Source organism: Lonchura striata, chromosome 2 (assembly GCF_046129695.1).
Source record: "Lonchura striata isolate bLonStr1 chromosome 2, bLonStr1.mat, whole genome shotgun sequence".
NCBI classification, from domain to species: domain Eukaryota; kingdom Metazoa; phylum Chordata; class Aves; order Passeriformes; family Estrildidae; genus Lonchura; species Lonchura striata.
In genome coordinates this window covers 63,653,496-63,792,829 of record NC_134604.1, presented here as the reverse complement: position 1 = coordinate 63,792,829, position 139,334 = coordinate 63,653,496, and the positions used below count along the sequence as shown (strand labels likewise).

At 42.7% G+C, this 139,334-nt stretch overlaps 5 protein-coding genes across 10 annotated transcripts; 2 read left to right on the top strand and 3 right to left on the bottom strand.

Moving 5' to 3' along the window:
* Positions 1 to 25,163: 25,163 nt before the first annotated feature.
* MRPS31 (mitochondrial ribosomal protein S31) lies at positions 25,164 to 46,094 on the bottom strand. The gene is made up of 7 exons (XM_021526611.2): positions 46,017 to 46,094; positions 43,485 to 43,772; positions 42,595 to 42,753; positions 38,016 to 38,159; positions 35,778 to 35,851; positions 31,392 to 31,535; positions 25,164 to 26,571 (listed from the first exon to the last, which is right to left on the bottom strand). The coding sequence occupies exons 1-7, from the start codon at positions 46,091 to 46,093 to the stop codon at positions 26,360 to 26,362; spliced, it is 1,098 nt and encodes a 365-aa protein (XP_021382286.2). The 5' UTR covers position 46,094; the 3' UTR covers positions 25,164 to 26,359.
* Positions 46,095 to 49,067: 2,973 nt separating this feature from the next.
* SLC25A15 (solute carrier family 25 member 15) lies at positions 49,068 to 61,932 on the top strand. Of its 3 annotated transcripts, XM_021526609.2 has the most exons (9): positions 49,068 to 49,143; positions 49,733 to 49,836; positions 50,759 to 50,861; positions 51,538 to 51,665; positions 54,481 to 54,739; positions 56,946 to 57,083; positions 57,404 to 57,573; positions 58,562 to 58,720; positions 59,591 to 61,932. In XM_021526609.2, exons 4-9 carry the CDS (start codon positions 51,611 to 51,613, stop codon positions 59,716 to 59,718), a joined length of 909 nt encoding a protein of 302 aa, XP_021382284.1. In that variant the 5' UTR covers positions 49,068 to 49,143; positions 49,733 to 49,836; positions 50,759 to 50,861; positions 51,538 to 51,610; the 3' UTR covers positions 59,719 to 61,932. The 3 variants fall into 3 exon arrangements, with proteins under 3 accessions (XP_021382284.1, XP_021382283.1, XP_077637548.1); XM_021526608.2 differs by lacking the exon at positions 50,759 to 50,861; XM_077781422.1 differs by lacking the exons at positions 49,068 to 49,143; positions 50,759 to 50,861 and having other exon boundaries at positions 49,325 to 49,836.
* A 1,688-nt stretch (positions 61,933 to 63,620) lies between these two features.
* LOC110468593 (phosphatidylinositol 3,4,5-trisphosphate 3-phosphatase TPTE2) lies at positions 63,621 to 83,326 on the bottom strand. Its single transcript, XM_031506481.2, has 19 exons — positions 83,291 to 83,326; positions 82,623 to 82,699; positions 80,423 to 80,500; positions 78,267 to 78,314; positions 77,399 to 77,557; positions 76,874 to 76,993; positions 74,012 to 74,111; positions 73,150 to 73,213; positions 72,564 to 72,628; positions 71,943 to 72,003; positions 71,616 to 71,697; positions 71,445 to 71,533; positions 68,972 to 69,033; positions 67,944 to 68,024; positions 66,851 to 66,956; positions 66,117 to 66,214; positions 65,655 to 65,750; positions 65,120 to 65,190; positions 63,621 to 63,892 (listed from the first exon to the last, which is right to left on the bottom strand). The coding sequence occupies exons 2-19, from the start codon at positions 82,670 to 82,672 to the stop codon at positions 63,790 to 63,792; spliced, it is 1,533 nt and encodes a 510-aa protein (XP_031362341.2). The 5' UTR covers positions 82,673 to 82,699; positions 83,291 to 83,326; the 3' UTR covers positions 63,621 to 63,789.
* Positions 83,327 to 92,001: 8,675 nt separating this feature from the next.
* Positions 92,002 to 99,871, top strand: LOC110468592 (fibrinogen-like protein 1). The gene is made up of 9 exons (XM_021526637.3): positions 92,002 to 92,021; positions 92,318 to 92,374; positions 93,649 to 93,730; positions 94,448 to 94,658; positions 95,728 to 95,887; positions 96,861 to 96,958; positions 97,039 to 97,127; positions 98,524 to 98,714; positions 99,652 to 99,871. Exons 3-9 carry the CDS (start codon positions 93,659 to 93,661, stop codon positions 99,839 to 99,841), a joined length of 1,011 nt encoding a protein of 336 aa, XP_021382312.2. The 5' UTR covers positions 92,002 to 92,021; positions 92,318 to 92,374; positions 93,649 to 93,658; the 3' UTR covers positions 99,842 to 99,871.
* Positions 99,872 to 100,762: 891 nt separating this feature from the next.
* On the bottom strand, positions 100,763 to 131,441 carry THSD1 (thrombospondin type 1 domain containing 1). Of its 4 annotated transcripts, none has more exons than XM_021526605.3 (6): positions 131,426 to 131,441; positions 130,559 to 130,714; positions 124,774 to 124,912; positions 118,550 to 119,515; positions 110,508 to 110,666; positions 100,763 to 106,172 (listed from the first exon to the last, which is right to left on the bottom strand). In XM_021526605.3, exons 3-6 carry the CDS (start codon positions 124,829 to 124,831, stop codon positions 104,797 to 104,799), a joined length of 2,559 nt encoding a protein of 852 aa, XP_021382280.2. In that variant the 5' UTR covers positions 124,832 to 124,912; positions 130,559 to 130,714; positions 131,426 to 131,441; the 3' UTR covers positions 100,763 to 104,796. The 4 variants fall into 4 exon arrangements, with proteins under 4 accessions (XP_021382280.2, XP_021382279.2, XP_077637547.1 ...); XM_021526604.3 differs by lacking the exon at positions 131,426 to 131,441 and adding an exon at positions 130,948 to 131,003; XM_077781421.1 differs by lacking the exon at positions 131,426 to 131,441 and adding an exon at positions 129,180 to 129,227 and having other exon boundaries at positions 130,559 to 130,834.
* Between the last annotated feature and the right edge of the window lie 7,893 nt (positions 131,442 to 139,334).

The following is a 139,334-nucleotide window of genomic DNA, read 5'->3' as shown; positions in this document are numbered from 1 at the left end:
AAGGGGCGAGCGGGCGGGCGGCGGTGCCCCCCGCGGCCGGGGCTGCCCAAAGGCAGCCAGTGCTCGCACGGCGAGCCGCGGAGGGTGGCCACGGAAAATTCCCCCGCGAGTGTTTCTACCTCAGTCGCTGCCGGCGGGGTCCTGCCGCCCGCATCGACGGGCCCGGTGCGTGTCGCCGCCGGGGATGAGCGGGGAGCCGGGAGCATCCCTCGGCTGCAGCGGGGCGGCTGCGGGAGTGCGCGGAGCGGGGGCCGTCTCCCCGCTCCCGCGGCATCCCGGCAGCGCTGGCTCCGCGCGGAGCGCTGCTGCCGCCCGGCTGCCCGCCCCGCGGGAGCCCTGGCAGCCCCGCATGCCGGACCGGGGCTGCGACAGCTGCCCTGCCTCGCTCCCCTCTCCTCCCTCCTTCCCCGGCCGGCTCCTCGCCAAAAAGTGTCGGCACCTCCCGAAGCGATAAATCTCCCTTTCGGCTGAGCATGTTTTCATGCCGTGAGCTGGTGTTTTATTCCGTGATCAAGCACGGAGCACGGGATAATTTCATCCTAAGTCAACTATTGAACATACTTTTTATTTTTCCCGGCAAACCCCAGGGTTACTCAATTCATTGAGGTTTATATTCTTCCCTTTCAATGAGGCAACAGTCACAGGACACATCGCCTCTGCCTCCCCTGCCCATCAACTATACGAAGATATATATATATATATATATATATATATATATATATATATATATATATATATATATATATATATGTTCAACATAACACAGAAGTGTTATTCTGTTTAAAGTTAAAAAGAAGACATTTTCTTGAACTACGGAAATAATCCCAAGGATGAGACATGACTCAACACCTTGTTCAAACTGGCAAAGCCTACATTTTAGAAAATCTGTTTTGTTTTCAATAGCAGGAGTGCTTTTAAAAAACATACTTCAGACATGGCTTCATAAGTCACAAAATTCACAACCAGCCATGGCATTTGACGTTGCATGTCATTGAACCACCATAGCTGGGTAACTGTCAAAGCTGAGCCAGAAAACCTGTTACCCTTCCCTCCTTTCTGCATCAAGGCAGAAAGTGTTAATGTTATTTAAATGCAGTTCATTGTTCCTATAAAAATATTTTCTGAAAATGAGTAACAATAATGAAGGGAAGAGAATACAAGACTGGCTTTAGGCCACGGCATGTAATTTACTGTCAGATCATACATCTAGATACTCATGCTGTCTATTATGAAAATGCTTTTTAAGATACGTGGTGACACCTAACTATATAGTTTGTGCAAAATATACATAAGTGCATAGTAACTGATCACATTTTAAAGCACTGGTTTTGTCATGTTTATTTTACCAAATGCCAAAGGTGATTATACCTTATTATAGGTTGGCTGCTCATCAGATTTTGGAGTTGCTTTGCCTTTAAGTAATTTCTATGTTTTGTTAATCCTTTAAAGGATTCAACCCACAAATTTATATTGCTTAGCCCATGGATTTTAGAAAACACCTTTTTTCAGGCTTTTTTTTTTTTTTTCAGTTTAAGAAAAAAAAGAAGGAAAATAAAAGAAAGCAAAGCAGTCCCAGTTCAACCTAATAACTTGCATGCCACGTTTCAGCTTGGAACAGCTTTATGTGGCAGTGTTACACAACTCAGCTGCAGTAGTTGCCCTGCAATAAGGGAGAGCACCCTGCCTTGGAGAAGCAGAGGTTATATAATGGTGAGAAGCAGCCAGGGACGCGCAGCGAATGGATGTGTTTAAATGGGAGCCAAAACAAAAGAAGTGCTTGAGAACACAGAAACATATTCTTTTTCTTTCCTTGGTGTCTGAAAAAAAATAAAAGGGGGGTCTAAGAGCCAGATTGGCACCCATCCTGCGAAAGGAAGTGGATTTATTACCCAGGCTTTCTTCTAAGGAGTTTTTTTAATCTTGCAGTCCTTGCTCTTCTATTTTGTCCAAAGTAGAGATGTTATTCCCTGAACTCTATTGGAATATGCAGATGTTTAAAAAAAAAAAGCTTCCCTTTGTCAGATGCCAACTGTGAAAACCGGGAGGAAAGCTACTTTTTGGGAATTTCAGGAAGCCCTGGTGCATTTGTAGTTCAGCCCAGGTCATTCTGCAGGATAGAGGTTGTATTCCTCTTTCTTGGCCCTACATGACATTTCTGTCACTGCCCTCACCTTCTTGGCAGGGCTCTGCCACCTTTGTGCCCCATGTCACTGATGTTCTTGCAGCTCAGAAGTTAACAGTGAATACAGAGACTGCAGACAGCAGCTTGAAGTGAGATGTGAGGGACATGGAGGTGGAGAAGATAATACCAGAAACTTCCAAATGCTGCAGTTGCTCAGCAAGTGGGGCCCCGTGACTCACAACGCAACAGGCAGAGCTGAGCTGCAGAGATTTTGGCTATCACAGGCCAACAGCTGGGACTAGGTCTGCTGAGGGTTGAAGGAAGGATGAAGGCCAATGAGACAATACTGTGCACTTCTCTGGGATGAGTAATCCTGGTAGTTTGCTCTGACTTTGGCAGAACCACCCAGGTGAATGAGTTCTTCTGTTGGGCCCCAGTGTGATCAGCCACTTTTTAGAATATCTTCACACTTGTCAAGAATTTGGGGTTTGAATCAACAGATTTTAGAGTCAAAGCAACACATGCCATGCACAATAAAAGTGTCTAACCCTGTCTGCACTGCTCTCCTAGTGCACTCCAACACTGCTGACCACCCTTAGGCAATGTCATGTGAACAATCCCACCCATTCAGCTGCTGAGGGGAGCTTCCTGCTCCTAAAACAGCTCAGCATAGTGATGCCTCGGTACAAGAAATTTTACTGCATCTACAAATGACAGCATTAGGTTTATCTCATCTCCCACAATTCTGAAAGGCTGATGGATGCACCACAATTCATTTTCTACTCCCACCCTCCTCCTCCTACACTCCACCTTTTCATTTCTCTACTCCTACTCCTGCTCCCATTTTCTACTCCTCTACAATACAATATCTCCTATCAACCTTAACATCAGCTTGTATTTTTTTTCGAATTTAAGACCTGAACATTGCCTTTTATCATCACTGAAATAAAGCAGAGCCTTCTATTCATATTCTGGGTTTGAAGCAGCCAAAATAAAGGATCTGTGCTGTCTTTTTACTACTGTCTGTATAATTCACGTTCTGAGGTTTTGATCAAATTCTGCAGGAGATTACATGAAGTTGAAAGCACTCATACTCTATGTACAGCTCTTTTTTTCTACACGTATGTGCACAGTGAGAGAGTACAAATGTTTTTACAGCATGAAAAGCAACAATGAAATACCCAGTTGTGTCCGGTATCATCAGAGCTGGGAGAAATCCTATTTTCTGAGCAAGGATGAGGAAGTTCAGTACCCCCAGTTTCCTCCCCTGAACCTCAGAGGGGACATGATTTGCAGTGCATGTTTCTGAGCAGCCCAAGTTACCAGAGGGCTGGCACAGCACCTCAGTCACCTCCCCTCCCAGCCCAGGGTAGCTGAGGGCCACCCCACACAGAAGGGTTTGGGCATGCCCTGGCTGAACAAGGTATTTACACTGCCCTGCCAAGGGGGTTCAAAGAGTCTGGTGCTCTCCCAACCCATCTGAGACTTCTTACAGAGCCACTGGAGAAAGGCAGTCCCTCTTGCATGGCATTTCAGAGCAGGAGCTCTACTGCTGTGAGTTACTTCTTGGGGTTGTGCATCTTTCCCCACCAACCGCACAAACCACAGATGGAATTTAAAGATCTGCTGATCCCTCACCACAACTTGGTGAGCCCACTCCCTTTACACCTGCCCTTTGCCTCCTGCCTCAGGCAGCAGCACCCAGAGGGAGGTCAGGGTCTGTCTGGCCCAGGGAGAGGTAGGTGTCACGTTTAGGGTCACTCCATGGTCAGCGGAGACAAATATGTTCTTCCCATGGGTGATTCACCACCCCAGATGGCGGAGCTGATCGGACATTGAGGTGCCAGGCTCTTACTCCAGGTGGTTCACAGTCACTTTCAGCCAGCTGACTTTAGGCCAGCAAATCCCACTCATCCCTCTTCATAGTGCATGGAAAATAAACAATCTTTGACCCCTCTGCCATTGCATCAACAGTGAGAAAAGGGCTGTGCACACAAAGGCTTACAGGCTGACATGGTGCTGCAGAGAGACAGCAAAATAAAGGCAAAATGGCTTGTCCTGCTTTGCAGGGGGGAAGCTGCCCACTGTGAATTAACATGAGGGTCCGTGGACCTCATAGGTGATGCATAGGCAGGGACCGATTTTGGTCCAGGTCCTTATAATAAAGAAATTAATGTCACCACAGAGTTGTCAGAGTTCTTGCTGGTGAGGGGTTTGAAGTTACCTTGGTTTAGGTCCATCTCATATGGGGAAAAATCCTGGATGCTCCCATGGAGGCAGCAAGGCCCTTCTGGATTTTCCTTCTGGCTGGAACTGGGACCATATGCTGACTACACTGCTTGCCCTTCTCGCTGGACATATTTCAGAGTTGAGAACTGACAGATCTTTGCATAATGTGGTTCAACTCCAGCCTCCAGAAAGCCTTCAGACAGCCCACCCTCTCTTTTCAGAGGAGATAGGGAGCTGTGGTTGGTGATGGCAGAGCTGCTCAAACAGCCAAATACCTCACCCTTCATCTCCCCATGGACTGCTGCAGGGAGCTGGGCTGCTGTGACCAGGGCTCACAGAGCCATGGCTGCATCCTACTGCTCCTTCTTCTCCTCCTCCTCTTCCTCTTCTTCACCACCAGCAACTGACAGTGACTCTTCAAACCAGACAGAAACAATACACAGACAACTCCTTCCTCCTCCCGCAACTTCTCTGCAGCAGCTTTGGTGGCAGAGAGTGGCCAGAGGGCTTGCCAGGCACTAATGCCAGGAGGAAGGGTGGAAAGGACTTGTCAAGTGGGACAAAGGTGGAGTTGTGCTTCCCATGCTAGAAGATGGAGCTGCTGGGTGTTGGGCTACCAAAATCTTGGTGCAGACCTAAAGGCTGCTGACATTGGACCACCCTGGCTTGAAAGAAGTGCTGCAGTAAGTATTTAATATGTGTTTTTGAACAGTTTCCTTTGGTGTTGTTCATACCACATTTGTTCTCAATATCTGCAAAAATGTAAACAATAAAGATTTGAGGGCAAGGTTTCATGGAACCATTTCTAAGTGGCAACTTTATAAGCAATCAGAATTTAATTTTAAATTCTCTCATGCCAGCGCTTATGCCAGAAGTACTTGCATGTTTTTCCAATCAAAGAAAAGAAATAATAAGACAACTTTACTGTTCGGTGCAATTAATGCAGCTCAAATTCCTTCTAGGCATGATTCTTAATATTTGGACAAAAGAATATTCACTGAATGAACTCAAATGAGGCATAAGTTACTGGGAACCAGAGTCTTCTGTCACAGTTTGTAAACAGAAGCTAAACAGAAGAAAATATCTCACACAAGCTCTTCTCTCAACTCACAGTCCAGGTGCAAGACCTCCCATTTAAACATGTATCCTCTGACACACACATACACACACCCATAAGTGAAAAACTGAAGTGCAACATGACCAAGGAATGATCCTTACCAGGATCGATACAAAAAATACCAAGGTAGCGTCTGCATAGCGGTATCTGTTCCTAATGTGTCATGTGCAATCACTGGCTGTGATGTAAAAACAGAAGGCAAGAGTTTATCAGGTTTCAGATTCAGCTGAATCACCCGGCCCACCCCTATGCAAAGGCCAATGTGCCTGGAAGTAAACATAGTTCAAGTGCTCTGTGTGTTTTCCAGGGTGTTGAGTTTCTGTTTTGTTGTAAATATGATCTATTACAATATTCTCCAACCTTCTACTGTCAATGTTTCACCATTTTCAGGTGTGTTTCTCATTCCTTGTTTTCCTCTATGTATTGCTGAAGGAAAGACCGACTGGCTCTGCATGATAGCTTTTGTATATTAAATAATTTTATTGTGTTTGAGCAACAAACTAAAAACAGGACACTTGACAGTTATGATATAATTCAGTGGTTTCTTTTCAGCCTGTAGGAAGGAAAATTCATGGCATGGTACAATGCAATGCTTGACAACTATTTCATCTTTCTTTCCTTTGTTTCCCTGGAAAACTGATAGCTACCTGTTATCAACAAAAAAAAAATAATTCACAGGCAGGATCAGCATGAAGGCATAATATAGGCTTATTTTTTAAAGCCTAAAAATTTTTCCATTGTTGAATTCACGCTTGAGAAGTGTATTTATGTATGGATAAAACCATATTTGCATAAAAGAGGTGATGATGTACATGCTACACAAACACATATGCATGATAACATTATATCTGGCATTTTATGCTAGATTTATATAGATGCAAACTTGCCTAGACAATAATAGGAAGACAGTATTTTGACACGTATGCATATGTTCCTACACTGCTGGTGATTAATACACCACAGAAGGCAAATCTTGGGCAGGACACTCAGGGGTAAGGTCTGTAGTGGGCAAACCCTATCCATAGGGTAAATGGCCACAGCCCATGGACATCAACCCAGGCAGCTTCACACTTCCAGCTCTCCATAAAACAGGTATAAAAAATGTCTACCCATTGCAACCCTGGTGGTTAACTGTGTGAGTGCTTTGAGATCTGCTGCTACAAACCCAAACCTTGCTTGTGCCTGGCCTGTGAGGGAGGAGAGCACACTGAGGAAACTGAAACCAGCATGGTCCCAGCAGCAGGTTCTGCCTAGAGGCAGAGGCACACCACGCACCAGCCTGCAAACAGATAAGAACAGCAACCAGTAGTTTCAATTTTACAGGTACATCTGCCAGGCCCCAAAGAGTGAACCTCAACCACGACCAGATATGTTCCTGCCACAAGATCACTAATGGGAAGGCACATGCTGGGCAGCAGTTTGGTGGCTTCTCTTTTTACTCCTGAAGCAGGCAGGGATCTCCAATGAGATTTAGGAGGGGGATTGAGACAGAAAGGCATGGAGTGCAAAGGAGAAAATGGAGGGGCTATTCAGATCCATCCACCCACACATTACAGAAATGCTGCTCCAGCTGCACAGAACTCTTCAGTGGCTCCTTGAGAGCCACCCACTTTCACTATTCAGTCCCATTGTGGCTATGAACCTTGCTGGCTGATGAAGCATCTTGCAACAAAAAATCCATCCAAAACCTAAAAAAAAAAAAAAAAAAAAAAAAAAAAAAAAAAAAAGACATAAGCAAACAAAAAATGAATCTAAGATAGAAACTGGACTCTCCAGAATCACTTTGCTGGGGTGGGGATCTCTTCATTGAGGCATTCACAGGGGATACACTTTCCTCTCCAATGGGTACCAGAGCCACTGGAGAATGGGAAATATAATGAAGGGAAAGAGTGAGAACAGAGGAAAAAAGGGAAGAAGAAAAGGGTGGGGGAAGATAAGAAAATCACAAAACTAAGTCACAATGAAGGGAAAAACTATCAAAAAAGAAAAGGAAAAAAATAGAAAGGATGAAAATGAGCACAAAACAAGGAGAAGATGTCTATTGTATGAAGAAAGAGGATGTGTGTCAGAGCACTACAAATTGAAACTTTTGCGAAAAAAAAAACCACAAAAATACTTAAAAGACACTGAAGTGCTGTCATTCCAGAGCTCCAAGGGACAATAGGCAACCTCCCCAGGTGTCCAGGGCAGGTCTGCATGGGTGTCCCACAGAGGGCTCACCCAGGCCATATTCATGTCCCCGCCACAGTGTGCATTGTGATTTAGTAGGCAAATGGAACCAGAAGTTCTGCCCTTGGTGCAGTCAGAAGTAATTTTGCCAGTGTAGTCCAAAGTCTACACTGCAGTGAATTCACATGGTCGAGTGTGTGCTGGGAAGCTGGTCCTGCCTTGCTTTCTGCCATGCAAAAGCCAGTCAGCATTTCCTGTCCTTTTAATCCTGAGGCATGACTGCCATCACCCTGTAGCACTCACAAGCCTGGAGTAAGCACCCCCAGGCTACAATTCCCTGTGGTGTTCCAGCAAATTCAGGCACTGCTGCAAGAGGCAAGATCTGGAGTTGGCAAAGGAGTCCTTGTCCAGAGAGGCTCCATCCTGGGCACAGGTCACAGCTTATCAACCAGGGGGCTCAGGGACTGACTGCTCTTGATGAAGTGTTGTATCAAGCAGCCAGCTGCTGCCTCCTTGACCCACCCGAATAAATGCCAAGGCACCCTCAAAAATTCTTGCAAGCCATCTACTCAGAAGGACCCAACAGAGATTGCCACTGAATGTGGATACACACTTGAAGAAGAACTCAAGAGTCCAAAATAAAAATAGACAAGGGATGAAACTGAATTTTAAAGAATTCTTTAACATATACGGGTTTGTTAAAAACTTGAGCCTTCATAGTTCTGTTGTACAACCGAATTTTTACATTACAGGAAATTGGGTGCAGAAAAGCAATACTCCTTTTTTACCTCCCAGACCTGTCAGATGTGTTTTCCTTTCAGCTGATATATTCTTACTTTATTTTTAAGTGAAACTTTTCCATTTTTAATACATGCACACCTCATCTTACTCTCTGTAAAATGTCTGTGATGCAGTCACTTCGCAAACAAGCGAGGACAATTTTCTCACAAGCTTCAAAAAGCATTGTCCTCTCTACACATCAAATTTCCTGCAAAATCAGACTTCTATAATGAAAAACAAGAAGCACAATTCTAGATGCTGAAGGTGTTTAGGCTATTACAGAGCCAGGCAGAACTGCCTTCTCTGTTGTTCCTGAGCATGCCTTTCCAGCCACTCGTGATGTCAGGAGGCACCATTCAGACAAATAACTGCAACCCACATCTCTGTGGATTTTCCTCAGCCTCCATAAATAGACACTTTCTTTGCTGCTCCATCATGTGAATCTAATGAGTGGGGTTTTTTTGCCATTGGAACTAAATCAGGAGTGCAAACACAGGCACCAGTCTGGCTGTGTCTAGACCCTTCCTCCCCAAACCCCTGTTAGCAGAGGGACACCCGGAATGCAAAGCAGATGTCCAGCCTCCTTCAGAGAAACACCCAAAATCCTGCCCAGCAGCGTGTAATCCATTCAAAGTCAGTTCCACAAACCAGCAGGATTCCAAGCCTCAGCCTGCTGAAAAGCACAGAGGAAAGGAAAGGACCTACCCTCCCCAGAGCCCCAAAGCTGTGGAGAAGGAAGACGCAGAGGCAGAAGCCCAAGAGTAGTTTCTTGGATTGTCACCAACAGTCTCCAGGTTTTTCATCCTGGAGACTGACTGATGGACAATAACTATGTTTTACACCTCCTCCATTATGGTACATCATCCAGACCCCTCCAGGGCACCAACTTCAACCAGTGAGCTGGCAGTTTGAAGAGGGGAGAAAGAGTGAAGAAGGTGGTTTTCTGTCATCTTGTAGAAATCTCTGTGAAGGATGGCAAAGAAAAGAAAAGGAGAAGACAAGAAAGAGAGAGGACAATGGCAAAGAAGCCCAAAACAATGTCATCATGTACCAAAATGTGGTGGCTGAATGGAGAGATTGTAAAACTCACAACTGAGTACACCAAATTTCTTTACAGTTGACTGGTTATCAAGGGTTGTAGTTTGAAGACAGTGGTGACCAAATATTTCTGACTCACCAGAACAGCTCTTTTTTAGTTTTATTGCTTTTCTGACAGGTCTTCAGGAATGTGTCTTTGTCCTCCTGCAGTTTTGCAGCATTACAGATTTGCATGATAACCTTTCATTTCAATTCTTTTTTCTCCAGGGACAAGACAGTATTCTGTGGCCCAACAAAGTCCAGAAGAAAGCCTCTGCAGAAGGAGTCACCCAGATCATTTTCATCCTCTCTTTGTCCTCATCTTGATCCAGCTTCAGGTGAGAAAGGAGACTCAGTAGTTGCTGGTGGTGTGAAATCAGCAGCTAGAGTAGCTCAGTGGCCAGATGGGTGGTTTGCAAAACATGAGCTAGGGATCACCGGCACATTGGTTACACAACTCTTCATCCCACACACCGCTGTTACACCATGGGTAGTACTCCTCCTCCATTATCAAGGTTTTCTTACAGTGGTCAGAAAAAAAACATCAATTTGAGCAACATCTGTGAAGTCATGCAAACGGGTCTACAAAAACACCTACACCACTAGATCCTTTCTTTGATATTTTAATCCAATTCGTGTGCCAGTGTCAGATGAAATCAGCGCATCTCTTCCTCAGCGGGGTTACGGCCTAGCTGACAGATTGCTGCGTGTGCAGCAGTGTCTGAGCCAGCCTGCGAGATCTGCAGCTGAGCAAGGAAGTGGGTAAGGGCCATGGAGGTAAACACAAGGTCAAGAGAATGGCTAGAGACAGAGTGCAAAGTGCTAAGCAGAGCAGTGACAGGCATCCAGAAGGGATTTTTCACAACCGTGCTGGCACGCTGTGATGCACAGCTTGCTCTGCTCCGTAGGTTTCAAGCAAAAGCAGACTGTGACAAATATTTTGAGAGTGCTTCGTGGGAATCGAAGCTGCGAGATGTTGAATCTGCACTGGCAGAGCCAAGCAAAAAGTGGCAAGTGAACTTTTTCCTACACAGATTGCACCACACAGAACAAGTTCCCTGATTTGCAGGGACTTTTTTACACTTCTTGTCATAGGCAGCCCTGCTGTGAGAAAGTTTCTGGAAACCTCTTCTGCAACACCATGGTGGCATATCTTGTGTTAATCAACTGGGGTGGAAAAGAGGTCAAAAATTTTGAATATGATTTCATATTATCGACCCACAAGAGCTGTTGAATGCTCACGTTGGGCATCGCCTTGCAGCAGACGAGGAGAGCAGCCTGGCAGCTGCTATGCTCAGCACGGTAGCGGTGCCGTGTGGTTCCCCTGTGGATGATTCACAAGGGCCTGGTGGGGGAAGCAGGCAATTCGTGACAGGAATTTCTTCTAATGCAGTGTGTTTAGCTAGAAACCAAAAGAGCAACCCAGGCCATTGGAAACAATTCAGATGTAAGATTTTCCTTTTGAGAAGACAGCAGCTTTTGCTAGCCGTATCACTGCAGGCACAGCAAGAACGTGGGAGAAAAGCCCTGTTTCTCAGCGTAGTGCATGTGGCTTACACAAAACCTTTGCTCAGCTAAGTTGGGGGGGAAATGGAGTAAATTAACTTTTTATGGCATTAAAATGGGCCTCTGCTGCCTTCTAACAATATCTCCAGGCAAAAGGGAAAGTACCTGCAATCTTCCCAGTCATAAGGTGGAAGAGCAGCTTTCAAGATCTTTTTCTGCTGTCCAAAGCTTCTGGGGAGATGGGCATTTAAGAAGCTGTGTGTGGCTTTTTTGGCAGTGGGTAAGGCTCACCTGCCATGACTCAGGCACCAAAAACTTACAGTTTTAGTCCTTGCCAATCACCTTTAACTCCATTTGTAGTTGAGGAAGAAAAACAGTCAGAGAGAATTCACTTACCCTAGGCCTGGCCTGTGAGATATGAGAGCTGAGTAGTCCTCTGTTTTTTCTTCAAGAATTATGGAATGTTATGGGTAGGTCAGGAGTTTAGATGTCATCTAGTTCCAACTCCCCTGCTGTGGGTAAGTACACCTTCCACTAGACCAGGTTGCTCTAAACTCCATCCAAGCTGTTCTTGAACACTTCCAGGAATGAGGCATTCAATGCTTCTCTGGACAACCTGTCAGCGCCTCACCATCTTCACAGCAAAAAAATTTCTTCGTAATATCCAATCCAAATCTACCTCCTTTCATTTTAAAGCCATTACCTCTTCTCCTACCATTCCATGCCCCTTTCCAGCTCTCCTGTAACCTCCTTCAGGTACTGGAAGGTGTTCCAGAGTCTCCCTGAAGACTTCTCTTCTCCTGAACAGCCCCCACTCTCAGCCTGTCTTCATGGTTCTCTTCTGGACTCACTCCAGCAGATCCATATCCTACTTGTGCTGAGGACCCCAGGGCTGGATGCAGCACTCCAGGTAGGGTCTCCTGAGAGTGAATTAGAGGGGCAGAATCACCTCCCTTGACCTACAATAAAAGACTAAAAATAGTATTTTATTAATACCACCAATACTATTATTACACAGTACTATCAAACACACAAATTTAAATTTAGCTGTGAGTTTACAGGATCTTTAAGGTCCCTTCCAATCCAAACCGTTCTATGATTTAAAACCATCTTTGTGCTTCACTTTGATAAAATATACATAAATTAGTAATCTGTTAGTGTTGTTCAACCTCTGTTACTGAATTTACTTTAAAATGCCATGCCAGTGTTGAACTCCTAATAGCAACTTAAAAATAAGCATGTTGACCTGAAAATGGGCTGGGAAAGGGAGAGAAGACTGACAATGACATTGAAGTCTTCATGGATTATAGTCAGAATTACCAATGGCCTTTAGAACACCAGAATATTCTTGTTTGGGGGAGCTGGAGATGGAGTCAGCTGGTCCTGGCACTCCAAGGTGTAGGTTTCTCCCCTCTCAGGCTGCTCCCTTCACCTGCTACCCTATTACTTTAACACAGAATTGTTTTCATCAGCCACTCTTCTGCAGGGTTCACCTTACCTACCAGCAGAGAATGCTGATTTCATATCAGAAGTGGAGGCAGGGCAAAGAGAAATGGTGAGGCAAGGCAAGGGATAGAGAGAGAACTCTGTAGCAGGAGTCAGGGGTTCCAGGATGTTGAATTACCTTGGGAATGTGAGAAGATCTTTTATCTTTTCATGAAGGTAGGAAGAACTAATTTAAGGCAATTTGTGCAGAAATGGGATACAGAGGGTCCAGAGAGACAACAGCAAAAGGCACCAAGGATGAACTTACAGAAAATAGCATGGAAGTCTGTCAAAGGCATGGAAAGACACACACACACTATCAGTGTCTGACTCTCCAAATATCTGTTCCACTTAAAAGAAAGAAAACCTTTTCACAAGAGTCTTCAGACCACGGCTTCTTCTTACTGAGAAGAAGAGCATGTACAACCTGCACAGTAAGAAAGAGAAATATTACACAGGAGCAGGAGTGACTTTTCGGGAGACAGCTATGTCCAGTGCCACAAACATCACCTTGACTAGGAACGGGACTCTTCACCATTAGAAGCAAGACACTTACTTGGAAAGCGATGCTTCACTGGGTGGCAGCATGAAAGGACTTGAAGAACAGACCTACCTTTGCTGAACACAGCATTCACAGTCAGCTGAGAGTTAGAGGATCATTCCAGCAGTGAGCTGTTTGATAGAAAAGCAGAACACAGCCTTGAACATTCAAACCATGGAACTGGTCAGAGGAATAGAGGAGCAGGGCTAGGGTCACACGCCAGGTTTCTCCCAGGGAAGGGATATGCTGGGACAAGGGCTCGTGAAGATAAGAACCAGAAGGCTCTCATGTCTGCTAATGGGTAACCTGGGATGGAAGCCAGGGATGAGTATCCTCTGCAACTTAATAAGTGCCAGCTGAGGGTAAAAATGGGGGAATACTTAGAAAAACTATGAAAAAAAGAAATGCAACAGAAGAGGTACTGTGATACCCCATGAGCTGTAATTCTGGCACATGCCTTGTACACATTTGTAGGGATGGACTGTAGGCTTGAGGAACATTAAACACATTAAGTGCTTGTGGAGGCAGTCCTGAGTGCTTCCAGGGAGTATTAAATCCAAGCAAACCTACTAGGGAGACATCCCAAGGATTTAGAATAAGAGGAAGATGAACAGCCTCCATGGCCAGTTGACCCTTTTGCCTTGTTAAAATCTTCTAAATTGAATCAGCTGCAGCTCATATTGGCCTGGCAGCCCAAGTATTCTGATAGCATGAGAAATCCCCACAAAAAATAGGACAGAAATACAGGGTTTTTTTTCTCCCCTCACTACTTTCTTCCTTCACAAATGTTTGCTTAGCCACTGTTCTACAGAAGGCACAATGATCAGTCCAGGTCATCATTGCCTCCTTCACCAGCACCACCAGCAAGGAGTGATTTCAGGGGACTTTTGGCCAGACCCAGAGGGGTGGTCTCATAATGCACAGAGCCACTGGCTCTGTGGAGGAGCAGGGTGAACCCACCCAGAGCGCTGGCCCACAGCAGAGCAATCCTCCCACGCAGGGACTCAGGATGAAGCCAAAGCCACTCTTCATTAAAGCACACCTCCCTAATTCCTGTCACGAAGGAGCAATTGCATCAAGAAGTGCCGCTTTGCTTTGCAGCAACACCCTTCAGGGAGATACGGTGCACTGGATCTGGGTCACCACCCCTAGCCTGTGAGGTACATCCCTGCTGTGCTGGGATGCAGGAACATCCTGAACTGTTGGCACCTCTTCGGGGTCTCTTTCAGCAGCTGCAAACCCCACCCGAGATGCTGGTGCTGCACACACAGCATGGATGCCCTTTATTGCAGCACAGGAGCTGGAGAAGATGACTTCAAAAGAGCAAAAGAGCACTTATGGGGCAGCTCCTGTGGTGCACAGCTTTCCTTACAATGGGCATCATCCTCACCATCACCTCTGCTACATGGGGAGAGCTGCTTTTTGTGGCCGTCGTGCTGCCCAGTGTTCACAGGCTGGGATAATCTCTCCTCCAAACAGGAAAGAGGCACACAAAGTGGGTGTAGGTGGGGGAGGATTCAGGAACACGACAAACAGGTATTCACCACTCAGCAATTACACCACTGCTCTCCCAGGTGCCGCTGTCTGTGGGCACATCTTCTGCCTCCCACCCAGAGCGAGTGGGAGACATTCACATCTGTCTCCCAGAGCTCATGGCAGGTGGGTGATGGGTTGTCTGGGACTTCCTTTTCTCTCTTTTGGTGGGTCGTGATGAGGGCAAAACATAGGGACATTATAAAAGTCTTCTCTTGTGCACATCAAGGTCACACCAGTGCAGTGGGCATGGAAAATATCCTGTTCTGGCTTTGAGGTGCTCAATTTCTCTTATATCCCACCAACTACATCAGCCTTTCTGGGCTACTGAGGAGACAGATTAAGGATTATATTTTAGGGGCCTTCCTCAGATGCTGTCAGCAACATTTCTCAGCAACATACTCGGGGATATCCATCACCCTCTGCTCCCAGACAGTGATGGTGACAGTGGGCACAGGACATCTTGTCACCCCCCTCTGCAGTCCCTGCAGAACCACCTCCACCCTGTAGCAAGGAAAAATCCTCAGGGGTGTAATTCCTTGTTTTTGTCCCAACAAAAAGAGCAAATGACCTCGGGAAATTATGCATTTGAGTGCCACGGAGTTATGGACCTTATGATCAGCATGAAGCAAACACTGAGTTGAGGAATAAGTAAAATATTGTGGACTAGAAAAAAGAATTATCCTTTGTATTTTCAGAGGAGGTTATCGAAACATGGAACACAGAGACTTCTGCAACACAGTCTAAGAGACTTCTTAAATTTCAAAATATTTCTGCAATGTATGTAAAAAACATCAAGCTGCTGTTCATATTCGGGGTGTGAAAGTATAGTTCTTCATGTGTGTAGCAACCATAGCCCCAGCAGTTAAGCACAGGAAGTGAAGAAGAATACCACAGATGTTTTTTTCTTGTGAAAAGTTAACTAGTCTGTATTTTACCTGAGTAAGGGTGTGACTAATCTGTAGGGGCTAAAATCTTTGTAGGCTGCAACAATGTACAGTGTTCCTTCTTTCTCTGGGATAAAGGTCTTCAGTCCTCCAGTGAAAATATCATCCAGGATGGAAAAGCTATTTATCAGGACATTGTTTCAAGGGAAAACCTTGCAACATGCTGGGTGAGAGGGGGGATGAGAGGCACAGCATTGGGCTGGCACAGGGAACCTCAGTGCCACTTGCATGCAATTTCACATCCATCAATGCAATGTTGATGGAGAGATTCCAGAGCTTTAATCACTCGATTGATTGTGATTAGTAGTGATTTGTTGCTGTGATTTGCAGTTTATTTCCTTATAATCCAGTTTCAGTATAAATATGCCTTGCAACTTTCTGGATAATTCAGATAGCCTGTAAGAATTGTTCCTGTGGGAGTAAAAGCCTGGATATTGTAGCACCAATTTCCATCATAAGATGCTTTTTAAATAAATCAAAACAATTTTTTTCCACTCATGTCTTTGCACTGAACTGGCAAATATATCTTTCCCAGCTGCTGCAGACTCTGATCCCATTTTTTAGAAAGCCTACTGTGGCAATAAAATTTATACATAAGCTTTAAAGGAATGAGTGCTGACCAGCTTGTCATACCACACATTCATAACATCTTCAGGGGGGCAGAAGAAACAGTTAAAAAGAAAGTTAGCTGACTCATTTGATGAGTAGCTGGTGTTACTCGTAGCAGCTTGGAAGTTAACAGATAAAAATGTTATCACAGCCAGCAGCAATATAGTCCTAACGACAACAGACAGACTGATGTATGAAATAAGTCCAATTAACTGTCTTAAACACGGGTGCAGCTTGGCTTTGGCATTAATATCCCAGTAGTATGCTGGAGACGGATTGACTGCTGTAGTATGCTTTGGAAGAAAAGTCTTTCATTTCCGTGTCTTCTGCTGGAGAATAATTTTATTTAAAGACATACAGAGACTTTAAAGTGCTGCTCCTTTCGGGTAACTGGGCCAAATTTTTTATGCAGTATAACTTCAGTTTACAGTAACTCCATTGTCTTCATCAGCACAATTAAGCACTGCAACAACTTAGTCATGCTGTGCACTCTCCATCACTGGAAACCATTAAGTCACAAATTTTTTGTTTGTTTACTTGTTTTTTTTTTGAAAGAAGGAAAAAGAAAAAAAAAACATTCTCTAGTTGAAATTAATAAGCCACCCAGCTTGTACTTCACATATATCAGATTAGAGAGCTATGTTGCCTCCCTTTGATTTCATGATGCATGAATCATGAGTCTTGTTCACCTGGGAGATTCAGGAGCTCTAGGGTGGCACAGGATGGCACAGACAGCCTTACTCCCTTGCAAGCATCCTGGTGCAACACAGCTACCTCTGTGCTGGACCCTTTTGATGGGAAGGGACATACATTCATTCTAGAGACAAACCCTTGTCAGGGACCTTTGAACTGACCTAGCCCTGTATGTCCTGGATTCAAATCTTTATCTCCATTCCTGTGAAAGGCCAGAGCATGCACCCTGACAGTCACAGCTCACTTGTCACGACCAAAAACCCAGCATGCAAGTGTCTTCCGTAAATTATTACCTACGTCACCTGGATTATCAGAGACCATGGGTTGTTTGTTGATTTGTTGGTTTTGGCTTCTGTGCAGTAACATTGTGTGTCACTGTCTGTGGAGGTGAGCAGGTCTAGCAAATGGCTCAGAAAAGGGTAATGTCTTTCCATAGCCCAATTAAAAATCAGGGACTGCTGCTAAAAAGGAACCACAGAAACTACTCAAATTAGTAGCTGCTCTATCTGACCTAATTATAAGAGTCAAAGCAAAGAGAGGTGTGTTAACAGCTACGTTTAATTTTTTAATTGCATTTACTTGACAGCTGCCACAGTCATTTACTCCTGGGCAGGGTCATGCTGCCAGGGCAGAGAAGTGTGTTCATCCCACATCACAGTTATACCAGACCACAGCAAAGTAAGGAGATTGCACTCTAAATAGGGCAGGTTTTGAGCCCACAGCCTGAGGTGAACACTTGTGGAAGACCCCAAGCCCCTCAACTTCTTCTTTTTAACCATAGAGAATGCAAAAGAAGTAAACTTGCCACAGAATTGTAATTTCTTCCCATTTTATGGCTGATTTTGCATCCTTTCACAGCAGTAACCATTCCTCCCAGCTTAGGTACATGATGGTAACAACCTCAGGCCACAGACAGGACATAGGCTTGGTGCTCTTTCAGTGCCCCTGACCATTCTCACACACTGCAGAGGCAACTCATGGCCATAAACCTGGAGCTGCTGCCACAAGTGACCATCTCCAGAACCAGCACATCCTGTTTGGTGCCCAGACTCATCCCATCTGTAAGCAAGGGCTGATTTTCCTTCTCCAAAAGGCTCTCATCCCATGCCAGGCATCACACAAACAGGCAGGGGCTGTGGGCAGAGGGTATTCCCTCTGCCAGGTTCTCCCTTGCCCAGCTGCCTGCCCCCTCTGCCCACCACCCCGGCACATGTTCCTGGTGCTTTTTGCCAAGAAATTGGTTTAATGTTTGGGTTTTTATTTGCCAATCATTAACACAGGCTCACCTCCATTTTTCTGTGCTGCTCCACCCTTTGTTTTTTTAAATGCCAAGTTCAACTCTTGTTTGTGTGAGGTATGTAGGAGTGCTTACAAAAGTGAGAATGGCAAAACCAAGAAAAAAAAAAAAAAAAAAAAAAAAAAAAATAAACCCACAGGAATTTAGCTTTTTTTTTTTTTTTTTACCAGTTTAACACCATCTTCTTTCCTGGGCAATGGCTGGAATGACCTTCTCTGCCTGGGAAGAACTGGGACAAGTTAAAAAATAATAATTAAATGTTATAAATAACAACCAGCAACACCCCTGACACAACCACAGGTGGGACAGATTTTTCTCTGGGTTGCCTTCCCAGATTGCCCTGTACTGTTACTGTATGAGTCAGGAAAATCTTTCTCTACAACCAGGGGTGCCACAATGCAGACTGCCCACCCAACTCATTTCAGGTTTCAGCAGACTCCAGAGTGGTCATTGAGGGGAATCTCCATGCCCAAAGCCTCTCCTTTCTCCTTTTCCACATTCACTTTTCTCCTCCTCCTTTCAGCTGCAAGATAGTGGAAAGCAAAGACAGCTTCTCTTTCCCATTGTGTCCAGGAGAGGGAGGGATTAAGGTTTTTACTTCCCCATTTCCACCTGGGGAGAGGAGGGAGAAGATCTGATGTACAGGTCTCAGTGCTTTTCCCAGGGCTGGGTGAGAGGGAAAACTGCAGCATTCACCCCTCAGCTCTGGTTGATGGCCAGAGATGATGCTGCTGGGTCTCAAGGCACTGGGTATCCTGGGTATCCTGGCACTGGATATCCAGGGATGTGCCCCTTAGCCTCCTGACCAGGTAATAGCTCCAGCTTTGGCCTCCTCAGTCATGCCCAAGTCTGCTCCTGTAACCAACACCGTGCCTTGGCAACTGAAGGAGATGTGGAGATGGCTCCAGGAGGGATAAAGAATCCCCCATGCACTGCAGTATGGTGGAAATACTTCAGTGGTGGTGATTAAAGAGGTGAAACCTGTCTGCTCTCTACCTTGGATTCTGATTAAACACCCATTTGGAGGATGTGCTGCAGAAAAAGAGACAAAGAACAAGTTATTGCTAATGTCCGTGGAGAACTGGGAATGAGCCTTGCATGGCCTCATTCAAACTCAAAATAATACTACTGCTAAGACAAAAATCCAAATTTCTTTTAAAATTTTGTGAAACCTGGGGCACAAGGAGCTGCAGAAACTTCAGTCCTGAGCCTGTGGGAGTGCAGCTGGGCACGCCGTGGCTCAGGGATGAGGGGACTGTGGGCCAAGCATCAGCCAACCAAGCCCACCTCTCTGGCTATCTGATGCCAGACTGAAACAAGCCACATCAAAATCACAGGGCCTGCTCCCTCTCTTCTTATCCATCACTTTTCCATGATGAAAATGATCCACCATGTAACACAGCACAGGCCAAGGCTTTGGAAAGCCAGCCATTCCCAGCCCCTTGGTTTACAGAGGCAAAACGTCTGAGTTGGGTGTTTGAGCTACGGTTTTGGTCAGTCCTATTATCACCACGTTGCAGAAAACTGCCTGGGGTGTCAGTTAGGTTCACACCAAAGCCACAGATTTCACGGTACACACGTACCCAGGGACTCAGCGCAGCCTGGGAGAAGGCATATCCAACACCTCTCCTTGTCAGATGCACGGCCACAGAGTCTCCTCCAGTAGGGATCTGCCTGCAGGGGGGCCCCAGCCTGGCTTTCATGGGAGTTGGTGCTGGAGTCAGTAACATTAACAGCAGCCAGCACACAGGGTCAGGCCTCCGTGACTTCCATGAGGGAGGGATAACCAGCAGCACTGCGCTCTGGGCAAGCAGAAGAGGCACAGCAGGAACCTAGAGGAACAGCCAAGCTTGTTTCACCAAACTTCAAAAAATTATTAGGCAGGGGAAGCAGCCTTAGCTTCATTTTTCACATTTGCAAACACCCATGAGATTAGGATCCTTTCTCTGTGGAGGTGAAGAGAAGCTGGGAAACTTAACAGCAGCTTTTAAAGCACCTGCAGAGGGCACTTACTAAAGAGCAGGAGATGTTCCAGGCCTGGAAGAGAGGGAAGAGGACAGCTGGCCACTGCAGAGCACCGGGAAGTGCTTTTCTCCCCGCTGTGTCCCGGCAGGACCCACGGCAGCCCCACCAGCCACAGGGTGCCTTGAGTGGCTTTAGGCAGCCTCCATCCCTCTCTGCCACTCCACGAGTCCCATGGCTGGCAGTGGCAGAGGAACCAGTTCGGCTGCAGCCCTGAATTCAGGCAAGCAACCTTTCCTGCGCCTGGCAGCTGCTCCTGATTTTGAAGCAATCGGAAACTCGGATTTACACCCCCATGACACCGGCACAATCCGTGTCTGGATATTGCTGCTCAGTATCGCTGCCAATCTGTTAGAGCACTGCCACACTGAGGCCTGGATATCTTGTGACTGTCCTAAAACAACCTTTCTTGAAAAAAAAAACATTAAATTGCTTTCAGGAGAGAAAGGGAGGGAAAGTAACTTCTAATAATTTCATTCGAACAATGTCTCCCAGTGTATTAAGCTCTACAATAACAGGGCCTTTTGAGCAGATTACACTTATAGCAACACTGGAGAAATGTTCATTTTCAACTTAAGATTAGGATAAATTTGAAAAATGCTTTATATTTTATTTTCCACCTTTTCCTTTTATTTTCTCACTTTAATTCTTATAACTTGTGGGTTTTAAATCCAGCTTTATAAAATAATTTTGCACCTGCTGCTACCATATGCAATATATACATAATGGAATAAGCCCCAGTCTAAGAGACTGGAAGGTTTTCAGGAGCAACTGATGTGTGTCTCCTGGTCCCTTCTTCCCACTGGAAAGCACTAAGCAAATATCTCCTCACCAGATGGGCTTAGGGTTAGTTCAGAGTAAAGCTTTGTCAGGTTTAAAATGGTAACTTGCTTGAGCAATCCCATTGATTTCAGGGGGTAATTACCAACCTGAGCAACAAGATCACAGCTTTGCCCTTAAATCTTAGTGGCTGTTTTATTCACACCTTTTCCCTTATCCAATATGGCTGCTGTGATTCTGAGCAACAGGCTCTATTCTATTTCAAAAATTATCTCAAAAATATTATCCCATCTTTGAAAACTGCCCAGCTTTTGCAGAGCACCCTGGGTAGGCCAGGAGCCCATCCCAGCCAGGAAGAAGCAGCAGGCAGAGTCCAGCCCCTGAACAGGCAAAATTGCTTAGCCATGAACAAAGTAAGAATAATTCTCCAGTGAGGCCAAGGGTCAAGTGGAGCCCTGCAATTGCTGTAGCACAGAGGACAAGAAATCACAAGTGCTTCCTCGGGAATCCCCTGGCCCCAGAAAGTCATCTCAGCCATCCCCAAGGTGAGCTGAGAGGACACATCAAGGAAAGAAGGACTCTGCATCCCCATCCCTACCTGATCTGCACAATGCAAATACTAAGAACAGCTGGCATCCTCTCAAATTTAGGTGGGCTAGTGCTTGCCCGCATGGAAGGTGAGGCACGACTTTCGCCACCACCTGGCTACGAGGCACTCTGGGGCCAGGGCTGAGCGCCGCAGTGGTCTCCCCCGCCACCTCCCCACTTCCCCAGTGAAATGTGAAACGTGGCTGTCCCTGCCACCGCTGACAAGCCCGTCACCTTTCGCTCCCTCCCAGGCGGGTGTCAGGGTGCAGCGCCCGGCGGTGAAGCACCGCCCGGCGGCTCCCACGGCTCCCGAGCGCTCCGGGGCAGCGGGGCCACCCACGCCAGCGCCGCGCTGGGGCGGGGACCGCAGCCCCGGCTGCGAGGAGAGGCGGGGGGCTGCATTGCAATTGGCTTTTATTGGGAAAATGGGAATAAAATACCAGGCGCTGCAAGGGAGAAGAGAGGGCAGCTGGCTGGCTCTCAAACACCCCGATGCCGATGCCTGGGACCGCTGTGCAGAAGAGGTAAAAGGTCAAGGGGAACTCCCTTCGGCTGGATGTTTTATCTCAGTCCCTTGCAGCTCACTGGACATTGCAAGTTCGCTTTTCATACGGAAAGAAATCAAGCAAGCTTTGGATACCACCCAGCCAGCAGTTATGCTTCTCCAGTATGTGACTTGATTCAACCATCATCACATCCTTCCTCCCACTCTGTATGGCCCTTCTGGTTTTGATTCAGGTTTCCAGCTCTTCTTTGAGTAAAATATACAGCACGAGTGCATCTGCAGCTTGTCTCCAAGGGAATAAGGGCACGCTGATGAGAGCAAAGCACTGCCAGTTTCAGCCAAGAGCTCTGCTCCCATTTCAGGGTGACACTCACCCTCCTCCCTCGACGCCAGCGCTGGCCACTTCGATCTTCCAGCAGGCAACACGTTCCAGAGCACAATCAAACCTATTGTGCAGCTTTAGAACAGTTTTTGCTTTAATCTATTAGAGGGAACAGCACAAGGATTTTTATATCTAATCCAATAAATCTACACTGACATCTTGTGGAGATCCTGAGACCAAAATGCCACAGCCACTGGGCAGGGTGGGATTTACACTCTTGCCTTGTCCTGCTGGACACTAGCACAGAGGCAGCTGGACTTTCCAAAGCAGCTGCAGCTGTGCCTGCAGTGAAAACCAGATCCTGCAGCCTCAGAAGTCATTGTTCTCAGTCCACAAACATAATTTTAAGTGATCCTCACAAGACCAACTAAACCAAGACTATTTACTCTTAAATCCTAACTGAAAGAATACTTTGAGTGAGGCCATTCTTACATAACTGCCGCTTCAGGGTTCTCAAAGCACAAGCTTCTGATGAGGTCTTCTTTTCATGCTGAAATTTTATTATCTCTGTAAGTGCTGAAAAAAAATGGACTTAAGTAGCACTCAAGGACTCCTTTGATGCTCCTGTTCATCTAAAAACACATGGGTTAAGCAACAACCGCCTGCTGTTTGGAAACCTGTGCAAGATTTTCCTCCATATTCACCCCATTCATTTTAACCCCTCTTGCCAAGTCCAAAAGGTTTACTTAAGCCACTGCCTGCTTTCTTCCAGTGCTCAAGTGTTCAAGGAGTACAGGCCTCCTGTTAGGCACAGCCCACAATAACGCTGCAGTGAAATTGCTTAGCAGGGATAACACCATAGAGCTGGAATCCCAGCACAGACAACCTCACAATCCAACCATACAACTGTTCTTCCAGCTTTTTCTTACTACCATCTAGGGAGCAAATGCTCCGTCTCCTCCAAGATGGCCAGAGACCCTCTGGAACTGCTGGAGTAGCACCAGACAGGTGGAAAATGGAGACTATCTGGACGTAACAGAAAGCGTGGGAGAAGACTACGCAATGCAGCACGCAGGCTGGGGAAGCCATGACCACCATTCACAGCACTAACAACAGCCACCCTGCCTCCAGCAATGAACCTCTTAAGCCTTTGCCTGCAACTTCCCAGTAACACAGCCATCTCCACTCAACAAAAAATCCTCCTGCTGTGCACCCATTTAGTCACCTCAGAGGAAGAACTGTCACCCCAAAATTGCACATGGGAAACATTCCCCACAGTTATGGCTCTGGGCCAGTCTGCTCCATCTTCTTTCTCTTCTCAGGGCAGTGTCAACCCCAGCTCCCCACCAAAGCCAGACAACTTTCCTTTTCAGGGAAGCACAGCATTAGCAGCACATTACAAGACCTCAGCTTCATGCACAAAGATAGAAATGGAAGAGTGCAGAATGTAACAAATGCTATTTTACCTGGCACAGATGCTAATGCTGAGCACATTAAGTTACCACATGGCACCACCTAACCAGTTACAAGTGGGGGAAAACCAATCATCCCAATAAAAGCCCAAATGACTCCAGAGTGGGAATCAATAGCTGCAACACTGGCTCCACTATGAACAGCAGACAGCTTTTATCCTTTGGGATTCAAAAGAAATGGGGAATTTTCATACTTGAAAGTGACTAATCTGTAAGCAATGTTTTAAAAAGTAGCAAAGCCTATTACCAAGCAGTGTACAACCCAAAAATCCCCACACATAAAGTCCTGTCACTTAGACTCATAATTTGCCTTGAGCAGTCCCAGAAGCCTCCATACATATGTGCAGCTAGGTCTCATTATTCAAATCCTGTTGCCTAGTGTTAACTCTCAAATCTATATTTAAGCACCTAAGTAGGAATTACTACAGCTTTCTAAAGATCCTAAGCATCAAGAGCTCTTGTTAAGAGCTTACCCAAGTACTGACCTCCTAATGAATCTGCTTAAACGATAACATTCACCTTGTTCCCAGGGCGGTGAAATTCAGTACTTTCATGCACTCTTGAACCTCTTCCAGCAAGAGCTTATGAGCATCCTGTCTTTCACATCAAAACACAGACTACAGGCAAATACACAAGAGGAACTATTTCTAAAATCCTGCACTGACTTCAAAGTCACTGTACCTTGTTTCAGAAAAGTCTTGAAAACAGCACGATGCAGGCTGTGCACTACAGTTTGGTAGAAATTTGGGAACAGTATTTTTTTAACAAAACATATCTGGGCATTGAACCAAAAATTAAAACTATCATAGTACCAAATGGAGATATTTTGATAAAATTCTCACTTTCTCCATTCCAAAGCCAGGAAGCCTCTAAAAATTTCTGCAAAACTTGAATCTTGCTGTTCTTACAGTCAGAAAGTCAAAAAGTTGCTTTTCCTTTCCACAGTTTGAGCCTGTCCTTTTGTCAGAAGGGCAACTCAAATCCTGGAGATGAGCAGAACACAGCAAGAATATTCCAACTCATAGAAAAAGGCCAACTCTTCATTTTTCATTCTCTTTCATGTAACTATCATTTTAAAAATCAATTTGCACACAAAGCTGGTGTTCTACCTTCAGTCTATAATGAATTCTGTATTAATCCTCCTTCTTGCTTGAGTTACAAGGAAATGTGAGAAACAGACATGAGTGTATTTATAGGGCCAATAGTTGCTAATGTGATTGGGGAGAACAGGGAAGAACACAAAATACAGGGCTGGAAATGCTCTGTAAATTTAAGCAGCAAGATGATCACTCAGAATCCTGAATTATGACTGAGTAGTTCTGGATGAAAATTTAGCAAGCAATAACTGAAGTAAAATACTTTGCAACAGTTCAATAGATACAAAGGACCATACACATTTAATTGGAATAGAGGATTATCTAGAACATATGAAGCTCCTTCAGCAGCATCACAGGACTAGACAGAAAATAGGAGTGGAATAATGTAATCTGTAGGCAACAACTCTCCTTTCTAGCCCTCTTTCTAGTCCTTCAGACGCAGGAGATAAGGTCTCTGCTCCAAGGCAAGTCATCAAAAAACTGTCTGCTCTAGTGGAACAGCACTTTATGGATTACTTGACATTCAGATCATTTTTAAAACAATACTGTTGGGAAGTTAGCCAAAAGCTTCAGAATGGATGTATGGATGGCAGCAGAATAACTTTATGATCATGGAATGGCTTGAGTTGGAGGGGACCTTAGAGATTATCTAGTTCCAACCCCTCTTGCATGGGCAGGGACATTTTTCACCACACCATGCTGCTCCAAACCCCATCCAATCTAGGCCTTGAACACTTCCACGGATGGGGCATCCGCAGCTTCTTTGGGAAACCTGTGCCAGTGCCTCAGCATTCTCAAGGCAAAGAATGACTCCCTAACATCTAATGTCAACCATCCCTCTTACAGCTTGAAGTTATTGTTGGTGGCACCAGTCCCAACAGCAAACCCTAAGGAATACCACTCTGTTATTTTCTGTAACTCACCAGTGTTATGCTGTGCACCTATCTCAGGAATACAACAGCCTTTCACTGAGCACATGAATCATAAAGGATACCATTCAAATCACTTTGTCATGATCAAAAACTTTTAAATGAACCAATAAATATAGATAGTGAAAGGGGGGAGAAATGATTAATACCATTCAAACACCAGCATGGTTCATAAATTAGCAAAATGAAAGCACTTCAAGTTTTCTAAAACAGGAAAGATGATCCAACCTGCCAAGATACAGTCCAACTGTGAAGGGTGTAGGAAGTAGAACTAGACCTAGGATTTTTTATCATTGAAAGACTCGTTTCAAATTTAGAATACAACAGTTCTGATAAACTACATTTTAAATGCACATTCTACAATAGCCATACTTTTCAGTTCCTTCTTTTGTTGTCAAAAGGATCTACACACACAGGGATACGCACATAAGAAAAGATGACCTTTGAGTTTATTGCTTAAAATACAACTTTCAGGCCACATGATCACTATGCATTGACACAAAGATTCTTCATTTCAAGGGTAAGCACTTTCCCAAATCTCAAATCTCTTGAAGAAGTTCCTTTTTTTCCTCAAAATACTTCTGAAACCACTCAATATGTTCAACCTTCTGCTTAACACTGAGGTATGGGTTTTTTGAAAGCCCACAGATGACTAGTTCCATGAAGTGGCGGATAGGTCCCTCCTTGGGAAAGCCTTCGAGGTGTTTCTCCAGAAAGATATGTTCATAAAATTCAGCATCATCCTCCATCCCTAACAGAAAGACAAAGCAAAAATGACAAAGTTGTTATCATAATATAATAGCAAATTTAACAAAGTAATATAGTTTGAAAATAATCTTAAATTAGTAAAATTAATGGTTCTGCTTGCATTTCTAAGAATATGTAATATTTAAATCAAATTTCTGGCTTGAAATCTTGATAAAAGACTGATGCTGGGGTGGAAGTAGGAGGAATAATTAGAACTATAAATCAATCTTCTTGCCAAAATCCAGTTCGTTCAATACTTGAAAATTTTGATTCATCATTGGTACCACCTTTTAGATTGCAGGCACTTTCTTCATAAATTTTTAAAGAGAACACTGATTACCTAAATTGTGCAGAGGATTAAAGAATACAAACTAGTCTTGAACAAATAAGGCAACCTCATAAAGTATCAAATACTGAACAGTTAAACTGTTAACAAACATGTCCATTGCAAGTCATGCTTTTAACATCCTATTGCTATCAAATGGGCACATAAATTTGTTTTTCTGACATTTTCTGAATGTGTGAGTGTATGATGATGTAAAAGTGCTGTGTATGCTTTTAAGTCATAGCCATCACCAAAGATGATGCATTCAAAAGCCTCCACAGGACATGGGACAAAGGATTATTGGAGATAAGGTAAACTTTTGTTCTTCATCCTGTGGATTTTTTTGCTGTTGTTCATACTGTGATGGTAGAGACTCAGAACACAAATTCCTAAGTACAGAAAAAAGGCTGCTTTTGCCATTCCTAATTTTAAGGGAAAAAATCAAAAGGCAATCTGGGATTTGTAGTGAAATATTTTTCTTCACTTAGACATACATGAAAATTTTTATTTTATACCAGTTGGCTTGCACTCTTAAATAAAAAACTGTTATTAGACAAAAATATTACACCACTTCAAGATGACAAAAATGAGAAGCATATACAATACACATGAGTATGGTGTACATGTTTTTCTAAGCTAGCTAGTTATGTTTTTCTATCTTATTTGATAAAATTAAATCAGGAGTATTAGAATTCAGGTAATTAAGCCACGTAAGTTCTGGGCTTCCTTCTTTGGTAGAGCTTCTACAGTTTCAGAAAAAATGATGCACATCTCTGCGATGGAGAAGTCACTCAAATTGTATTTGTTAAATTTGCATTACTTTTTCATGCTTTAAACTTAGAGCATTGCAATATCTGAAGGAAGTACCTATATTTTTCCTAGAAATGTGCGAGTGCACCAATACCACAGTTGCACACCACCTTTATCTCTGTACTTGAAAAAAGAAAGCACGCTTCCTTCTTCAGAAGCTCTCTCCTTGTTCCTCTATGTTGAAAGTTAAAATAAAAAAAAACAGTAATGTCAGTTTCAGAAAGTGTGTTTCTGCTGTGCTTGGAAAGCTAAGTTCACAGACAGAAGCAGTGATGATTCTTCCACTATGCCACCCATGCTGGCTTTCTCTCACCAAGGGGAGGTAGAATCTTACTGTACCTGGATGCTACCAGTTGCTTTTTCAAACTAACAACCTTTCCAGACTTCCATACTTATACTGGTCTCAAAAATCCAAGAGAACTAAACCAAACAAACTCACTACTGAAAGAATCCGTATAATGCTGACAGTAAAATTTGGCCTTCTGGATGCTCTTCTGGGGACAGATACAGGGTATCAGGAAAGATTGTGCCTAATAAATAATTTTACCAATTTTCATATTTAACCCAAAATAAGCAATTTAGAATCTCACAAAAATGCAGGTAAGAAGTAAATATTACGCAATGTATTCTGCTTTCCTGTTTGTCAAAGACTACATGGTTTGGGGACGAAGTGTTAAGTCCAAATATTTCAGTTAGACCATGTATTTCAGTCCTCAAAAAAGTAAAGTGTACATCACAGAAAAGGAGAACACAACTGTCCAAAGCATCAGAGGCTGAAGCCTCTGGTGGGAACAGATTAGATGAGATAATGACTTCCCTCACCCCTACCAAGCCCTGACTCCTGTTGCAAGCCTGTCCCTCAGCCCATCTTGCATTGTCCTCAGAAACTTAATTTGAAACAATATGCATAGCAGAAGTCTAAAGTAGAGATTTTCTTTTTCAACATCCAGACAAGAAGACACCTACTCTCAATATTCTATTTCCAACCCCCTCCATGCTACAAAACAGAAAGTCTGGAGAATTTCTCTAGCTAAAACACTAATCTTTCCAAGACATGACCTTAAAGATGTCAATCCAAACACAGATGTTCATCCCTTATAGACAGCATTGTGACATGCTATAAAGATGACTGAGTATTCAGATGTAGTGAAAAAATGTGTCTGTCCATGGCAGAGGGTTTGGACTAAATGATCTTTAAAGGTCCTTTTCAATACCAAGTATTTTATCCTTTTAGGATTTCTAGAATTACATTGATCATGCTCTTCAGTAGGTCCCTAGAACAGACCCAGAGATAGTAAAGAAACCCCGAGGCAATGGCTGTGTAACTCTGTCATCTCTCTTGGCAAGATGATCCAATCCTCTGCTGGTAACAGCAGCTCAGATAACCAGCAAATAGATCAGGATTTGGTGAACTCATGCCCACAGAAGCCTTCGCAGGCAACTGAGGAATTAATTTTCTGAGACCTTCCTATCACTTGTGCAGTAACAATCTCTGGCCCACCAAAAGCATTTGCTCCTCATAATGAGGTGCTAAGGCAGATTCACACCTATAATCTGCTCTTTTTCAGCTTTTTGAGTCATTATAGCATAAATGCACAGAAATAATAAATGAGGCACAAATAAATGTCCTTCCCAACTTTTTGCCATGGCAATCATGGAGCAGCATTAAAGCTACTAAGAAGCAGGAGAGACAAGCAAAAAGGAGTGAGAACAATGGTTTGCTAAACTGATAAAAATTAATCAGAGACTGTAATTTTCTGCCCAACAATGACTTCAACTGCACTGGACAAGGGCAACGGCATGCAGGTAAGAGCAAACAACAGGGCAGTAAGGTATGTGTGGGGAAGACTGCTGCTGCCCACTGTAGCAAGCCAGTATGTCTAGCCACATCTTCAGATGTTCATACCAAAATAATTTCAAAAACCATGTTCTCACCCTGGTGCCACAAAGCACAGCACAGTGCCTTGGTGAAGCACTCTAATGAGAACACCAGAGATGCTCTAGAGCCAAGGAAAAGAGTTGTAAGAGGTTGTCCTTCTTTTTTATATTTGGCTTAAAATTTTAAAAGCTTTCATAATGCTAAAAGTTGAGTATACGTGCTTCCTCAACAGAATATTTAATTGCACTTACATTTTTAAAGACACATGGTTTTGGCATAGAAGAATAATCACACATTTCTAGATGCAGAACAAGCTGAAATAATCTGTTGAGGGAAATGGCTGTTACAAAACTGCAAAATTAACAGCAGAAAGCGGCATCTTTCTTTTGCAGAGAAAGCATGTTGATGATATACTCAGAGCAAGGTTCTCAAGCTTTTAACTGTGCTCTGACACACCTGAGGTGATTAACAGCCTGTGGCTGGCAGTCTGATAGGACGGAACTTACTGACTTGGTATTTCAACCTGAGAGGCGACAGGTTTTGGAAGGCTCCACTGGAATTTTCCACATGACTAGTCTTTGTGGACAAATCAATCAAGATTCTTGTTTTAGCTATATGTAAAGACTCTTTGTCCGTTGGCTGCCCCATCCCAGACAGCGCGGTTCCAGCCGCACGGCTGCAACAGGGAAACCATTGCCCGCCAAAGACACTTTGTCAACTGACGGCCCCAGACAGGGTTCCAGCCACATTACAACAACACAAAAACCATTGGCCACAGTGGTTTTAAGCTTGCAAAAACATGACTAGAGTATACTTGGATTTCTACATGATGGAACAGATCAATCCTGGGAACAGTGATTAAATTCTATGAAGAAACTGCCAAATAGGATGAGAATAAACATTAAGAAACAATGAAGCACATTATTCAATTTGCAACTCAGTATAGGACAGCTTTTCAAAGACTCTCAGCTTCAGATATTAACCTGTTTTGCTCTCAGTGACTGAATCATTACAAAGCAGTTCTGTTTGATGTCTTTAAAGTCTTTAAAAAAAAAAAAAAAACAAAACCCACAGCCAAGCTCTCCCTGAAGTTATGAAGTCCCCTTTCCTATCTGCACACTTGGTGTAGTTGTTCTTCACTTCCTTAACATTCACTCTCTCTGCTGGCATAAGTTCACACAGAGCTTTTTCTTTTTTTATGGTAATAGAAGAAAATACTGTGCACAAAGATGCCTAATTAACATAGATGCCCAGGGTGAATGAAAATTGTGACTGTTTATTCTTATGAAACAGACAGAACAAAGGGAGCAAACAACTGTTTAACACTTGGCCTACCCAGATATAGAACTCGCAGATAGCTGTTTGGGATCTGGCAAGACACTTGGTCCAAGAGCCACACCAAAGAACAGAATCAGCATTATAAAACACGTACAGCGGTTTTAAGATTCCCCAACTTCTGCTAGGAGCTTAATTTAAAGAAGATGCAGAGTAAAAGGTATTATGTAAGAGACTTGAACAGCCTTTTGGTGCTAAACACATCAGGGTGGGAAGAGGGGGGGAGGGAGGGAGTCATCCCCTTTTAGCAGCAGCCAGTCCTCAGATCAGCCAAACCACCTGCAAGACTTCACCTGAAGAGTGCCAGAATGAGTTCATCTGAAGCACCTCTGATCTGAGACAGTCGGGGAGTTATGTTTGCTTACTATCAAAAGCATGACTCACAGCTGAAACATTATGTTAAAATAGTCAAAGGTCAAACATGCTCTAATTTTCAGAGAAGATAAACTGAGAAAGATAATAAAAGCTCACATACCAACTTCATTGTCAATTGGGAACTCCCACAGTATTCCTTCTTTTGTCCACTGGATCATCTCCTCAAAACCGTTTCGGGGAGGCTGTGCAGTTACTGCTGCAACCTCCTTTGCAAACTCCAGGTCCCAAATTGTTGGTGAAGATACTAAAAAATAAGTTTTGTAAAGATCTCTCAGCAACCAAAGACTTCTCACTAGCTAAGACAAAGTTCTTTAACATCAATCTTTACAGAGACTAATAATTTCAGCTATGCAAATTTTTCTACTTTAGATAACCAGCATCACCTTTCTCAAATGAGAATTCTCTGTTGACATGAAAGTTCATTAAGATCTCAAATGTCTGATGAAAATCTATTCTGAATGCCCAGGGGAATATTTTTTATGTCTTTCACAGGAAGAAATAATTTAAATTTTCTAAAATTGTTCTCCAGTTTTGTCTTTCAAAACACATGGATACAGCAAATTCTGAACTTGACTAGTGCACTGTGCTAAAGGACTCTTACTTCTACAGGAGTTTTCAGGTTCTTCATAACTACATCCTCCTTCAGAGAAACAAATCTACAAGGGATGGCAATTCCTTCCCCAATGCTCCTAAGTGTCCCAGATTTTGTCTCTCAAGCTGAAAAAACATGATTTCTTACCCTTATCACAAAGCTAAACAGTTCCTTTAGGGATTTATCTTTCCTGATGCCTTTTTTTTTCCATTTTAAATCAAAGTGCACTCATACTGCAGCAGTTACTCTTCTTAAGGAGTTCCTGTCCCTCCACCCAGGAGAGCTGGTCACGAGCCCAGACTGAAGCGCTTCGCTGAACTGGAGGGAACAAGCTGTTACCACAGGACAGGGAGGGACCTCTGGGAGTGCCCTGGGCTGCTGTCGAGTCAGCTGGCCTAAGATGCATTCCCCTTTGTTTTCCTGTCTCCCTCTGTTATCAATTCATCCTAAAATCCTTGGAACACAGATCTTCATGTGAATTCAAATATTACAGTCTACTTGGAGTGGATCATAGCCAATAACCTATTATTTTACTACTTCTGAGTGTAAATATTTGAGGCCAAGATATAATTTCATCTTTGGCTCAGTGGCTTACAACTCAACTGAATTAAAAAAAAAAAAATCCCCCCCCTCCTTTAAGAGAAAACACAATGAAAGAGCAAACAATATTTTTACATACAGAAAAGTGTTTTCAGAGGTATTTTTTTGTGTTAAATCAGAATATAATTATTCAAATTATTCCTTAAGAGGAAAATTTACAGAACTATATTACCAGGCTGAGTACTTTGATTTGAAGGCTGGAGGCAGGAATAAAATACAGCTAAAAGACAACATGAGAAACCATACCAGAATGAAATTATTGTCCACATCATAAAGAAGACAATAAATCCTCTAATAGAGGAAAACAGAACCTCATTTTTCAGTCTTGCAGTAGAAGTGATAAAGATTATATAATTTCACCTCATGAAACAGAAAATAATACTGGCATTTTACATTGAGTTATGAATAGTATTTTCAGGATGACAATTTCCTTTCCAGTTAACATTCAAGTTTTCAAAGTCACTACTCAATACTTAAAACAAAACTTGCTTTTCTGTTATGTATAAAAAAAAAATAACCTATTATCTCCTCTAATATGAACCAAGACAGTGAAAACAAATGAATCAAGGTATCAAGTATAACACTGGTATTTCCTGAGATTAATGCCCAAAAATTGTTTGTCATCAGGCTTAGTCAGTAAGCCAAGTAATCATCTTCCTGGTCTAGAATATACTGTAAATTTCCTCAAGGCTACCTGGAATCAAACAAGGAAACACCACACGAAAAGCTGAAAGAAGCTTACTTCTTAACATCTAATTACAAATACAATGAAGTCCACTTGCCCTCCGAAACAATTTGTACACATTCCAATTTTATGTTTAAAAAAAAAGTGCATCTTATCTTTTACCTGGGGTGACTGGTATGAGCCACTGTGTCTGCATTCTGTTCATGTGAAAAAGAAATCTTACATTCTCACCATTTTACCTGAGTATATTTGATTCAACTCAAAATCCATTTTTTAAAACACTGCTTTTGTTAAGATAGCTAAAAACAAACACTACATCATTTATTATGGTTTTTAAATGTAAAATAGACCAATTTTAATAGTACTGGCAATCTTAAAAAACAGCAAACTGAATCCCATTCTAATAAACAGCTTTCATAGAGATGGCTGTATTTAGAAAGTTCACACCTGTTTGAAAATATGCAAATGGCACTATTTGACATTCTACCAAAAAAGATGAAGTAATAAAATTAATACCTTCCTGCAGTTTCAAGTGTTAAAAAAAAAAAAAAGATAAAAAACTACTCAGCTGGAATCTGGCAAAAACTTAGTTCTACTTTTGAAACAGAAACAAATACTTATCATTTTGTAAGATTTTAGACAGAAGTACTATTTCTTTTGCTGCTGCTAACTTTATATAAAGGTCTAAGTCACTACACTGGAATAAAGTCTGATTTTTAAAAGGGCCTCAGAATAGCTGAGGAAAAACAGCCAATACTAACAATGCAGTCTCACTGTTCGCATAGAAAAGTGAGGGACACTGTTCTTTACATGACTTGCCCATATCACACACTCCTGGCCAAACCCAGCCTGTATTAAAGCCAAGCCTTCATGAGTAAAAGCTATCCCTGTTAGACAGCTGTGCCATTCAGTGAATATGAAGGTGGGTCACACCTGTTTTGAATTTAGTTTTGGTATCTTTTATCTCACATGAATTTTGGCATGTATATTTAGTGGATAAGGAACTGGTTGGGTGGTCACATCCAGATGGTCCAGGGCTCATGGACCATTCCAGGGGTCTATCCAGACCATGCATTTAAATGGTCCAAAGCTTAACATCTGGATGGAGATCAGTGACAAAGTGGTGTTGCTCAGGAATCCATTCTGAGACCTACAGTATGGTTCAGTGTCTTCATCAACACCACAGACAGTGGGGTTGAGTGCACCCTCAGCACATTTGCAGGTGACACCAAGCTGAGTGGTGCAGTTGACACACATGAAGGACAGGATGCCTGCCAGAGGAACCTGGGCAAACTCAAGGAAGTGGCCTCACGGGAACCTCATGAGGTTCAACAAGGCCAAGGGCAAGTTGCTGCACCTGGCTTGGGGCAACCTCCAGCACCTACACAGTCTCATGAATGGACAGAGAGCAGTCCTGCCAAAAAGGATTTAGGGATACTGGTGGATAAAAAACCGGACATGAGCCAACAATGTACATTCACAGCCCAGAAAGCAAACTAGAATCATAAAACAAAGCATGGCCAACAGGTTGAGAGAAGAGATTCTTCCCCTCTACTCTCATAAGAGCCCACTTGGAATGCTCCAACCAGCTCTGGGGTCCGCAATCACAGGAATGATAGGGACCTCTTGGAGCTGGTCCAGAGGAGGGCCAAGAAGATGATTAGAGGAATGGAACATCCCTCCTAAGAGGAAAGGTTGAGAGAGCTGTGATTGTTCTTCATGGAGAACGGAAAGCTCTGGGCTGACTTTATCCAATCTTTTCAATACTTAAGGGGAGCTTGTAAGAAAGATGAAGACAGAAATTTTTGTAGCACCCATTGCAAAAGGACAAGAAGCAGTGGTTTTAAACCAGAACAGGGCAGATCCAGACTAGACAAAAGGAATAAATTCTTTCAGATGAGGGTGGTGGAAACAGGTTGTCCGGGGGGGTGGTGGATGCCCCGTCTCTGGAAACATTTAAGGTCAGGTTAGGTGGGGCTCTGAGTAACCTGATCTAGTGGAAGAGGTATCTACTCATTGTAGGAGGGTTGGACACAGATAACCTCTAAGGATCCCTTCCAACCCACACTTCCTACAATTCTAAATATATATTAAGAACTTTACAATAGGTGAAGCAGGGTGTCATTTGTCAGCTGTCAAGGGCTCTTTCCAGCTCCATCTGGAAAGCTAAACAAAATAAGGCCACAGAGCAACCCAGTGTGTAGTCTTGGGTTACTACTACTATGCTTATACTTAGTCACCTGCAGGGCATGCTTGTTTCCTTGGGATCACAGCCTCACATTTCCTTGCAACTTGACCAAATAAGCTGGAGCCAACACACCCATCCTCCAGGCTGGCTTTACACTCACAGAATTAAGACTGACCTTTGTGACCAAAAGCCAGTTATACCTTTCAAGTTCACTAACAGAGTGCCCTGATCAGCACAGAAAACATTTCATTACACTGCATGGAAGTTTCACTTGGTAAAAATAAGAGCTACATCAAACTAGTCATTTATCTAAAAGCAGAAAGTGAACAGGTCATGTCTCCTCACAAAAACGAATCTCTTGATATTCTAAAAATGCAGAACTTAGCCTCACTGCATTTTTCATTACTGAATTTCTACTAACCTGTTTTCAGTGCATGCTCTGGTTCTGTAGAAGCTTTAGTGAATATATTAAGCCTCCTTCCTACTTTGAGACTTCTATAAACAAAAAAAGAAAACTGATATTTAGTATTTCACAACACCTTACAACATTGCCAGATAACACATTAAAAAGCACAAAATATTTTCATGAACTAACACATCTCTGGAGACAAAAAAAGATAGTGACTCTCACTAAATCTTCAGGCTTTTAATCAGAGAGTGTTTATGCCTTTACTATTTGTCTTTAACAAAGTCTCTCAAAACATTTCCATGTTAAAGAAGGAGCATAAATCAAGCACTGTATTTACAGTTAATTTTAACTGGAATATTTAGGAATCTGAACAAAGGTAAACAGTATCAAACCACAGTTCTTAAGTGATTTTACAAAGCTGCAACTATCTGAAGACTTGGGTTTTTTTCCCCTGTAAAAAAAATATTGCACAATTCAGGAACAGAAAAGGCAACAGCTAAATCAAATAATTCCTGCTTTATGACATAAATAGCCCTTTTGGAAGATCACACAGCCACCTTCTCTGCAATACAACAAACAGAGTATATCCATATGATATATTTTCAATAGCAGCATCACTCTGGTGCTTACTCTTCTGAATATATAAATATTTCACTCTGACCATCTATTGTCAATCACATTTATCATTACAATAAGCATATAGTAAAAAAAAAATTAAAAATACAAGAGTTCAACAAGTAATCAAATTCTTATAAATGAAAACAAAAAAAACCCAATGTCTTTAAAATCAATTATGTTTTTAATCGTATTATCTTCCAGGTTTCCCCTGAAATTCTAACAGTTCTTTAATTCTGTTATTTCATATCCACTGTTATCCTGGCAAGATTTAACCTTTCTGACCTTAAAATTCGACCCTTCTGGATTTACTGGACATTTCTAATGGCCTCAACTACTTCTGCAAACCTGCTCTTGTCATATTACCTTTTAGTGATGAAACTAACCTGGATCTATTTCAGCACAGAATAACCTAGTTACAGAGCCTTAAAAGAATGTTGATTCAGGATTATATTTTCCTATCTGTGTGTAACTCCCAATGACATTGGCCAAAGATACATGCATGTGTTGGAAGGAAGTTTATTTTAAAATTACGAGTTTAAATTACTATAAAGCAACACCACTCATTCCAATGCAATGTACTAACTCGATTTAAATTTAGGTGTTCTTCCTAACCCATTCTTTTCCTACTATCAGCTGATGAGAAAATCCATTATATATACAGGTATGCAGGAGGGAACTTCAGCCAGAAACTGGAGACAGTATACTCACTACAGGGATTTTAAAAACTATTTTAAGGTGCTGTTTCTGAAGTTATATACCAAGCACAGTCTCACCACACACAGAATACTGTACATCTAGTCACCCAGGTACTCACCCTTTTCTTTTCCTTTGTTACCCAAATTCTGTCTTCACCATGATCTATCTAAACACAAATGATTCCCTCAATTTTCAGGCCCTAACCCCCAAAAACAGAGATTAATTTGTAAAGTAAATTAAATACAAGAGAAAAACTTACTAAAAACTGCTAGGGAAAGTATACATGGAGAAGGAATGCAATGATGAGCTGACATGGGAAAATCCAAAGACTACAGGCAAAAGAAGCACATCTTACAGGAGTAAACCAAAAATATATGAGCACTCCTTATTTCACTAAAAATAGAGTGGCCACATAATACAGCAGCAAAATAAACTTAAGGAGTATCCTGATAATAAAGAAATCAATTATGAATGAGATGGTAATAAATAAATAAATAGAACAACTTTAATATATCTTTAAAATCCCAACAGAATGGATGAAACTTTTCTAAACATAGAACATTATCAAGTTTTGTAGAGGAGGAAAGCAAGCTTTCAAAACCTCCATTTCCCAAGAAGTTAAGAAAGTGACATAATATTGTATTATGCATAGGTGAAATTATTTTAAACTAGTTAAAACAAGAAGAATTACATTTCAGCACCAAGTATGCTTAATTTTCTAAAATGTAACATTAAAAAAATGCACATTATTTGATTAGCTGGTTGCCATTAACTATCTTGTTCTCACAATTTGTTTCAATGTTAACAGTACTTTTCTTGAAGAAATTTTAAGTAATTTCTTTAAGCTCTGAAGTATTACAACATTAATATGTACAAGAAATATTATCCATTAGTAACTGCATGCTCCTTCCATTGAAGTGAACACCACAAAAGTACCTTCTGGAGTCCATAGACCGAGCTGATGATCTTTCAGGCCTTATTCTTCGACCATCCTCATCCTGCAAGGAAATGCGACCGGATATCCTCACACCCCACTGGGCCGGGGACTGCCTTTTAACTGTCATTTCTGAAATAACGTTGCTGAAATGACAAACATAAAATGTAAAAACTCAACAGATTGACAAAGCAAGGAAGTTTGGAATATGTATTAAGTAGAAACCCTATTTTCAACTGGTTTCATAAGCTTCTATGAGACCAAATTATACATTCCTCACAAAAATACACCCATCTTTAATCCATCAAACATTGAAGGCTGTTGTTCTAAACCATTTGTTACATCCTATGTATAAAAGTGCTACTTTATCCTATGGTGAATGCTTTCTTTTAAATTATTTCATTTTCAACTAAAAACAAAAAAAATCATGTATCTGTATACCAATAGTCACAGAGTGTACTAGGCATGTTTTGCTTAAGCAAATGGGGAAATTCTCTGGATACAAAAAATAGGCTGAAATAGGGAGGCAAAAATCACCACTGTTTTGGACAGGAACCAACACTGCCCAGGGACAGAGCTGTGCTGCTGCAGACCAAAAGGAAGCTTGCGTTCACACATCAGCTGACATGGGCCAATCATGCCACCCTAATAAGTAGGTCACCTTTCCTGATCCACTGCAATCTGTTGCATTGCATAATCATATTACAGCATTAACAGACCACATCTTCCTTCGTCATTCTGGAGTGAAAAATCATACGTGAAGAGCAAATGCTCTGATCTCCTCCAGCACCATATGCAGCTCCTTCTGATCACAAAGGGTAAATCACATCCCCTTCTGCCCCTGCCCGTGAGCTCCCCCTTCACTGGCAACTCCACTGGCTGGGAAAGGCCAAGCTGGTAACTCTTCCTGACAGCCTCCTCTCCACCCAACCACTTCCAGTCACACACAGTCATCCCAAATTGCAGCACTTAAGACATAAATATGGTCTCAAAAAATAAAAATAGGCCAAGTCAAAAATACTGCACTATCCATTTTATGAAAATCCCAATGAAATTCAAACTACGCCTTTGGCAGCTTAAGTCAAAAGAGATTTTACTGACAAGAAAAAAAATACTTCTGGAAAATTGTAAAAGCTAATTGCCACAGAAACACAGCACGATTTCTCTTCAGTCTTAGATGTGGTTTCAAATGGCAGAACAAGAATAGCATAGCTCTTCCAGTACCTACTCTGAAATAAAGGCATCTGAAAACAAATACGAAATAATTTCATTTTAATTTAAAATAAAAAGCGATCTCAGATTAGCTGCATATCTCACATTAGAAATTACTCTGTGAAGTGCCTACTGGCATTAGTGAGCTGGTGTTGGGCCAGAGGCTTGACACACTTACGAGGGTCAAAGGGACCTAATTTCTAAGGTCAGCCACACACAGCCCAGCCCAACAGCTTGACTCAGCTGTGACCTAAAAGGCTGGTGCTTTCCCTTGCTTCAGGGAAGACAGGATTGCTCAGAGAAGCTCTCTTTCTTGACTTACTTGCAGTTTTGCCCTGTAGCTGCAACTACACTGCTGAGCTATCAGAACACACAGTCAATGCTACCATGTTCCTCACTAGGAAATCCTAACATCACCCCACCATTGGCATATGAACATTTCTGGCAGCAACATTCGTCACTCCATCATGAAAAGTGCACCTGTACTAACAAAAGTAGAAACCACAAAGATTTTTTTTAGTGCCTTTTGAAACAAAAAAATATTGGTTTAAAAAGTCATACTCCAACATCAGTGTACCCATAGTGGTTAGATTTATATATTCCCTCATTCCAACACAACATCAAAAACTGAAGTTCCTACATATACCTTCCTTCCAGAGATGGGAAATGGTAGGACTTCTGTAACAACCACAGACTTGCTCTCTTTCCTGATTATCAGCCAATAATTATAATAGTTAAAACAGAGACCCAAGGAGCTTTGGACATATTCTAGCCAAAGCTCTGAATTACTTTTCTTGTTCACCCAAAACAGGAGCTGAAATCATAGGGCTTCAGATTTTATTTTGGTGCAGTGCTGTTGTGATATCCATTGAGTGAAAGTTCAGCCCACATTGAGGAAAATAAATTCCTGCATCGTTAACATTTTCCCCTCCTAGTGAATGCCCTGTTCCCATGCTTTCTACAAGGTGATGAGATTACTGCATACAACAGTGACCTCTGGAGGTCTTGCCACAATCCTGGTAAAAAAAAAATTGTACAAAAGATCACGACAACATACAACAAATTTCATATTATAAATCACAATAGCAGTATTCAGTTTTTTGCAGTTCAGCACTATGTAGCTTTACTGCTTGTGAAAGTATCTTGCTTTTAAATATTGTAAATAACTGAGGAATATATATTGGCTTTTAAAATACGTAAGTATATTGAATGCAAAACCTTTACAGAAAAAAAAGGAAAGTTAAAATTGCATATATTCTCTTACTGTCAAATAAAGCTTAAAAATAATCATGCATGAACAAAAGTGAATGCTTTCTAATATATTAAAAACATCTTCATGCATTGTGTGGATTGACACAAATCACACCAAATCAAGTCTGATGCTGCTGGGCTTTGTAAAATCAACATTTTTGTAAACACTAGTCAGAAACCTGAGAGTACTGTATTTATTTTGAAGAACTAAGAGGTCCATACTAACTCTAAAAGGCTACTATAACCATGTTTTTTGTCATTAAAATCAGCACAAATTGCTGGTCTTTCTTGAAAACTCACCCACTGATAAAGAGTTTCTGCTACCTAACTCTTACGGAAGAAAACTAAAACTTTTCAACAACTGGCGGCAGCAGGAGGAGTGTATTTGCTGGGAGAAACAAGCTAGGTCACAAAGCTGCCTCGGGGAATAGAACTTGCCAACTCAGAGCACAGCAAGCCAGCCATGACATTCCAAAAAGGCTGGTTCTGGTTGAGGAAAGTGCATTTTTCTAATGACAGTGCTTCATCCACAAGCATGTCATAAAACACTGTAATATCGCATCTTAACCCACCAATCAAAAATACAGAGGCACTATATAGCTGCAGCTTTTAAGTTTCTGAAGAATTTAAACTCTCAAGAGAAAAAAACATTTTTGCTTTGACTACGACTTCCTTAGTCATTGTCTTTCTTCTACTGCAGCCCGAGCCGAGCTGGGTCAGTGCTTCAGGAAAAGTGCCATAGGTGATGAGAGTAAGAGAGTCTGTGATGCCAGCAGGCAGAGAAACCACACCTAGACAAGAAAGAGCATGTGCACCCTAAGGAAGGCAGACTGGCACATTCCAGGTTGGGTCCTGCACATGTTAGCTCACTCAGTATTTCTGTGGTCCTCCAGCACCTTGGGTACTCCAGAAAGTTTGAATTACATTTGAACTGGTTACCCACAGCCCATGCCACTATTAAGACATTCGTGTACTGTACACTTCTAAAAAACCTTGTGACAGAGAGGGAACGAGCTCCCTGTCAATTAACAATTTAATGACCATATGCTCTATATAAACAGTCCTTACATCTGAAGAACAGATATTTTGGTTAACAAGTTATTCACTGAGCATTGTACACCCTAGTCTTTGCAATCATCTACCTCAACCTGTTTGCAACCATCTGTCTCGTTCTTCCTTAATTTCCACTCAGGCAGACATCAGCCTCAGACACCGTTAACTCCTTCTGCAGAACACTGACAATCATTGCAGCACATCTTTTAATAATACCTACAAGTAGAAATACATGTAACCTACAGATCATAATATATAGGTCAGGCTTAGATCCTGGGTTGGGCAAATTCATTTTCACAAAATAAAACTAAGATAAGCAGCTTGCAGTTTGCACTGCAAACAGACATAAAGAAAAGTTTCACACTCGTATTTTGGTAAAGATCCAATTTTCTGTTGTTCAGCACTTCACCTGGATTTAATGCCTAATTTTCTGTATAGTTATTTGAATACTAGCTGGAAAAAAAATTGCCTTTAACTATCATCTAAAAGAGCCCTATGCATAACTGTTTGAGCTTCCAAACAAATGTTTCTCATCTGTTTGAAAGCCACACTGGAAACAGAGTTAAGCCAAGAGATGAGTTTCATGCGTTGACTGGAAAGTTTTAAAAGGAAGGGTGGGGCTATAAACAGAGCTGCTCTAGTTCAGCTCTGCAGAGCTGTCATGAAAATTCACCAGTCCAGACAGAACGTCTGAAACATCGACAAATCCATCCATTGTGTGAGAATTTTGGAAGCTTGTGGCAAAAAAAAAAAAAAAATATAAACAAAACCCACCAAACTTACAAAAAAGAGCTGTTATTTTGTTAGCCTGTCCAAGAAAGCAATGATCCTGGGCATGAAAGCAATTCAGTTTCTGCAAAACCACTTCAGAAAGATGATGGCAAAATGAAGAAAGTTTGGTATAACCAGATCAATAATGTTACCAATAGCCATTAATCCTAAGGATAAACTGTCCAAAGGTATCTTTTAGGGGCACCTTTCCAACACAGAAGGCAGTCACCTTCAGGATGACATTGCAAAATAGGAATTTCTAACGTAATTGAGAAAAACAATCAATACACAGACCGTATGTTAATAGTTCCCCCCTTCTTCTGTTTATCTGTGGTTTCTTCATGTCTTCTTAGTTGTGCAAGGAGTTCTGATTCTATCTGTTTCTTGTTGTGTGGAAGGGAAGATGCAACTGCAGAAGCAGCCTTCACCAGTTCTGGATTTAAAGGCTTGTCTCTGTAAACAGAAACACAACAGATACAGAAACAAACAAAAAAAAAAAAAAAACACAAAAAAAACCAAAAAAAACCAAAACAAAACAAAACCAAAAACAAAAACACCTTTACTATATTTAAACTGTCATTTTGTCATTTCTGTACTGCCATTTTATATCTTAATAACTCAGGTATTTTCCCAAATGGGGGTGGCCAGTGGGACAGGCAGGTTTGCCCTATATTGCCCTAATTATCAAATGCTGAAGGACTCTGACAAGCTCTTGTTCCCCAGCCCGGGGAAATGGCAGCCCTGTGCCACTGCACAGCCCCTCGGACACACAGCTTGGAGACCACTGACAGCACAGATCTGTGGGACACATAGTGGACAGGAGCAGCTCCAAAGACTCAAAAATCATTACACCATTCTTAAATTTTTTTTTCTTTTTCCTCAGTTTTGTTGTATTTTATCTGAACAGTATTTGCCTTCTCCCATTAAAATAACTTTCCTCAGGCAGGTGCTAGTGCCACCTTTCCACAATCTCACTGTAGAAAAAGGCAGCATAAAGTTGACAACATACAGCACCTTTTGCTCAGATTCTCCCCTGTGATTTACTCCAGTCTACAACTCTGCACCACACTCCCTTACAAGATTCTTTTCTATTGTGGAAATGGTTTCTTTTGTTCTAAATAATGAAAAAAGAGAGTTGAAAGAAAAAGGATAAAACAGGCTAAGAAAAGTTTCTTATACTTTACCGTTGGGTGTCTTCTGTAATTCCCTGAGGCACAGAACCTTCACTGTCTAGGCCTTCCACCTTGTTCATGGCTTGCTTCTTGTTCTCACTGGCTTTTAATTGTTGGAGTTTCTTCCTGTAGCTCACTTCCACTTTCATATTACCAATAATGTCTAACAGCTGCTGCTTTGGTGTTTCTGCTCCATCCTCCTGCTTCTTTGCTGCCCCTTCAGGTGGGCTGTCTTTGGAAGCAGTAGATTTATCTTTGTCTTTAGAAAGCACACTGCTTGTGCTGAAGAGTTTCTGTTTGCTAGATGGTATACAAAGTTAGGAAGCAGAAGTTAAAAATAAGATCCAAGGCTGAATTTTGCAAACCTACCAAAAACCCCAAAACAACAGTTACAACTGTCTAGGCCCAATTGAGTGCAACCTGGGTATGTTATGTGTCAAATATGTACCTTTCAACTTCTGAGAAGGGCTGGGACACCATTTCAAACTGTTGATTACTTATTATTTCCTTATCACAAATACAAAGTAAATAACTTTACACACCATTTATTTGTGGAAGAAATAATATAAGAACTTAGAACTTTTAAAGTATTTCGGCATCAGGTAGCAGAGAGAAGTTTGAATTTACTAGTACTTGATACTTAAATTCATTGGTACTATAGAAAAACACCAAAACTCTTAATATGAGTCAATGAAGAGACCACTCCCTGAAAAAAGACTGTACACATGCACAAAACTTCACATGTTTTTACACACTTGTGGCACTACTATAGATCATATTCCCCTACTCTGCAACATGGATTCTGCTGCAAGTTAACCCAGAAACAAACAGGAAAGTTCTCTGGGTTTACTCCTCTGCTTAGTCTAGCACATCACTGCAAAGAAGCTGAAACTGACACAGTGCAGCTGAGGATGTGAAGACAGGGACAGCAAGGAGCTGCTCACAAGATTCTGCAACACAGACCCAGCTGCATTCTCTAGAAAAACTATCATAAAATTCAAAGAGCTGTTCTCTATAGCATTCTAAAATGCAGTGTTTAAACCTTTACATTCACACCTACTTACTTTGTTTAAAAATCACCCTCAAGTTACAGAAATAAAAAAATACATATTTATTTTGATTCAAAATTTAAAAACTTCAACAGATCTTAAAACACTTCCACAAATCTGAAGGAATTGTGGCATACCTCTCCTCCTCGCACACATCTCTCTTTGGCTAAAAAAGGAAAATCTGCCAGTTTCAGCAGGCGCCATGTCACACTTTGGTCACTCGGCACTTGATAAACTGTCAGCATTAAACCCTAAATTTCAATGTCGAGAAGCAACAGGAAAATTTATGGAAAGCTTCAGAACCTCATTACTGGGAAGGGTATGAGGCCACTGCTTTACACTGCACTGTTCCCCACGGGTCCTTAACAAACTCCTTGTTTGTTAATTCAGGCGGCATGTTCCTTAAAACTATGTAACCATTCAGAAACCACAGAATCAGAATGCTAAAGAGTTGGAAGAGACCTTAAAGATCCCCTAGCCCAAACATTCCCTGCCACAGACAAGGTCACCTCCCACCAGACTGGGTCACTCAAGGCCTTGAACACTGCCATGCTGGGGCATCCACAACCTCCCTGGACAACCTGTTCCAGCACCTCACAAACCTCCTCAAGCACAAGCATTTCTTTGTAATACCGAACCTAAATTTCCCTTCTTTCCATTTGTACCCATTACTTCTGATGCAATTTGTACCTATATTCCTGAAAAAAAAAATCTCTCTCCAGCTTTCCTGCAGTTCTCCTTCAGACACTGGAAGGTTGCTATGAGGTTTCCATGCAACCTTCTCTTCTCCAGGCTGAACAGCTCCGACCTTCTCAGTCTTACCTTAGCCTACAGCAGCAGAAAAGCACAGCAAGGCTGAAAGCCTCAGGCACTTAAAGCCAGCAGCACACTGTAGTTTGCATTCCTGTATTTCACCTACCATTCAGTTTGCCTTCTGCTGGAGAGCTTGACCTCGGAAAGCAAACACAGATACCAAAGAACCCGAGCTGCTTTGTACATGAGCCTATCACAGCATCAGTGCTTGTTCCAAAATATCGAGGAGTTTTGAAATTAAAAAAAAAAAAAAAAAAAAAATGAAAGCACAACACAGCTGTCATTAAAAGCAGCTTAAAATATTTTAGTAAAAACGAAGAACTCCCAAATGCAGCTCATAGCCCGTACTTTGTGCAGAAACAACAACGCCCAAGAGGCAGCGCCGCTCTGCTGATACAGGGTGCAAAATTACGGTCAGGTCACACACGAGGATCACCCACACCGCTCCAAGATGGGAAGGACGGCAAGGACAGCAAAGAGAAACGCGGCCCACGCCACTCCCCTCCACCCCACTCCACTCCCCGCTGCCTTCTGCCCACCGGTGTCCCCGCCACCCAGCCCCGGTGGGACGGGCGAGCCCCGTCCCTCTGAAGGCCCAGCCCTGGGGCACGGCCCGGCTTCACGGCAATGCCGGGTGGGCGCCGGCCCCGTCCGGAGGGGAGGGTGCAGGGGAGGCCGGTACCTGCGGGCCGTGCCGTGCGGCCGCGCCGTGCCGTGCGGCCGCGCCGCCGCGAGCAGCCGCGCCGCCAGGCCCCACATGGCGGCCCCGCACCGCCGCCCGCCCGCCGGCACCGCCGGCCGCGCACGGGCGTTCCGCGCACCGGCGTTCCGCCCGGCCCCGCCCCCCGCCGCTCCCGGCGCAGCCGCCCCGCGCCGGCCGTGCCCCCCGCCGGGAGCTCGGCTCGGAGAGAAGCGCTGCCGGCAGGTCGCGGGAGGTGATCCTGCTCTGCCCAGCCCTGCTGAGGCCGTATCTGGAGTCTTGTGCACAGCTCTGCGCTCCTCTGTGCAAGAGAGACATTAAGGCTCACATCTTTCTGAAACATGCTTCAAAAATGGCCCCAAGCCTTCACTTCATCTACGCTGGAAAGGCCAGCACTGTCCCATCTCTTGCAGCTGACTGTAGTACATCGGGACACACACCATTGTCATCTGCGGAAGGCCTTACCTGCAGAGGCCATCTCACCTTGACTCCATGTGGAACTGCCCTGCCTGACCCAGCTCTCCAACAGTGAACAACACCCACTGCACGGTGCTGGGGCAGTTCTGCTGTCTCTGCAGCTCTCTTCTGGGACGATACTTGCCACGAACTGCCATTCATCCTCCCGGACAATGATGATTTCCATATGAATTAGGAAATGCAAACTGGCTTACAGGGGGCAAATGGTTTGCCTGTGGTTGGCTGGAGATGGCACAAGGCCCAAGAGATAGCCTTGGACTTTGGAATGGACAAAAACACAGCCTGCAAGAGAACCCTTTCCTGTCCACATCAGACAAGTTTCCATGGCCATCCCCATGCCTCCATGCCAAAATACTCCGTTGAAGAGGAGTTGTGACACTCTCACACAATGGACCATCACATCCCAAAGCCAATCACACAGACCCCTTGAGTTCCAGAAAGCGCTTCCACATTCCTGTAAAACTCTTACGAGTTAAGGTCTCTGCACACATGTCCCATTTCTGTCACGCCTAAATGCTTTGAGAAGGGGAAGCGTGAGGTCAAACTCCAGATAAAATGATTCCTCATGTTAGGAGAGTCTCTCGGGAGTCATGGCAGTTCTTCCATGACACACCAAGTGTTGTTGCTTCAGGGTATGCAATTCCTACATAAATTCCTCCTTAAAACAAAACAAGCGCTCCACAACAGCACGGTGCTTGGACAAAAAGTAGGGTTTGGCTGAGCAGACACGCGTGCAGGCAGCACAAAAAGCCATGTGGTGGCGATATGCTCGTGGAAGTGCCGCATTCCAAGGCTATAAAAGTTCCCAGGCAACATTTCAAGCGCTTGTCGCCGTCTCCGTATTTTCTGCAGGGATCAGATAAGAGCAGATCAGGCCTGGTGGTGTGCCCGAGGAACGTGGCTATGAAGGAGCACCCTGAGATGCTCAAGGTTTGATGGCATTTTAACCACAAGCTTCACTGCATTAGGGGTTTAGATGGATTTCACCAGCTGGATCTTCCAACAGTGCTGCAGTCCTGCTAAACAAGAAGCCAGCATACAGATCAAAATTTTTTTGCAATGAAACAGGAATCTTTAAGTATTGCAGATTATTTGGGATGCACAATTAACTCCAAATCACTAATTACAACAGACTCAGATTTTTTTTTTTTTTTTTTTTTTTTTTTTTTTTTTACATTAAAGAAATTACAATTCAATTTCTACAGCCATTTATAACCTAGGCTCTTCTTTCTTGTTAACAATTGCCACAACTGGAGTACTGCATCCAGATCTGGGGTCATGAGCACAGGAAGGACATTGACCTGTTGGAGCAAATCCAGAGGAGGAACACCACGTTGATTAAAGGACTGGAACACCTCCCCTACAAGGGAAAGGCTGAGATAATTTGGTTTGTTCAGCCTGGAAAAGAGAAGGCTTCAGGGTCACCAAAATGCAGCCTTCCAGTACCTGAAGGGAGCCAACAAGAGAGCTGCAGAGTGGCTTCAAAGTGAGAGTAGGTTTAGATTAGTTGTTAGAAAGAAATTTGTCACTGTGAGGGTGGTGAGGCACTGAAACAAGTTGCCTAGAGAAGCTGTGGATGCCCCATGCCTGGAAATGTTCGGGGGGGGGGGGGGGGGGTTGGATGAAACTGAGCAACTCAGTCTAGTGAAAGGTCTCCTGGCCCATGGCAGGGGATTTGGAACTAGATGGTCTTTAAGCACCCTTCCAACCAATAAACATAAACATACAAGAAAATAAAATATTAACCCTTTAATTAATTAAAAGTGATGGAAAAATATTCATTTAAGTTTATAATTTTGTTTATACTGTTTTTTCCTTGTTTTGAGTTGTGAAAGTAGGAGTCATCAGTTTTATTTGGTGGAAAACGCCATGGATCTAAGATGAAATATGTAGGTCTGTGTGTCTCAACTCACACAAATACATGTGCAGCTCAACAGGGATTACAGAGCATACAGTGCTTCCCAGAAACACTACCTGGTCTGGCACAGTATCTCAAGTATGACTGATCACTGATTCACCTTATGGCTGCTGTTCATTTACCTTGCCACAGACTGTACAGTGTCCTACTGCTTTCAACCAGACATTGTTCCTGATAAGCCTTATTGCAAGCACTTCAGGTAACTTCGAATCAAAAGGGAAAAAAAATCAAAAATCAAAAGAAAAAAAAAAAAGTGTTGTGTAGTTTCAGCTGAGAAAAGCAGTATTAGCCCTTGCCATAGTGGTTTAGGTCATTGTATGCCACCTCAAAGTCCTGAAAAGTCAGGATCACGAAAGTGACAGTTTAGGAGAGTGTCTTACGACTCACGGGAGTTTCTCTGTATACACAAACTGTTGCAGTTAGAGGGTACACAATTCCTGAACAAATCCTTAAAAAAAAAAATCACCCAACTAGAAGAAAAATAAACAAACAAACATATACCTAAAAAAAAAAAAAAACGAGAAATTAAAAAGAAAAAAAGTGGTTTTAATTAATAAATGCGGTTGCATCCTGCTCAGTAAGCTGAAACAGAGCCCGGCCCCGCCGCCCCCCCGCCGCCCGCCCGGCCCGCGCCTTCCCTGGGGCCGCGCCGCCTCCATCGCCGCCTATTTCGGGGCAGAGGCGGCGGGGCCGCTCGGGTGAGCGGCGGCTCCGGTGAGCGGGGGCAGCGGGCTCGCCCTCTCCGGCGGGGCGGGGGAGGCGGCGGCCGGCCCGGGCGGTTGCCGCGGCTCGGCTCCGCGCACGGGCCCGGCATGCGCGCCGGGCGCGGGCTTGGCGATGCGCGGCCCCGGGAAGCCGCGGCTGCGGCCGCCAGGAGAGGCGCTGGACCGGGGTCGGACGGGCCCTCCGCCGAACGCTGACCGGGGCTTCCTGCTCCGAACGGGCGGGTGTTGGCCGAACGGGAGTGCTCAGCCTTCCTCCCCAGGGAAGGCTGGAGCTGGCGGTGTGGCCCGGGAGCGCTCTGTGCGCTCCCACCGCCAGCACGTGTGACAGCCGCGGAGAGCCCCGCTGCCGCCCTGCCGCTGCTGCTGCCGGGCTGCCGGCCTGCTGTGACCTTGGGAAGCTGCTGCCGGGGTGCCGGCCTGCCACGTGGGCTGTTGCAAGGAGCAGCGCTGCCTTGTGGATGCATCTCAGCCTTTGGAGACTGCATAGGCAGAGAGAAACATCTGGAGCTGAAGTAACATCTGCTTGCAGAAGATTCTGCAGGACCTGTTACACTAACTAAATGCTTCTGTATTTCCAGGTTTGAGGTTTGGATTTGCTTTGGAAGTCACAAAGCAGTTGCTGCCTCGTTCTACCCCCATTCGACTTTTAATACAGTAGTGTTACTACAAATAGGAAAAAAAGGTATGTACTGATATACTACTAATTTAGTTTTGACTAAGACTTAAATCTTCTGAAGGTGGCACTATGCTGATATAGATCAGATGACTAAACTTGTCTCTTAAAAGATCCATATTTTTATAGGCATATATTTTTTTGCTTCTGCTGCCAAGTTTTCTGTGGGTGATCTGGCATATGCTCCCTTTGGGGACTGGCACGAGTTGATAAGCACTCAGCATGATGAAAGCAGTGTACATTTTACAGAACGCAGGCAATTGCTGCTCTCTAGTAATTCTTTCATTCAAAGTCTGTCTCAATGATTTGGTTTTTTCTCCCCTAAATGAGGAGCAAAACTCAGAGTGGAGTATGAACACTAATGAGATATATAGGATAACCAAGCATAATTTGGCCTTGGAGCCTCCACTTTGAAGTAACACCTAGTGTGCTGTGCTGTCCATAGCAAAACAGTTCAGATCTGAAGCCACAGTTGTGAAATTGCATGTGTTGGTGCCATTTATTGGAAGAGCAATGTTTGTTTATTTTTCAAACTAATTTAGATTTATTTAACAGATTGGATAGGTAAAGTCACTGAGTGACAGTGTTTGGCCTACTGGTGTATTTTTTAATGTTCAAGAATAATAAATCTGTTTAGAGAAAGACTTTCTTAAAGCCTTGGTTGTAGTCAGGTATCTATGTTTCTTGTACAAAGGATGTGGTTTATACAATGTGTCTTTCTATGATTTTTTCAAGGAAGCCTACTGGGAATTGTGTTTCCCATTCAAATTATGCCAAAATACATTTTGGGAGGTAACAGGCTTCAAAAGAAGCATTACAGTAGGTAGAGGAGTGAAAATCGTTCTGTTTATTTACTGATGTACTGTGCTTGAAGACATGCTTTAAAGCCAATGAGGCACTAATTCACATGTGTATTCATGTGGGTTTTAAGACTCATGCAGCTTTTTGACAGCACTGCCACAGAAGTGTCTCACTCAGCAGCATGGTTCTGAAACAGTGGGAGATCTTCATCTGAATTATTTTACCCCAGATAAGTAAGCTTGTTTTAACTGCTTACCCAGTGAAAGTGTCTTGATGCAAACTTTAGAATGGAATTAATTTGAATGTTTTATTTCAGTGTGACATTTGTATTTCTGCTATCCAGTTGCCTTCCTGAGAGACAAGGTGTAATTCTTATTTATAACATTGTGTTGTGGGAGGACTTGCACTAGGAACATGACAGCCAGACACAATTCAAGATGTTCATGTTCATTCCCTTTCTACTCCTTTTCTGAAAGCCACACAATGTATTATCATGGCTAGAGTTTTCTTAGCTGTTTTTCACCATGAGGAGAGCAGATTCAGTTTTGCTTTATAGGTGAGGAGGTGAGACAAGCATGAAATATTCCAGCCTTAGACACCTGAGGGAAGACTATGCTGCTACAATCAATATAAAACTAACCTTCAGCACTGCTCCCTGCATGTACTGTTTTACTTTCATTTGAGAGATCCAGGGAGATAAGCTGGAAAGCCCAAGTAAGCTGAAGCTAGGCAGTGATATTCCAGGAGACCTGCCCAGTGCAGCAAAATCAGTCAAAATGCTAAGTCTCATTGCTGAGCACAACCACTTTCTGTCTCTAAATGGAGGAGTGGATCTGAGGGCATTCTTGTAATGCTTTTGCCTGTCAAGTTATTGTAAATTGTGTATTTTTCATCTTTCTCTTCCCTCAGGAGACAAGTATCTCCATACCTAAGAGGAAACAGGAGACTTTGCTCTGAAATAACTGATATACAAGTGTGAAGCATGAGGATCAACTCTGCTGTTCAGGCTGCTATTGACCTCACAGCAGGTGCTGCAGGTAATGCTTAATTACACAAAACTTCTGAGAGACAGTTTTGATGCCTTTGACAAATATAAAAGCAGTTTCGACTTGCTATAAAAAGCTTCACCTCTGTTTTTTAAGGGTATGAGGAGAAGCCGTGACCTCAGCCAGTGTTGTAACTGTATCACTATAGCTCCTCCCTGGTGAAACCCCTTATTACACAGTGAAGAAGACATAACACCTTTCTTGGACTAATAATTTTCTATAAGGAGGTTTAAGTTCTGCTTACATGAGTTTATGAATCAGTCAGAGTATCAGAAGAGTTTTGCAAGGAAGTCAGTGTGTGAGTGATTGAGGTGCTGCTTTTGTCACAGGAACCGCCCCTAAATGAAAGGGACAAATGCTACCTGAAGGATTTCTGGCTCAGACAACATCCTGGTGTGAATCTCTAAAACCTGTAGTAGAACTGATGATAAATTTGCATAGCTGACTTCCACTGCAGTCTGCTCTGTGCTGTAAAATTTTGCTGGACCAGCTGTGTGGAAATGGTTGCACTTTCTCACTGATATTGCCATGTTGGTAATGCCTGTGGCTCAGGGATGCAATTTTGAACTCTGCCAGGGAAAAGGGGTCTTTTTGACACTTCTAACCTAACAGTGGTTATATGGAAAAGGTGAAAGATTTGTCTTATTTACTTTTATAACTAGTTTAGACAATGTTAGTGATCTTTTTTTCTTTTCCACACAACAAATATTACAGTCAGTCCTTTTGATGTTAATGCTGTGAATATGACAGTATTAATGGTGTTAAGTGCATTCAGTGGTAGTTATTTGTGATCATTTGTCAGAGTAGAGGTTAACAGTGCAGTGAGAAAGAAGTAACAGCACAAGTCCAGTGTGGAAATCTCTTTAGCAAATGTAATTAAGTAAGCAAACAGCTCGTTCCTCCAGAAAATGTGTAACCTGGTTTTACCTTCTTCTCCAGACATAGTCTTGACTACCTGATAAGTAATGACATATTGAGGCAAGTAAATTCTGGACAAGAATAAATAAGTCACTTGGCTGTCTGTGGTCATAGTCCTTAGCCTAGGATCTAGGCAACCTCTAATACCTTCTTTGATTCAGTAGGACTCTTTTCCCCACCATTGCTGTATTATGATGACCACACTTGTCTGAATGTTCAAACATATTTGACTTTTTGGGCTTCTGGTTTAATTTTGTAGTTGGGTTCAGTTTTTTGTGACTCTTGTTATTATTAATATTAAGAATTATTTTTCTCTTAATATTTCAGATAACAACTAGGACTCGGTCTTTATCTTAAGGCTTACGAAGTTCATTGCTGCAGTTTACTAGGCTTTCTGAGCCAACTTCAATAACAGCCTTTTTGGAACAGCCATTCTGTCAACTCCCAATTTTTAAGCTTTACATTTCCAAGATCATCCCTAGTTTCCCTGGACATCTTCCAACAGCCATTATTTTATTACAGGAACCTAGCATTTGTCCTGTAGATTAATATCTCTACCTGAATTCCCTGAAAATAACATTGGCTGAGGCTTCCCAGCCCTGCTTTTCATTTGAAGCTTACATGAGTGTTACTGGTCTGAGCCAGCTACTTTTCTCCTAGGTTATCCTTCCAGAGCAAGAAACTCTTCGTGCTTCCTTGCTTGATTTGCTCTGAAGCTCTTAATGATCCATCTGGTTGGGAATTAAGTTTTATGGCAGCTAGATCCTGACTTTCTCTCAAAGGCTTGAAGTACCTCTTTGCAGAAAAGCATGAACAATGTTAAACAAATGTGTTTCCAAAGAGCAAAATGGATTGCAAATAACACTTAAATACTTACTCTTCTCCCCACTTTAAAGAAAAATAACTAATCTTAATTGGATGCACATATTTGTTTCCATTTCAGTTGCTTTCCTATCTGCATTTACAGATAATTTAAGGTATGTGCATGTCAATTGTGGTTTGGTTAAAGATCAACTTCTGTTTTAGTAAAGTCCTCTCCTGCTAAAAAATAAAACCATGAACCCTATATAAGGTACACCTATCATGTGTTTCCTGAAAAAATGTAACATCAGCTCTTCCTGCAGACTACAGAATTGAGTTAGATCTTGCAGAACACTGCACTGTAAGCAAAATGGTTATTGATGACATTGATGGAAATATCACACAAGTTGTCGGGTATTGACCTTGCAGTTCAGTTTGGAAAACATATCATGTTGAGAAATTTTGCCCGTTTGCCCTTTTTCAGCTTACACTTGACACTTCCAGTCTCTGGAAAGAAATGTGCTTAAGAGCCAATCTGGAGTTTTGAAGTAAAAGATTTGAGTCTTTGGATATCAATTTATTATGCATGATCAGTTTAGCACTCTCAGCAGTTTTCCTCTTGTCCTGGAGGAATCCCTTGATTACTAATCTTTCAAGGTTGAGATTTTTTTGTTATTATTGGCATGTAAAATCAGAGATGCCTTCTGAACCACTGCATTAATGGGCAAAGGAAAATATTATTTAACTCATTGACACAAGTGACTTGATTGCAGAACAATACTTCTAATTCAGTACAAGGTTATAAAAGTGAGCTGATTCATTTAGATGCTTGCTTTTCATGAGATAAAAAAATGTTTAATGAGAATCGTGATGTTACTGCTCCTTTGCCTGATTTTTTTTTTCTTAAGGTAACTGAATTCACCAGTGACAACTGATGCCATTTTGCTAAAATCAGTGCACTTGTCTTTTCCTACAGGGAATTAATTAATCTTTGCTTTCCTTGTGATTTTCCTAATACTGGTGCTCCAGCATAGGTGTTGCAGTTGTGATAACCTTCAGCCACTGTTAACTTCCTCTGTTTGCCTAGGTGGGACAGCCTGTGTAGTGACTGGCCAGCCCTTTGACACTGCAAAGGTGAAGATGCAGACGTTCCCCAGCATGTACAAAGGACTTGTTGACTGTTTTGTTAAAATCTATAAGCAAGTGGGATTTCGAGGCTTCTACAAGGGAACCACACCAGCACTTGTAGCCAATATCGCAGAGAACTCCGTTCTGTTTATGTGCTATGGATTTTGCCAACAAATTGTGAGAAGAATTGTTGGAGTCGACAGGAAAACAAAGCTCAGGTTAGTAATAAATACCTGGTTTGTATTTAAAAATAAATAAGTATATAAAATTTCACGCAATTGCTATTTGCCAATACTGTACTGTCAGGTGCAAGTGAGGTCCCAGGCTCTCTTCTGACTGTGTACAGTGTAGTAAATTTTGGAATGTAGGCCCTAGTGTGACAATATAGTATCTAATACAGAAAAAACATCTACTAACCAGTCACTGCAGCTGGCTGGTTTAGATCATCACAGCTTAACTGGAGTATTCAAGACCTGGAACATTTTTACCAATAGGATGGAGCATTTCCACACCTGAAAGTTAGTATTCCCTTAATATCTAGGTTGTTCTGACTTTGCAGGGGAGCTGGTGGTTCTTCTTACAAGGGCATACTAAGGGGGAAGGGCACTTTTCTAATATTGTATTGCTTTTAAAATGTATTTATTTAAGGTTCAAAAGCTTGCTCACCCTACAAACCCCTTACCTTTTCCTACGCATTAAAATGTAGGAGATAAGCCTACCAGCAATATGTTTCCCTTCTTCACTGTTTTTTGTGATCATCCTGGGAGCTAGACCACAGGTGTGCAGATGTCCTAGGATCATCTCAAGTGACTGAGGCACCATGGTCATGCTGCATGTAGGGAAGGTAGTGAGGAAACTTTTAAACAGTATATTGGTGTACTAGTCTGTCTCTGGAGTTGGATACAGAACAGGAATGTGAGTATGTACCAATAGCAAGCACCTTTGACATCTGTCAATTATTTCCTTGGTCAGGAAATGGTGCTTTTCAGATCCAAGGTAGCTCTTTAATGCCTGGTTGATTCAAGGTCAAAGAGTGTGACTGCAGAGCTGTTCTAGGACAAAACATTAAAGAATTTAAGTTTACTTGAAAGATTGTCCCTTGGTGTTGTTTCCTTATTCTCTTCATGTGGATCACTGTGGGGGCACCTTATGAGGCACATGTAAGAGAGAATTGTATTGACATTGTCTTCAGCAGGGTCCTGATGAGAACATGTTGTTACTGATGCATAAGTCACAAAGAAAAGAAATTAAAAGAAAAATGCTAAATTCTGTTATCTTTTAACATATGCTTAGTTCAACCAACATATTTCATCATAAAGTCTAAAGTGAGACAGCAAAATAGAAAGAGAAGTGCTAAATTCCATTTGCTGCTTTGCAGGCAGTTACTGATATCTTCCCCTTTGAAAGTTCTCATTACTGCCATATCTGAATGTGATGAGCTTTGCTTCATGTCATAACTTAGGTTTTGTGATGCTTCAAGGTGATAAGTTGTAGCTTTAATCTCTCATACTATAGACGTATCAAACTGCTGGGCACAAGGCAAGCATCTCCCTTAGATTGAAAGAATTTCTGTGCTGCAGCGAGATCAGTCTCACCTGTGCTGACTCCCCAGGTTCTGAAAGAGAAGCTCCACTTCTATGCTATTATGCAGCTCCTGTCCAAAACACAAGTGTCTGTAGGAGCCTGTTTAAAATGCATCATAAAGCAGTGTTGCCCTCAAGTACCAGCCTTTTGAATCCTGGCAGTTTAGCAACCTAGAATCTGTGGTATGTGTAAAATCACCACAAATAAGCCCCAGTTTTGGAACACTGAGTCACTGCAGAAGACAGTGCTCTCTTGTTTGGTGGTGTGGCTTATGTTAGTGCTGTCTCTGATTCACATGGTTGAATTCATAGCAGCACATCCATACAAAGATTACAGTGATCCATTGTGCCTGCTTTCAGTTTTCTAGCATCTTCCACTGAAAGCCATTATTAATACTGGTAAGGTGAATTTGAAAATACTGACATCTATCTATGTGAGGTGATTATTGCTCCTATTCTCTTTGAGGAAGTAATAAGTAATTAAAATTGCCCAGTAAAGCAAGTCTATAGAATTCTTCATAAATGCTATCAGATTTTCCCTTCCTGGCTTTTATTCTGCTGCAATCACTGAAGTATAGAAAAAAGGGTAGAGGTTGCAAGGATGCATCGTATCTCCTTGGTGTCAAAAGGGTGTCTTCTTGTATAAGAATATGGGATGAGCTAGGCTTTTTTCCCTCTGGTTCAAGTAACTGCCCTTTGCCCTTAAGAATCTTTCCCCCAAGACAGCCAGTTTTCCTTGATGGTATTTAGGATACACGTGGAGGAAGCTGATTGCTGGTGCAGTGGCTCCACTGCACTGAATGTCAGTGCCCAAATACCTTCTGCAGTTCCTTTCTTGCAGTGATCTACAGAATGCTGCTGCAGGCTCCTTTGCCTCTGCCTTTGCCACCCTTGTCCTCTGTCCCACAGAGCTGGTGAAGTGCCGGCTACAGGCCATGCATGAAATGCAGTTGTCAGGAAAGATAATCCAGGGACACAAGTAAGTATACACTCAGCTCAATATCCCTGAAATCCTTTCTTATGTATTATTTCTTCAAATCCTCTATTGGCTCAGTGTCACATTTATAGTGCACTGCTAACCAGAGAGGAGTTGTGGCTGGGAGAGTCACAGCCTGCTGATTTTCTGGGTGATAGTAAAGCTGGATGCCACTGAAGGGCTCCCAGCAGGATCTTGCTCTAAGTCTTATATTAATTCAATTGTTTGCAAATAGGTCTCACCATTAATTGTTGCTGCAGTTACCTATTTGTCTGTAACTTCTCATTAGTATTAGTATCACTAACTGGGTCAACCTCTCTCAGTACAGTTTGGTCAGTAGTGAAGGGTGTTATCCAAAAGGATGGTCCCCTTGGATTTTATCGTGGCCTGTCAAGCACTTTGCTGCGGGAAGTCCCAGGCTATTTTTGCTTCTTTGGAGGGTATGAACTGAGCCGGACATTCTTTGCCTCTGGGAGATCAAAAGATGAATTAGGTATGGTGCCTTTTTACAGGTGGGTTTTAGCACACTGTCATGGGGGACATAAAGGGGGCATATCTTCCCTGAAGATATACTAACAATGTTGTAAAATACATGCAAAATGAAGGAAATGAGGTATACTAAATATGCAGGGCTGCCTTTGGTGTATACATAATAATAAATTATTGAAGTGACCATTTTCCAGTGAAGCAGGATGTATCATAAATAAGAGAATTAACACAGCAAGCTAACACTACAAAACTGATGAAATATCTGACCCCACAGTGTAACACAACTCTGAACTATTTCATTTCAGCTGCTATTCAGAGTGATTTTGACGTATTTAGCTGCATTCTCTTGAACAGCGTGTTCAAGTATATGCTGAACTGCATGCTGACCATCAGATGTAGTTACAGCGATAGCAAGATAACACTGAGATTAAAAATTAGAAATGAAAAAACATGGTGATGCCAGAATAAAGATTGCCTGTCTCCTGTTAAAAGACTGAACCAGTCTTGCTTGGAGTCAGGATTTCAGCTGCATGCATTTTGGACATGTAAGAAAACATGTACAAACATCTGATCTGAAATACAAAATCCAGGTGCATCATGAAAGAAATGACTGATTACAAAATAACTCTACCAAATTCTCTATATATGATTAGTAACACTATATGATGTTACTCTAAACCATTTCACAATTAACCTTGGAAAGTGATTACAAGTGTTAAAAAATTATTTTAGCTAATACAATCAAAATTGAATTCTGAGTTATAGTTTTTAAACACTGCCAATAATCTGAGGCACTTTTATATTTTTTGAGTTTCTAGTTAAGAATTGCAATTTACCAGTGGCTTGAAATTAACTTAAAGGTTAGTGAGAGAACAACTGCTTTTTTGTCATAAGCAGCTTCCTCTGTTTCCTTTGAATCCTGCAGATGAAATAATGTTATATTTGTGTTGGTTAATCCTGTGGTATATAAAAGTATATTTCCTAACTTCTAGGTCCCATTCCTTTGTTACTAAGTGGAGGTTTTGGAGGCAGCTGTCTGTGGATTGCTGTGTATCCTGTGGACTGTGTCAAATCTAGAATTCAGGTTCTTTCAATGGCTGGAAAACAGACAGGCTTTATGAGAACATTTGTAACTGTGGTGAGAACTGAAGGTGAGTATCCAAGCAGTTCAACTGAATCTATAGGGCTGCAGACTGAAATCTATACCCTCCCAAAATCACTTAAGAAATCTAGTCCAGTGATAATGTGTTAGAGACAGATAATAACTGTTTCTAGCAAAAAAATATCTACTTCATGTAGCTTGGAATCTAGAAACTGAGACCTACTTCATCTTCCCTGCCTCTTGGTTCAGGAAATGATTCACTTAAACCTAACAGAAACTTACTATGCATTAAAAACAGATAAAGAAATGGGCTCTATTACATGTGACCAAACTTATACATGAGAAGGAAGTGGGTAAGTTCCATGCAGAAGTTTTCTTCACCTATAGAAGCTAATATATGGCTGAGGATTGATTTATCAAACAGCCCTATCCAGCCTGGCAACTTGAGGCATCTACCTCAGCATCTCCTCCCTGGAAAAGGCCTATGTCAGGTGCTTTTGGCAGAGGGTCTAAAAATATACATGGCAGCATCTATGAGTCCTGACCCCGTTGCTAGGTAAGATACTCATCAGAACTGGAGTCTGACTTGGGACATAGCTCTAACATAGTCGTGCTGCCCCCTTGCCAGCTGTGGTACAGCTACTGTCAAGTTATCTCAGTTGACCAAGACCTTGCCATATCTGAAATAAGCATTTAGCATAAGCCCTTACATGGCTAAACTCCTGTTATAACATTAGATACTTTAGTATCAATACCCAGTACCACTGCAATCAGTAGCTACACCAGTGAGTTCAGCTCTCTGTCTTCATGCTCCTCTAAGCAGAAGCACTGCTTCAGTAGCCTTCACCACTAAGAGCATAGTGGTTGATGCAGACAGCCACTTCAATAAATTGCTAAGTGGTTCTGGTTTCATTTCTAGGTGTGCTTGCCTTGTATTCTGGACTAACACCAACTATGATCCGTGCATTCGTGGCCAATGGGGCACTGTTCCTCGCCTATGAGTACAGCCGGAAACTTATGATGAAACAAATAGAAGATTCCTACTGATACCATCTAGCAAACGGAGAACAAGAGATTGTTTAAGGGTCATTTAAGTAAATGATGAAAAACACATAGATCACATGATGGTCTGAGCAGAACCAAATCAGTGACCTAATTTTAGGAACTCGATTCCAGTTTAAGATTTATCATCTTTTAAAATCAGGTGATTTTATGGAGGTGTGTACATGTTGCTTGAATTACACAAGCAGAACTATCTCCCTCTTACAGATTCTGCACTAGGTACACTGCATGTCATAAACATCTTTGCTGACTTGTATTGGTGCTAAAAATATTTACATTGACCTGTGGGGTTTAATGTAACATGCATGACTAGGTTGTGAGTTGTCTACAGCAAAGCACTGGTTTTAAAACTGCTGCAATTGTGACCTTTTGCAGTTGTTACTGATGTCTGACTCAACATCAGTTCTTGTCTAATCTTCTTGAATATAGATGACTTGGACATACCCCTTACCTAGGGAAACCTTTCCTTCTCCAGCTACACCCCTGTCCTGCTCTGGCTCCCTGCTTCTCTGTGACTTGCTAAGGTCATGGCAGAGGGTGTCTGACTTACATACTCTGTCCTAGTGAATGGGTTGATAAAAGTAGGAAACATTCACCTTATATGAGACTTAGAGCCCACAATATGCCTACATTTTTGATAAAAGAAGCATAGTAATGACATTAAGGATGCTATGCTGCATTGCATTGTTTTCTAAATCCTTTCAAGAAGTGCTGGAGTATGCCAAGCACCACTTAACACAAGGGACAGTGCTGGAAATAGGTGCTGCCTCTGAGCACAGAATTGTTGTAACTTTGTGCAGGCTCCTGTTTAGATGACCTTGGCACAAATGAGACCACATGCTGGAATGACAGGAAGCTGAAAGGGAACAGAAAGCCAGAACCGAGTTGTTAACTGACACCACGGTCTCTGACAGAACAGTCTTACTGAGGCTGGAGTCTTGCTACTCGCTGTGCCTCTTCAGCTGAGTGGAAAAAGCTTACATGACTGGATAGCTTGTATCACCTTCAGTCCTGGAGGGCATGGCCTGCTTGGTCATGTTACTTGATTAAATATGCAGTTAGTCAGTATTACCCAAAATAATGCAGTGACACCTCTTTCCAGACGCCCCCTTTGTTCTTCAAGTAGAATGCTCTTGCTACAAGCATGTTCTGCTTTGTAAGAAGCAGCTACTGCCTTATGCTGGAATAAGTTGAGCAGATCTTAGAACAGCACATACTTGTCCTGGAGTTGTACAGATATGCTACCCGAGTCCTCTAACTGCAGCCCACCAGTGTGGGGGCAGTGGGGGGCACATGCAGAGCCCTTTTTAACTCACTGAGGTCATCACAGCTACACGGAGATTAGCAGCTTGTCACAGCAACCACATTTGTCGCTGTTGGACAGAGCTGGAACAACCTAGTTTTGCATGTTACAGCTTCCCTTTCAGATCCCAGAAACAGGAACAGGATTTAGGCATAGATGAAATCACCTCAATACCTGCTGCCTCTTGCAGTAGAGCCAGGGTGCACTTAAACTGGCTCATTCCTTGCATTGTTGCACCCACTTTAATGAAGGGTGGCTGCTGCAGTTCCATAAAGTCTTCTTGCTCCGCCAGCCTCCAAGTGCAGAAATTCATGCCCCTTTCATACACCATGAGAAAAGGCAGTTAAAACAGGGCACAGATGAAGAATCTTCAGTGTCTACTGCACCAATACACCTTGACTGGTACACTAGGGGCAGCACCACTCTGCATTGCCAGTACTTTAAAAGGAATTTATACCAAATGTTTAAATTATTCAGGTAGGAGGAAAAGGCGTTAAGAGTTGTTATACTTCCCCTTCTTTTCAAAGCTGTCTAGCTAAAAGAAATAGTATATTTGTACATGTTTCTAATAGTTACAAAAAGGTGAAGACAGACTCCACCTCAGTGGAATACTTCAATCTATTTCTTAGATTTGTCTTTGCTTTCATTTTTTAAAGCTCATGGTTCCAGTTTTTAATACAAAAATTGAAGCTTCAAGAGAAGCAGGGTATTTAAAACAACCTAAAGCAAGAAGATGGTGGCATGTTTGAGAGTTTACCTTCTGAAATTGATGTAAGCAGTAATTTTTCCATTCAGAGCTGCTTAAGCTGTACACGTGTATCAGTTGTTCAGCTAAAAACTTAATGATGTTGGTACAGGAATTCACAGAAATAAAGTTTCATTTGATTAACCGAGTACCTGATGATTGTTTATGTCATTTAACAAGCTCATCTAGGTGAAAAAAAGGTTGAATTCAGCATCACCACCTTTCTGGAATGAAAAAGACTTTATACAATCATTGAGCATATAAAGCCCTCATAACTGAGGGGAAGGGGCAGCTACAGTAAGGTGCTGTGAAACAGCTGTTGATTTTACATCTATGGAAAATGAAACCCATAGTTCAGCACTTGGCCTGTTGCTTTGTTAGTACCAAAGTCAGTTCTAGTATTAGGGTTCACCCCAAATTTCAAGTTCCTAGATTACCACAATACAGGCTATAAGGTTTTCTGTCAGAAGAATGCCGAGAGTCCAGCACAGGTGACCTAAGTTCCACATATATACAGGACAAATATCCACTACCCTGTGAAGGTCAGTGCAGCAGGGAGGCAGGGCCTATTGTTACCCTCTTCTGAGCGGTGGTGCCTGGATCTCACAAGAGAAACAGTATATCCCTTGTACAGCTATTTTGTTACTCATTCCTGCTAACACATCAGTTTTTACTTAACTGCATGTGCTTCAGCTAGGAAAATCTGACTTGCTAGTACACCTCTGCTGCTGCTATATGAGGAAACTGGCTTACTCCCTAAGCAGGAAAATGGGTCACCTTAGGTGCCCTGCCAACTGTATGAAAAGGCATCCTCAGACAGTAGATAGATATCCAATTGCCTGAGCTAAGCTAAAATAAATTTGGGCATCAGCCACTTGTAGCTGCAATGAAAGGGCATCCTTTTTTAGCCCCTAGCTACATTCACGTGGACACTGAGGTAAATACATAGCAATAGCAGAAGTTAAGCCCACACATGGTGTACTTCATAGTACAAAACTACCTTCAAGTAAGCACAGGGAGGTACATGACCTCTGCTAATTTCATTAACTGGAAAGCTATGTCATTTCCCTTCCACTTTTTGGTTCCCAGGAACAAAAACACTAATGAAGCAGCAGAACCAAGAAGCTAACACCTCAACACATTTCACACAAATGAAGGCACAGTCTTCACAGAAGAGCTGCACTGCTGAGAGTAGGTGGATGTAGAATAAGCATCCTGGAAGTTTGTGCATTACAGGTCTTAGTACCACTCAAGAGGAGCCAGTGAGCATTTACACTATTTGCTCAAATGAGCAGGTGCACAGATCAAACCCCTCATATGCAGGTATTAAGGCAGCCACACTAACTGATCCCAGGCAGCTGGAATGCTCAGGAGCTGATGAGAGCCAGTCTTAAGCCTTAGGACAAGTGGCCATTGCAGCCCTTTGTGGGGAGGGTACAGCAGTAGAAAAGCAGCTGCAGTCTCCAACCAACACAGGCAGCTCCCAGGCCAGGTGCTGCTCAAAGCAACTATATCACTGATTACTGATGAAGAGCAGTTCAATACCAAGGCTTCTGCTCAAGAAGCAACAATCCAACAGAGGGAGATTAGTATTTCTCCCCCTGAATTCCCATATCCTACTGATTTGTGGAAAACCCCAATGCGGAGGGAATCATGTCAGGTTTTTCCAGTCTCATGCAGACTGCTGGTCTTCATCCACCATCATGTAAATGCTCATGCTTAAATACGGGTAATTGATTACTCAAACAAGAACTACCTGTATGCAGAGATATCTAAGCTCCAAGAATCCAACAGCCCATAATGTAACAGTCAACTAACATTAAGTAACTCTTCAGAGTATTTTCGCCCTGCACAATGGAACTTCATGTAGCTTTATTTGAGAAGTTGTACTTTATGTATTTCTGTGTAGATACATCCAAGTGACACTGCTTCACTTTATACTGAAAACAGCAAGACATTCTCCAGGAAAGAGATGAATTTTACATGTTTTCCTTCTTTCAGATTTCCCTTATGCATTAATAAAGTTCACCTCCACAGCAAATGTCTCATGATAGACCTTCCATGTTTTAGACTTGTGAGGGTTATCCAGCTCATTCCTGGGAAGGTAGAGTCTGAAAGACAAAATTCAGTAGCATATCTTACAGTCTAAGACATGCTTTTCCTTTCAGCCAGCTAGAAAAATCTTCTAGCTGAGCCCTAGAATATTAAATACAGCCCCAGACCTTGAATTTAAACAGATATCAGACATGCCTGCACAGTGTTTTGTATCTTAAGTCATTTCAGAAACAAAAACAACTTGAAGGGTTTGTGGATTGGCTCCCCACCACCCTCCCAGAGCCCCACAGTGCAAGACAGAGAGAAATTAATACTGCATTCAGCTCAAGGCCTCCCGATATGATGCAAGTGCCAGGAATTTAATAACCAACCTTCTAAAAGGCAAGGATTTGATCTGGTACTCAAAAGGCAGCCTAGTGGGGCATCCTCCATAGTTCTGGAGGAAACTAAGCTCTTCAACAAAACCATCAAGACGGCAATGTTGCAGGGCCATGAGACAGCTGGCATACAGTTTTCCTGGCACTGGCTTGGTTTAATTGGTCTGCATTGAGACTGCAAAATGCATTGCTAGCCGAGGATATTAAGTTAACTGTTACAAAGAGATTCATGGCTACCTCTCATCAGGCTCTACAGGATCAGTTAAGTAAAAACTGTCTTCTTTCTATTTCAGTCATGGAGAACACAGTAATTTTATCTTATATGCCAAGGTCACTGTTCCTCTACCTAAATCTGTCAAGCAAGGCAGACCAATCCCCCACAGCAAGGCAGACAAGCCTTTCATCAGCTGGAGCCTCTCCAGGAGTTTCAGTCTCCACAAGCAAAATCACAGTAACTTCTAACTTTATCATGAGCATGAGAAGCCATAAGAAGGCCTTTCTTTGTGATACCAAGCATCAATACCTCTAACTGTGGTCTTAATGTCTGCCTGCTAAGCTACTGATTTCCTGCTTCTCAGGCAGTCATACTATAGAGGATAGCAGATTTGAATGGTCAGCATTACATTTTTTAATTCAAATTCATTAACAATGGTTAGAGAGCACCAAGGAAATAATCCAGTGGTTTAAGTTAAGATAAAAAGCTCCCATATGTTTAAAATATTCGTCACAGCGTGAGCAACTGCCAGCTAACAAGTTACAGCTGAGGATCAAAGACCAGTACTCACATGAAAGTTAGCAGGCTGATCAGGCCTGCCCTATCTCAGCTTTCAGTACTATGTTTATGATCTTTCAGCTCTTTGCAGACACCAGAAGTCAGGATCTGAAGGCATTCATTAATATCCTTACCTGTTATTTTCAATAAAGGAAGTGTTGAACCAGAAAAAGAATGGGCAGCCATCATAGCCTTTTGGAAGAGCCTAAACACAAACACCTTGTTTAAAGACTGTGTTACGCAACAGAACTTTTATTTGTAGAGCAAGGGTACCCACTTTTCCTCACTAATTTGGTTTAGAAAGGTACAGTGCCAGAATAAGTACACTTGAAGAGCCCCAAATCATACACAAATCATTATTTTCTCTGCAATTGTTTCAATACCAAGTCATTCAATACAATGACATGAGACTCCCATGGTTAGGAGCAGCAGGTACCCAACTAAAATGTCTTAGCTGTACTGCTGTTTAAACAGCCAGGTGCTTCCCCTGCTTGCCTAGGATTATATTACACCACTTGCTGCATCCCTCACTGCACAGTGAGACACAGCAGGAGCCACTGGGAAGGAACAGATTCTGCATCGTGCTGCCCAGGCAGGCAGGACCCACTGCAGTTTGCACTGCGGCCTCTCCCCATACCCAACTGAAGGTCTTCACATTGGTGTACTTACAGAACTGCATTCAAATCTGACTTTCACATCACCACGTAGAACAGGGCAGTCTTCCAAGCCGATGACTACAGTGTCACTTTCAGAATCAAAGAAGAGCTGGTTAACAGAATAAAGAATTTGTTTTATAAAAGCTTCTTCAGCAAGACAAGGAACCAATTTATGACAAGACCCAACTACTCATTCGCAGTACACAAATACAACAGCAGTGACAACAGTTTAAACTGCTCAGGACAGAGTGAACTATTTGCATTTAAGAGAATCCCAGGGAAATCTTTCACTGTCTCACCACTACATTTCCTAAGATTTGGCAAAGTTTAGCTTTTTTGTCCTCCTGGAATTTACATTATCCATTTAGTTAGACTACGTAGAAATTGAATATTGGACATAAAACTAAGACACTTTTAACCTATAAATCAGCTTTTAGCTTCTGTGACTCAACTTGTGTGTCTTCATAGTACTCACCCTGCAGTTTTTTTGATTGGCACATACACATTGTAGTACAATTCTCTTCTTTACTATTATCTGCACCTTCATATCCGTTCCATTGCCTTTCCCAACTCCTAGGAACAAAGCATTGCATTATACCAGAGGCATAGACATTAGCTGGAAAGACAGGTAGTCATGAAAACCAAGTGCAATCCTACTCAAAAGTGCTTTATTTCCAGAATGCCTTGCTCAAGACTCTAGAGAACTCAAATGCTAAAGGTAAACCAGGATTCAGTGGCTGCAAATTGCATTTTGAAGTTCCCCCCACTAGGGGAACAGGCTAATGCAAAATCTAGTTCCATCTACTGAACAAAAACAGCAGTTTGAACTCCCCTGGAACAACAAGTGATGAACTTCCAGCCTTTGATCAAGATTATTAGCATACACATACTGTAACTGACATGTATCTAAAGCTCAGAAACATTAATGGATCCAGTTCCACACGGGGAGTAAGCCTCACTTAAAAAGTGATTTCCCTTCCAAAAAAGGGCAGGTTGGATGTGAGCCATCATTTGGTTAGACATCTAGAAAGTGACACAACACAGAGCAACTGACTACAAAATATTCTTCGTTGTGTTCTGTGTCATTTAAATTCTCAAATCCCAGTAAGTCTACATTCCAATCATGGCCTTAGCAAGAGAGAGTTATCAGTTGCATGTAATAGGAAACCATTACCAAACAGAGAAATGCCCAAATACTAGAGTTCTTACCACGTATAGTGTGGATTTTGAGGTTTTTTATTTTGAGTTGTCTTTCTGGTGGCAGTTCCAAGTTATACTTGTTCTTCAGGATCTCATAATACCCAACATACCTACTCTGTAATGCAAAAAACCCAGACTCATTATATGGTTTCTGTACCCACCACAGATTAATTCTAGGAACAAGCAAGATTTAAATAGCTCTTTTACTCCAAGTTTTTAGCTCTTCAAAGACCAAAGCTAAAAAGAAGTACAATTGCTCTCCTTCCCCTTCCCTGTAGAAACAATCTTCTAGACAAATTCAGTGTTTACATTTTTAAACAGCATTTAAATTTCATGTTTTAAGAGGAATTCTGTACTTTTTAGTTCAGCAAGAAGTGAGGATATTTTATATTTTATTCAGCCTTTAGAGGCTGAATGTTTAAACATACTAGAAATTTTCATTTTATTGAAGGACAGCTATACTTCTATTTTATATCAGCAATTTTAAGTACCCATCACAAGATTCACTTCTCAACTCTGAAGAACAATAAATCAAGATGTGCAAAAATGTGGTCTGAGGCAAAAAATTGTGTAGTATTTTCCAGTGAATGCAGTCTGCAGAAGATGCATTTCTCCACCCAAGCCAAATCAGTGCCTTGGTCCCATCCCAGGCTCAGCCACAGGCTTCTGTGCATCCTCGTTAAACAGACCAATTGCCATACAGTGTCATGCTCCTGTGAGGGTGCCCAGACATGCTGTGGAATCTGCATCTGTGCAGATATTCTAGACCTGACCAGACACATCTGTCCAGGTCACCCTGCTTGAACAGTGGGGTTGGACTGAAAGCTTTCCCAATCTCAAGAATTTTGTTGTTATCCTAGATACTATACTTCAGATCTGGTATTATTATGCAGAGAAAGGTATAAGGGGAAGGGGAAAGATGCAGAGCAATCCTGTCAGCTGTTCATATTCCAACTCTCACAGAAAGAGTACAGAAAGCTCAGGAGTTAAGCAAGTAATAGAAACCTATATCTCTGAAACAAGGCAGGGGAGGTAGGGTAGCATAAGCACTCACAAGGTTAGCATTGGTTGGACTACTGCTCTTGAACCTCCTCAAGCTTACCTGTGAGGGTGTTTCAACCCCTTGAAACTTGGTACTTGTGCTTCTATCAGTTCTTCTCTCCCCAAAGTAGTCCAAACTTTCCTACACACAATGATAATTTCAAGGGTTAAGCTATCCATCCTACCACCATTTCCCTTCTTGAGAAGTGGATAGTAAAGTAGAGCTACACTACTCAAGTCCAGTAAAAGAATGCAAGTAGAAATACGCAGTAATTACTTTGGTACCTTCTAAAGAAGACTTTTAACTACAAAAACAAAGTATTAATGAGGAAGTCAGACACACAAATCTGTCATTCATGAAAGAGTGAAGAGTGACTGACTGAAAGTGAATGACTTTCAAACAATTGCTTTAGAACCATCTATATTTCTCAAGTGGTCTGTGGCAGACCAAGTTGAACACTAGCTCATATCTACACAAAGCAAACTCAGAGGCAAACTAGTGATTAAATGGATATACAGTCTGCCCAGACTACCTTGAGTGTTCTGGGCCTTCTGCATCCCCAGCCTCCAGCTGATATATCAGACCTGGGATACTAAAGCAATATCAGCACCTGTCCTGGTTGGGACTTAATTTTTCTCCTTTTTCCTAGAAGGGCTTTCTTTTGTAATGCTGGCTGTCAAGACAATTCTTGATGCCTCACACTACTTGGAGGAAGACTGGGCAAAAAATTGCTTAAAACCACTTAAAACCAGTGATACTGTCTTTAGGAGAGTTTGCTCAGAAGTCACCTACAGCTTAAATTGTTGCTCAAGACCCTAGACACATTATTCCTCCAAAAAGAACCCTTCAAGCTGGTAACCTGTTAAATGCTATTTTCCCACTTCTTTCAGATCACAAATAGTCTCCATCAGAAGCAAAACTCCACTGTAGCAAGACTTGCATGAACTTTTTTAAAACCAGACTTTTCAGAGAATCCTATTTCTAGTACAGAATTTTTTGCAGAGTATTAGGGCATTTTACCATTTCAGTAAATCCTAAAAGGACATTTTGAATACTAAACAAATCAAAAAATAAACAGCAATTTTTACCTTTGCACTCTCAAACTGGTCACTGTCTATGAGCCAAGTACAGACCATTGTTCCAGTCCTGCCTGTTATCAGACATACAATACAAGTTAAATTGGCAAAGTTCAAAAGTATTTGAGATTATTTTTGTGAAGGTGAAGTCATCTCCTGTTATCTCATCTATTTCAAGACTTATAAGTGACAGCCAAGAAGTCAAGTATTTCTGAGAAGAATGAGTTAAAGACAAGATACTACGGTTTGTCAACTTGTTCCTGGTCTCCACATTTTCATTACTAGAGACACTTAGGCAGCTGGTCACTATCTGGATACTCCAGCAGGAAATAGAGTCAAGCACTTTACTAAATGAGGCTATTGAAACTTCCCAATGCTGTAAGTGTCAAGATTTGTTTCTCTGTCCCAACTGTTTTCCCTGCAACCCTACTAAGAAGCCATCAAGTCTGCTAGCATGAAGATGCATATAAAGTTTCAGTTTTTAATTCAAAAATCTCTAGAGGTCAAGTCACCCTCCTTACACTTGTTCTTCAAGCTGGTTTTGACCTGCAGGTAGTTTCAACATTTAGTTTTGCAAAACCTTTTAAGACAGAGCTCCACCTGGAAGCAACTATTTCATGTTAAGTAACCACCTACTTTAAGCCAAGTATTTGCAGTAGTAATGGCAGGTGGCTAGAGGTGTGGCAGCTATTTGCAGGGAAATTTGTCTTATTTGCAGTTATTTATGCATTTCAACAACTCCCACACCACTGTTGATTCAGGTAGCACTTGCAAGTTAGCTCATATGTTTGATAGCTTTCACTATTCTTGTTTCCATAAAACTTCCAATATCATGTTTATCTTGTTTTAAGATCCAGCAGTCTAGAACATTCTAGAAGGGTAAAGTTATGAAGCATATAATCTTGAGTGGTATCACACAACAAATACAGCACAACCAGGGATTAGGCCCAGCCAACACGGACTTATGAAGGGCAGGTCCAGCTTGATCAACATGAACTCCTTCTATGAGGGAAAGGCTGTGGATGTCTACTTGGGCTTTAGTAAAGCCTCTGACACCATTTCCCACAGCATTCTCCTGGAGAAACTGGCTGCTCAGGGCTTGGACAGGTGCACTCTCTACTGGGTAAAAGCCTGTCTGGAGTCCAGGCTATTGTTACACCCACAATGAAGCTGGCAGCTGGTCACTAGTGGTGATCCCAGGACACAGGATTGAGGCCAGTTCTATTTAATGTCTTTACCAATTCTGGACAAGGAAACTGAGTGTATCCTCAGTCAGTTTGAAGAAGACACCAAGTTGAGTGGGAGTGCTGATCTGCTGGAGGGCAGGGACAGGCTGGATCAATGGACCAAGGCCAACTCTATGAGGTTCAATTAAGTGAAGGGCTGGGACCTGCATTTGGGTCACAACAGCCCCACAGAGTGCTACAGGCTCAGGGAATATTGGCTGAAAAGCAGCCAACTGGAAAAAGACTTGAGGGTGCTGGTTGACAGCAGATGAAAATTAATCAGCGTGCCCAGGTGGCCAGGAAGGCCAATGGCATCCTGGCCTGTATCAGCAATATTCTGATACAACAGGACCAAGGCATTGTCTCTCTGTGCATGTCACTGGAGAGTCAGCACCTTGAATCCCGCATTAAGTTTTGGGCCCCTCACAACAAGAAAGACATTGAGATGCTAGAGTGTGTCCAGAGAAGGGCAACAGAGCTGGGGAAGGGTCTGCAGCACAAGTCTTCAAGGAGCAGCTGAGAGTGTTTAGCCTAGAGAAAAGGAGGCTCAGAGGAGACCTTTTCACTGTAAAGGTCATAGTGAAGTGGGGTTGGTCTCTTCCATCATCAAGCAACAAGTGATAGGAGGAGAGGAAATGGCCTCAGGTTGTCCCAGAGAAGATTTAGATTGGATATTAAGAAAAATTTCTTCTCCAACAGGGTCATCAAGAACTGGAACAGGTTGCCCTGGAAAGTGGCCAAATAATCACTACTAGAGGTATTCCTGGAGATGTGCAGATGTGGCACTGAGAGACATAGTTTAGTAGTAGATCTGATAGCTCTGGATTAACAGTTGGACTTGATCTTAAAGGTCTTTTTTACAGTGCAAAATATTCAGCATGGGTGACTGGCCACCAGAAGCCAATGCAGCAGCCTAACACTTTTATAGTAGCAATTTCAGTAGCCTCCCTATCCTCAGTCTCTCCCGGGGGACTGCTGTCTCAGCTGCCAGAAAACCAGAAAGTTACTGAAGAACATTTTAGGAGACAAATAACAGCTTAGACTAAGAACTAGTTTAGACTACCTAAAAATGGGGTTGTTTAATACTAAACAGAGTACTGTAGTCATGCTAGTTGTCACAATGTCAGCAGTATTTGTCAAATTACACTGTAAACCCATCTCTCATAGTATGGTTTAAGGCCAAGCTTGAATCAAAGAAGCTACAATTAACAAAGAAGCATGATTGGTAGCATACACAGATTGCACATGAGAAATCCTACCTTTGCCCCCTTTACAGTGAATTGCTATGACATTCTTCTCATCTTGATTCATCCATTCACGGACATTGGCAGTGAATTTCAGCATGTCCCTAAATAAGAGGAAAGTTAGTGGATCAAGGTAAATACCTACATAGAACTATTGCAACGTATGTATTTCTTGACAAGACTCACTGTAGTGATGGGACATTGTGGTCATCAATGAAGATCCTTTCCACCCTATAGTGAAAGTACTTGGAGTCATAGCCTTGTTCACCTATAGGGAAAGATCTGAAGTTATGCCAGGAAGGGAGAAGGATAATAACAAAGAAAGTGGTTTGTAACACACAAGGGATGGTCTGAACATGTACTAGTGTCTAAAAGCAGTGTTAATAGACATATTAAAATGAAAAAACCAGGGGTAACTTGGCTAAAGCCATGCATGCTTAGCTTCTGGTTTCATATTTTTCACTTACACATTAAATTTTATCTCAAATATAGTCAGCAGCTAAACATACTTACTGCAGAGATTGTAGACTTTATAGTGGCCTGGATGTTTGGTGTCCAAAAATCTTGCAACTTCCTAAGCAATAATGAGTTCAGAGTAGTTAGTGCTCTACTTGTTATTTCCACTGCCACCTCAACCGCCCCCACCCCCAGGTGGGATCAACAACTGTAGTCATGAACAGCACTTGGAAAGCAGGCCTTTCCAACTGGACAGCTCAGGTTCTCATCTGGAATAAAAGTACTACGGCAGCTATCTTCCTGACCCTATATATATTTCTACAGTATCAGGAGGCAGAGCTCTGAAAAGGATATTATGTCTACAGACCTTTAAAGCAACCTTTACTTAGGTGAATAGAGCTTATCACAATTACTAGACAAAACCACCCTGGTTCTTCAAAAGATCCCCAAAGAGCAGGAGCATCAAAGCACTGGTGTCTCCACTGTGAGAGAAAACCACTAGGTTTAGCTGAGACACTACAACATAAGCAGTGAAGAACAGAGATCATCAATAAGTCATTCCAACCAGAAAAGGTAGCAAAACTAGGACTGACATGATCTAGACCACATGTAAATTAGTGGGAACCTATAGAAGAAACAGGTTTCAGAAACAGTGAATTTGGTAGGTAAGATTTTTACCTTTATGGGATTCCTGTAGAAAGACTGCTTCCCAGAAGATGGAAACGACATTGCAATAACTCGATCTGTTGAGAAGACAGCAATCTCAAGTAACAGCAGGAAGGCCCCCTGCACATAAGAACTACATGACGGAGAAACATCCTTATGAAACATCTTATTCTTACCCTAATTATAAGAACAATCTACCCCTTTCTGGTAAGCTTTCCTCTATATTTGGCATAGTTAGAGCAAGACAAATAATGCTTCCCAAAGCATCAGCCACCATCAAATGTCAGTCTCCACAGAATCAGAAGCAAAAATACACTAAGTAAATAGTTTCCCAACACTGATTCCCTAGACCTCAAATTAATTTTTATCATTACATACAGCATGTACAACTCTCCTAGAAGGCTAGTTCTAGGGAATAATGTCTGTCAGGAATACATATTTCAAAATCCCACAGAAAAGCAGTAGGCCTGGTTTGACTTCATACTTAAATTTCATGAGTCTAAAACATTGTCTGTAGTTCATGACAAGCTGGTATTAACTGCACAACAAGTCTTCACAGGACATAACATGCTGCAAAGTGACATTTGTTTCCACAAACCAGTAATATAAGTGAGATCCAGATCAAAGCCATCTTTCACATAACGTCTTTTGTTTTCAGAGACCTGCCAAATAAAAAAAAAAAAGTTAATCTTCCACAAGAATGCCAACCATCACCAAATGTTTCCTGTTACTAAGAAAATTCAACCATGTAGACTCTCCAGTTAAGCTTGAGTAGCAGAGCCTCACTTCATTACAGCATTATGCAAGAGCAAATTCCTTGTATTAACTTCTAGGTAGAAGCTCTGTATAGAATTTTTACCCTTAAATATCAAAATTTATTCTAGTGAAAAGAACACTGCAGATTCTATGACTATTGCAGCATGAATCTGTCATTGTGAATTGAGTGTTTGGAGACTGAGGGGAAAAAAGAATAAAGTTAAGGACCCTTATTCCTAAACAGTAGGACATACTTGAAGCTTAAAGTACAACTTCTATGACCCTGATGAAAATAAGAGGCATTGACAGGGGCTAGGGCTTCACCAGCTAGATTGTTTTGTTGGTACTCAAAGCTCCTAATTAAAACTCCTACTTTCCCTCATATGAGGGAAAACAGTCTAGGTACCACACAAGTCAGAAATTGTCAGCTGGGACACAAGGGGTGTTGCAATCACTTTGATATGTCAGCCTTCCAGGTCAAGTTGCTGCTTACTTGAACAAAGCCAAGAACGACAAGGTTTTACTGAGGTTGGAGGCAAAGCTCCAGAGCCCTGTCAGGGACATTGAAGAGAGTGCTGCTTGGGCAACGCTACCAATAGCAGACCAATAGGCCATGGTCAGTCTTGCTACTAACCACTGATGCTGCCTGAGAAAAGAGTTGGAAACAGCAGTAGTAGTCTAGACATGTTAAGAGGCTAACTTACCATTCTTCTGGTCACCTTTTCAAGTTGCTGCTTTTGTGAAGCCAGACGAAATATTCTTATCAAGATGACAATTCTCAGAATTCGGAGGAAAATAACCATTCTAGATGACATATTCACCATGGAAGAAAATGGACACAAATAAACTTACAGGCAAAGATTAAAGCTGTTTAAAAGCTGTTTCAGGGAAAGTTTAAAACTTTGTTTCATATGTTGAACTAGGACATCTCAGGCTGATTTTGGAACAAACACAATATAATGGGTTTATTGTTAAGGGTATTTTGTGAGTACATGTTCTCAACAGCTAGCAGAACTAGGAAATCCCCTACTTGTTCAAACAGACTTCCACAGGCACCTCTGGCTAGGAAACAACAAATTCCATTAACATAACCCATGTTATTAGCACCAAGTTTTTGTTCCTTGAAGTTTATTCTCAACTATACATTTAAGTGTATGCAGCCACATTAAAATGTATGCAGCCACCTGAAAAATAACTAAAAAGAAGCCAGACAAGCTAAGTACATCATGACTTGATTAAGAAACTTGAGAACAGCTCAGTAGATATCCTGTGTTTAATCATTCAGCAACCTGAACACTTGGTTTGGTTTGAGAAACTTTGAACTATTGTTGAACTTTGAAGCAGGAAAGAAGCTTAGGTGAGCGGTTCTATCAAAACAACTGAAGCTACTACAAAATAGCAGCTGCTTTCCCCCTCCTAGGGACAAGGGCAAACCGATATTCAATTCATTCCTTAAGGAGGCAAGTAAGCATACATTTTAAGCAGCACACACACATTCTAGGTTTTGATACATTTGTGTAAAAATGCTGGTGAATACCAACAGTAAGGGAGACAAAACTCCAGTTTTGCTCACAGTCTGCCCCCCACTGATATGGAATCAGCAAGGTATACTGGATACTTGGAGGAAAGTTTCAGTTCTTCCCTGAGTTTCTTCCAAATTCAGTATCATCCTCCTGCTTTCAAAAAAGAATTTCCTTGGAGCTAGCAGCAAATGAGATGAACCAAAACTGGGTTGAAAACTCCATAACCCCTCTCCCACAATTCTGAGAAGCAACTCTTCAACATTAAGGAAGTCAGCCTGCTAAGCATTAGCTCCCAGACTGATATCCAGCTCTCATTCCTCAAAGTCCTTTTATAGGTCAGACTTCAGGGAAACAGTTAACTCACCCCTACACACACCCAGCTAGACATGATTAGAAAGAGAAACCATATTCCTTCATCAGGGCTTGTTACCTCTATGGTCTGTCACTGAAATTTCACTTGTCATATATAAGCCCTCATGCACATAAAAGCTGCTAAAAGTCTAATTTTTCTGAGATATATCAGATGCTTTAAGATTACCGTTTGCTTCTTGATAAAGGACTCGGGAAAGAAAAATTATAAACCCCAGTAAGGCTACTGGGAATTGTGGATTTTGTGGACACTATTGCTGTGTTAGGTGGGATGACCACCATCTCAAGATTTGGTATTTGGCCAAATTTGAGATATCCTCTACTGTCAGGTAGCAGTATTTTGGTCAGAACACAATTTTAGAGCTTTTAACAAGAGAAGCCTTACAGAAGGCCTCAAAAATTGCATGGGTAAGATGGTAGGCCTCAACTGAGTGTCTTCTGAGAGCAGCAGTGTGAAGTTCTCTTTATGAGAGGCAAAAACCTATTCTAGAATCCCATCAACTTCAGCAAGTCAGAATACAAAGAACTTGCAAACACAGATCTATAGCTAGCTAGATCAGCGTAGGATCAGGCCTACTACTAGCATGGCCTAGTAGAGACAAGAGTGCAGATTATGCTGTCACACTGCTCTTCTCCCCTCCTTTATCTGGGCGCTGCTATAAGATGAAAGCTGTTTTAGGAAAATGTGGCCATAGAAATAGGAGGTAATAATTAAGAACTCCAATGAATGTTTAAGACAACCTAGGAAGAAGCCAGGCTGCAAAAGCTATTCCTTTGACAATTTTACTTCTTGATACCCAAGTTTAGCAAGCACTTCAAGACAAAACTAGTACTTACAGATATTAGAACTCTGGATTATATTAGAACTGGTTCTATATAGAACTCTAGATTCTTAAATAACTAAACTTTTTGTTTTCTTCTGGAATAATGTTACCCTCTTATGCCCATTAGTCAGCTGAATTTGGAGCAGGAGGTGACATTTTATGTATTTTTTAAGAGCTTGACTTTTCCCTGGCTGATGCCAGAAAGTTTCTCTAAGTCAAACCTAGTGCAGATAAACTCATGTTAAAGTTGTAGTTCAGCCTCCATCAGGAACGAATTCATCTCACAGGTTATCTGATCAAGATACAGAAATCAGAAGGAAATAGGACTTGAAGGAGCCCATGCACATAAACAGCATGTTTTCTCTCCTCAAAACATGGCTGAAAAATACAGCATTGTATTACCATGAGGATTTTGGGAAAGCAAAGGAAACAAGACAGTTTGGCAACTCTTTCTATTGGAAGATCCTTTAGACAGAGATCCTCCCTTTGTTGTCTCTTCCATTTGCAATGTTAATGCAATTCTTATCTCTGCCTTTCTTCAGACCCTCCTGTCTATTAAGTCTACAGCGCACCTTTCCCCAGAAAGTGCTTGAGTCAGAGCATTTTATGGCCCCACTTTTAGTTCCCTCAACTAGTATGTTCAGAACCCCTCTGCCTTTGGGGAAGGGACAGCCTACATATAACCACAGATCAAAGCTGTGTGTCTATCCTGCATTTGTCTGTACCATGACACACTATCACAGTCCCATTTGTGATCTAATATAACATCTGGCTTAGAGGTGCCCAAGACAATTCTTAGCAGATTATCAAGAAAAGAGCTCACACTTACCAGCTGCCATGCCACTCTTACCTTGGTATCTCCTTTGCTGCATCAACATCTAAGAAGCAGTATGTCAAATTAATTAACAGGGTGCCCACCACTATACATGCATCCAAAATATTCAGTTTGGACTGGAAATAGTTCCTGAAGCTGAAACCAACGAGAGTTTTAGACAGACGCCAATACAGGTAGCAAAGACTGAAATATATTTTCAAGAAGAGAATAATCTATACAGAGCTACTGCTGGAGACAAGCTCTCCTGCAGCTTTTCTTAACACTAAGCACTGAAGTCTCACTAAGAAAGCAATCTTAGCCCTGATTTACACACAAGTTATGGCAAAGCTGTATAGTTTCCAAGTGCTCACTTATACTGAAAATACTTAAAGGTTATTCCATAAAAGGGTAACCACCAACATACACAGCCAAGAAAAGACTATTATCTATGACCAGACAATTAGCCCACAGGACACTATGTTCATAGTTCAAGCTTTAAGTTTTGCTTCCTTCCTAGCTTGAGGACTTGCCACGTGGACTTAATTTTTGCCTATGTCTTACCCTTCAACAAACACCCTTAGGAGAACATCGATGAGAAAGAAGAGTGCTATTGCCAGGGAAACACGTTCAGGAATCTCTGTACCCTTCTTTCTCTCACTGATAGCCAGATCCAGAATCACAACTATAATGTCCACAATGATAAGTACAACTCCAAATACTCTGCAAAGAGAAAAATACAAGGAAGTTTGAGGGGTAGGAATGAACTTATCAAAAGAACAGTACAAACCCTAATTTCTAAGCTGTTCCAGCAAGAGTGTGTTCTCTTACATAGATTGAAGCCTGCTCCATTAGAAGTTGAAAGTTTCCAACTGCATTTTTAAGTGATCTACACAAAAACCCTCATCTATGTGGAACCATACATTTACCCCAGACACAGCTGTAGTTATTAATTTATGATTTCACAACTATCTAGAAGCACTGCAAACCTGAATACTTTAAGGGATACAAATGTCATTTCTGCTTTCACCTTACTCAGCTTCCCTCCCTCTCATGATTTAATACTGTCCCTTAAAAATAACTGCCTTTAATGGCTTGCCTTGTTCCAGCACCTAGACTACACACAACCAACCAACTGTTTGTTCAAAGGCTGCCAGCCAAGAATAAGCCATTAAAGAGGTTTTATCCAAGTCAATGACATTTACAGTTCTGAATTTCAGCTCTTCTTGAAGAATGTAGCCATATCTGTTTAAGTATTATTTTTCAATTCTAGTATTTTTCTCAAGTTACCTTTCCTGGGGGTGACAAAGGATTCAGCACTTTCAGACAAAGCAAGCTGGTGTTACTGATGTTCAAGGAGTTCTTAAGTTCTTACACCAGAAATGAGGACTATTTTTACCTTTCCCACATCATTACAAACTCAAGCTTTTACCTGAATCCAAATGACATCACAAAGGGGGCAATTTTTCTCCTAGTTGCACTGCAAGAGAAGAGAACCAACATCAAAACAAGTGACATTTCTTTAGTTTTAGTATTCTACACAGTAGTGACTTCTCTAAGATGAGGTTACTCAGTTGACTTCATGAAGTATATAGGTTAAGAGAGTACTTGAAAACAGTGCTTTGACCTCTTGTTAGAAAAAGTATTAATCAGCTTCCAGACTGAAATGCAGCAGTATGTACTTATCCAGGACATTATTCCATGTCACAATTCCAGTGATGCTTGAACTCTGGCTTAGTAAGCTATAAGAATTAGGTTTATATTGATCAAGAGGAAGATTGGAAGACAAACATCTCTTAATATATTTTGTTCCATATATTAGCTTATTGTATCAGACCATTTTTCCCCATGTCTGAAAAGAGCTGCACTTGTTAACAGTTCCCATGCCTTTGGAATATAGGCATAGAAATCCCACTTCTACTTTAAAAAGGAAACATCAGTTTGGCTTTCAGATTGAAAATACAAACATCTTTTAAGAAAAACTATTTCTGAAACCAAGTTCTTCCAGTAGTGAGAATTATCTTCAGTCCTGGCAAAGTCACAGCTCTTGATTCCAATTACAGTAGATTTTGTTGCCTCTTTGGTATGCTTTAAGCCCTTTGGTTTAGAACAGAGCTTTTATGTCACTCTCTTTCTGGCTGGAAGCCTCTTTAGAATACACCAAGAACTAAGGTAGAAGTTCTTGCTGTAGAACCTGCAAAACTCAAGTGCTGACAGTGAAAAATAGAATGCCAGTCTGTTAAGTAATCCCAAGATTACTTTACTGTAAGCATCAAGTCTTTTCTTAGACACTTAGAAGAAAGCATCTTTTTTCAAGCATATCACTAACAGCAGGACTTACCATTAGTCCTAACATACTGACAAAAAGTACTGATAGATTATTTTGCACTGTTACAAAAAGTTTTTATCAGCTCAGTAATGCACACTGCACCCCAGTGATCCTGTCCACAATGCTTGTTTCCTCTAGGACAACTTCAGCATTGCATTTCACTTGGTGCACTTCAATAACCCAGTTTAAGACAAGGCTAGATACCACTGAAGTGCTGAGGCAGCATCTTACTGGGGTTACTGAATTAACCCACATTTTTCATTATTAGGTTCTTACTCTAAACTAAGGTACAAGGTCTAACCAGCAAACATTTGCATTCTTAAGCTGGAAGGATATTTGTGGGTTGTAGTCTTCACTATTCCTATACAAGTCAAGGATGTAATACCATGCCTTGTCCTGAAGGCAGCTTAACATATAGAAGGTTTTCCTGGTATTTATGAATGCCAAATATCTAAGGAAACATTGCAATGGTGACACTAATGGTTTGCTGGTCTATGTCTCTCCAGCCAAACCTACAACTGTAGTGGGGACACCAAGACTCCAACTTATACAGTTTATGGAAAAGTACCTCTAACTAGGTACACTCAAAACAAAAATATATACATATACCATTCCAATTTGGCCTGCCAATATCTTAAATTAGTTGAAGGAAACATGGCACATTTGATTACACAACTAGCTTAGAGCTTTTGTGAAATACATTTATAAATTCCAAAATCTAGAAAAACATGTCACATAGAATAACTGAAATAACAGGCTTAGGCTTACTTTTCTTGAGTTGCAGGACGTGCTGCTAACTCAACTAAGCTTGCTTTAAGAGTAATGTGAGGTAAACACTGTCAGGAAATAACTGCTTCAATAATAGAGGTAACTACTAGTAAGTTCAGACAATTTAGTCTTGATATGTGCCACAATGCTTATTCGTATGCCCAGGTACTCATTCACCTCATTGTCTCACCAGCACTTGTTCTTCTGTGCTCTCACAAACTCATTCCTTTGGGAAAATTTAATCAATGTGGTCTGGACTACCCATTCTCCATAATATGATGGACTTGTGTTCTTGGGTTGGACTTTTACCTCTAGAGGGATAAAGAGGCTTCCTCAACTTATTTGTCTTCACTATGTGCTAGAAGAAATGTCAATATCAAGTGTTTTACTGGGCTTATCTCTACTTCAACAAGCCACCTGCCTTCTTGTTTTGGCTCATCAGATTCCACTTCTGGGGGTAAGCAAAGAAATTTTGTATAACATTAGCTTACCTGGGACAGGTGTCTGGTCCATTACCCTCATCATGACCATTATCAATCTTTACTGTGGCCTCTTCAGCTGTTGGAGATCTGGCAAAGAAATAATACAAGTCACACACTGATAGAGGTGTCTACTCTGTATATTGCTATGCTTTGTCCTTTCAAAAAAAAAAAAAAAAAAAAACAACAAAACTAACTGTCAAGTGAACATCACCTGAGCCAGAGCACAGACCCAGTACCAGAGGAAGAAGAGGAAGAAAAACTTCCCTCATGTTGGCACACCTGAACCCCTTGGTTAGTGCTAATCTATTTCCTATTAGCAGCCCCTTTCTCAAAAGGTTTCCCTTTTTTCACCCCTACAAAAAAGAGACAGATGAGTTCAGCAGTAGGATAAAGGGCTTTGAAGCAGAGCATCCACAAGTCTGCTAAGGACACAAGACTCCAGGCTCTAGAAGTAGGAGAAATATGCATATGCAAAATGGCTTCAGAGAGTCCAAGTGACATTAATACTGTTACAGCAACCTTCTTGTACAGAGAATTAATGTTTTAATCAGGAAAAGCCATAGCATAGAGATGTTTTAGTGCAGAGCAGGATACCAGACCGGAAACTGGAAGACCAGTGCAGCAGCTGAGCTAGTGCTAGAACAGCAGTTTTTTGGAGTAGTGGCTGCTTGCCATAACTTCCTTAAAAGGGTCTTTTCAGATCAAGTTTTTTGTTTTTTTTTTTGTGGGTTTTTTTTGGTGGTTTTTTTTTTTTGAAGGCCACATGACAATTTCAGAGAAAAAGTGTAGTATCAAAATCTAGGAGTCTTTATTTCAGTCTTCTCCACAAAACCACAAAAATACTGTGATGCATAATAGCACAGCCACAATGTTTGCCGAGGCCCTGCCTCTGGTTTCACTGTTTCATGGGCAGGAATAGCTACACACACATATTCAATATTGATGCTTCCATCAATAGCCTGTTCTGAGGAAGCCTAGCATGTTTGAAGCATTAGTGTAATAATTTTGAGAATTCAAGTATTCTTCATCCTCTGCAACAGACACATGCACCAGCACTGCTTCTGCAGTCCATGCTAACCACCTTTTAAGCAAGAAGTTTAATGATGCTTCTCCTAGCATCATTCCTAGTTTCAGGATCCAGTACTGATGCTTCACCACCTGCACTCAGTATCAGGCTCAGTAGAAGAATTATTCTGATGCAGCAATTTTAGCATTCAAGCCTCATTTCCTAGTTCCAGTACTTCCAGTGGAACCACTGCCTCATTTTGTTCCTAGAGCTGAAGCAAAGCTTTAGTGATGGATAGGCATTCAGGTTTGCTTCCCAGCTATTCTTACAGAATATTCTCTGGGGTGTTTACACTTACTGAACAGCAGAAATGCTTCACTTATTGAAGTCTGCTACTGCTGCAGCAATTTTGCAGGTCACTTGCTTATACTTGCAGAAACATGAAGTGCACCAAATGTTACCTTCTTATCCTCTACTGTGATTAAAATATGCCACAAGAAGAATGAGAAACAGAATGTTTTCAGTTAGGAATACAATCCTTAATACAAAGATAAAACAGAAGTCCAAGTACACTGTTTCCATAGTGCTCCCACACAAAAATTCAGTTCTAGATAATGCTTTCCTCAGAGGGAGTTTGTTTTGCTGATCATTCTACATCTACTTGTTGCCCAAGACAGAATAAGTGTTCAGACACAAGCTATTAAAATTAGGCTTCGACTATGGGAGTGGAAGAGAATAAAAGGAGGACATATTAGAAGAAATTGTTTCCTTCATACAGAGCACAAGCTTTTCTGACTGCTCATAGCTAAAGGCAACCTCAGACTTGAGACTTTTAAAGCAAGCACAGAAAGAGTCTTGCTTGACAAGATACCTTGACACTCTCTTGCAAGTCTCTTGACAGGCTGGATGCTAAAAGAGAACATACTTTAATGCCATGGGCTTATTATATCCGGGATGGAGACCTTGTACTCATTTATCACTTACTAACTACTTACAAGTGAATCACAACAGCGTATTTCTCTCAAAGATAACCCTCCTCCCAGACAACAGCACTGGTGGCAGAGGGGAGATGCTATATAAACTTCAGACACTCCATCATTATTCCCTTTGTTCTATTTTAAGCACTAAGAACCTAAAGACAGGGGACCACACACCACATATTCAATCCCAAACCTCCTCACTGACACAATTCATTTCACTCACCCAGATGACTCTCTTGGCGGGGTCCCTTGCTCAAATCTCACAGCTGTCATTTTGCCTGTTGTTGTGGTCCTGCTGACCTGAAGAGAAATACACCGAGTTAAAGTGTGACAGTACAAGAAACAGTGAATAGCAGCATCCTAAAACAGCCTCACCCTCACGGTCCCAGCAGCCAGGCTTCTACTGCATTTTCAACTACTTCCCCCCTGTGATTGACAAAGCTCAGTCTTTTCGCTGTAACGCTGTTGAGAGTCAAGGCACTCGGCACTCTGATGAAGGGGGTTTGACTACACCAAACACACCACAGCGATAACAGCACCTTTACCTCGCGATGGAGCATTTCGCCCTGCTCCAAGCTCTGAAACCCAGAGGAGCCCAGCTGGTCCCTCCGGGAGAGCTGCGGGCCGAGGCGCAGGGAGCAGCTCCGGGACCTGCCCCCGGCACCCATCAGCCTCCCGGCACGGGCTCTGCCTGCATCCCGCTAGCAAAGCCCCCCGGAGCCCTCCCCCCTACCTCAGCTCGGCGCGGCCGCCGGGCTCAAAGCCGAGCCTGGACACCGCCCCCGGCGCCCCGCGGACCCGGCGGAAAGTTGGGTTAAACTTCCTGAGGGCTGTGTCCCGGCCCGCCCCCCGCCTCCGGGCCGCGCCGCGCCGCCGGCGCCTCTCACCCACCGAGCTGAGGCGCGAAGGTCGGACACGCCTCTGCGCCCCCGGGCTGCGGACGAGGGGCCCGGCGGTGCCGCCCGGCTGTTCCTGGGCCGGGCCGGGCCGCTCCGGGCAGGGCTGGGCGGACCCGCCCGCTGCCATGATAACGGCCCCGCCGCCCGCGCCGCCCGCGGGGCTCCCACCCGCCCGAGGGGCGTTGGCGGGCCGCGCCGGAGTGCGGGGCAGGAAGGTCCTGCAGAGGCATCTGGACAGGCTGGAACGATGGGCTGAGGCCCAACAGCATGAGGATCCACACGGCCAAATTCCAGGTCCTGCACTTGGGAAACAGCCACCCCAGGCAGCGCTACAGGCTGGGGCAGAGCGGCTGGGAAGGACCTGGGGGTGCTGGTCCATAGCGGCTGAAGTTGAGGCAGGAGGCTGTGGCCCAGGTGGCCAAGAAGGCAAATACATCCTGGCCTGTACCAGCAACAGTGTGGCCAGCAGGACCAGGGCAGTGAGTTGAGCACTAGTGAGGCCAAACCTCCCGTAGTGTGTCCAATTCTGGGCCCCTTAATTCAGGAAGGACACTGTGGTGCTGGAGTGTGTCCAGAGAAGGCAACAGAGGTGGTGATGGGTCTGGGGCGCAAGCCCTACAAGGTGCAGTTGAGTGCACCTGTGGTTGTTTAGGCAGAAGAGGAGGAGCTTAGGGGAGAGAGACATCACCTGGAATTGCTGAACGGAGGGTAGAGTCAGGTGGAGTCCAGGTGGAGTCTTCTCCCAAGTAAATAGGGACAGGACAAGAAGATATAATCTGATGCTGGGAGGTTTAGGTTGGACATAAGGAAGAAACTCTTCACAGAAGGAGTCATTAGACATTGGAACAGACTGCCCAGGGAGTTGGTGGGTTCATCATCCCTGGCAGTATTCAAGGAAAGACTGACATGGCACCTGATGCTACATGGCCATTGTCTAATTGACGTGGGGGTGTTTAAACATAAGTTGGGCTCAATGATTGCTGAAGTCTTTTCCAAGACTTTCCAAGTCTTTATGATTCTGTAGTTCTGTGTGGGGCCACACTGCCCCCAGCCCACCAGTCCCCAGACAGCCCCACTGTCTGCTTCTGAGTCCCAGCCTCACAGTTTTTGTAAACTTTTCTGCTGCTGTGGTTTGATGCCTCTCAATGCCTTTCCCATGCCTTGACAGCTTTGAGAGGCTGCACTCGAGGCAGGACCAGTGCAGGATAGGCAGGGGCTGCAGGCCAACCAGTCCCCCCACAGCCTGTGGCAGCTCTTGCCATCATCCAGCATCGCAATGAGCACTTGGATTTTCGCAGAATCGGAGCCTCCAGAATGTGATGTGTAACCCTGTGCTCTGCAGAGGCTTTGCGCCTACCTCATTACCAACAACTAGGTGAGGAGCAGTCCCTGGGCACCCCCGGTACAGCAGTGCTGCTGTAGCTGCTGAGGCCAGGATTGCGCTGGGGAGGCTTTCTGCGGGACGGCCGACACCAGAGGGAGCCCAAAGCGAGCTTTTAGCGGCTGCTGCCTGGGCTGCTGGGGCTTGGCAGCAGAGATGTGGTAACTAACTGATGGCAGGAGCATGTCTGGATGCCCCCTGCCCAAAAGAAATAAAATCCTTAAGGTGAATGATGAGAATAAGGAACATTTCTGAGCACTAGACTAAAGAGAAAGTTTTCTCTTCAAATATTCATATGTATAAATATATAAATATCTAGTATAGACACTAGTAGCAAGTAACAGAAACATAGAATTATAGAATATCTGGAGTTGGAAGGATCCACAAGGATTATCAAAGTCCAACTGCTGTCCCACTCCTAACACTTCAAGAATCCTGAGAGTGTTGTCCACACATTTCTTGAGCTCTGTCAGGCTTAGTACTGTGACCACTTCCCTGGGGAGCCTGCTCCAATGCCCAACCACCCTCTGGGTGAAAAAACATTTTCCAATATCCAGCCTAGACGTTCTCGGACACCTTCAGATCATTCCCTCGGATCGTCTCACTGAGCATCACAGAGCAGAGATCAGTGCCTGCCCTTCCCCTTCCCCTCATGAGGAGCCAGTAGACAGCATTGTGATCTCCCCTCAGTCTCCTCCAGGCTGAACAGATCAAGTGATCTCAGCCACTCCTCATACGGCTTCCCCTCAAGAACCTTCACTACATTCACAGCTCTCTTTTGGACACTTGTAATAGCTTAATGTCTGTCTTATACTGTAGCACCCAGAACTGCCCCCAGCACTCGAGGTGAGGCTGCCCCAGTGAAGAACAGAGTGGGACAATCCCTGCCCTTTCCTGGCTGGCCATGCTGTGCCTGATGCACCCAAGGATGGGGTTGACCCTGCTGGCTGCCAGGGCACTGCTGACTTATGTTCAACTTGCCATCGACCAGGACCCAGCCCCTGCACAGACTCTGAAAACATGTCTTTGTTAAACTTCATGAGGTTGGTGCTAAGGATGTTTGGTATATTCAGATAATTATGTATTTAAGAAGCAGCTAAACAAGGATGGAAACTAAGTTTGATGATGATAAGAAACATTTAATTAATTTTCTATTAGTTATAAAAATTACATGTGCAGTGTAGGGAAAGAAAAAAGGGAACTTGTAATTGATAGAACAAAGAGCATTTAGAAATAAAAGACTATTCAGTTAAGGCAGGAAAGATGTAACAAAGTTTTAAAGAATGTAACAAGTAGCAGGTGTATGTAGTTTGTAGAAAGAACTATTATATAAGCATTTATCTTTGAGAGAAAAATCTGATGTTGCTATTAGGGAATTGATCATGAATGTTATTGGTTAACAAGCTTATTAATAATTATACCATTGGCTTTCCAGGCTCATGCTATTCTAACTCAATGGTGAAAATATACAAGTTATGTACACTTTTAATAAACATCTCTGATTATACCACAGCTGGGGACCATTGTTTATCTCATGCACTTGCAGTGCAGGTTATTTAGGACAGGCTTGATCCCATGGACTGGGTGAAGATCCTGTGAGTTACTCTCAGCAGGATTTACACCCATGGAGCACCTTCATGGTGGAAGTGGCAGGGGAGAGGCACACATCAGAGAACAGTGTAGAAATACAGAAGTCTGATTTCCCCTGTCCTGGGTTCTGGAAGAACCAAGGTGTGAAGGCAGTTTAGGTATTGAAGTGGACTTCTCACCAGACCACCTGTAAAAATCAGCCAAAGGAGGGGCTGGAGGTGGGAGGCTTCCAGTTTGGCACCTGAGCTGAATTCCAGGGCCAGCCAGGTAAACGTGCATTTTAAAAGTTCTTCCCAGTTTTCATCACATAGATAGATGCTGCATTCCCAGTGATACTAAGTTTCACGAGTTTCATGAGTTTCCTGGTGGTTGATCTATTTTCTTAAGACCCTAACTTCTGAACTCAGATGACCAAAATAAAAACACCTCCTTTTGACTAATAAAATTAAATTTCTATCTCTCAGCTGGTAGAGAAAAGCAGAGGAATGAAATCCAGAGTTCATAAAGCCAAAAGTAAAAAGGAAGCATTGCAAGTGTTATGTTTTTTAAATTCAAGACTTGTAAATGCTTTTCATTATATTTTGCTGGTTAAGTCATGATACTGATATTTAATAACCCTTGACAATCCAGTTCTGATCCTCTGACAATTTTTCATCAGTGTAAAATAGCTGAATTATCAAAAAAGATTTAAATGTTGAGTAAATAATCCAGTTACATACTGGCTAAAGAGCAGGATTAAGTATGCATTTCTCAGAAGGGTGATGACATATTTTGCATTCCGAAAATAACAGAGAAGGTGGTAAACAGAATCTCTTAACTTGACAGATATTAAAACTGGTAGGTATTGCTCTTCTCTATCTGATTCTTTTCAGACAGACAGGAAAAATAATTACATTTTTATTAAGTCTTGAGATAGCAGAAATATTAAGATGAGTGGGTAAAAAATGAATTCTCTGCCAATATTAAAAACAGGTAGATCAGATGACCTGATGGTCATAGTTTGTCACCTTGGCTCTGCTCCCTGAGAAGTGAGAGCAGAGGATTTCAACTAATAAAATATTAAAGAAGCTTAATAGTAGAAGCAATAGAAATAATATTAGCAATAATTGTAAATCAACATGCAATTAGGGAAAATAATTGTGTCAAATATATTTCTAAAACAAGACTGCAAGTTTTACTGATAAAAGTATTTTGTTGCTTCTTCAAGCAACTGACTAGATAGACAATAACTTTGATTAAAAAGGTTCAATCAATCTGTTTCACATTGATGTAAGTGCAGCACACTAGTCTTAAAATAACTGAAAGAGAAACCATCCTTAAGCAATTCTTTTCCTGAGAGATGCTGTGGGGATTGGGTGTTGTCTTGCACTGTTTAATGTTTTGTTTTAAACCATGGCCTGGATAAAATCCTGAGTGATGAAGTTTGGAGCTGACACAGATTGGTCAGCATGGTCGGACAGAATAAGAGCGACTGCCTGGCACTGAGTAAATTGTGACTTATATCCACTGTCAGTCTCAGAACACGAGACCTCAGGATGGTGTTTGGTACTCTTGGTACCTGAAGGACCATCAACATGTGTTATAAACATTTTAGGTCTGCTTACAGGCCCTCTACCTCCCAGCAAGGCACATACCACCTGCATGGCCTGTGTGTGCACATGTTGAAAAGCTGGCAGGCATTTCTGGACTAACTTCTCAGTTGTTGTGAATCAGTCATCCTGACTGCACCGGCTACCACCATGCCAGTCAGACTTGGAGCATCAGTGACAGAGGAAGTCAGGTAACACTGAAAAGTCCTGGAACAACAGCAGGGATTAGCTAGTGACAGATGACTGTGGCATGTAGCTCTGCGACAAAAGTGAGATCCTTGGATCCACATAGTGGAAAGATTTTGGAAATATTGCCTGAGCTGTTTATATGGCTCTTAATGTGAGTGACTTAATCACAGTCAGACATGGCTGGATCTGGAAAAATGACAAGGTGCCCCAGAAGGGGTGTAAGCATTCTCACACCATCAACATTTAACAGCTACAAAGGTATTTGTTCAGCAATTGCCTAACCTTTGAGGCAGTTAAATTGGAGTGGCACTTCTCTGTCGGGCTGCAGAGATCCCTCCAGAACCTGCAGTTCTGCTCCTGTCCTGAGCACATATCTCTGTTGCTTGTCCCTGCCTAGGGCAGATCAGGCTCCCAAATCTAGGCAGAATATTGCAGTTCCTAGAGCCCCCTCAATATGCCCAGTGAGACCACCTCCATCACACCCTGTCATACACCACCCACAGCTCTTCTCACCTCTATGTACTTGTTCTACATTAAACTGCTCTGAATGAAATCTCTCCAGGAGCAGAACTTGTTTGTGCCTTTCCTCGCCATGCCAGCTGAGTGCCCTACTCATGAGTGTGATATGCTTGTGCCATGTTCCTCAGCCCTGCCTAGGAAAAGCTCCAAGCAGCCCCTCACTCCATGATCCTGCAGGGTTTCTTGCACACACACCCACAGCCAAAGCAGATAATGGAGGTTTGGTTTCCCAGCCAGGAGCAAGCACACAGCTTCTGTGTTTGGAGCTAGCCTTTAGCAGAGAAAAAGGCTTTTGGCAGCAGAGGGCTCTTCCCCTTCTCAGAGTAAGGCATCATGAAATTAAAAGGCTACAGGATGAGATTTGGAAGATTCAGATTCAGGGCAGAAAAAAAAAAAAGAAAACCAACCAACAATGCAAGTAATTAAAAAGTGGAAGAACACGCTAAGCTTTGTGGCTGGTTCTTTTGCATTAAATATTTTACAACAAAATGTCTTTTTCTCAAAGGGACATTCCAGTTCAAATGAGAGTGAATTAGGTCAGGGAAGTTCTCTGACCTGAAGTAGGTAGAAGATTGTGGAATCTACATACTCCCTCTGGTCTTATGATTAATTCCCTTTGCTTGGAGCTATTCCTGACATGGGATTGCTGAGACCTGTGCTTGCCCTCAGGAACTTACAAAATAATTACATTTGTTGTGTCAACCCATTAGATACTCACAGGCTGCATGCAGACTCCTTAGTTAAACTGAATTATGTATTTGCTCTTTGAACGTTATCAAAATATTCAGATCTAGTATGTTTCATGGTCTGCCACCATTGCTGCTTCTTTGTACACAGATTTCTGTGGTTACTTCTGGCTTACCAACCACAGACTTTTCATGCGCAAATGCCGGTTTCGGTTGTTTCATAGGTTGAAACTATGGTGGCTGATGTCATCCTGGTCTTTTAATTTTATCTTACTTTTTTTTTTTTTATGAAACCTTTTATTGTTAGATTAAAAAACAATATATGTTTGTTTCAGAACTCATGTATTAACTTTTTTAAAAAAAAATGGCAGCTCAGATTCCTGCAGAGATGTACACTAGCTCAAAGCCCAAGGGCATGCTGGCCCCTGGTAGATACCTCCACACCTGCAGCTCTTGCAAAGGAGCCTGGTCTGCAGTCTCTCCCTGTGAGCAGGGTGCTCATGGAAGCTAGGATGTGATAGGAAAGTATAAAAATAATGCAAATGCATAGAGCACCTGGATTCACTGCAAGTAACCTGTTTGAGCTGGATCCAGACTACCCTGTATTTTCCTAGAGCACAGGTAGGCAGTCAGACTCTTGCTGTGAAATCCTCAGGTCTCTCTACCTCCTTTGGAGCCTGGAGCACTCTGCCTAATTTATTGACTTTCCCCTTTAATAACAAACAACCAACAAGAAACTGGTCTTGGGAGAGTTTTGAGATGCCACTACTGTCTTCCAGCTGCAGTGATGTTCCTTTAGGCTCTGAAGGTGTCCATCAGGTGTCATGTTCCTGTCTTCTTTCCAGGCAATTTTTTCCCCATATCTGTAGGAATATCAAGAGCTGCCCCAGAGCCATGCTCTTCAGTCACATTTATCCACGAGTTTGCGTGTGCTGGTATTGCATTTAATGTGTGAATAAGAGTTTTTTCAGCACCTACATACTTTTGCTGGAAGGAAGGTGGAGGACAGCAAGGTAGGAATGTTTTTAGTTAAAGAGACTGTTATTTTTTGCTGACAAGATCACTGAGTATCTTAAGAAAAGGGAATCTAATCTCCTTCCAAGTAACTAAACAGGAATTTGCATTCCAGAATATTTGTGAAGCATATGTATTCCAGGAAAAAAAAAAAAAACAAACCAGCATTTATTGTCACAATGCCTAGAGATTTCAACATTTGTGAGGAAACACTGGCGATCACACAGTGTCCTCATGCTTTACCATGACTTGATTATTTTAGCTCAGAGCCTGTGGAGCAGCACCTGAAGATACTCTCCTGCTAGACTCCCTTCATGAGAACTCAACCTCATGGCAACTCCTCTCTTGTTCTTCAAATATTCCTAAAGCTTTCTCTAGCTTGGGAATATAAATTAATCATGAAACAGGTGTGCAAGAATCATGTTCCAGCTGAGTGGGATTTTCGCATGCAGATGTTGCTGAGGCGAACATTGGTGGAGGCCTAGAGGCAGTGCAAGAGTGCTCCAGATGTCTTGGCTCTGAGAGACGTTTTGGCAGCCACTGAACAAGGGTTGGAGATTGAGTCCTGTTCCTGCAAAGCTGCAGTGACAGAGCACACATGTGGGTTCACTGGCTCTGCTCCCTTCTGCCCTGGGACCAGGAGAACTTAATGCTATGAGGCCTGATGCTCCCTAGCCATATGGCCCTGCAGACAGCTGCAGGCACTGACTGTGCTACCCAACACTGACACCACAGCCTCAGCCCTGTCTCTGATCCCACTGGGATCAGGAGGTGCTCATAGGCCAATGAGATTTTTGGCCACCTTTTAGACAAGAGCATAAATTGCTGCACAGCATGTTGAGTGCTGTCTGGATGGGTCTGGCTGAGAAAGAGCTTTTGCTGCTGGTGAAAGCCCCAGGGGATGATGTGCAGCCTCCCTGTGCTCCAATGCATGGTACTGGAGCACCCTGCTGCCAGCTGCAGTTCCTGGCCAAACAGGCAGAAAAATGGGCCAAGTACCCACTAGGGAGGAGAGGAAACATTTCACTCACTTAATTTCATAGCTGTCAAAACCAGTCTTAAACTGGAGCTAGAAAACAAGTGAGAAGAAAAGCACTGCTTACATAATCCTTTGGCAGTGGAATGAATCAGGGCTCTTGCAGGAGAAGAGGAATGTAGTTTTAAAGGAATAAACAGTATTTTTGTAGCTGGTAGTAGCTGGATAGTCCTGCTTTCCTGAAGAGCAGCACAGACATTAACCATGGATTTATGTGCCTTGTCTTTTGTGTCCATCGTCTCTCCTCTGAACAAAGCTCTGTAGAATGTAACATTCCTGCTATTTTTTAAAATAATCTGTAATTCCTTGGCCATAATGAAAAGGGAGGCACCCATCTGTTTGGTTTTGTATTTTTTTCTCTTTTCCACAAATGTCCTTGTTTGTGTAAACTAGGAAATCTAATCATACAGCTCACAGGAGAGTTACACAACCCTCTTGAGATTTCAGTCTAACAGTAAGTCTTGCTTAATACTCCCACATTTGCTTCTTGCTTCAGATTTGCAAAGCTTCTTTGGCATTACAGCTGTGCTCTTATAAAACAGATTAAACAGCAAAAGGAATGCTGAATGGAAAAGCTATGTTATTTCCACCTTGCAGGACTTACTGAAATAGTCCTGGCTGGGTTAAAACATGAGCTGAAACTCCCACAGGGAGCATTAGTCTGAGAGATTCACATAAACACTCAAAGAAGTCTGTCTTGATTGAGCTTCCTAGTCAAGGTAGGTAGCAGTACACAAGCAGCAGAGCCCCTCTTCCCTCTCCTTTAGAGAACACTGTTGCTAGAAGCCTCCTGTTGTTTACTCTCACTGGGAAGCAGCAAGATGAGTACTGGGTAACAACAGAAAACTTGGAGTTTGGGTAACTTTCACACAAGGAATTGGGAGTACCTTTTCTGTGAAACTGCCTAGTGCTGTGAAACATTCTTCATCTGTGCCCTTGATGTAGGTCATCTGGAGAGGAAAATCTCATCAACCTGTTGAAATGCAGCCATGTTTATGATCACTTTCTTTTGCAGTTGACTTTAAGGGAGATAATCTTTCCAGGAAGAGGTCTGAAGAAAAGCAAGTTAAAGGTAGGTGCATTTCATGTATCTTGGTAAAGGTTTAGATGGAGTTGCATTCTTTCTCTCTGCTCTGCACTGTCTGGTTTCCAGTTGTCACTCATCCCACCCTTCCTGGGAGCTTTTTGTCATCACCCATGGGCACTGCGTGGGGTCCAAATCTGACCTCAGCACCAGTGCTGCAGCCACTGGCACCACTGTGGGATGGTGTGAACAGCACCAGTGGTGGTCCTTGGCTTGCAGGGTTCCCCTGCTGCAATGTTGAACTCTTTTCTCTATGAGCTGGAATATTGTCACAGACTGGGGCATCTACCTGCCTGTCATCTTTTATGTGCAACTTCTGTGGAGCTCTTCTTCCCTCGGCTTTCTTTGAGCCCTGCCTGCCCATCTTGGCAGAGGGCTCCTCTGTTGCAGCAGCTTTGTTAGTTTGGAAGCAGCTCTAGCATCAGCTGCTGCAGGGATGCTGATAGAGCCATAGCTGAAACAAAGCACCTCACTCAGAGCACAGAGCTGGGGAGCCAAGTTTGTGCAGCACTTCCAGATGTGAAGTGAGGGAGTTGGGTTTAGCCTATTTTACAGATTTTTTTTTCTTTCTGATTTTTTTTTTTTAAAGCACCATGCAAGCACTGAGAACTATTTGTACTGATAACTCACATTCAACAGTATGTTCCCAGTGGCAGTCAGCATATTTTCTAGCTAAGACTCTCCAGTCAAAACCTCATCTGTGTGTTGGAGCAGATTGGCAGTAGACATCTTTTCCCTTGAAATCCAAGGAAAATCTATCTCATGTCCAGTCTGTCACACATGCGATTTGGCCTCCAAAGTAATCCCATCCTTACAGACCACTCCAAGGATGAGGAGGGAAATGTCTACAATCACTTAACCAGGAGGAAAATTCCTCTTGATTCCACGTTGAGAAGTTTGAACTGAATAAACTCTGGGGGATTTTGATGAAAAGTCATCAAGGAGACATGATTGCTGAGCAACTTCCTGTGTGGATACCTGGGAGGAGATACAGAGGTTGATGGAAAGTCACACAGAGTATTTATTTCTGTGAGGAATAAGGAGGAGACCTGAGCTTTTATCCCTGTCAGCATACTGCACTGGTGCTTTAGCTTCTCCTTAATATACATGTTATCCTGATTTTGTCCTGCCTGTAGTTTCAAGCAACCTCCTTAACAAATTCTGCATGATCTCCTGGGGAATTAAACATAAATTTGAGTGGGATTAAGTTGTGAGAGGAACTAAAAAAGCTTCCATTACAGCCTGTCAATGCCTCTTTTCAGGTGATAAGAAATGAGTGTGATGATGCACTGGTTGCTGCTGCTCCTTCTGGTCAGCTGTGGCTCACCTGCACCCAGGTTTTCGGTGTGTATCTTTTAGTTACTCTCTCAATGGTTCACCATTCCAAATCATGCAGACATGAATACTCCCCCACAAGAGGGATGGAGACCTGTAAGAGCAGAGCAAAAAGGCATCTGCCTGCAGCTAAAGGAATGTCGTCCTGATAATATAGGATTTTCATAGCATTAAGGGCTGTGCAGCTGTCTGGGAGATTGAACTGACATTACTAAGAATTCAAAACAACAACAAAAATTTATTTTTTAAAAATGTATTTTTATAACCAAAATATCAGCTCCTTTTCAATTTTACACAAAACTAATTCTGGAACCTTGCTGGTTTTGCCCATCTGCGGTGCAAGAGCCAAGTTTTCCCTCTCTTATCAACCTGAGAACTTCCATAGTTTGCAAACCCATAGTTTGCAAACCTTCCTCTTGAGCTCACCAAGTGGGGGTCAAGACAAACTATTTTTGTCCAAAGTAAATTTTTGTGCATCTGATCATATTCTGGCATGCTCTGATCAATGCCAAGGTCATTGCAGAACCCCCTTTTCCACTGGATTCAATTAAACAGTTTATGCTGTGCAAGATTTGGACATCTTAGGAAGAGATCACCATGAAATCATGTTGACCCACATAGGCAGTGTGGCATGCTAGGGTCAAGAGAACACAGATACCCCTTTCTCTGTGTCTCTCTTTACCACTGACTGAAGTGTGGGGGGGTTTTGTTTTATTTTCTCCATAGGACAAAGATATCTGCCTCCTAGACAACAATAAATTAAGACAAAAGTTAAAACATCTTCAAGATTTGCTTTACTTATATGAGTTGCAGCTGAAGGACATACTGGAGAACACTTACCACAGAACGAAAAGTGAACTGTTCTCAGGCAACAGAAGCGTGCAGCATGAGATGCATTTACCCACAACCAGTGGAAATTTGATAGTGTATGAACAAGGTACAGTTTGCAGTAGTGTGCCACAATGTTTATTTCTCCCTGCAGTGTCCCATGTGTCATGTTTTACTTCTGTTAAACTTTTTAAAATTTTTAAAAATTTAAAGTGGATCTCAATTTAAAATACAGATATATGGGAAGGAAAGGAGCTGACTGGTTGCCCCTATAAGATATCCCTTGGGGCTAGAGTCACTTATCTGAGCTGTAGGCAGCTATTACCCAGGTACAAAATGGACATCTTCAGCAGGGCTTCTTATCTGCAAAGAGGAACAATCACCTTTCGTGTTTTCCATCAGATTTACTTTAGGCATCTGCTTTAGGAAGAGATGGGTCCTGGTCTTGAAGAGCCCATATTCCCTGAGTGACTTAGGGGAGCCCAGAGTGCCTGGCTCAGCTGCAGCTCCTTGGATAAGCCAAGCCTCCCTATTCCTCAGCTCTCTCCTTACTTCTGTGGCACAAAGAAGGAACAGGCATGCATATTTTGTCCCTTGGTGTTACTTTAAGAACATGGTCATGAATGACATGGCCTGTGGCCAAGATTTTAGCCTTTGGGCATTACATTGAAAGTGTGAAGCACTGAGATCCTGAAAGACTCTCTCCTGATACAGCCCTGGTAGAGCTAGACACAGGAGCTTAGCCTATTATTTTAGAAATATTGTTCCCTGATCTTATCAGATCTTATCAGTTGAGGGTACTTTATCTTCCACATGAAAATTAGTTTCCCTGTAAATGATCTTGCTGACAAATAAAGTTTCAGTTCCAGGCTTTCATCATATAGCCCCAGGCTAAGCTGTAGCTGTCCTGCATTTCACCGAGGATTTGGGCATTATTCCCTCAGAGGGCATGGCTGTAAAGACTCTAAAGCCTTAAAGATCTTTGTCAGGCTAGCAGTTTGCTGTAGCTACTACATTGCTGCATCATTTCCTTTGATTTTACAGGGCTTGCAAAGCTATGCCCAGGCTGGGCAGCTGTCCTTGTCCCACGCAGCCTCTCAGTGACATCCTCTCTTGGCAGCACATAGCCCCTGGCTTTGTCCCCAGCCCATTTAACAAACTGATACCGTTCTGCCCAGATTGCTCTGCAGTGTATGGCCAGAAGAGTACCACAAGTGGCTACTACCGGATCAGGCCCAGGGCAGACCGGGAGCCTTTCCTGGCATTCTGTGACATGTCTGATGGCGGGGGCTGGACTGTCATTCAGCGGCGGAGTAACGGCAAGGAGAATTTCAACAGGTGGGCGCGCTGTTCTTGCATCAACAGGGCGTGCAGTCGGTCCACTAACTCCTATGCCTGTCCTGCTGCTGGGATAAACCCCACCCTTGAGAAACAGGATATGCAAGACTATATATTAGTGATGATAACTTAGGATTTGGACAACCTGGTGGTAGCTATTGGGAGGAAGGGACCATTTTCAAAATGGATCTAATACCATCTTTTCCATGGGTTCTCTGCATTTGAATGCGTATTTTATCATTATTGAAGACTGTCAAAAGCTCCAAATTGGCAGGTATCTGCTACCAGTGCACAGACTGAGACCTGTTGAACAGATCTGTTCTGATACCAGGAATTGTGTTCAGCATGTTGTAACATTTATTATCGTATTCAGATAATTCTAAAAAACGCCAAACCAGATTGTCCTTTTCCTATGCAAAATCCCAGAGAGGTGACTTTCATACTGAAATTTACAGGAGGAGAGATGCTCTGGTAGCACTGTTCAGAAGAAATGTCCCCTTGAAGGTTAATTCACTATCACAGCACACACAATTTCAGAGCATATCTAATGCCTTCTAAAGTCTATGCAGTGCATTGCAAAGCTACCTCAAGTGACTCTCAGCCAGCTTGCCCAGAGAGTGGTAGCTATCTGGCCATGGTAGTTCAGGTGAAATAAAAACATCCTAAAGAGAAGCATTGACTAGTAAGTAGGTCAGGCACAATGAATATCCATAACAACAACATGAGAGAGAGAATAAACACAGGGTTTGGGGTTTTTTTTGGTAGTTCGAAGGTTTGATCCCCATATATGTGTGTGCACAGGTTTAGCAGGGGAATACATAAGCTGTGAGTTGTACTTACTTCTAGATGAGCCAGATACTTTTAGAAAAAAGTATCTAGAGATACAGGTGAAGTATTACTTGTTACCATACTCAAGTGTCAAAACGGTCTAGTCCCCTCCTGTGATGAAATTTATATTTATATCTCTCTGCAGGAAATGGGATGATTACAAACAGGGATTTGGGAAATTCCAGGGCAAGAATGATGAATACTGGCTGGGCAATGAGCACATCCAGGACCTGCTTGCTAGAGGTCCAAGTATTTTTTTCTCCATAGATTTCTTTCTAATTTGCATTAGGCATTCATCTAACATGACACAACTATATGTTTAGGAGAGAAATCATTAAAGATTGACCTGATGGACTGGCATGGGGAAAGACGTTATGCAATCTATGAAAATTTCCAGCTTGCAAATGAGCAGGTAAGAAATGGAGAGAGCAGTGATTTGCTTGCTTTGGTCTGTGAGGGTGGGGCACCTGCATATGTGGCATCAGACCAGTATCAGGATTGTATCTAACAGCTCTGCAAAATTTACGTGCTCTGGTTTGCTGGGCTTCCTAGTTTGTCTGACTGACAAACAGCCCTGGGATCAGGGACATAGACCTGGGACCTTTTCCTTACAACTGGGTGCCCAGGTCAGTGGGTGACAGGATCACATGTTTGTGCCCTCTTGCTGCCTCTGCTGCTGAACAGATGGCAGTTCCCTGCCACAGGGCACAGGGATTCCCACATGTATTTTCCTCTGGCCTCGTGATTAAAAGAGTCTTCTGAGAGTGAGATGATCCTTAGGGTTTGAACCTCTGCAACTAAATGGAACTCTGTTCTCCTGCTTTCTAAGGGAGTGTTTCAGACTGTCACATAAAAGGCAAGTGCCAGAGCAAATCCTCTCATCTTTGTTTTAGAATAAACCAGGGAATTCTGATCAAAGCTTTGAAAGAGCAGTGTAAGTTCCTATCTTGAAGAGAAGTTCCTGTAGCACTATACCTACTGCTACAAACACAAAAAGCCCAGAGACAGACATATCCTGTATTCTCATGTTGTGCTGTAGACAGTGTCCAGCTCCATACAGATGCTGTTCTTTGCAGACTTTCCTACCTGAACACCACGTGTAAGTAGCCCAAATAACCAAGGATACTGCATGGACCAGTCCTAGTTCCAACTCCATCACTACTCCATAAATGTGCACATTATGCTCAGTTTGTAATTAGAGGTTTCTTTTGAAAAGTTTGAAGAGCTGCATTTTAATACCTTACTGCCATTTTTCATAAAGAAATGAGGACAATTTTGACAGTAGAAATCCCACACACAAATGTAACTATCAACCTAATATCAAATATCTCTTAGACCTGTTAGCTGTGCACAATGGAACTATTAGTCTAAATATTCCTACCAGTACCAGACCATAGAAATCAGATGGCTTCTAGTTCTTGGAAGAGCAAAATGCCTAATCATTTATTCTACCTGAAAAACTGATCTCTTTATGAAGACAATTACTTGGCACTTGGCAGTTTTCTGCTAAGTTGTTCTTAATCATCTAGAAAGAGCTTTCCATCTTGCCATAAAGTGTATTAAATGGTTGTTGAATGACAACAAACCTGGAGACCTTTGTAGCAGCAGCAGCAGCAATGCCTTCTGGAAGTTTAAATCCTGCATTGATCTACACTAGGATCATTAAAGCATGGAGATAAAAGTCACCCTTGACTTCAACAGTCATGCATTTGACAGTGGATGATATGTCCAGAGCTAATTTTACCTCAAAACTATGAAGAAAGGCAGAAAGAATGGATATCAAATAAATGTTTCACATATTATTGCAGGAAAATTACAGGTTATGGTTTGGCACCTATTCTGGTAATGCTGGCGACGCTCTGTCTGGTGGGAGCAATTTTGAAGATCAGTGGTCAGCTTCTCACAGAGGGATGCAGTTCACCACATTTGATAAGGATCACGATCAATTCCTGGCAGGCAACTGTGCATCAGAAAACAAGGGTGGCTGGTGGTTTAACAGGTATGGAAAATAGCTGACTCCTCTTGGATGTGTAGGTTGTGGGCGTCTGCACAGCTGAGAGGACTTGCCTGCCTTACAGCAGCTGGAGGTTGCTGTGTGCACTTACCACCTCACACAGCCAAACTTAAGATGTTCAGACCTACAGATCCTCAAAGGAAAACAATTTACTACTTTTATTATAGAAAAGCAGGTAAGTTGAATTCACTTTAACAAAATGGGTTATAACAAATGCACAGGGGACAATGACCTGGAAGGAAAAGAGTTCAGTTAAAATTCCTGAATGTGCTTTGTGTTATACTCCAGTGAAGAAAACAACTCTAACCATGGTAAGGTGAAGTGTGTACGAAGGACATTTCCCTAGAGTGGAGCATGTCTAAGGGCAGAGCTACCCCATAAGTTATGATGGTATATTTGCTGTTTGGGCGTATGCCACACATCAATGGATAGGGACTCATGTTTAACCCTGGAAACTGGGATGTATCACTCACAGATTTTCTCTGCTTTAGTGCAGGGTGAGCTTCTTAGACCAGATTCTTATCGCGTAACAACTGAAACCAGTGGAACTACAAAAATGTACATCAATAGCAGAATTTACCTCAAGGAAAAAACATCTGCATTTTTTGGTGTCAGTATGGAGCTGCCTACACTTGAGCTAGAGCGTACAAAATGGCACTACATCCCTTTGTTCAGGCCATTCAGGTGTATTAACTAGGGACATTAGAAGGAGTCAACAGGCTGAATTATCTGACCAGGCTAGCTGTGTGCTTTAGGATGACCCCCATATTCCTGTGTTCTACTAAAAACATGAACCATTTAGTCCATCCCGCCCTGGTATATCTAGATGTATGTTGTGTGAGAATGGTACTTCACTGCAATGATGTAATATCTTCTCATGCTAAACAGAATTCCCTTTCTGTCTTTACTACATTGTTCCAAGGTGCCATGCTGTAAACCTCAATGGTCAATACTACAAAAGAGGGAGGTACAGTGGACCCCATGATGACGGCTTGGTTTGGTCTACATGGCATGGGATGTGGTACTCACTGAAATACTCAGCCATGAAAATCAGGGCTCCATTCTTTATCGACAGAGAGAGCGGAGATGGTGAGAACAGTCAGGCCATCTGAAACCTGCTGCTTTGGAAAGAGAAAAAGCACAGGCCAAAAAGAATGGTGTAAGCTGATAGCCAGTGCTCTGCTGCTGCCAGTCGCCAAACCTGCATTGATAGCTGGAGTTGCACCTGCTTCTGCTACCTGAAGCTAACAGCATGAGTTGTTTGAGCACAGCCAGACAACAATTTAATAAAAAACATATGGATTCCAGTCATGGGATAAACAGAGATTTATTTTTCAGCAGTTTTCAAGACTTTGTTGGAGAATGCTTATTGAAAGTTCTCTGGACTTCGAAGGATCAAGTATGTCCTTTAATCAATCTATACTTTTCCAAGTCTAAACCCTCCTCATCTTGATTTTAACCATCAGTGTTTCAGTTATGAGAACATCAGGATAGAAAGAACAATGGGATAGGGAATTTGACTTCATCTGGTGTGCCTTTGTTAGTGCTTTGTTCTGCATCAGGAGAATGTTTTTTAAGCAACTTTCCCTATGGTTCTAATTGCCACACTTCAGTTGCAGAGTGCACCTGGAGTGTGTGAAACCAAACCTGTGGACAGACATGCTCCAATAGCTAATGTGCATCTAGACTAATGCTGCTTCAAAGTAAACACCCACAATATGGACAGTGTGAGTTCCATTCCAATAGCTCCCATTGCTGATCCACTGCTAGAGTACAATAAATTAAAAAACAATCCTGCCAACCAGACTTAAGCCACAAAATAAAATTATGCAGATTTTACTAAAATTTAGGTGAGCGCAGATATTTCTAGGAGTTCCTAAAATGCAGTCACGATTCTCCTGTACGTTCTCCTGTAACTTACCAGATCACTTTGCATTAGTGAAGGGGAATCTGAAAGTGGTTGAATCACAAGGCACACTCTTTTCATAGTCTCACTGGGTGAAATGAAAGAGCAACACAAATGACTGAAAAAATGGAATACTGAAGATTTATTTTCTACAGCTCTTAATAACAACAGTTTAAAATGAACAGCAGTATTAGCTTGATGCAAATAATTTAACTACTATACTGTAGAATAAATGTTTCCTTTTTTTCTGATTTATAATAATTTTTAAACTGATATTCCTTTCCCATTTACTTGCTTTTATATCCATACATACCGTAATTTGTATACATACTGATAAAGAGTGAAATAAAACCATATGAGTAGGACTTAATGCTTTTTATCTGGTTTTCAATAATAGGGACGTGAATGAAATCTGGATCAAAATCATGGAAAGCTCATAATATGAGAAATGTATTCTTTCAGTGTTGGCTCTGGTGCTTTTTCATCTGTTGTCCTGGGTAGCTGAAAGGGTCTGCAAGGTAAATTTAATTTTCATGGCTCAGGGTGTCCCAGAGACAATGCAGAGGCATGAGGTGAAGGTTCAGTTTAAAACTTGGTTTGGTTCCTGTGCTTCCTAGACATCCCAGTGACTACAAACATGAACCTCCCAGTGTAATAGGCAGCACTCCAGGGGCTGTGCTCCTAGAGCCTATGCCCTTGGCTAGACTGCCCCCCTGCCCTCTTCTCAAGCATGCTCATGTGGAGTTAAATTTTCACCAACATGTCTGAAATGAAATTGCTCTTGTGAAGAAAGGGCTGCAAAAAGGCAGCACTTAATCTTTCCCTTCCGATCACTGCTTCTGTATTTTGATATGGTAAAATCTTAGTGTAAGGGGTTGTAACTGCATATTGAGACATAAGGACACATTATAACTGTGTGGCCCCTGATGCAGTACTGAGGGCAGAAAGGATAATTTCTAGGTGGAAGACATGTGAGGTAAGTTTATGCCTTCTGGCGGTTCATGCTCAATCCCATTCTTCAGTAGAGAGCGCTAAGGAAGTAGAGCAAAGACTGTGGAAACTACAGCACTTAGGGGACAGCATTTGTGGTCTGGCAGTTCATTAAGCATCTGGTAACCCACCTGATAATGGAATATCAAGCTGGAGATGAAGTCAGCAGGGCTTAATCAGCACCCAGTCCCATTCCCCAGTGAATGAGCAATGAGTGATGTGAAGCCCAGACTATGGAGCCTGCTTCCCTGTGTGTCAGTATGGAGCAGCAGGCATCAATGTTATGGTGTTTTTCCTGTCTCTGAGAGAGAAAGGGAGGACAAGGTATGACAAGCTGGGAGGGAAGGGGTTTGCCCTGCTGCCTTTGATGTAAAGTGTACCTAAGTACATGCATAAGACAGCCCAACACTGGGACAACTTTGCAGAAAGCACCATCTGATTTAGAGCAATGTTGCCCCTTCTCTGCCCTTCTGTGGCAAAGGAAACTCCCTCTGAGATGCAAGGATCACAGAGCTTTGTGCAGGAGCCTGCAAATTCCACAGCAAACCCCAGGAAGCATTTCAGAACCACCTTTAATCTTAATAAACAGGGTGGAATGCCACTAGCTGAGTATTTACTGGATGGATCTGAGGGCTACTGCCAAGCTGCAATCCTCCCGCTGAAGCTTAGGGGAATGCTTGCTGAATGTTGCTGCACTGCAATTTGATCTCCCATTTCTCCAGGGTCTCTCTCCCATGCTGAGAGGCTCAACAAAGCTTAAACAGATACAGCAGCCCTGCAGCTCCAATGATGATGGATCACTGCTTCAGGGAGAAGGTACTTTACATCACAGACCTTACCTTAGTACAGGCAGGGTAAGTAACCCGAGCAGCAATTTTTTCAGAGGTCTGATTTCCAGCTCATTTAAGTCAATTTAAGGACTCATTACATTTGATTGCCTTTGAATAACTCTTCAAGCGTGAACATGTTCTTGAACGCTTTAAACAGCTTTTCAAGCTGACAGTTCATGGGAATGCATTGCTGGTACCAACACCACGCTGGGCCAAGGGCTGAACACTGGCATCTTGGCATGGCTCCTGGGAAAGAAGGAGCTCACATCACCCAGTGAGTCAGATCCCTCACTCCAGCAGTAGCTGCAAAACATCACCCATCAGAAAGGCCATTCAAACAGCCAGATTTGACTCTGGTGGCCAAATGCTGAGGCTTGCTCCTCCTATGTTGTCACAGCAGGCAACACTGTGTGCCTGTCAAGCTACCTGTGCCAGCTTTGGACACTGCAGCGGGGTGCCATCGGAAACTGGCAGCCTACACACAACAATGCTGCTCTTCCTTTAAAATTGCTGTTGGCTTTAGGGGAGGAAACAGTGTGGGATTGGGAAATCTCTCTCTCTGCTCAGAAAGCCAGTTTTGAGAAAGATAGCAGCCTACTTCATGGCAATGGAGCACATGCTAATTTTGCTTTCTCGCCCACAAGGCAGGTTAAAGAGCATGTAGGGTTGGGCTCCTTAAGGGGAGAGGTGGTCTTAAGACTAACAATCTACTGCCTAAACCTTTCTTCTCTTACATCAACCTCCACGTGCAGCATCTCCTCTTTTCTTGTTTCTGCCCACTAGCATTCCCCTGGTCTTTGCAACGTCCCCGGAGAGACGTTTATCCTAACAAATGGCAAGAAAAGTCTTAGTCATTCACTAAGGCCTGAGCTCTGCTTCTGCTGTTAATTGGAGTTCCAACCCAACTCTGAATACTTACAGCAGAATCTAATGGCAAATTTGTGATGTCCGGTTTTAAAACACAACAAAAAGCCCATCATGGCTTTTGTAGCTCACTGTTACTGCTCTCTACAATTCCCTGAAATGAGGTTGTAGCAAGGAAGGGGTTGGTTGGCTCCTTCTCCCAGGTTAAAAAGTGACAGGATCAGAGGAAATGGCCTCAAGTTATGCCAGGGGAGATTTACATTTGATATGAGGGAAAATTTATTCACTGAAAGAGTGGTCAGGCATTGGAACAGGCATCCCAGGGAATCAGTGGAATCACTGTCCTTGGAAGTGTTCAAAAGGTGTGTGGATGTGGCAGTTAAGGGATATGGTTTAGTGGCAAACACCATGGTGTTACATTAATGGTTGGACTTAATTATTTTAGAAGTCTTTCCAATGTAAATGATTCTGAAAGATTCTCTGTAAATCACTAGATATTTCAAGCCATTTTAATTTTTTGTTCCCAGAACAGGTATTAATCAAATAATCTTGCTGTCTGCTGGTTTTGTTCATAATTTATTTTGAGCTTGCCATATTAGTATTATTGTCAATGTATTTACATTTAGAAGTTTTAATAAAGGAAAGGATGACTATGGAAAGGATGCATAATTCAACAGTTCTCTCACTGCTTTTTACAGGTAACATGCTGCGGTAACATTTCTGTGAGGACTAAAATTTGATCACCTGTTTGCTTTGCCCTCCCTGTAGCATACCTTTTGTACTAATTTCCTGTAAATATTTGTGCATTGTTTTCTCGATATAAATATTGACAGTTAGAAAATAACAAAGTCTTGAATGATGAAAATGTCTCCACAATTTTAAATTCACTCAAGTACTCAGCATCAATTGTTTGCACTTTCATGCAACCAGTTAAAAACCCTCCCACCATATGAGTTATTTGAGTAATAATTACAAATCAATGCAGTTCACTGATAACTATCAAAGAAAAAAGATGAAAACTGCCCACAGATTGAGCTTTGTGCTTTCTAGATGGGAAATGATTCACTAATCAGGGCAGATGGCTGAGGATGCTGGACAGTGATGCTTCAGTATCTCACAGTCTACCAGTACACAGTCAATAAGGTGGGAAATGTCAGTGGCACTCATCATGTATGATGCACAAAACATGACTGCTTTACACAACAAAATCATTGAATATTCCTGTGCCACATCTTAGCTAACACATTCTTTCCCAGGGTACTTTGTGTGTCTTGTACACACATACATACAAAAAAAATTTATATGAAAATTTCAGTAAATAGAATGGAATATGTTCCCACAAGCCAGACCTGGGGCATTACTCCCTGCTGCCGTGTGTGGAGGTAACGTGACTCCTGCTCGCTCTTTCACCTGAAGCCAGCTGATCCCGCAGATCCTCTCCCACGCACGCCACTCCTGCAGGGCCGCAATGAGTCACTCAGATCACCAGCTTCTCAATGCTCAGAGTACTTGTTTCATCTTCTTCATTTGAGCCAAAATACCCAGGGAGGTCAATCATCTGCTGTTCCGCCTCCGTTAAGCCAAAAGTAGAATTGTCATAAAAGGCAAACTCAGGGTCCAGAGGGAAGCTCTGGCACTTGTCCCTTCGATACTGGGCAGGGCTGATGCTTAGGCCTCTCTGGGAATTATCCCTGCTGTTTGGGCCGGTTTCTTTCCGCCATACACCTTTGGGGTTAGGTGAAGGGCCCCTCTTACTTCGGCTGGGCTCAGGCTTCTCAGCTGCCTTCTCCTGACCGGCAGGCTGGCGGTCTGTAATCAGGTCCAGCTTCCTCACCAGGGGACCTGCCCTGTGGTGGGGCTTTGCGCCATGGCCCTGTGGTTCACACCCCAGCACAGCACTGTGGGGCTGATCCAGCTTTTCACAAGCTGGATTAGTGTTTCTCGATTTTGGCCGTGTTCTGTCCTCCAGACCCTGGTCCCACGTCCTGGTCCTGGAGCTGTAGAGAGGAGTCTGTCGGGGTGTGAGTGTGGACATGCTTCTCTCTCTGAAAGGCCTGGCTTTTTTAGTTTCATGGAAACTGGCTGTTCTTCTGAACTGCGAGTTTTTGTGACAGCCCCTCTCAGGCAAGTCCACTCTGTTATCCTGGTGCTTGAAATGACCTCTTCTTACCAAGGTTTGGGTAGGGCTCATTGCAGGATTGGCCTGTGAGAATGGAAAATCCAGCCTAGGGTGAGAGCCTTCTCCCAGGAACTTGGACTGACTGGCTGGCTGGTCCAGAAATGGTGATTTGATCCGAAATTTGTTAGCCGCTGCCTCCTCTTGGTTTTCCCCGCTCAGGGGAAGCATCGTGGTGGCACCAAGAACTGTGTCCGTGAGAGGATTCTGAGAGACATGGTACACCTTAGTGGTCTCCGTCAGGCCTTTCTTCTTCATCTCTTTCAGCTGCTGCTGTGCCAGGCGGTAGCTGAAAATTGGAGGGATTATTTTTTGGGCATTTGGCTGAAAGTTTTCATTTCCAGAGGCATCATCTTCTTGCGCAAATTGGAGGCTTCGCCTGTAGGTTAGGGGAATGTTAACAGGGGCATCCCCTCCTTCAACAAAGCTGTCCCGTTGCTTGTTGCCTTGGCAAATGTTCTCCTCATCTGAGTTCTTCCGGAAGCCGGGGGAATGGACGGAGTTTCGTCGGACAGCAGTGCTGCACTTCTGAGCTCTGCAGAGCTTCCTCCAGAGGGTGATAAGAACAGTGGCAAAGATGATGAACAAGCACAGTGAGATACCTGTGATGGTAACTATATTATTTGCTTTCTGGTCCTCTCCTGGCTGAACAGAAGGTGGGGTGGGAGGCTGGACAGCTGTAAGAAAGAACACACACATCTGTCAGAGTTGCACTGGCAGCAGCATTTTGGTATTTGAGGATGGATACTTCACTACTAAGGAAAAGAAGACATTAATACAGTATAGGAAGTTGTCTGCCATTAAAATTTGCTCATTGGAGATGACTTACAATTTGATGACTTCAAACTGGCATGGATATATACTTACTTTAAACCAAGACTCCCACAGACCTTTTAAATGTCATAAGTATTTTTTCCTGTTCTGCCATTTCCATAAGGTATTAATGAATACCTGTAAAATGAAGGAACTCTGCCTTTCTTTATGAAGTACATTTAGATTCCCTGTTGAAAAGTGACGTAAAGGGGGCAAAAATAATTCAAACCAGGCTAGTACTTCAGGTATCAATTTGAAATTATTTTCAGGAGAGCTTAAGTGGGTGTGAGAATTGAAATGAATTTGAAGACAGAGGCAGCATCAGGAGAGGCAGCTTTTCTAAGCAGTCCTCTGAGGATGTTTCTACCACTGTCTGGTGCCACAGTCCCAGAGGACAAAACCGTCCCATGCCACAGCAAGCTTTCAACTGAAAATGCCATTGCTTTCTCCAGCATTCTACTATTGATACCCTTCTGTTGTAGATTGGAGATGGGACTTTGAACAGGGAAGAATACTCTGCAAACCTTTCTTCACTGAGAAGATAATTAGTCACTGGGACAGGCACCTTAGGGAAGTCACCATGGCCAGAATTCACAGGCTGTCTGGATGATGCTCTCACTCATATGGTTTAGCTTAGTAGTCCTGGGGGAGCAGGGAGTTGGACTCTATGATCCTTATGGACCACTTCCAATTTGAGATATTCTATGATTCTAACCTATTATGTGACAGTCTCAGAGATGTCCACAGCCCTGTTTAAACCTCTCACTAGTCCATTCCACCACATTACAGATGGCTGAACCAATGACAAATTGGTGATTCTTTTTTTTTTTTTTTTGACTGAGGTCTCAAGCATTTCAGGGGCAATCTTGAGCAGAATACAGCATGGTTGAAAGTGGATTAATTGGTTCAGTACTAATTTTAGTATCTGTTACCACTGCCCAAATTCTTTTGTTCTAGTCAGACATCAGCTCCCTACAGCCATGAAGATTTTGTTGGAGGATAAGGCTGGTTAGTTGCAGTTGACAAGAGCGGGCCATAAAGGTGTGAGCTCCAACAAAACCACTGCATAACCCTGCTCTAGTCTCTAGTTTTATCCAGAACCCAAAGCCTTCCATAAGACTGACAGACAGACAGCTGTAAGACTTGGCAGGTGCTCCTGCCTGCACCACAGTGACTGTCTGGGAATAGGAAATGTGACTGCAGAATAACAAGAACTGGACACCATGTACTTCCCATAATTCAGGAGAACACACACTCAACAGCAAGCTGGTAGTGCAGCTGTTAGGTGGGCAGGATGCACAAATGCACCGATGAACACAGGCAGAAGGTCTCAGGCTGCTACAGAACAGACATGCAGGGTGCTGGGCTGGGAAGGAGCTCCACTTCCCTATTTCAGGGCTACCTAACAATCCCAAGTCCTCTAAAAAATCCTGCCATTGGATTAACTTTGATCTTTGTGTCACTCTGAGATCTTGAAACCAACTTCAAGAACAAGACCACTGCCTGCTGAATTTTACAGGAAGGTCTCTAAAATTTGCATTCAGTCCAAGCCCCTGTGCCAGAGCCCAGCGCACTGCTGCTCTGGACACCTGAGTGGGGAGTGAACAAGCTGACCTCAGAGAAGCAGGCAGGGCCAGCATTTGCTCTATTCAGCACCACTGCAGCAGAGCAATGAATTAATTTCTCATCCTTCTCTCAGTCACGTCTGCTCATGTTTGTAATGCACACTGTGCTGCACTGTTTGGGGTACACAGCTAACAGCAAGGAACTGAGAGGTTTGAAACAGGACTGGGTCCCTATGGTTCACTTCTCCCTGCACCTCACTGGCCCCTACACTGCGTGCTGGCCTTGCTCATTCAGCCATTTGCTCCATCTGCTGGACTAATGTCTTAAGAGCTATGCTGGAAACAGAACCTGTCTGCTTCCAAAAGCTGTAGACAGCCAGAGTGGAAAGGGTGAGGGTGACACTCCCAGCTTGAGATCAGGCAGTGGATGAACACTACAAAGTCAGAGTGTAAAACCACTTCTTGAGCAAGCTGAGATTCAATGGGATGAAATCATGTATGTGATTCTGTAAAGGAACCTGCCCCATGTGGGAGCAGGAGGATTAGAAACCATGTGCAAGACAGAAGTGAGCTATTTCCTCCAGATGATCACACGGCAATGGGTGCAAATGCAGGCCTCCTTTGCATCTGTGCTATGTATTAACCCTTCTTATTAACCTAGAGACCTCACTGGAATCTGGGGATTGTCCAGACCCGCTGAGTCCAACCAGACTGCCACAGGTGTGTGCACAGTGTATGCACAGGATTTTTGGAAACCAGCATACACCTTTTACAGCTGCACATTGGCACAGGAGGAGTGACCCCTCTGAGAAGCACTAGAGGCCCGTCACCTCCATGCATGCAGAGAAAGGCCCACAGAAAAATCATGTTTCCAGCACATGCTCTGCATGCAGGGAACCCCCTCCAGTGAGCTCCCTGCACCAGGACTGCTCTCTGACCTCCAGAGGTGGTAAGGAGCCAAACCAAATTATATACTTAGAGACATACCCCTCCAGAAGATAGACAGGAGGCGTGGGATAACACAGCTCAACAGCAGCTTTGGAAAAACACTAGCAACCCCACTGCATTTTGGTGGTGACATTGCTGCCCACAGCAGCCTCAGAGAATCTGGCATAGAGAGGACAACTAGAGCAGGGCTGGTTTAAGCTGGGGGCCCAAAGCATCTAAATTGTTCCTCGCTGCTTTTACTTAGAGCTTTACTAAATAAGCAAACCCACATGGCCAGCATTTTCAAGTCATTAAAAACATTAGACCTGTTAAAACACTCCCAGTGCTTCATGACCATTGACAACATGTAATACTTTGATGGAATATAATTTTTAGTGTTTTCCATTCACCCAAACTTTTGTTAAACACAACCTATTTCCTGCAGCGTTCCACAATACATTTCAGTCCTGCCTGTATACTTCTGAGGCCTTCATCCTTGGACACCTCAAAGCTGGTTCAAGCTAACACTTCCATTAAAAACATAGTCCTCCCCTCTTCCTGCTCCAGTTGCATATTCTCTCCCCCTGCTGTCCTTTCCTTTTCAGCAGCATAAGCACCACAGTGGCCATGAGCTAAACAACTCCTCACATCCCCAAACTGTCCATTTTTAGCTGCCTCTAATCCAGTTCTACACACTCCATTTTGCAAGCAGAAAGAAGTGCCTGCAAGCAGCCAAAGCAAGGAGTAAGGCACTGGTCACTTTGCAATAGCTTAAAACATCTGTTAAATTACAGTCTGAGATCCTAGGAGCCTGCACAGTTCCTGGACATCTTTCCTTCCCCATCCCTACCCCCTGTGGGACGCAAAAGCACTGGAGTTTGTAGATCAGCTTTCTGTTCTCTGTGGTCCCTTGGCATCAGCACACTTCTTTTCAGCACGGAATTTGCAAGAAGCAAAAGTTTTGCACAGACTAAGCAGCAGCACCCTGCTGAAGAGGACACTTCTCATGCCCCTCAATGGTGGCTGTCAGCACCCAGCTGTGGTGCTGGCACAGCCTCATGCAGCCTCACTGAAGGCCATGTGGTTGCTGTAATCCACCTATCATCTTATAGAAGGCTCAGTTCTCTTGTATCTGCACTTACTTGCCACCACCAGCAGTGGCCAGTTGTTACCGATAGTAAAGGGTTTATAAAGGTTTTATAAAGCCTTACCTATCAGTTACAGCCAGCCTGCCCTGTCACAGGGCAGCAGCAGTGGCAGGCTGGAGCAGGGGGAGACCTGGCACTGCCACCTCAAAAAACTCACAGAATGGTAATCTCACACCACAGGTCCCAGCTGGAACAAGCACCCTTTTCTAACCGGCTTTAACTTTTTAATCGGTTCCCACTGGAGTCTTTGGCTTTCACTACTGAACATGTTCTGATAGCCTCAAGATCTCTCTTTCAGGACTTCTCCACTCTGATAATCCTGGAGATTTTAAACTGTTTCCATTGCACTCATGGCATTCAGAAATATTATGCCTTGGAACCCTATCTCCAGTGTCCCACAATCAAATGCACAGAGGCTCCTGCCCTGCTCCATCAACCACAGGAATGTGACAGCCCCCCAAATCAGTATGACTGAAAGAGAGGGGTTGTTTCCATTTTATACTTTGCTTTTGCCACGGTGGTCACGGGACCAGGGGAAGAGGACAGCAGAGCTACATACACACACACTCCTCCAGCGAGCACAGGGAAGTCTCCCTCGGCGATCCAGCGCAGCCTGGTTTTGCCGGCGAGGAGGTGAGGCACTCTCGGAAGCGCTCCCGGATTCCGTCCCCACAGGTGACACTGCATGGGCTCCAGGGCTGCCACCGGCTCCACGTTTCTACAAATACACAAGCTCACAGCAATGAGGAATGTGTCTGCCTCCTTACCTTTAAAGACACAGCCATTTGTCTTCTTTTTCAGAAAAACAGCAGTAAATAACCAAACAATGCAAACAGCAAGATCAAAATAGCAAGTGGCATCCAGGAATGAGCCAAAGTTTCCACTTGTTGTTTTCCTTTTTTCACCCCAGTGTCAGCCTGCAACACAGTGTTTAGTCAACTGGCAGGCAGGTTCTGCCTGGAACAACAGCAAAAGGAAATGAATCCACAGATCTTTGAAGTGGGCTGGTAATTTATATATTTATCAAATTCCTGCCTGACAAACAGTGCATTTACAGCAGGATAACTTGATTGACTGTTATTGCTGATTTATATGACTGCGTCAGGATGATAAGCCTACAAGGCCTAATGAAATGACAACATTGGTTTACTCTTTATTTTCTTCCCAGCACATAAGCATGTTATTGAATCATTCATCTCACAACTTATAGGTCTCTATTGTTTTACTGCTTATGATTAGGCAATTAACTCATGGATGGAATTTTGCATGTTCATTTATTTATTTTACCTGGAGGCAGGCTCAGGTTCTAATGCTACATTATAATTTTTTAACATGTAATAAAATCCCTCTTTTTCTTACATCCTCATCCAGTGATCTCCACATTCGAACTTTACGGCAGTGAGAACCCAGAGAGAGAAAGATGAGACCACTCCTGTCCCTGTGTGGCAGCTGTGACACTGAGGCAGAGCCACAACTTTAAATTCCAAACCAATGCATGAGCTCAGGTGCAATCTTAAAAGATAAAGCCCCTGGGGACACTCCTATGGATCAGCTGACTGACAGATGGAAGAACAAGAGACTACTTAACTCAATTTCACTGCTCACAGATGAAGATGAAAAACAGCTAAATAAAATTTTTTGAAAGTAGACCAGGTTAAACTTTGCTCTTTTAGATAATTTATGGTGTTGCTACTGCCAACACAAGCTATGATTTTTAATTTTATTACTGCTGCTAGCATGCCCCGAGTCCTTAACCAAGTTATGGTGTCCAAGCACTAGAGAGTGTTGCATGACTGAAAATGGTTTTATGATTTCATGTTTTATTGGTTGCTGTATTGTTCCTAGTGTGTTATTATTTTTAAATGTCTCTAACAAGAATAAATACAGCTATGTTTCAATAAACATTAAATTGTAACTGCTTTGGGCCCTGTCCTAAGAGTTTTGTGACCATGTCAGCATTAATGTGAGCAGCCTAAGAGGACCAGTGGAGCTGCCCTCCTGGTGCAGGTCCTTGTCTGCACTGCAGGATGGGACCCCAGAGTTTGAGCTTACACTTGTGCTGCCAGCCAAGGCTGCAGAGCATGTGTGGGCACACACTCACCACATTTGTGTGCCTGAGTACCCCAGGACATCTGCCTAGCCTAATGCCAAGGAGAGACTGGCCTGACAAGACTCCCTGGTGCTGCTGTGGTTCTAAGCCCACCCACTATCAAGTGACCACTCCAGCTGTTTGTCACCGACTCCACCACAATACTGCAACATCCAAGACCCCAGGCTGCATCTCACTTTGTGCTCTTTGTGCCCCTCTCTGCTTACACCCCTCTGTCTCTGGAGCTGGTGATGAGCCTAAAGGCAGGCTGAGCTTTCAGACTCCTCCTTCAGTTTGCAGCCATGTCAGCTCCCAGTGAAGTGCAAAATGGAGCAAGTGTATGGTGTCAAGGGAAAAGAGAATCAGAGGATGCCAAGAAGTAGGTAACTGAGGATGTTTGTTGGATTAAGGAGTCCCAAAAAGGTACAGACTGTGGACCGTTTGCAAAACCACATCAGTTAGCAAACCAAGTTATTACTGAGGGCAGGAAGAAAAAATGTTCATAATCAATACACAGTCAAGGGCTCACTGATGCCTTCTCAAAAATACTTTTATAGTAATATATATATATACTATAATATCATATATATCACATAGGATCTCCCAACAGTTTTCTTCATATCAGGATCATGAAGGACTCCAGCAGTGTCCCTCACCACTGGAAGAGGGGCTACTTGAAGGACCTACCTCCTTGTAGACCTACAGACTCTTTGTGTGAGCAGCTTGCTGAGTTTCTGTCATAATTTCCAGTGCGTGAGCTAACTTGTTTCCCTCTCTCCACATTTCCTGCTAGTTTAAACTTCCGTTAATTAAAGTCAGATGCAGCGCCAGGCTCAGAAAGGTTCTGGTTGCCTCCAGTGCTAACACTGGTGATAGTGGAGGGTGCTCAACAGTCTCCACATTGATGCCTGTGGGTTTCAACATATAAGAACATTTAGGATGAGTAATTTTCCAACACTGACGTCAAACTTAACATGTGCCCATTGCTCCAGGACACTTTTCAATGACTTGGGCTTTGGCTAAAGGTATAGAGTTCCTTAGCAAAAACACTTGGCATCCATAGTTTTGAGGCTAAGAAATGTGACTCAAACAGCAGGAGAGCAAGAAATGTTCCAGCTCCCATGAAAGATGGGAGATTTAAACCCCTGCATCTTGCTCTACAATCCCCTGCGATTACCAGAATGTAAAAGAAAATGAAGCACAGTTTATTCTCCCCCAAGGAAATGAAATTATTAACCTCCATTTAAGACAAATAGACTGAAAATGCCAGGGGAAAAACCAGAAGGCATGTACTGCTAACTAGCTCTAATAAGCGTGAGGTTTCTTCACACACAATTGAGGAATCAATTATCAACGTGAAGACATCTAACTGATGAGTTGTTTTGAAATAGCTGACAGTTGGCAGATCTGCCAACATGAAAGATAAATGCAATTAACTGTGTTAATTATTGCTCTGCATAAATTTCTCCCCTCAGATTTCCATGTTCACAAGATTTTGTGCATGCAGTGCTGTCCATCAGCATAGTCAGCAAGGGACACTCAGCATCAATCTTCCAGCCTGACATACATGACAGTCCTAAACACTTCAACCAGGCCAGTGGTGTGGGACAAAATCACCAATTACTGACAGGTTCATGTAAGTATCTGTGCTAGCCTAGGGGATTGCAGGATATTTTTGGAAGCTGAGATTGGTTTTTAGGTCCTGAAAACAGCCTCTCAACCTTCCATGGAAATGAAGCTTGGGTGCACTGAAATGGTGACATGTTCCAATAGGTTACTAATTTGGACAATGAAAGGACAAGGATCCCCTTAAAGAAAGAAATCCTAGACTATGGGAAAATTAAGAGTCTTTTCCCCACAAATAGGCATTGTTAAGAAATGGGGAGGCACAGCCTAAAAATATTTTTTTTTCCCAGAAGTTGAGTCTGTAAGTGAGTCTGTAAAACTTGATTTATTTCTAATGTGTGGAGATGAAGCATTTACTGACACAGAAAAAGTAGATGTGGTACAAACTAGCCCTAGCACACCCAGATCTCCTGCATATGCCTGTTTCTAAATAAATACCCAACCCAGGTACAGATTCAGGCAACAGAGCTAATTGGTTCTCAGACTTTCCTACCAATGAGCAGATCTGATTCATACAGTTTTATTCAGGAAGCAAAAATTTGACAGAAATTGTACATCCCTGCCTGACCTCTAGATGCTCCATTTACTCCTCTCCCCCCTTACTGACCATTTTTCAGAAGGTCCTCCCACACCTTCCTCTTTCCTTTTTCAGGCAACAGATGCATTTCTTATGCCCTGCCAACATCCCAATAGCAAAAGTTAGATGAACAAAATTCATTTGTGCTGTAGGCAACTGCAAGAGACTTCAATGTAAGTCACACCAAAGTTGAAACTGGTCTCCAGAGTGTAACTAAGAACTGGAAAAGAAGTTTTAATTAACACCAGAAATAGGAATTAAGTGTTAATTAACACCAGAAATATGAAAAAAGCATGCATTTTTCTATGCTTTAGCATTACTGATTAATATCAATCTTGACCTGAATGTTACAAGCAGGATACAGGCTAGAACATGGGAAAACCTTCTAAGGAGAGTAGAAGTCTCACTGCTGGGGACACTTAAATCCCAGATGAGCAAAACACAGGATTAAGCATGGGAAAGAATGATCCTGCAATGCATCTGCTGCTGGATAAGATGATCTAACAGAATTTCCTACGTCAGACATCCCAATAATCCAGTCAAACATTGGAGAAAAAAATGAGCTGCATGTTCCTCTGTGAAACAGTGAAGAGCCCACCAAGATGAATGAAATGACTCACATCTCACTGTTAATTTTTTCACTAACTTTCACAGATTCTCCAGTTAGGGTCTACAGAAAACTGCACAAATGCTGTCTCACAATTAATGTATGTATTCCCCACCTTTAACAGATATATTCAGTCTTGGATAGCATAGGTTCTTTGTGACACTTATTCTGAAGGTGATCTCCTGGGCTCGAAGAGCTGCTGGCCCACTCAGGGCCTCTGGGAGCTTTCTCCTTCCTGCTCCAAGCACAAGTTAGATTCCTGTTCCAAAAGGCTGTACTAAACTTGGCCTGAATGAGGTGTAAAGAGCAGGACTGACAAAGTACCAGGAACATAACTCATGTCTGATTTGTGGAAAAGAGATGTGGCAAAATCGTATTTTATCTCATAATCTGTGGTTTGGATGAAGATCATTTGAATGATTTAGGAACTTTGATCTTGTACAAAACTATATCTCTGCTTCATAACAATAGAGCATATGCTAAATGAAGTAAGAACTGGCTGAGTGACAGATTGGATATGCAACTGTCAACAGAAAACCATCACTGAGTGAGAATGCATTTGGAGAGATTCCAAAGGGATTAGTATAAGGCTCAGTGCTTCCCTAGTTGACATGAAAATAAATATAAATTATTACTGAGAAAATATGTCCCTCCTGTAATGACATAAGCAGACAGTGCAGTTGTATGGAGCAACATAGGGTACTTGCTAAGTTAGGATAATTAAAGGAAAATAGATCCTAAATCAGCAAAGTCAAAAGGAAGTGTAGGAAGAAGAAATGAAAATTGCACCTGCAGGATGGCAGGCTCCATACTGAAACAGCTCAAGAGGAGTTTACAGGGTAAAAGTACTTTTTATGGAAAATCACATAATGCAATCAGTGGAATCAAAGCAGAGGAAGGGGTAGGGAGAGTGCTACTGATCAAGCAGCATCAGTGAGAAGGATGTCTGAACACAGCATACAAAGCTGGTACCCTGGCTGTCAAATAAACCTGAATGTTTAAAATAACAGAAAGGGAGTGAAATAGAATCAGTAAATAAATCAAATCCTGAAGAAAATGCCTTTCAATTAAAGACTTAATCTTTTCCGTTTGTTAGAAAGAACACTGAGAAAATCTGGTAGACGTGACATGACTTGGATGTGCAGATGTCTTTGTGAGGCAAAGACAGTAGATAGGAAACAGCTATCAGAAAGCAGCAGAATAAAATTCAGTCACCAGAGGATGAAGCTAGATTCACTTTAGTTATGAAACACACAAAGTTTCCCTTTCAAAAGAATACATAGAGCATAGCATTGAGAGAAATTACCAGAAAAGTCTGTTTTGCAGTGTCTTCAGCAGAAGACTCGATAACTCTCTGGAGGGTAAGTGGCAGTCAGATACAAAGATTAGCCGTGGGGCTCAGCACTAGGGTATCTGAATGAAAAATGATGGCCCACACGGCACAAGAGCCCAGACTAGAGATTTATCACCTCTCCTTGCCTTAAACTTCAGGAGGTCCAAACCAGAAATTAGGAGACTTGCAGCAGTCAATGTTTTACACAAACAGCTATCAGAGGTCTGCTGTAAGTAGAGCACCTCACAGTGCCCTGCAGCAGGGGGAGGGGGCTCAGGGGAGCCCTCTCCAGAGGAGCCAGGAGGTTGATGGCTATCACAAGCAGCACAGGTTCGCTTTATCTGTCGTGGCTTCAGGCTGATGTGCCCCTCCCAGAACACCCTGCTCCTTTCAAACACTGCCTGCAGGCTTTGAAGTCTCAAAGATACAGGCACAGAGTCAGATGCGCTGCAGTCTAATTAATTTCAGGTTGACATTTTATTTACAACTACACCGGTGTGGCTTTGCTTTCATCAGCTTTGTAGATGTGATACTCTTGACTTGGCAGCTATTGACCTAACTCTGCTCTTCAAGAGGCATAGCCTGATTCTTTCCAATGTGGTTTTAAGGATGGGGCTACTGAGGAACCTAAGGAAACAGAAGAGACTGCAGGGAACCATTGCTTAATGGAGATCTCATAAATTAAAACAGTTAAATATTGGGCACAGTATCATATCTATACCATATGCTAGTGATTTATCTCTAAGGGTAATTATCTAGATCATATCTAACATACATATGTAACATACACTCAGGTACAGATGAAAAACTAGAATTCTGTCTCCCTTTTTCCTGGAGAATTACCTCCATTAAGAAAATAATATGCCTTCATTTTCAGGTAGACTTTCTTATGCCAAAAGAAGAGAGGGAGTGCCAGCAGAGAATGCAGATGGGAAGTTAAGATGAAGAGAACTATGCACTGGGTTTGGCATGTGCTGAAAATAGAGGTCATTTTTAGTACAGAGAATTAATTAAATAGCTAACAGTTTTAGAATTTGTGAAATAGCACAAAATAAGACAAGAAACCTCATTAACATAGGTTGTGTGTCTGAGACTGTGTGCTCTGGAGCATGTCCTACACTCCTGGTCTCCTCATGATCTTTCTCAGATACCTGTCCATGAAGTGCAACAGCCATTGTTTGGCTAGAGTTCCTGCACTTTCTTTTCAGGGCAACTAAGGTGGGGAGGTGAGGAAAACAATGCACATCTTAAACCTTTCAATCCAAGCTCTTTGAAGTGTGCAGTTGGAAAAGACTACTTCATTACTTATAGACACAAGCCTGCTTCAAATGAGAACATTTACTTTCCAGGGCGTAGGCAACGCAACCTAATCCAACCCAATCCCAAATCCTTCGTGCACATACGGCCCATCCCTCTCTGCAGCTGCCTTCCACAAATGAGTGATGAGAAGTGTATTTGGCTCATCTGCTTCCTCTACCATGCAACCGTGGTTTGGAGACTGTCACTTCTAACACTATAGCTGTAAAACATATACATGGTTTTGGCTTTTGCCAACCAATACTCTCTCAGACCATGCCGGATCATGGCAGGCATAATCCAAAGGATTATATGGACCACCAACTGTTCCAACTGGCAGATTGTACTATTCTAATCTTTCCTATAAGAAAAAAATTGGCTATATGAACACGGCCCATGATCTGCCAGAAAGCTACATGGGTCAGAAAATGCACCCTGGTCTGTTGTAAGCAGCAGACACTTAGAAAACCTGCCAGCTGTCCAAGTGACACAGCTGTGCCTTTCACTGTAGCCAAATCCTGACTCATCTCACCAGAGTTTGTGCATCTAACAGGTAGAGCTCTAAACTTCTACACCAAATGGGTAGAGAAACGAGCACCCGTGTGAGGATTCAGGCCCTCTATGTTCAACACCAATGAATCACCCTTGCAAGATGCCTCTCAAATAAAAAGCTACACAACTACTTAATGCTGGGCCCCTGGCTTTTACACACTCAGTTGCAGGTAAGACTAATCCTACCTTTAGAGTCTCCAGTGGACCAGATCTACTGAAGTAGCTTCTTACCTCACTGAGAAGGGCAAGCTTCATTTTCAGCCTGACGAGATAGGTACAAGATTCAGAATGCCCTAAGTGGTTTTAGTTGGTACCTAGCATTAAATTAGTGCAGCCTTAAGCCACCACAGTGGCAGTTGTTATCAAATGTCCTTCTGTCTTCTACGTAACAGTCTATCTTGTTTCCACCTGTGTACGACATTACAACTGTTTTGTCTGGTGTAGGAGACCCAAAATCATTACCAGTTTTGGCTGGGAAGAGTGCTGATTTTGGCTAAAAGAGAAAAGAAATCAGTACAAACCCATATTCCTTTGGATCTGTATACACTCCTTAACTCTTGCTGGAAAATAGCTTCGATTTGAGAAGTTGAGGAGGTCAAAGCAGTATTTGTTCTTCCCAACATCAAACAAAGTGCAGTTAAATTCTGTCCTGTTGTCTCCTGGGTGAAGGATGTTTTCATACAGCCAAGTTGTTCTTTGACTTGGATGCTTGAGAGCCTCTTTATAAACAACAATTTTTCCACTCATAGAAGTGCATGGTGGAGAGATTACGAAGACCTGAACCAAAGTTTTGCATATGTCTTCTGCTGCCACAACCAGTCTGTATCCAAATTTGTGGAGGAGATCTACAGGTCCCATGGAAGCAATGATGGAACGCGTTTCTAACGATTTCAGTAACACGGTGATGTATACTTCTTGACCAAGAGGTGGGCAGTCAAACTCTACCCACTGGGACCTAGACAGGGGGATTTCTTTGCTAGTTCTAATGCCCAGAGTCTCATCAGAGCATACTCTTCTGAATTCATAAAGGGTGCTGGTGAATATCACATCCAGTGAAATTACAGTATTGTTCGTGCCACATAACTGCTCATTTGTAAAAAGCCCAACCTGAAGGGAGCTCCCAAGCAACTCTGAACTCCTGTTCAAATCAATGTGAAATACAGGCCATTCCACATGGAGGGCGGACATGCTGCTTCTGCTCCACTGGGCAGTACTGCTGTTGTCACTGGGAGAGACCATTCTGAACAAGAAATCACCAGCACTCTTGAAATGGAAACACTCAAACACCACTGTCCCCTGGGACTGATTTGCTGGAAGTTGTTTTCTTGCAATTATCTCACTGGTGCTGGCATCCAATAAAAGGAGGGACACATGCTCTGCTGTCACATTACCACCACTGTAGTACTGATATTCCACAGACACTGTGTCGTTGCTGAAAGCTACATGATCTGGATGCTCCAACAGGAGATACTCCACTTCCCCAAGAACTGAAAGGAAAAGTTCCACAACAGTATTAAGAAACAGACAAGTGACTGTTCCTATGGAAGAAAACAAATATTTTCAAAATGGATATTAAAAGTGGTTCTCAATCTTTTTCAATGAACCAGATCACAAAAAAAGAAAAGGTCCCAGCAATAGCAGTTAGAGCTCAACAGCTCTGTTCTGTGCAGGGATGTGATTTGGAGCAACTCAAAGTCCACTGCAGTAACACATTCAGGAAGGTAACAACCAGTTTTTTAAGCAAACCACAGACCACCCAAAAGATTAACAGAAACCTTAATTTATCAGAATAGTTTCTCAAACTTTTCAACTTCTTTCACTTACAGATTTTTAAACTCCACAGAGGCCAGCTGTTCTTCAGCTTCAGCCGTAATTTAGCAAAAAAAGGACAGTGGTTCCTTACACAGACAGATGAAAAATGTCCCCCAAGTTAAATAGAATAGGGAGTCTGCATGATGCTTTTTGAAGCCTTTTCTCTTGCTCTGTCTTATGAATCTTTCATTTTGCTCATTTGCATCGCAGACACTTGAGTGAAAGAGCTGAAAATAACAGTGGTGGTGACTGCAGCACTTTTCTTGTCTCAGATGTGGTGCAACATGTCTAAATGACATCATTTCATTATAAATGGTGCAGTCCTTTCAAATTCACTTCTTGCATGACCATGTTTGTGCAAGTTGCCAAATTATCCCAAGACATGCTGTAACTAGTGATGTATCTAAAGCAATAAATTGGAAGATCACATTTCTGTTCTTAGCTCAGCTACCTTCTCTGCGTTGCTTGAACCTTAAGGATTTCAGACACAGAAAGGTTATCTGAAAAATGGGAACTGCGTACATCCATTCCAGATATAGAATGTGCTGTGAGACATCTTTATTTAATTAATTGTCTGGGGAAAGGCTTCTGAGTCTTAGATGGAAGGTGCCATGGAAGTGTAAAACTTCAGTTAAAGCAATCCTTTCATAAGTAGTATCAACTAACAATACTTTGACTTGTTAAATTTGTTACACATGTCTTAAGATTACCTCAAAGAAAGCTTTGCTGGAAAAACATTGCAACTGCCAAGGCAAGCACTTAGCAGTCAGGAGTAGAAGGACTCATCTCACATAATATTAGACGCCTACTACTCTAAGCTTCAATTTGAGTTAGTCACCTTGGATTCACTTTCTTCTCAGCAGGAAAGATTTTCAGGAAGAAATTAATCTGACTGGGTAGAGACATTTACATCTGGGTAGGGTGCACTGTACACTAGAAAAAAAGAGCCTATTACTTGCCACCAGTTATAACATGTCCTTAAAGTAAACAGCTCCAACCACATACATAAAGTCCGAGTAAAGGTGGCACGCACAGCCTTACACATATAAATCAGACATATACTCCTACAAGTATGTACTATATTTGCATTTCCACAAGACACCGCTTCATTTGGCAGATGGATGGTGCTCATTATCAGAGGGTTCTTTTGTTCTCAGTCTTCTGTTGGTGGTCCTATGTATTATTGACTGCACACTGTCCAAAATCCGTCCTGATAACACAGAATTATTCATTGTCCCCCATGGACTCTCCTATTGTGCTCTTATTGTAGTGTATTAGTGCATTAGAAATATTAATGACTTTATCCTTCTAAAATCCCTGACAAATGAGAGGAGGTCACTGCTCTTGTTTTGTGTGTTAGGAACCAAGGCACAGGCACAAAGGCAAAAAGTGTCACGTATCAACTAATTGTGGTGCCCTGTGAAAGCCAGGACCCAATTTTAACTACAATGGTCCTTCAGACATCCAATGCAGGATCCTGTTCATTGCAGCTGTGGTGAGCACATGGCACCACAGCAAACCTGATCTCAACTTGGACACCCAGAGAGTAAGAGACAGACCCTAAACACTCGTGAAGAGTGTCTCTCTGAACTGCCCAGCAACACATTCTCCTTACTCTCCCTGTTTTGGCTTTGTCACGTGTGCCTGCACATATTTTACAGTCCTATGTCTACCACCATCTACTTTCAGTATCTCTTGGGTAACTAGCCTAACTCCATTATTGTTACCATAGTTTTTCCAACTCCTGCCCTCATCTCTTTACCTTATAGCTCTTTTATCTTCTGTGGCTCCTTGGGCCTGTGGTTAATTCCAGCACATTCCCACCTTCCTTCCCCAGTGCTAGCATTCCATAAGGAAGCACAGGACCACTCTTGCATCTAATAATGTTGGGAATTTTTGCCCTGGGCTGGAGCATGCATGGTGTTGTATGAGGCTGGCTAGAGGAGCCAGCGAGAGTTGGGGCACACTTCAGAGAATCTCATCTCAGTCATCTGCAAGGATTTAGATCTGGACCAGATCTAGGTCTTCATAAGGACAGCAGAAAGCATGTCCCAGGCCATTGTGAAAACTCTAACAAAGATAAAGTTCTCACAGCTGTGTTAAGAGTTTCCCAGTGAAATGGCATTGACTTGCTAGGATTTTTTTTCCATTGATAGTGGGCAAAATGATGCACTCTACAAGGGAATCAGCTAGATCCAATGTAGCTGAAACATTAAAGGAAAAGGAAATCAGACCATGGCAAAAACCCAGCATGAAAAATTTCAATTTTAAGCTTTAAACTTACAACAAAAACATTCAAGCAATAGTAATGAAAAGCACTGATATTTCTACCTACTGCTTTATTGTCCTTACACTCTTTTACAACTGTCTTGACCTTCTTGCACTCTTTTTTATTTAGAATGGCAAAGATGAGGAACTCTGTATGTTGAGAGGAAGGACAGGAGGGCAGGGGACTGCTGTGGAGCAGTCCATCAACCCTAAGTGCAGATCCCTCAGGAAGTGAGGAAAGCGAGCACTACTGGAGGATGCTGTTACAGCACTGCAGAGCTCTGGCTGGTGCACCCCAGCTCACAGCATCCTTTCCCCAAGTATGGTAAATAAGAAATTTGCACTTTTGGACAGCCCACACAGCAGTTTTTCACAATGCTCCAAAAGATACCAGTCAGGAGACAGCTTCCATGGCAAGCTCCTTCAGCTGCCCTCCAGCCTACTACATGTCCATGACTCTGCCACCTGCCAAAACTTTGTGCCAGTCATTTGGACAGCCAGTCAGGGGCATCTTTCAATGTCCTTGTATCATTTTCATTGTCATTGCAATGGTCTCCTATTGAAAGAAGTCTAGCTGTGGTACCAACAACCTGCCAGAGGAGTCTTTGTAAGAATTCACACTTTAAAAGATTAAAAGTCCTTGATAGTCACTGAAGAGCAGGAAGAGTTACTTGAGGGTGCTATTCAGATAGTTATTTATTTAAAGTGTTTTTAAGCCAACTTGGGTTGTGCTGCTGGCTTGTCAGCCACTGGTACACAGAGCTAAGTAGAACAAAAACATCAGTAAAACTGATAAGAAATGAGAATACAATTTAGTTGGACGTTAGGGCTTTTTATAGCACTTCGGTAATTTTCCAGAACATACTGGATCACTTAAAAATAGTCTTGCCTGAAACAGAGAAGTTTATAAGTGAAGTAGCTATCTAAAATTGATGTACACAGTAATATTCAAAGATAGATACATGCAGAACTGTTTGGAAGCAATTTTCTGTATTATGGGCTGCCCTTTAACTTGACATAAGGTGAAAGTTGATGCACCTAAAGTTTGCAGCAGAGATTTACCTCATTAACTACACCTCATAATGACTTGCTGTGCCACACTCTATAAAGTTCAAGAATAATAGCTTTTACATCTGAGTTAATCAGTTGTGAATATCTAAAGGACTGGCTCACCAAGAACCAGTGGATATTGTAATCACTCATCTCACATCTTGGCTACAGTGAATTTAATACTTACCTTCACTGTGTTACCCATTCAGTGCAGTATTTCTAACTGGGATGGTTAGCTGTCTTAGTAAAAGAAAAATGGTACTAAAAACCATAGACAAGATCTTTACTTCTACTAGAACCAAGTTCACCTAAAATATAGCAATTCTAGGTTCTCTACATCTTCTAGGGTTCCTTTGCTCTGCAGCACAGATTGAGGACACACAGAGGAATGAGTAGCATACCAGACATTATTTACAATCATTTTTCTCACTTATACAAGGACAGCAAACTGCATACATTTTTGTCCATTTCCCTCCTTTGTAAGACATCTTCATCTGTCTGATGCAAGAACTACCTGCTACAGCTCATTTCATAAGTGAGAATTAACCACTTCTTTTCCCATGTTTTCCACACTGTACTTATTTCTGCAGTGCACAGCTTAATCCTTCAGCATGGTTTGACAATGTACCACAGCTGTCAAAACAACACTGGCTTTTAAACTAGAAATAAAATTTTCTAAAACATATGAATTGCTCAGGAATTAAGAGTCCCATTCTCCGAATTTCTAATTCACTCTGCAATAAGAAAGTAATTTGCAAACCTACTTCCTACACAGTACATTCTTGGAAAGGATAAGACACTATACATATGATGCCCGTCAGCTTGTACAAGTTGCTGACTTGAACTTGGGATGTCTAACTTCCCTCCTTGGCAGCTGATGTTGAGAAGGAGGTGCTTTTTCATTCTACAGATCTCAGCTGCAGACGGATAAGAGCTGCCTTCAATATGTATGGATTTGTGCATGGACTACTCAAACAAGACTGGTTGCCTCTGACTACCGGCCTAATTTTTTGTGACTAAGATTGAGTGTGTATGAACATAATCCTTTGGCTTCTTATACAATCAGAGGAAAGAACACCTCTGCTGTACTCAAAAGTTTTCTGGGTGGCAATTTAGATCCATCAGATGGGGGCTCACTCAGCCATAGGAGATTGGCTATACTGTAGATAGGACCCAACTACCCAGGTTCCTTTCCTAGAAATGGAGAGAAACAGGTAGTTCTGTGCATATTTCCATCCATCCTACTACAGATACCTAAACCAGGCCTGTCTTCAATGATGTTCATTAAATATTATGAAATATAAATCTTACAAGACAGCAGAGTTCCAGTCACTGCTTCTAGCACAGCCAGTCCCTTGATGCTCATGGAAATTTGTTCATTTATCTTGTTTACTCCTCTGAGCAAATTTACATCAAGAAAAGGTCTTGACACTGATCTAAAGGGACAGTTTACCCAAGTTGCATTTTCCACCTAACTACTGCATAAGATCTAGACTAAATTCTGTGCCTATCAATGGTGGCTTCCATAGCATTTCATTTCCACAGATCACCTGGAAACACCACCATTCAAACCACCTTGTGAATGCACGTCACAGTTTTTGCTCTTAATACTCACCATAGTCACAGAGCACTACTAACAATAGATTTGAAAAATCTTTCAACATATGTTTCATTCTGACCACTGAGATCCTGAGTCCTTTTACTCCTCATGTCCTTTTTCAGCTCCAAAGTGCCAGCACGTTTTCCAAGAACACCTAAAAGTTAAAAAATTACAGCTGTGTCAACTTTCCTTCATAAAATACAAGAAGAAAGACATATCATTAATAAGCAAAAAAAATTAACTTTTCTCTAATTTACTTAAGAACTACTAACACTGTATCAACGCATCTGAATAAGGACAGGTACAACTCACTGTACAATAATTTTCCATCCTGAAATGCAGCTCCTGATCCAGAACAACAAAGACAGATAACTACAATTCTATCTTGGCACTGCAGGAACTGCTGCTATGGATATCTTATTATGACCAAGGCTCACAATAGCAAAATAATGAGTATTTTATACAAAATATAACTCTGAGCTCAGCACATACCAATATTGGAGATTTATTGCTGGTAAACAATTCATATAGTTTATCAGCTCAGCAGCAAACTACTTTTTTGGTCATCAAACTCCTCAGTTATTCAGGTCTAGTAATACACAGTGATCTTACTAGATTTACAAGAGATCTATAGCTGCCTTTTATGTCATTCCGACTAATCAGATGGAGAAGGTGCTAACTTCCACTTTTTCCTCCATAATTTTTTAAGTTTACATTCATGACAGCCTTTGCTAAGCCAATAGAAATAGACTTATTTTGGCAAATTTCCCAGTTTTATGTCCATGTAGTTTAAACTAGTCTTTATCAGTCTCATAACAATTAGATAAAATAGGTTGGAAGCACAATAATAGCAGCAAAACCAAATAGTTTCCTTCAGAAATGTAAGTAGGAGGGATTCTAAAAAGAGAAATTATACTCAGAGGCCATTTCAAAATATGAGAACTGTTCTTCTGTGTTTCACAGGAGCACCTGTAGGTCAGTGTCACTGTGCTCACCATCACATAAACATGCAAGAAAGGTCTTGATCCATTAAGTTTACAACCGAATTTTATGAGAGAAATCTGGCACTGGAGCAGGCAGAAGTTAGGAATGAGCAAAACTGTGGAGGATAATGGTAAAACATAGGAACCAAGTATGGCAAAGATCATGTATGTCTTTAGGAATCACAAGTAAGATATTTCAGCAATTACACTGCTCGGCTTTTTGAACTAAGACGCAGCAGACGTGTTACTTGAAAGCTTTTTGAACTGCTCTCTGTGCCAAGTGGCTGGAGAGAATAATTTCTAAGAAGAGACTAGCGGCACAGCCTTGCTCAGTAAAAGCCCATTACAATAATAGCTGCACATATCTGAAAGGAATAATCATCAGCTGGCCCAGGAACTTGACAGGGCTCCAGAAAGCATTAGATAGGGACAGTGATACCGCCACCGCCCTCAATCTCTCTTGATACGCTGTAAATTACAGGAAAACAAACCTTGTGCCTCAGGAGAGGGGAGCCAGCCTGCCTCCAGGACAGCCGCTCCCGACTCCTCCCTGCCGGCAGCAGGCGCAGCATCACACCAGAACATCATGCCTTGCCCGTATTGTTATTGATCACTAATCAGCTAACCGAAACACGGAATCAAAGTAGTCCAAAGAAGAAAAAGCAGGTTTTGTTTTAAAAATAGAATTGTGATAGATGTCTTGGCCTCTAGAGTTAACTGCTCAAAGAAAACTCGAAGATATGTGGCATTGCTGTAAAATGCCCTGAAATAAAGTGGGGGGAAATTGCTTTGTGGGCCACTACCGTGATTGTGCTGGATGACTTTAATGGGTCCTTTCCATTCCTAGCTTTCCTAGCTGCAGATTCTTCAAATGGCTTTTACAAATACTTCTTTCAGAAAGTCACGCATTGACAGATGAAATTCAAATAATCCTAATCTCAGTTTAATGAGCAACACACTCATTAAAGGAAATGCACAGAGGACTTGAAGCTATGGAAAGGAGAATAAATGCTCAGGAAAAAGAAAAAAGCCTGTGTAGGAGAGCACTCTTGAGGTAGTTGCCTTACATCTTAATTTGCACATCAGCCCAAACAAGGAAAAAGCAGCATGGCTTATGAGACAGGGTGCCAGCAGGAGGCACAGGGACCAGACCCGACTTCTGTTCCTATTCCTGCCACTGCCAGACATAATGGCAGCAAACTGCAGCATAAATCTGCTCCCCTCCTTCCCACCCCATCTTTCACACTCTGTATTTACAGCAAAGACTTTTCAGGACAGAGACTCTTTCTAACCAAGCCTGGGGATGGAGCCCAGCGCCAGAGCCCTTGGGTGTTTCGGTAACACCAATAATTTGTCACACCAAAACGTCCTTCCCTCTCACCCTTCCTTCTGCGTTATCTTGGCTCACTTGGGAAAAGATTACAGTGTGCAGTGCGGGTAACACCCAGGCTCAAACCGGAGTATTTGAAACTGTACCAACACTAACTTCCAATTAGTGAGATCAGGTACCTCTGGAAGCCTAGCCCAGGGCTACTTCACCCTCTGCACGCCTCTGCAGCAACTGGATTGCAGCAGGAGCCCTCCCACCTCACACACATATAGCTACTTCAGGCTACCAGCTGCAGTACAGCCCTACCTTTGAACAAATCTCCAATTAAAGTGCTCCATGAAGCCTCCCTGAGCTTTTGCACCTTTGCTAGCTGAATTCCAATAGCAGCTCTAAATGCAATGTTGGCCCATTTCTGGTGTAGTTGTGCCCCCATACTCCTCTCCTTTCGCACAGGTTTGTTCCTCTCCCCTTCTTCACTTTTCTTCATTTTGCCTCATCTCAGTTTTGGACAGGCTGTACACTGACCTCTAAGTTCAGTTCAGAATTTTCCCCTCTCCTGTCTATCTTCTCTAAGTCAATTTCTTTCTAGATTTCTTCTCATTTTTAGGTCTTCTTCCAAATTCTCCATTCTCTTGCCTCCTGCTCAAATAATTTTTTCCTCTTTTCTCACTCACATAAAATTTTGCTTTTTGAAGCAGACAGTACATTTAAATGGTTTCTACTCTATTCAGATCTTCTACCTGAAGTTCATTAACTTAATGAGATGAAAAATGATGGAATGGCGAAGGCTATCAGACTTCAAATAATTGGCTTTTTTAATTTATTGCTCTCGTGGACAAGCATGAACTGAGGCTCTATTGTGCAAAATGCAGCAGAAGCACAGCAACATAAAAAGATGCTTTCTTCTTCCAAGAGACAGTGTAATGGGCTGATTGGAAGTGGAAGACTTCCTCTCCAAAGGGAATTTGAAATGACAGATGAGGAGGGCATAAGCCATAAAGCGCTTTGGAAGCGAAGACCAAGAGGCTTGTGTGCAACACAAATGACACAGGAAAACTTTGAGTCCCTGCTCTGCAGCAGATTTCCTGTGCTATCTTGGTCACATCTCTTACTTTTCCTGTGGCACAGCTCTCCACTGGAGACTGTATCTGGTATGGGGGCTACAAGAATAAATCCTCATCAGCTGTGTGGTTTGCAGGAACACAGTGTCACTAATCATGTAAGAGCCAGATGTGAAATTTGAAATTGTACTTAAAATATTTTTTGCTAATAAGTAACAGAATAGGCTATAATACTGCCTATTAGAATCATATGTATTAATCTATTCAAAAAATGTACCTCTTTCCCTACATCGTTAAAACCATAAAATATTTGGATCATTTTGGTTTCACAAAAAAACCCTAAAATTAACCAAACAAATAAAAAACTCCAAGCCAACTGGATTTATGACTCCTGATATTTTTGCAGCAGTATCCAAGGCTGCAGCACAGACATGACATTTCAGATACCAGCCACCTCTTCTGAGAGCTGTCACCTGCTGATTTAGCAGTAACCACCTTCACCAACTGCAACAGCACTCCCCCTTCATTAGGGAGATGAGAGGTAAATAAGCCTCTCAAAAAAGGGGCCATCAGGAATTAATCAGACACTCCATGACCAAGCATGGAGTTTAATGAGAACACAAATCCATGGCACTCAAAACCTCTGTGTTCTGGAGCCTCATTCATGCAAAGAAGTGCCACTGATGGATCCCATATTTCACCTACCCACAAGTAACCTCAGTCCTCCTCTCTGCAAATCCCCACCAAGAGCTGAGCCCTCCCCTGCCCTAGCTCCCACCCTCCTTCAGTGACAGGTCTGTTCTTGCTCATCTCTCCTCTGAGCACAGCCCTGCTCTCGCCTTGTCCCACCAACCCCACAGCTGCAGGTGAAGGTGGACACAGCCATGGCACAGAAACCTCCCGACTTAGGGCACACGAGAGAGCAACGTGGGAGGAGGGCTCGGGAAGGGAGTGGGTGTGGGGGCAAAATGGTGTCAGGCTGAGGAGTGACCCTCTAGGAAGCAACCTGCCCCTGCCCCAGGTACTGCCCCAGGCAGCAGCACCTACCCCAGGCACTCCAACGGACTTAGCAACCAGCCACGCTCTGGATATTTACTGAAATTAGGGAGAAAAAAAATCCTTTAGAGCTGTTCACTAGTAAACATTTTTCAGTTGTATTTGCAGCCCAAAATATGCACAGTTCTGCCTATGTACAAGAGGCTAACAGCAAAATAGGCTACAGACAGAAAAGCCTGAAAGTCCCTAAATCCTCCTACATTTTACAAGCAGCACTAACAACAAAAAGAAATGTGTATCTGCAACATTTCCTCAAATGAATTTCCTCTTATTTTATCTGTATGTTGGAAAAGAGATTAATTATTTTCAACCATCATATGTTTATTGCAATGGGATTAGGCAGCTATTGAAGTGTTACCACCTGCTGGGAATTTCATAACCTCCCATATAATCTCTCCACTTTGACAGTAAAGAGAGAACACCTTAACTATTTATCACATTTTATCAAAATCTAATCACTGCTGACCAGCCAGAGCGGTCAGGGCCAAAAATATGCCACTTTTGGAAGATATTTAGTTTAGCCAGGAAAGTGTCTATGTGATGTCTTGCACAGCAGGGGGCTGGAGCTGACATCCTCAAAGGCATCTTTCATTCTTATTTACACATCCGACAATTTTACACTGTTATCAGATAATGACTTTATTAAAATTATGCATATAAATTCACTAGGCTGAAACTGACAGCACCAAATCCTCTGTGTGCAAGAAAAAAAACAATAATTAGCTGATAAAGCCTATTTTCATTAATATTTGGGGTCAGATCTCACAAAATCCTGGGATTTCTCAGCTCCTTGTGATATTAACATAGCAATTCAAGAGCAGGCTGGCCAGCAACATCTGTCCTTTGAAACCAAAGGGCTTACAATAAGCAGAGTAGAGGGATGATATTTACTTTGGAAAATGTACAGTGAAAATAAGTTTATTAAGCATAAAAATATTTGGGAAGGTGTTTGAGCAATTATAAATAAAGAATGCAAAGAATTAAATGCATTAGATGAGAGCTTATGGCATAAGGGAAGGAATGCAGTCATCCATTCTTTCCTACCCCCTTCAGAGTTTATTTAAAATATATATATATAATATATATGTATATATACATAGTCCACTGTTCCTGGAATTCCCTCTTTCGACGAATTTATAATGAAGATCATCATATGGAGAACATACATGCCACAGCTGATACAATCAGAAGTTTGTTAGAGAAGCAGGGCTGAAATACCGTGAAGTATCAGTATTAAAAAGATGAATCGGAAGCTTTCTCCTACGCTTTACCCTGAGTTTGCCGTGCACTCACACGGTTTTGACCGGTCTAGAGAACGATGCAAAGTAGAAATCACCAAACACACTAAACAACACTAAAATCATTCCTACCTAATACGGACTGGAGCGAGGACCCCGGGCAGTCGCTCCCCGCGCCGATGCTCCCGGCACTTCCAGCGCTGGAGCACCGGAGCTCCGGGCGGGACAGCCGCAGCCTCCGGGGCAGAGGCGACACAGAGGATCCCGGGGCGGGGGCAAACGCGGGACCTGCCGGCACACGGGTGTTTTAAAACCCCTCCAGGACCGCCCGTCACGGCGATCGCGGCGCGATCCCGCGGCACCGCTCGCTCCGACCGACGGCTCTGCCCGCCCGCCGCCTCCGCGCCGACAGCCGCCCCCGGCCGGCTCCGAGCCCGGGGCAGCGCGGCTCCTCACCGCCCCACCCCTCGGCACCCAGGGACCGCCGGGCTCGGCTCCCCCTCCTCCCGCCCCGCGTTCACCTCCACGCCGCAGGCGGAGCGGCCGGCGGGTCGGCAGAGCGCGGCGCTTCCCGCGGAGGCGGCGCCGCCGGCGCTGCCCGAGGCGGCGGGCGGGCGCGCACCGCCCGCGGCGGCGGCGGGACGGTTAAATGGCGGCTGCGGGCGGCCCTCAGCCGCGGGCGGCGGGCGGCGGGCGGCGGGCGAGGGCAGCCCGCGCCCCTGGCAGCCAGGCGCTCCCGGCCCGGCCCGGCCCGGCCCGGCCCGGCCCCGCCGCCCTCCCACGCCCGCCCGCCGGGCTGCGGCGCCCTGCGGGAGGGGAGAGCCGTGAGGGCGCGCCCCACCCGTGGGAGGTGCGCGCCCCCGGGCTGGGCCGGGCACGGTGAGTGCCCCGGGGCAGCCCCGCAGCTCCCGCACGGTGGTATGGCAGCAGTACGAGAGCGGCTGAGGTCGCTTGGGGGAGACTGAGGGGAGAGCTCATCGCAGTCTGCAGCTAACTCACGATGGGATGCAGAGGAGCAGACACTGATCTCTGTCGTAACCAGTGATAGGACCCGTGGGAATGGCCTGAAGCTGTGTCAGAGAGGTTTAGATAGGATGTCAGGAGAAAGTTCTTCGTCCAGAGTGGTTGGGCACTGGAACACCTCCCCAGGGAAATGGTCACAGCACCAGCCTGACAGTTCAAGAAGCTTTTGGACAATGCGCTCACGCACATGGTATGACCACTGAGGATGGTCCTGTGCAGGGCCAGGGGTTGGACTCAATGATCCTTGTGGACCATTGTGGATTTTCCAGCTCAGCATACTCCTTGAAAATCACTCCCCTCCCGCTGGGCGTTGGTAAGGGCAACCTGCCCAGGCACGGGCTGGCACGTCGGAGCCAGGCTGGTTGATGACTTATGAAGAGAGCAGCGGGCAGGCAGGAGGCCGCTGGCCAGAGTCAGCGAGTCAGCTTGCAGCAGTGAAGACAGAGCAGCAAACAGCCAAGAGCAGCACCAGCTCTTTGTGTGCCCGTCTCCGGTAGCTGAGGGCCACTGATATGTGGATATTTGTCATGTCCAGTGTTCATGGATAATGTTCAGGCACTGTTGTTACATGATGAAACTATCCTCGTGCAGAGACTGCTTTAAGAAAAGTACTTTCCATCCGTTTTTATGCAATAGACTAATTTATCTCAAATCGTTGCTAAATTTATTTGCATGTCATGAAGTCTGTGATTTAAATACAGACCAGTGGATACCTACATGCCCACAAAGATAGGAGAGGATTTTATGGAGCATTTACATCAAACAGGCTTACATGTAATGAATTTTCCTGCTTTCCCTTATTCATTTATGGAAAGTGTGGGCATAACATAAAGGCCCAAAGAGAAAGGAATTGTCCATTTTTGGTATTCAGCATTAAAAACAGACTAAAAGGTCCCTCCTAGTTAACTTGTATCATCTATATGACTGAGGGAATAAAATTTCCACACCACAAAGGTATCTGTGCCCCAAGTGAGTGTTGAGACCAAACAGCTGCTTAGGGTTTTGCCCACTGCTGTGGCTGGACTCTGATCAACCTGCTGCTAAACCTCTTTTCCATATGCTAGCTGAGGTCTGCAGTGGTTAATGCTTTACAGCCACACTGGCATCTGGAGTACTGAGAAGGCCTTTGGGAGAGCAAGACAAACCCTTGCTGAGAAACTCAGACCGTATTCTGGACAGCACAAAGGGAACTATTTGTGTGTAATAAAGATTTTCTGGGCCTTTTAAAAAAATTTTATTTTGAACAACCCAAATTCTAAATATTCTCCTTGTTTGTTTTAATAGAAGTATGTACAATTTGGGGTTTCTAACTTGCCTGTTTTTTATTGTAGGTAAGATTTTGTTTGATGTTTTGGAGGATACAATCACGTGTGTATTCAGTTTAATAAATGAAGGATGCTGCATTTTTTCACCAGATACTTGCAGCTTACATGACCTATTACATGTCTTGTGGTGAGACTGGGCAATGCTTCCTTTGAATGCTGAGGAGCTTCCTGTGTCCATGACTCTGGCAGCAGGAATTCAGCTTCAGGAAGTGCCACTGTAGAGGTGCTAAGTGCAGAGGTGTGCAGTCTTGCCAAGAGCATCTTTCCCACTGATCATGGAAGGTACTAGCTGGCACAAGTGAACACACTGTGGCACTGGGTCTGGTTTGAATGAAATAGGATAGATATCATACATGGTAATAAAGAAAACAATACTGTAAGTAGATTCCAGATGATGGAGAAGCTCAGAGAAGAAAAGGAGTGAGGTGAATGAAACGTCTGCTCTGAAACGTCTGCTCAAGTCCAAGACTGAAACTCCAGTCTCACTTGCTGCCTGTATTGAACATCTGAAAAATCTTACATTGGTAGATCTATTGCCAGGCTTTTTTCCACTATGAGCACAATCTTTTGAAGATTTAATCACTAGGAAAAAAATATCCCCTGTTGTAATGCAGAGGAGAAAGTAAAGAAATCCATGCAGCAGGAAAGAGTCTGGAACACATGGCAAGATGTTTTACTTGTATCACAATATTTTGTACTTATTATAGTGCCTTTGATCCAATGGTCTTGCAGTATTTTATGAGTTACAAGTGATCTTTGATCTTTCGTTTCCCTATGCTGATGAAAAGGCTGTGCCTTTTTTTTTTTTCTGCCAGAGTAAATGGATTTGCTGACATTATGCTCAAACTGTAAAGTCAGAAACAAAGCCAAGACAGGTGCTCAGGTCACTGCATTCCTCCTCAGTGCCTTCTTCCAGACCTGTATTGCCTTTGTGTCGACACTTTCAAAAGGGGAAAGAGTCAAAAAAATGGTGATTAGAAATCACAAGTCGCCCCTATGATTGTATGGTGGAAATTGTAAGGACCCCAGATAACAGGAGGATGAGCACAGGATAAATAGATGGGCTAGTTTATTAAACCCTTTGAAGCACAGTGGATTATGTTTGCACATAATACACCTGCTGTGATGCTGAGGACTAAGATCTGTCTTTGTTAACATGCCATCCAAATTTCATCAGGAACATATTTTTCATTAAAATACTTCAATGGTGCTGGTCTCTGAGGCATCTGGCTAGCGATGGATAAAATCCTTGCCATTAAAGTTGGTCTCCCTGGAGAGCGAGAAACTAATAACAGAAGGGATGGGAGAACAAGGGAGCAGACGAGTACCCATTTAGCCAACAACCAAAATGCTGAGATCTAAATTAAGTTGGACACTGAAGGATACAAAGAGAGAGTAACCTTTAATTGCTGATCTCTAGCACCAGCTGCCAGCGTGATAAGGAGCAGGGAGTGCAGACGGATCCCACCTGCACACAGATCCCAGGTAGCTGCTGGGCTGAGGCAGCCCGTGTGGCTGAAATGTTGAAGACAGCCATGGCAGGAAGGTCTAACAGGAAAAAGCTTCATGGCCTGGAAAAATGGGATTATGTGTTCTCCAGCTGCTGGCAGCTGAGCAGAAATCACTTGCACGTGTGGTGATGGGTGGTGCTAGAGGCTGTGGGCAGCTGCCTCTGCTTAGCCAGGCCAGAGCAGCCACCTTTTCTGCAGCCAGGAGCTGAAACTGCTCTGCTTTTATACAAACCGGATTAAGGGTATTTACATGAAGGGCACAATCACCAGATTGGATGTGTTGGTGGTTTTCAGTGGGCATAAGGTGGTGTGTTGGTTTCTGGCTCTGTCCCCACTGCCGGCACAGTTGGGCTGGGAAGAAAATGTCTTTTTCTTATGTTGGCATAAAAACAAGATCGTAAAGTAGCACATATTGTCCAGAGACCACCAGGTGTGAAAGCAGAATGGCTGACTACTAAATTCTCTCTCTGCTCCGTGTAGTGGGGAGAGATGTGACATTGTATGTGATTTCTATCTGTGCAAAATATGCTAAAAGCCTTCTCTTGCTGATACTAAATTGACCTCAAGCTTCCTAAGGGGAGCAGTAATAATAAGCAGGCAAGCCAGAGAAATCTGTTTGCCCTCACCCACACTGATAAAGGAGATTTAATTGTGAAACCTCCAAAGCAGTGCTGGCTGGGATACAAGAGTCATCTGTTACAGAGAATCAAGGTAAGGGCCAAAACAGTAATTTAAATATTTGGTGGTTCAGGGGGAAAATTCAGAAAGCTGGGAAGAGTGAGAAACTGATACATGTCCTTTTGGAAATTATATCTCTGCATTGTTCAAGAAAATTTCTAAAAAAAAAAAAAAAAAAAAAAAAAAGGGTTGCACTGTAGTCTTGGTTGGAGAGCTGACAAGAATATGAATAATTTAATGACCAAAAACATTTAAATTAATAAAAATAAGTAGGAAAAAAAGTGCTAAAATCAGAAACATAAAGCTGGTAAAAATATAAAAGAAAATGAGATCTGCAGTCAGCAATGCTGAGTGACAAAGATTTGTCTAATTTTAATATAAATTTGAAACAAAAGAATTGTTGCTATTCTAGTGCTATGTGAAGAATTTGACTAATCAAGTGGAGTGCAAAAGAAACACTGATGTTCAGTAAATATTTCTGTTCTGTTTTGGGGTGAAAAACAGACAATAAAAATTTCAGATTGGTAATAAAATACTTCCTGTACCAATGCAAGCCTGAAAATGTAAAATAGGAGCAGCTCCAGTTAAAGAACTCAAAATCAGCAGCTCTGAATAAACTTTCATCCAACAGTTTTTAATATGATTTTCCCAATCAGCTGGGGAGATGCTGTGGAGGTTTCAGATGACTGGATGAATTATCATGTGTGGTTTTTCATTGATTTGTTTGGTTTGTAAAGAGAGAATAGCCCTGATTCCACAAACAGGGATGGAAAAGCTGATAACAAAAAGGAGAGTATCATGACCAATACCACTTGACCAACCTGACAGAAGTTGGTGAAAAATGTATTTTAGATAAATTTACAAGTTTAGTGAGCAAAGGAAGTAATGTTACAATATAATAATCCTTAACATTTTCATAGAATATTTGAATTGTAAGACCTGATATTTCCATGAAGGATGCTTGTGTAGAATTAGCACATTATGCCTTAAAAGGATTAGGTGTTGACTAACTGATTTCAAAATGTCCTTTTAATGTGTAATTTTCATGGAGAACATATTAACCTTAAGGTTTAAACACAGATTAGCCTTTAGCAATTAAAAAAAATTTCAAAGACCTAAAAGAGGATGTAACATCATCACTGCTCAAATTTTCTGGTAACGTGCAGACTGGGAGAATGTTTAGTGATAGTGACTTGTCTTCAGAATTTACCAATCTCTGAGCAAGCTGGGCTTTAGCCAACAATACATGTTTTAACATTGCTCCCATAAAATGATACATCTAGGAACAAGGATTATAGAACTTTGTAGGATGCACAGCTCCCTCCTGGGAAGCCATTACTTTACAAAGATCTGGAGCTCAGACCGAGTTGTTAGCTAATCTTGAGCTCCTGCTGTCACACCCGTGAATTCGTGCTGCTGCCCACAGGTTTGGAGCAGAGAACGGTGTCACCTTACTTTGACAAGTCTGAGCTATGTGCATGGGGAGTGAACTGAGCACGAGCACGGGTTCAAGCACATGTTTGATAGCATGGCAATGCCCTCTGTGCGCATGACTGGGGGTATAAAAACTGGGGCAACAAATTACCTCTGCAATTAACACTTTCACTGTAGCTTTCCTTGGCCCAGTGCTGGTGTTCACAATTTATGGGGGCTATTAGGTAGCTGTGGAAAGCCTTTGGAAGAGCAGAAAAAAGAACAAGGTGGGCAAAAATACCCCAAATGATCAATGTTTGAGAAAATGTTATATTCCAGGAAACTGGGCATGACAGGAACTCATGCTTCATAAAGCATTTATTGAATATTAGGTCTAGCAGCTAGAAGACAAAGCTAAACACATTCTGATTGTGTACAGCAAAATAATTTTTCCAACAAGCTAATAGTCACTGGAATAATCTGCAAAGGGCTGCAGTGGGATTTTCGAGAACATGCAATCTCTTGTTCCTAAAGAGCAGTTCTACCTCAAACAGAAATTAAATAAGGGAAGTCTTACAGTTTCTGTTACCCAAGAGGTCAAGCGAGGTTATAATTAGTTTCTTCTGGCCTTGTAATTTATAAATAGATTAGAGTCCTGGTGGAAAAAAAGGAATTTTAGTCCTAATCTTGGACTTTTTCAAAACACTGTGGATAAAACAGTAAGAATGCAGAAAGATCAGAAACAGTCACTTTGCAAACAGTTGTGGCTAGTTTGATTTTTCCACTGAGAAGACCAAAACATGTTGTCATTCCAGAATGTGTTTTAAGCTCTTCCTTGTCTTCGCCAGAGCTCAGCCATACCCAATACACCAATTTCCAGAGCTGTTAACTGGTCAACATTTGATAATCACAACAAAGCTGGTGGGAGTTTTGCCATTCTCATCTAATGGGTGGATCAAACCAGATCTTTGCAATTTAAGAACACACCTCAAATTCTCTGTCCAATGCTAAGTGAAACTCGGGGGAATTATGCCACACACACACAACTGCTGAGCTTGGCTGAAACAGCAGATGTTTCTCATATCCCATGTCCAATACTGTTTTATTTAGGCAACATTTAGAAAGAATTCTACCTACATGATGTGAGTCACTAAACAGCCACAGTAAAAATACCATACCAACAACAGACACAAATGTATTGTGCTGGCTTTTTTTGTTCTTTGTAAAAAGAGAGTGCTTCACACAGAATGCATCCTCCTGCAAACTTTGTTTGTTCGTTAAAAGAAAATAGCAACTCCTGTCTTTTAGTTTCTGTGAGTGCTCTGTATGTATACAGCAAGTGACAGAGGAGCACTGATTTGACCTTCAGCTTGAAACATACAGTAAAACAGCCTTTAGGATAGATCAGTCCCTACCTTTACAACTTCCTGAGATAATACTAATGATAATACAAATACATAGAATACTTGGAATTGTATTTCAATGCAAAAACTCTAGTCTGAGCCTTGAGGTCAGAGCAAGACTCGATTCACATTGACTATTCCATCAGTACCAGCCCCTTTTACCTTGAACTTGCTGTCCATCTCTGCTCTGAGCATGGCAGAGCGGGGTTTAATGTGCTCTTTCATCACTAGAAAACTTGGGCAAGTCACAGCATTCAGAATCCAGTGGGAAAGCAGGACACCTCAGATCCTACCTGGTCTTTGGTGAGTGACAGAGATATGAAGTAGTAGTTTCTGTCAGGCCTGCCTCTCCATGAGCATGTGCTAACTAGCAGGCTGTGGGGTTTTCTGAAATTTATGTCTCTGTCATTTCTGCAATTTTTGTTTTGATGTGTGTTTTTGGTTTAGGGCTTGATTTTTTTTTTTTTAAATAATATCTTAATTCTAAACCACAAAGAAAAATTGCTCTCAAGCCTGCTGGACAGGACAACTACCTGGGAGGTGTCTGGGAGGACAGATACTTGGACTTCTGCTCCAATAGAAGTATTTAACTAGATCTTTAAAATACAGACAAATGTTGTCAAGAGACATGTCTAGAATATTCTCTCAGCATGAATACTTGTAGCTCATTCTTTGGAGAACAAAATGATAGTTGTCTTCCCAGCAGGTGACTTGGAACTATAGGGTCTTGCATTTCACATGAATGCCTGAAGGGCTGAGTGTTAGGATGAAATGGGAACTGCTAGAACAGAGGAAGGAATGTAATTGTCAGATTTGTCAATTGAACTCAACAGAAAATACATTGGTGAGGGAGTTCCTCGTAGAGAAAGCAATGATTTCTTATCAAATCCACAAATAATTTTGAACTGCCTTTTCAGTATGTATTTTTGAAGACCTGTCCAGTTGCAAATGAGTGCCTCCCAGGCTTCAGGAAGCAGGAACCTCTGCTGTTGGCAGTTGGCAACTGTCTCCCACTACTGTAATCATGAATTCAGGGACAACACTTGCACTAATTTTAGAAGCACAATCAGGCTCTTTGGACAAACAATGCAAGTCACGTGAGAAGAACTGAGCATCAAAGAGTTTAGCTAATCAATATGTACCCATAAATGATTATGAAATATACATTTCTGAAGACTTCCAAATGCATGTCCACATACACTTTTCAGAAGAAAAAAATTTGCATTTCAGAAATATGGTCCAGATTAGATCCATGTTTCCATAGGCTGAATGTAATTTTCCTGAAAACAAAGGCAAAGGAGAAACGGAAAAGATGTACAGATTCCTGAGGAGTGTTTTCCTGTCTGAGGTATAAGAAGGCCCATGTTTTCAAATGACAAACATAATCATCATTTAAGACTGCTCCAAAAAAAGACAAGTACTATTTATGTAGGCAGCCCTGGCAAAATGGTCATATATTGTGATACAAATATCCTAGGAATAATCAGAACAGGAAAGGTTCATACATGTACCTTCTGTATTAAACTAATATGATCTCATGAAAGCAGTGTTTGTG

Coding starts and splice junctions, on each gene's coding strand:
- THSD1 (XM_021526605.3), bottom strand. CDS start 124,831: ATGAAACATATGTTGAAAGATTTTTCAAATCTATTGTTAGTAGTGCTC. Junction 119,516..124,773: donor AGTAGTGCTCTGTGACTATG/GTGAGTATTAAG, acceptor TTTTCCTTTCAG/TTCTTGGGGAAGTGGAGTAT. Junction 110,667..118,549: donor ACAGATCCAAAGGAATATGG/GTTTGTACTGAT, acceptor GTGTATTTGTAG/AAACGTGGAGCCGGTGGCAG.
- SLC25A15 (XM_021526608.2), top strand. CDS start 51,611: ATGAGGATCAACTCTGCTGTTCAGGCTGCTATTGACCTCACAGCAGGT. Junction 54,740..56,945: donor GACAGGAAAACAAAGCTCAG/GTTAGTAATAAA, acceptor CCTTTCTTGCAG/TGATCTACAGAATGCTGCTG. Junction 57,574..58,561: donor GAGATCAAAAGATGAATTAG/GTATGGTGCCTT, acceptor CCTAACTTCTAG/GTCCCATTCCTTTGTTACTA.
- LOC110468593 (XM_031506481.2), bottom strand. CDS start 82,672: ATGACAGCTGTGAGATTTGAGCAAGGGACCCCGCCAAGAGAGTCATCT. Junction 74,112..76,873: donor GCAGCAAAGGAGATACCAAG/GTAAGAGTGGCA, acceptor TATGTCATCTAG/AATGGTTATTTTCCTCCGAA. Junction 65,191..65,654: donor TCAGATTTGAATGCAGTTCT/GTAAGTACACCA, acceptor GTTTGTGTTTAG/GCTCTTCCAAAAGGCTATGA.
- MRPS31 (XM_021526611.2), bottom strand. CDS start 46,093: ATGTGGGGCCTGGCGGCGCGGCTGCTCGCGGCGGCGCGGCCGCACGGC. Junction 42,754..43,484: donor ATTACAGAAGACACCCAACG/GTAAAGTATAAG, acceptor TTCTGTTTACAG/AGACAAGCCTTTAAATCCAG. Junction 31,536..35,777: donor AGAGCATGCACTGAAAACAG/GTTAGTAGAAAT, acceptor CTTATTTTTTAG/TATCTTCACCAACAATTTGG.
- LOC110468592 (XM_021526637.3), top strand. CDS start 93,659: ATGAGTGTGATGATGCACTGGTTGCTGCTGCTCCTTCTGGTCAGCTGT. Junction 95,888..96,860: donor GGCAAGGAGAATTTCAACAG/GTGGGCGCGCTG, acceptor ATCTCTCTGCAG/GAAATGGGATGATTACAAAC. Junction 98,715..99,651: donor GGTGGCTGGTGGTTTAACAG/GTATGGAAAATA, acceptor CATTGTTCCAAG/GTGCCATGCTGTAAACCTCA.